Consider the following 134,067-nt stretch of genomic DNA (forward strand, 5'->3'; position numbering starts at 1 on the left):
GACCTGTTGCCACAAGAAAAGGGCAACCAGTGAAGAACAAACACCATTGTAAATACAACCCATATTTATGTTCGCTGTACTTGAACATTTGTAATGTCTTTATTCTTTTGTAACTTTTGTGAGTGTAATATTTACTATTAATTTCTATTGTTTATTTAACTTTTGTTTATTATCTACTTCACTTGCTTTGGGAATGTTAACATACGCCAATAAAGCCCTGAAATGGAATTGGGGAAAAAAATGGAGAGAGCGAGAGAGCAAGAGTGAGAGGGGAGAGAGAGAGAGAGAGAGAGAGAGAGAGAGAGAGAGAGAGAGAGAGAGCGAGAGAGAGAGAGGGGAGAGGGGGTGAGAGAGACAGAGAGAGAGGGGGGGAGAGAGAGAGAGAGAGAGAGAGAGAGAGAGAGAGAGAGAGAGAGAGAGAGAGAGAGAGAGACTTACAGCACAGAGACACCTCCATCCGAGGACACCTCAATGTCTTGTTGCTTTTTGAGCTATGTTTCTCTGTCTGCATGCTATGTCTTGCTTGTCCTGTGTTGCTGTGCGTGTGCTCACTGCTCATTGATTGTCGGTTTTGTAATTGTTTTTAAAAACCTGCCCAGGGACTGAGGTTGAAAATTAGCTGGTTGGCTAAAACCAGCACTTTTACTGAAACGTTGATTAATGTACAGTGTCCCTGTAAAAATAAAAAATAAAAATAAACTCAAACTCAATACTAGATGTTGTGATTATGAATCCAGCAGTGCTCCCCTCTTCATTGCCATGTGGGTTTGTGTGAATAAGCACTAAGACTCCTAGCTCTTTATACACACTGACCGACAGGAGATCGTAACTACAGACATCATAATGGAAGAAAACTACATGGAACCCCTCCTCTCATTGTACTCTCATCCTCGTCTCTCTGACGACCAACTGACATAATCAATCATTTTTTTGTGTAACAGTCACATCCACAAGAGGAAAAGGGTGAAATTCCCTAGGGGGACAATAGTAGTGAAATATTTACCAGCTCATATCTCATTCCCTTTACTCGTTGATTTGAGTTCAGTGGAAGGCAGGAATGTTATGAGGACCACACAGATCTGACAACTTGTTGACCTCTGACCTGAAATCAGCTTGTAAAGCTGTGTCTCAGCAGCATTAGTTCTTCTAAACGGAAATCAAAGGGAATCACATGTTCAAGTGTCCTCAGGGGTGAGTCTCAAGCCAAGTCAGTCAGGAGTGAAAGTCAAATTCAAAATCCCCCTCATCCTGCATGGTCTTTAGGTCAGCTTTAAGAAGAGTAGGCTAGTTGGTGGTCGAGAGTCACATGGCCCAGCTCCATACAGTTCTTATAGGATAGAGTTAACAACAGCTCTCTCTCTTTCTGTGTGTGTGTGTGTGTGTGTGTGTGTGTGTGTGTGTGTGTGTGTGTGTGTGTGTGTGTGTGTGTGTGTGTGTGTGTGTGTGTGTGTGTGTGTGTGTGTGTGTGTGTGTGTGTGTGTGTGTGTGTGTGTGTGTGTGTGTGTGTGTGTGTGTAGGGAGGTTGTTGGGCACATGCTTCCACTGCTGATCCTAGATGTGGATCATGTGAGTTGAACAAAGTTGCATTCTTCCCTGATGTGCTCTTACTCACTTCCTCTACACACACACACACACACACACACACACACACACACACACACACACACACACACACACACACGCACGCACGCACGCGCACGCACGCACGCGCACGCACGCGCGCGCACGCACGCACGCACGCACGCACACACACACACACACACACACACACACACACACACACACACACACACAACATAGATACTGACCCTACATTTGATGATAAACTGCATACATTGGATGATTCATACTTTCTTCTTCTCAGAATTATAGAGGGTAAAGATCACAGTATGTAGGCTGGCTACAAAGTAGAACCATATAGTGTTCTTCGGTTTGTCCCCATAGGGCAGAGGTCAGCAACAGGGGACTCGTGGGCCACAACTTTCTTTGACCCGCCCAATGTTTTTATATAAGAAATCTGTCCCCAAGTATTCCCACAAATAAAAAATGTAATAAAAACATGTACATTAGCGAGCATGTCTCAATATAATCAAGGTATATGAAATGATTGTTATTTTCATATACATTCTCTTTTTGGGCTTCGTTGTGGTCAATTTGCAGTGTACAAATTATTCTCATTATTTTCCGGCCCCCCACCATTTTGCTACGACAAAAATCGGTCCACGGCTGAATCTAGTTGCCTACCTCTGCCAAAAGGGAACCCTTTTCGGTGCTAGGTAGAACACTTTGCAGATGGTTCCATCTAGAACCCTCTATGAAGGGTTATTCATTGAGCCGTCTGTAAATGGTTTTAACCAGAGCCCTCTATAAAGGGTTCAACCAAGAACCCTTTCATCCTCTAAAGGTTCTACCTAGAGCCGGAAGGTCGGAAACTCCAGGTTTACATCAGGCCTGCAAGTCACATTATGCTGGCTTGCAAAGTGATGTGTGATTCCTATTGGAATCCAGCCAGAGTGAGGTTATCCAACAACTGGAACTTTTAATCACCTGCAACCTCCATTCAGATGAAATGCCAGGGTAGGGATATATTGATTATTGAGACAACCTACATGATGTAAACTGGATTGATTGATCTTATGCTACACAAAGATAAATAACTAGGTATTGTAACGTCTGCTTCCAACTCACAATCTCAAACACGTAGATCCCCTGAACGCAGCTCACTCTCCAGATCCCAATCATCTGAATTCTGATCTACTGTTCACACACCTGCATGTCATTATCACACACTATTTTAGTTAAATTATTTGCACCCCATCATTGTGAGGTATTGTTTGTTTTGTGACCACTATTCGGAGCTCTGTTTTTCCGTAATCTTCCTGTGTATGATAGTTTTTGCCTGCCTCATTAACTACACCATTTGCCTATTCCCTGCCTGTACTTAAGCCTATCTGATTTCCTGTTATCAACCTACGTTACTAGCCTTTTCCCTGCCTGTACTGTTGCCTTTTGGACACCCTGTGTATGACCTCTTGCCTGCCCCTGGACCCAGATACCTGCCTCCTCCTTTTGGACCCCCTGTGTATGACCTCTTGCCTGCCCCTGGACCCAGATACCTGCCTCCTCCTTTTGGACCCCCTGTGTATGACCTCTTGCCTGCCCCTGGACCCAGATACCTGCCTCCTCCTTTTGGACCCCCTGTGTATGACCTCTTGCCTGCCCCTGGACCCAGATACCTGCCTCCTCCTTTTGGACCCCCTGTGTATGACCTCTTGCCTGCCCCTGGACCCAGATACCTGCCTCCTCCTTTTGGACCCCCTGTGTATGACCTCTTGCCTGCCCCTGGACCCAGATACCTGCCTCCTCCTGTGGTCCTTGAACAATAAACACCTGCTGCGCCCTGCACTTGAAACCAGCTCTCTGTCTCCCATCGTGTTCATTGCAGAAACCATACAATACACTGCTGGTTCACTCAGACTGCATTCTAATATTCTATTCTCTGCTCAATAAAATCACAGAAAATACTCATTTGAAAGAAAGAAATAATGACAAAGATACAATGCATTCGGAAAGTATTCAGACCCCTTGACACTTTCCACATTTTGTTATATTACAGCCTTATTCTAAAATGGATTAAATAAATAAAAATCCTCATCAATCTACACATAATACCCCATAATGACAAAGTAATAACTGTTTTTTAGAAATGTTTAGAAATGTATATAATCCAAAAATACCTTCTTCACATAAGTATTCAGACGCTTTGCTTTGAGACTCAAAATTAGTCTCAGGTGCATCCTGCTTCCATTGATCATCCTTGGGATGTTTCTACAACTTGATTGGTAAATTCAATTGGTTGGACATAACTTGGAAAGGCACACCCCTGTCTATATAAGGTGTCAGAGCAAAAACCAAGCCATGAGGTCGAAGGAATTGTCCGTAAAGCTCAGCGACGGGATTGTGTCGAGGCACAGCTCTGTGTACCAAAACAATTCTGCAGCATTGAAGGTCCCCTGAAACACAGAGTTCTCCATCCTTCTTAAATGGAAGAAGTTTGGAAACACCAACACTCTTGCTAGAGCTGGTCACGCTGCCAAACTGAGCAACCGGGGAGAAAAGCCTTGGTCAGCGAGATGACCATGAAGCTTATGGTCACTCTGACAGAACTACAGAGTTCCTCTGTGGAGATGGGAGAACCTTCCAGAAGGACAACCATCTCTGCAGCACTCCACCAATCAGGCTTTTATGGTAGAGTGGCCAGGCGGAAGCCACTTCTCAGTAAAAGGAACATGACTGCCCACTTGGACTCTCAGACCATGAGAAACAAGATTGAACTCTTTGGCCTGAATGTCAAGCGTCATGTTTGGAGAAAACCTGCCACCATCCCTACGGTGAAGCACGGTTGTGGCAGCTTCATGCTGTGGAGATGTTTTTCAGCGGCAGGGACTGGGAGACGAGCCAGGATCGAGGGAAAGATGAACGGAACATAGCACAGAGAGATACTTGATGAAAACCTGCTCCAGAGCGCTCAGGACCTCAGCCTGGGGCGAAGGTTTCCAACAGGACAACAACACTAAGCACACAGCCAAGACAATGCAGGAGTTGCTTCGGGACAAGTCTCTGAATTTCCTTGAGTGGTCCACCCAGAGCCCACACTTGAACCCAATCGAACATCTCTGGAGAGACCTGAAAATAGCTGTGCAGCGACGCTCCCCATCCAACCTGAGAGATCTTGAGAGGATCTGCAGAGAAGAATAAAATAAACTTCCCAAATACAGGTGTGCCAAGCTTGTAGCGTCATACCCAAGACGACTCAAGGCTGTAATCGCTGCCAAAGGTGCTTCAACAAAGTATTGAGTAAAGGGTCTGAATACTTATGTAAATGTGATATTTTCCATTTTTTTTAAATACATTTGCAAACATTTCTGAAAACCTGTTTTTGCCTTGTCATTATGGGGTAGTGTGTGTAGATTGATGGTGGGGGGGAACAAATAATCCATTTTAGAAAAAGGTTGTAACGTAACAACATGTGGAAAAATTCAAGGGTTCTGATTACTTTCCGAATGCACTGAATATACTATGTCAGTACTGTATACGTAAAAATCATTAAGGCAATACGAGATACATGCACAAATATTCCCATATGGGTACAGTTTAAAACATTCTCACACATATTTTTAAATTGACCAGATTATTCTAAGTTTAAACAGTGAGGTAAACACTCATGGTCAGGCACTATTTAAAAGAAAGAAAAAACATACTATCAAAAATCTCATTCAGATTCAGAAGGGTTGTATGTAAAACCCTTCTTTCCTTCCAAAGAATCATCATCAAAGAACCCTTTCTTCAAAAAAATGTTCTTAGGATGAAAAAGGTTTTAGTTAGAACTCCTTGCCTTCCAAAGAACCCTCGTTTTAAGAGTGTGTTTAATTCATCCCATAGAAATACATGAATTGTCAATCCATGCTGGTTTTGTGGATTAACTAGATTCCCTCACTACATGTTCATAATATTCAACATACTCAAATTGGAAGTAATTCCAATTTTCGCCCTCTAATGAATATGTGATTAGATTCCCATGGCACTCTAGGCTATGACTGTAATCTCTCTAATAGAATGTTAATACATTTTCTGAAAAAACCCATAGAACCCTCCCTTTTATAAGGGCACGTTGGCATTTTTCATCATGAATCTTGTTCTGGAGGCAGCTCTGCAGTGGTCACTAGCTAGCATAGCCACAAAGTCATCAAATCTTACCCACACTGCCATCAAATCTTACCCACACTGCCATCAAATCTTACCCACACTGCCATCAAATCTTAACCACACTGCCATCAAATCTTACCCACACTGCCATCAAATCTTACCCACACTGCCATCAAATCTTACCCACACTGCCATCAAATCTTACCCACACTGCCATCAAATCTTACCCACACTGCCATCAAATCTTACCCACACTGCCATCAAATCTTACCCACACTGCCATCAAATCTTACCCACACTGCCATCAAATCTTACCCACACTGCCATCAAATCTTACCCACACTGCCATCAAATCTGCCATCAAATCTTACCCACACTGCCATCAAATCTTACCCACACTGCCATCAAATCTTACCCACACTGCCATCAAATCTTACCCACACTGCCATCAAATCTTACCCACACTGCCATCAAATCTTACCCACACTGCCATCAAATCTTACCCACACTGCCATCAAATCTTAACCACACTGCCATCAAATCTTACCCACACTGCCATCAAATCTTACCCACACTGCTAACCCTAATGCCTAAACCTAACCTTAAATTAGACAACAACAACAAAAAAATGCATTTTTACATTATAGCCAATTTTGACTTTGCAGCTGGCCTATCTAAATAAAGACTTGCCTAGTTAAGTAAAGGTTAAATAAAAATAAAATCTAAGGGGAACTCGCTCAGTGCTGCCACAAGGACAAGACTAAAGACAGTAAACGTGAACCTGTTTTAAAAGGTGGTTCCAACATAATCTCAATTAACTCTGACATTCCACTCCTCCGCACCGTCTCCTATATTGCCAGCTGTCAATTAAAAACACATCAATTATTCAAAGCACTGAATTGATTGGTTGGGGTGATTCCAGGTAACACATGATATTACAGATGGGGGGGGGGGGGCGACGACTCGGAAACCTCATGTTAAAGCTATGAGAAGCAGAGAGGCACAGTTGTAGACACAGGCACAGAGATGTTACATCCAATGTGTACTGTATATCTGTAGTGAACAACATGTACAGCTCTAACAATCTGTGCCATAAAGCTATAGTCTCCTCTCTAGCCCTACTTCTGAAACTATGTATTCAGCCTTAACAGGCATATTCAAACGACTGCAGTTCTGAAAGGCAGCGAGGCTACAGTCTTGTATGTAAATGGGGTTGAGATGGAGGCAGCATATGTGGAGGGAGTGGTGGTGGGGGTATGGGGCTCTACTGTTTTAATGCAAACCGTTCAAAAACATTTCCTCCTTGATGTCCCTCTGTCTCTCTCATCTCTTTCCAGTTGGTATGTTTCAGACTCATCCCTATGGGCAACGAGCATCATTAAGGCTCTCTAACACATTGCCTGGGCCTCATTAGAGAGCTTCAGCACCTACACTCTTAGAAAAAAAGCTTCCAAAGGAGTTATTCAGCTGTCCTCCATTTGAGTTCCATTTAAAACCCTCTGTGGAAAGGGTTCTACATGGAACCCAAAAGGGTTCTACCTGGAACCCAAAAGGCTTATTCAAAAGGTTATCCTATGGGAACCACCGAAGAACCATTTTAGGTTACATATATCGCCATTTTTTTCTGAGTGTACAATCCTCCTACATAATCTCTTTAGTTACCATCTCATTACATCTGCTCTGGTCACCCTATGACAGAGGCCTCAGTTGGGTATAGCTGGGCTAAACCATAGCTCAAGACCAAAAATGTAAGCTACATATAGGAAGACTAAAATCATTCCAATGCCGATTAAAATGCAACGATGTCGCTCTCGCTGCTGGTGATTCCCTGATCCACCTCTACGCAGACGACACCATTCTGTATACCTCTGACCCTTCTTTGGACACTGTGTTAACTAACCGCCAGATGAGCTTCTATGCCATTTACAGATTCTTACAGTCATTGTGCATACATTCTACGTATGGGTGGTCCCGGGGATCGAACCCACTACCCTGGCATTACTGCTCTACCAACTGCTCTTAAATGCAAGTTAAACTAAAAGCATGTTCTTCAACCGATCGCTGCCCGCACCTGCCCGCCCGTCCAGCATCACTACTCTGGACGGTTATGATTTAGAATATGTGGACAACTACAAATACCTAGGTGTCTGATTAGACTGTATACTCTCCTTCCAGACTCACATTAAACATCTCCAATCCAAAGTTACATCTAGAATCGGCTTCCTAGATCTCAACAAAGCATCCTTCACTCATGCTGCCAAACATACCCTCATAAAACTGACCATCCTACAGATCCTCGACTTTGGCGATGTCAATTACAAAATAGCCTCCAACACTCTACTCAACAAATTGGACGCAGTCTGTAACACTGCCATTCGTTTTGTCACCAATGCCCCATACACTACCCACCACTGCGACTTGTATGCTCTCGTTGGCTGGCCCTCGCTTCATACTCGTCGCCAAACCCACTGGCTCCAGGTAATCTACAAGTCTCTGCTAGGTAAAGCCCTGCCTTTTCTCAGCTCCCTGGTCACCATAGCAGCACCCACCAATAGCACACGCTCCAACAGGTATATCTCACTGGTCACCCCCAAAGCCAATGCTATATTGTAATTACTTCGCCATCATGGCCTATTTATTGCCTTACCTCTCGTATCCTACCTCATTTGCACATTCTGTATATAGATTTTTCTACTGTATTATTGATTGTACGTTTGTTTATTCCATGTGTTGGGATGTTATGACTGGGGTCTTGGTCATATCCATGTTGGGATGTTATGACTGGGGTCTTGGTTATATCCATGTTGAGATGTTATGACTGGGGTCTTGGTTATATCCATGTTGGGATGTTATGATAGGGGTCTTGGTCATATCCATGTTGGGATGTTATGATAGGGTTCTTGGTTATATCCATGTTGAGATGTTATGATAGGGTTCTTGGTCATATCCATGTTGAGATGTTATGATAGGGTTCTTGGTCATATCCATGTTGAGATGTTATGATAGGGTTCTTGGTCATATCCATGTTGAGATGTTATGATAGGGTTCTTGGTTATATCCATGTTGAGATGTTATGACTGGGGTTCTTGGTTATATCCATGTTGAGATGTTATGATAGGGTTCTTGGTTATATCCATGTTGAGATGTTATGACTGGGGTCTTGGTTATATCCATGTTGAGATGTTATGATAGGGGTCTTGGTTATATCCATGTTGAGATGTTATGATAGGGTTCTTGGTTATATCCATGTTGAGATGTTATGACTGGGGTCTTGGTTATATCCATGTTGAGATGTTATGATAGGGGTCTTGGTTATATCCATGTTGGGATGTTATGATAGGGTTCTTGGTTATATCCATGTTGGGATGTTATGATAGGGGTCTTGGTTATATCCATGTTGGGATGTTATGATAGGGGTCTTGGTTATATCTATGTTGGGATGTTATGATAGGGGTCTTGGTTATATCTATGTTGGGATGTTATACTGTTATACTGTATAACATAGGTTATGTATAGGCCTTATGTCAAACCTTAGTAAAGGTAAATCTGTCTCCCTCCATTTCCATTTAGCATGACCTGTGTGTGTGTGTGTGTGTGTGTGTGTGTGTGTGTGTGTGTGTGTGTGTGTGTGTGTGTGTGTGTGTGTGTGTGTGTGTGTGTGTGTGTGTGTGTGTGTGTGTGTGTGTGTGTGTGTGTGTGTGTGTGTGTGTGACAGACAAAACTTCTGAATATTGAGGGCATTTTCATAACCACTGCATCTTACCTCTCTCTAAAAAAAAATTAACACATTGAATTCAGGCTCAAAATGTACATTCATTTTTGTATTGTTTGATAACCTCTACAAATCCACATAAGAGTTTTGGTGATCTTCCGGAAGAAATAACCTAGATAATGTCAGACACAACATCTTGACAATAAGAGTGCTCTATAGAGACAGTGATGCTTGCCTATTATTTATCTCCAATTGCTTTGCCAAATTGACATGTCTCTGATGTTAAGCAGGTAAGTTATTATAGCAACACATTAATAATTTATCAAATTAATAATTTATCAAATTAATAATTTATCAAATCCACTTTCCAGATGCTATAAATAAACTCCAGAAGCGCCCATCAATCACGTCAAGGTGAGGATTTACTTTTACAACAATAAAGTTTGTAATCCCTGAATTACTTACTACCTTGACCATCAACGCTGTCGGTGATTCTCATCTCTTGGTCCCGGTCCATATTAAAAGGATCGTCTTGACTCGGTATTTTGGATAGATTCGCATTAGACGCGCACCCGCCGTTCCGTACGGCCGAAGGGTCCACGATTGTGGGATCCGGGACAGGGAATGAATCTTGTGTCATTGGGTCAGTCATGGTTGTTTACTTATAAGTCAAAAGTCCTCGGGAAAAAAATAACTCACACCGGAGTTACAAATGCAGCCATCCAGGGCGCGAATGACGCCGGTGTTGACAGGACGAAGTGCAGACAGCGACGACTAGATGAGAGATAAACGCAATCTCCACAGCATCAGCAGCAACAGACCCCTTACGGCCACACCCCTCTCTCTCCACTCTCTCTGACGACGAGATTTCGCACGATAGAGGGAACTGCAGTGAGAAGATTTATAAAGGTTCATTTGCTCAGATTCATAAATGGGTTCATTTGCTTGAGTCTTGTAATATAGATCTGATTATTATCGACATGCAGTTGCTATAAAGACACAAGGCTGCCATTTGATGATCAATTGTCGACTTTTGACGCGACAACTTTTCTACCCCTCCCCCGAAATCCTTCCATCACACGCAACCATGCGCAGAATGCAAGAACATAGCTCGAAAACACCCAACTGTCAATCAATTCCTGGATTTCGATACCATAAACAATTTATTTAATTTCTTTCTGTAAAACAACGGTATGATATGTTATGTTTGATATGGTTACATAAGACAGAAGGTTACTTATGCCAAGGTCAGGGAGTTGGGTCTGCATATAACATGAATGTCTAGCAACCCAAAGGTTACATTTTTTAATCACACCATGGACACCTTTAGCATTTTAACTAATCATCTACTTTGCAACTATTTAATACTTTATAGCTACTTTGCAACTACTTAGCCTGTTAGCTAAAACCCCTCCCCTAATCATAAACCCGAACCCAAAGACCTAACCTTAACCATAACATAACCCTAGCTAGCTAATGTTAGCCACCTAGCTAACGTGACCCAAAATTGTAATTTGTAACATATATGAAATGGACAATGAACATCCAAGAATGAATACATACCATACAAAACGTAACATGTCATACTAAAATGGAAATGGAGGGAGGCAGATTTACCTTATGTTATGTGGAGCCATGAGTCCATGTTGCAGCCGTTTATCTGGTCCTAAGAGTAATAGGTCTAACTTCAATAAGGAATGAAATGGGATGGGATTTGTTCACACATTTTATTCAATGAGTCCACAGGTTGGTGCAAAATGCACAGGGCAGAACACATGATATCTCTAATGCAGCCATGTTGTTTAACAGCACTGTTGTAAACATGTCTGTATAATAAACTAGCATACTCTCTCTGGTTCAACCAATCAACACAAAAATAGGTTTTGTTTTTGCAACTTATAGGCTATCCAATAGCCTAAGTCATTTGACCATTTTCTATACTACTGCATGTGTCTGTAATACATTGGATCGAAAATGAGGCTCGTAGTATAACCTGCTGATTCAGCATGTTTTTGTAATGCAGGACCTCATGTAGATAGCCTATAGCACAACAGATGCTGCATTTGGGAGAGGGGGGGGGGTCATCAAAACCCATTGTGTCCCCGGTGCACAGATGAACTATTAGTCAATAAGTCTGCTACACAAATATTTATGACCCACTGGTAATAAAAACCTGATTGAAGGATAACCTACATGAAGAGGAAAGTGAACATACATTCCTCTCTTCTCGATGTATTGGATATTTTTGTTCAGCCCAAGTAATTTTTTCGGGTGCTGTGTGTAAAAACCCTGTCCATCCATAAGTGAGATGTGCCCTGTCTGTTGGTCTAGAAGCGGTCTGGCCCTAGAACTATTTGCCCAAATGCCAGATGGGCTGGTCTGACTTGTTGTTTTTTCCCCTCAATATCAACAATATCCGGCTAATAATGGAGCTCTTGAGGAAAAAATGGTCCGGTGTGTTAGAAATGCCGATTTCTTGTCCCAGTCCGCCCATGTCTCTGGCACGGTGTCTGTGAGAAGAGACTATGCCCTGTCAGTCATTCACCTGCTTTTCACTGGGCTGTTAGGGGGCAGGGCAGTAGGGCGGAGAATAACCTTGCTCAATGCTCATGATAGACACCGTTTACTACCTGTCTCACATTAGGTGAATTGTATGAAAAACACTTGTCGTAGTAGATTGATCAGGATGAAGATTGATATTCATAATCACATTTTACCCAAGGAATGGCCCAATCTGAAAGAGGTAGGCTATGTGATACCATACTACTTTACAAGATGCATTGACAACTTTAAAAAATAAAATAAAAAATAGAAAGGATGTAATCTATCAGGCTACTTCTCATGCCGGTACATGGTGCATTATTATTATTATTATTATTATTACCTGACCTTTGATTTACATAATGCCATTATGCACAGTCGCGCACATTGCCGAATGCGCTCACTGCTTGGCACTGCACAGGCTGTAGTGGATCTAGACTTTATATCTTGTCTCAATCAATACATCTGGTTATCTAATTGTGTTTTTTTACTGAGTCCTCTCATCTGGCAAAAACACCCACCACACATTGCTAAACAATAAACAGAATCAATTTATTTTAGCATAATAAACTCAAATGACTTAAGTAACATGTTATAACTGTGTTTGTCAGAATGCCAAAGTCCTTGATGAAGACTGTTAATTTGAAACTAACAAGAATATCATCGAGAACTCTGAAGAAATGGTTTTATATTTTCTATACAGCCAGTAAGGAAATCCTGTGAGAAGTTTTACCATCCCTCTGCACTGACTTGTTAAACATTAATCAATGCTTGGCAGTGACCCAGCCCTTTAAAGGCGGTCTTTTTTTCAATAGGCCTGACCTTAGCTAATGATTGTTCATGTGTGTGTCCCAAATGACACCAAGTTCCCAACATTCACTACGTCCAAATCAAAAGTAGTGCCCTATATAGGGAGCCTCTTGGAATAAACACCATGTTTTATCCTGGGAACAAATGTTCATTTGTTGGGGTGAGAAAGCCACAGAGAGCAACAGGAGTCCGTCAGGACAGAGGCCCAGCCACCCTGATAGTCAACATGACTCCAATTGCATCATATTGCCGGCAGGTAGCCTTGTGGTTAGAGCGTTGGACTAGTAACCGAAAGGTTGCAAGATTGAATCTCCGAGCTGACAAGGTAAAAAATCTGTCGTTCTGCCCCTGAACAAGGCAGTTCTTAGGCCGTCATTGAAAATAAGAATGTGTTCTTTATTAACTGACTTGCCTAGTTAAATAAAGGTAAAATATATATTTTTTAAATAATAAAATATTGGCCCATGGCCCTCCTAGTTTATTATACAGACATGTTTACAACAGTGCTGTTAAACAACATGGCTGCAATAGAGATATCATGTGTTCTGCCCTGTGCATTTTGCACCAACCTGTGGACTCATTGAATAAAATGTGTGAACAAATCCCATCCCATTTCATTCCTTATTGAAGTTAGACCTATTACTCTTAGGACCAGATAAACGGCTGCAACCTTTTCAAGACCCATGCCACTCCTACATAAAACAACAGCAACATTTTTGTCATTTAGCATACACTCTTATCCAGAGAAAATAGGTTTAAGTGCCTTGCTCAAGGCAGATTTTTCACCTAGTCGGCTCAGGGATTTGAACCAGCAACCTGTCCGTTACTGGCCCAACACCAGCTAGGCTACCTGATCCCACAAGCATTCTAACACTGTTGTAACTGTGTTCAAACATAGAGGAGTTGCATTGGGGTTCGTGGCCAAGTTCAAGGACATGTAAGCCACTGAGCATTCATACAGGGAAGCTATCTTCAGTCTAAATTGAGGAGGATGTGGATCCTATGGGATGGATATTATTACTCATTTTGGGCTGTTTCAGGGTTCATCCATATGCATATCACATATCACATTTGTTGTGAAAGTGGTTCATAGGTAATTTACTCCAATTAAAATGGCTTATGACATTGGCTGGTCTGTTTTTGATCCCTAGAGGCCTACTTTGCATACAAGCAGAACCCCAAGGTGCATAATGACAAGCAATGAAAGTTATAGCTTTCGATACATGGGAGCCATGAGATATGACTTTGTGAATGTTTTACAATAACACCAGGAAATTGTAAATGTCCTTTGCTGAGCAAAACACTTAATTATTCATTATCATGATGGCATAAGCACACTCTAATGTCAGTTTTATTTGTTCTTTAGAGATATGGATATGATGGATTTATCCAGCTTCACCATCACTGCAAGGTGAGTCTCAAGTTAGGTTACTCAACAGTACAGTACAATATATATATATATATATATATATATTATTTAAAAAAAAAATCTTCACATTTATTTAACCAGGTAGGCCAGTTGAGAACAAGTTCTCATTTACAGCTGCGACCTGGCCAAGATAAAGCAAAGCAGTGTGACACAAACAACAACACAGAGTTACACATGGAATTAACAAACATACATTCAATAACACAATAGAAAAAAATGGGGGAAAAAAAACATTTAATATTAAAGAATATGTTTTCGGTTACCTTTCCATATACTGATAAATGTGCACATTCTACAGCATAATGGAAATTAAAAGTTTTACTTGATGTATCATTTATTACAGACTTTAGCAACAGATTTCACGTTATACAGTATACAGCCTATTTAGTCCATGTATCAAGCATACAGCCTATTTAGTCCATGTATCAAGCATACAGCCTATTTAGTCCATGTATCAAGCATACAGCCTATTTAGTCCATGTATCAAGCATACAGCCTATTTAGTCCATGTATCAAGCATACAGCCTATTTAGTCCATGTATCAAGCATGCAGCCTATTTAGTCCATGTGTCAAGCATACAGCCTATTTAGTCCATGTATCAGCAAGCTTTCAAATTTGAATGGAGCTGTAGTGTACTTGCCATTTGTATATGTGGTGTACATTGTTCTCACTGAATTGAGATGTGATCTAACTCCTTGTTATGAGAGCTTGCCTGCCCATTATCCATGAGATGTGATAATGCCACATACAGCAGTTACCTGCAATGTTACCTGCAATGCTACTACACAGGCAGGGTTGGTCCTGGCCATTCTGCCTCCCTAGACGAGACAAAAACATTGTCTCCCCTACTAGAATAATACCAGTAAGAAACATTATGTTGAAAAGACTTCTAAAATACGTACTTTTCCAGATGTTAGGTGCAGAAATTAGGTTTAATTTCAATCAGAATTCAAAGTGAAAAGACGTATTTTCCAGATGTCGAAATCAGATACATTTTCAGTTCTGAATGAAAGTTGAAAATATGTATTTTTCAGACGTTGAAATCAGGTTCATTTTCAGTTCTGAAAGAAAATTAAATAGCTGTAATTTCTAGACGTCTATGTTTGGGACAAAACAAGGCTGGTCCAGACCGGACAAAATCTGAACCAAAGACGTCTATGTTATGTTCAGATTTGGGTCGGATCGTACCAAAAACCAACGTCCGTGGACATGGAAATCAAGGCCGGAATGCATCAGTCCGTGCTTATGGAGGTATAGCCTACAGTGTCGCCTGAAATTGAATTTTAAGAATGCCCATATATGTGGTAGGCCTACCATTTGTAAAACACACAAAAAAGAATGCCGGTTCAAAGACGTGGGCCCGTGCTTACTGGGGTGTAGCCTACCACGTCGGCCCGTGCTTACTGGGGTGTAGCCTACCACGTCGGCCCGTGCTTACTGGGGTGTAGCCTACCACGTCGGCCCGTGTAGCCTACCGGGGTGTAGCCTACCACGTCGGCCCGTGCTTACTGGGGTGTAGCCTACCACGTCGGCCCGTGCTTACTGGGGTGTAGCCTACCACATCGGCCCCGTGCTTACTGGGGTGTAGCCTACCACGTCGGCCCGTGCTTACTGGGGTGTAGCCTACCACGTCGGCCTGTGCTTACTGGGGTGTAGCCTACCACGTCGGCCCGTGCTTACTGGGGTGTAGCCTACCACGTCGGCCCGTGCTTACTGGGGTGTAGCCTACCACGTCGGCCCGTGCTTACTGGGGTGTAGCCTACCACGTCGGCCCGTGCTTACTGGGCCCGTGCTTACTGGGGTGTAAGCACGGAGGAGTTATCCTGAGCCTATTTGCAATGTGTTTACCCAGCGAGAAATGCAAAATTATTTTATTTTTTCGCTATGATCAGCTTGTAAAAAAATGTAACGGGATGAAACTCCTGGACAGCAGTTGAGTAGCCTGATTGTCCATTCGACTTTGACCTGTCCTGTTTTTAGGATATGTTGTTTGTTAACATGTCAGCTCATTTTTTATTTGATCGGGCATCATTTAGGTTAGGTTATTTGGTCGGAGAAACCTGCATGATGTAAAAAGTGTCCGTCTCATTACATTGTACCTCCACATACTCTTTTCTACCATGTGCTATATCTGCTACATGATTTATGTTACATTCTTTTTCATGACGGAATGTTGGTAGGGCGCTGCAGCGATGTGTCTCTCCAAGAGGACCCTGGAGAGGCACGTTGAGAATGGACAAGATAAATATTTTGCCTCACTGCCTTTGACAAAGTGGGCACTGCTTATCACAGCGTGGCATCAATGCTCCCCTAAAAAACCCATATACCACTGGTTGAGAGAAATTGTTGTTGATTTTGGCCAGAATTATGTGAGGTTTTATGTATTGTTGGTGGTGCATCTTGGTCAGTTTAGCTCAGAAAATTCCACCCTTGTCAATCTGTGGCTGTAGGCGACCACCTAATCCTGCCTAATGAGCAGGCCAGCCCTCTACTCAGGCTCTCCTGGGCTCTCTACAAGATCTCATTCACACAAAGCTAGTCTAGTGTTGCCATACCTCAAAAATCACATCGTTGTCACGCCTCGAAGCCTGTTTCTCGGCGAGGCTAACACAAAGCCAACCCTCCCTCTTGGCGCCACCTGTGGGTAGTGAGTGGGCAGCACAGTAAGATTTCATACAGACACTGACACCCACTGGGTCCAGCAACACCTGTGTCACTATGACAGTGTTGAAGTATTTGTTACCCTAATTGGTCCAATTGACCAATCACATCAGATCTTTTCACATCAGATCTTTTTCAGAGCTGATCTGATTGATTAAATTATCAATTAGTGATCAGATTTGGGCTGCTTGTAAACACAGCTTATGTGTGTGTGTGAGTACTTGCTGTTATGTGTGTTGACACCTGAATGTAAAGTAATAGCTAATGAGACATTTTCAACTCCCTCTCTAGTTTCCAAATGTTTCTCTTTGCTGCCATCAGGTGGCTGATTACATATACACATTTCAATTCCACTTGAGTGATTTGCTTCTTATATGACATAGAAGTGTTCTTGTTTTTTATTTTCTATTTTTATTACCATCTTTTCTCCACAATTGGTAGTTACAGTCTTGTCTCATCGCTGCAACTCCCGTACGGAATCGGGAGAGGCAAAGGAAGACAGCCGTGCATTCTCCGCCCACTTAACCCGGAAGCCAGCCGCACCAATGTGTCGGAGAAAACACTGTACACCTGGCGACTGTGTCATGCACTGCACCCAGCCCGCCACAGGAGTCACTAGTGCACAATGAGTCAAGGACATCGATCCCGGCCAAACCTTCCCCTAACCCGGACGATGCTGAGCCAATTGTGCACCGCCCCATGGGTCGCCCGGTCGCAGCCGGCTGCAACAGAGCCTGGACTCGAACCCAGAATCTCTAGTGGCACATCATCTTGCTCATCAAACAGAAATTGTAGGCATGAAGCAGTGAAGACAATGGAAGGCATAGAAACCAAAAAAAGAACAAATCAAGTGTCCTTCATTCTCTGGAGTTTTGTGCCATTCCATATTTTAGGGGAAGCAAAAATGATGAAAGACGGGAAGTTGTTCCGTGTGATCCAGGAGAACTGTTGGGATGCAGACGCAAGGATTCGGGACATGGATGCACACGGTATATACACACATATCCAATATCATCCTCATGTCAAAATCCTCTTGGCAGCATATTTTGAAGCCGGCAGAGTCATTCATGTTGCCTGTAAAGTAAGTCTGTATTGTAATGTTGTGGGTTTTGATGATGATGATGATGATGATGATGATGATGCTCTACTTTAGGGGTGACGGTCCAAGCCTTGTCCACAGTGCCTGTCATGTTTAACTACTGGGTAAGTCTGTCTGCAAGGGGAAAAAATAAACAGCAGAGTTTTGTTAAAGGTGCTTCACATAGGATATTTCAGAAAATGTACATAATATATCTGGCGCTAATAGTTTCACACTATTATGCCACGTTCAAAACAACTGGGATCTTGGAAATGGGAACTCGGAAATCCCCGACTTCTGACCTCAGCGCGTTCAAAACAATTGGGAACTCGGGAAAAAACTAGCTTCTACTCAGAATTCCAACTCGAGAACTCAGGCCTCTTTCTAGAGCTCCGACTTTCCGACCTGAAGATCACTGACGTCAAGATTTGACCTCCTGTTTCTCAGAGTTCCAGGTTGTTTTGAACGTGGCATTCCTTACCCGCCAGTGTTGTGATTGGCTGTGATATTCGCCTATTGATTTCTCCCACCAGAGCAGCATCTGTTGTCAAACTGTGAAATCTGTTCTGGCTTTATAGTTGTGATATCTAGTGGAAATCACTCTCCCTGGTTGCTACAATTCTACACTGTTCGCTCAATTTCAGTTTATGTGAGAAAACAAGCACTGAATATTTTAGGGAATCATTGTACCAAAAAATATAGTTTTCAGCGCTGTTTGAAGCTGGGGGACCAAAAAGGCTTTTTGAAGCGTTTGGTTTTGGTCCACCTGCTTCAAACAGCTGTAAAAACAATATTGTATCATACAAATTATAATTAGCAATTTATCATACGACATAGGTGATGGACATCCACAAAATAATACATACCATATGAAATGTAACATATCTTACTAATTGGAGCATCATCTGATTAACATACAAAATAATCAGAAATGCTCTGAGACCAGGTTGCAACCACACACTGAAATTGAGTGAACAGTGTAGAATTTTAGCAACCAGGAAATGACAGAGCGATTTCCACAAGACCACACAGCCAAAACGTCAAAACAGCTATCCCAGAATGACAACGGATAATGCTCTGGTGGGAGAAATCAAAAGGTGAATATTACAGACAATCATAAACACTGTTGGGTAAGTAATACTGTGAAACACTATCATTCCACTATTACTGCCAGATATATTATGGTATTTTTTAAGTTACAATGCAAAAATAAAAAAATATATCCTTACATTTACTCTCTGACATGTTTTTTTTTTTTACATCACTTCTCCCTTTTCTAAGACTTTGATGTGCTTACTTCTCTGTGAACATAGCTGCCAATGCATTACTAAGGCTTTGGTTGTGTTGGGTTCACTTCCCTGTTGTGACAGGCAAAACCTCATGACACCCTGGACCTGTGTGGGATCCTGAATGACGACCTGGCTAAGACAGTGGCGCTCCACCCCCGACGCTTCGTGGGGTTGGGTACCCTGCCCATGCAGGCTCCTGACCTGGCTGTGCTGGAGATGAAGCGTTGTGTTAGGCAGCTGGGCTTCCCTGGTGTCCAGATCGGCTCCCACATTAACACCTGGGATCTTAACGCCCCCGAACTCTACCCAATCTATGCTGTAAGAGCCATATACGTGAATTTATTTATTTAAATGGGCAGCTATATTCCTAGTGATATTCCAGCTATAGTGTTACAAAGCCAGATAGAAACACTACTGAAAATCATACTCTTGCTCTTTCTAGACTACACCTAAGATAGTTTGTGGACCAGATATTAGTGGAACTAGACACATTTGATGTTCGAGTATCAATTCATCAGGACTGTGTAATGATGTCGATTATGAAAATCATGAGTGATACTCCCGCTTTTCTATAGGCTGCTGAGGAACTGAGCTGTTCCTTGTTTGTACACCCATGGGACATGCAGATCGATGGGAGGATGGCCAAGTACTGGCTCCCCTGGTTAGTGGGTGAGTGATAGGATAAAGACTCAGCTCTGTTATGATCTACCTGGATGACGTTGTCACAAATGAGTAACCTTTTTTTCTTCTGTTTTTGTACAGGTATGCCATCCGAGACTACCATGGCCATTTGCTCAATGATCTTCGGAGGTGTCTTTGAGAGATTTCCCAAGTTGAAGGTCTGCTTTGCTCATGGAGGTAATTTACAACATACAGAGGAACAAATAATGACATTCAGTAAACAGTAAAAGTGTGAGCTAGGAGAATCTAAGAATCACCCTTGAAAGATTGACGTGTGAAGCAACGTTATTTCCCTAGGGGGTTCTTTCCCGTTCACTATTGGCCGAATTGAACATGGGTTCCAGGTCCGACCTGACCTCTGTGCTGTGGATAACAAAGTCAACCCACGGAAATACCTGGGCTCCTTCTACACTGACTCCTTAGTGCATGACCCCATCGCCCTCAAGCTACTTATTGATGTGATTGGAAAGGTATGCAGTGATGTGTCTAATTTCTAAATGGCAATGTAGTTATCTTCATTGATCTAGACAAATTATATTTCTCATTACTAAGTAGTTTAAAAGGATTGAAAGTTTGAAGTTTGTATTGGTAGAGTTTACAAAAGAGTTTATTATGGTCTCAGCTCTTATTATTTTCTTCCATAGGATAAGGTGATGTTAGGAACAGACTATCCATTCCCACTGGGTGAGCTGCAGCCAGGAACATTAATAGAGTCCATAAAGGAGTTTGATGGTGGTTTAAAGGTAAGGTAACACACTGAATGTGCTTTCTTTCTCTTGCAAAAAGTGTCCGTGATAAAAGAATAAGAGCGGGAACATGATGGTTTATGAATTTTCATGTGTTTGCTTTTCCTTTTCAGGACAAACTGCTTGCAGGCAATGCACTGGACTTTTTGGGGATTAAAAGAGAACAATTTCAGTGATTTACAGCATGAAGATATTGTCAAAACAAAAATGGAAAACAATGTTTGACTTTCAAATTACTCTTGAGTATTGGCAGGTCCATAAAACAAATACAACCTATTGCGTGACCAAAATGTAAATATTTAATTATAAAGATATTTTTCATCTATTTAGCTAATTTATCGTGATTTTTGTTTACATTGTTGGAAGTCATCTGTGGTCAACCCTCTCTTTGCTGTTTATGACTAAATAAAATTGAATATTCATTTCAAACAGCTTCAAATATTCAGTCAATTAAGTTCATTCAAATTCAAACAAACAGCTGTACAAGCCAGCAGGTGAGAGAGGATTTTAACTAGATGGGATACAGCTTTTGTCAGATCTGTCTTTTCATAGCAGTTTAGGAGAATTTACGCAGCAGGTTAGGAAAATTAAAATAGTAGGTTAGGAGAATTGGGCTAAGGTTTGGAAAAGGGTTAGGGTTAGCTAAAAACGTTTGAGGTTAATTTGACAAAAATTGTATCCCTTCTAGCCATGACCATTAGAGAGTGGTGAGAAACTGAATGAACGAATGAACCATAGATTGCTGGGCCTCCAATCTGTACAGATTCCACAGCCACAAAGTCAAAATTGTCTATTTGGTCTTAATTTAAAGTAAAATTCCACCCCAAAACAATATTTGGGTATTGTATATAGGCTTTTTGTTTTATTTTGTTCTTCTGTATTATTGACTGTATGTTTTGTTTATTCCATGAGTAACTCTGTGTTGTTGTATGTGTCAAATTGCTATGCTTTATCTAGGCCAGGTTGCAGTTGCAAATGAGAACTTGTTCTCAACTAGCCTACCTGGTTAAATAAAGGTGAAATAATTTTTATTTTATTTTTAAACAACAGATTTTTACCTTGTCAGCTCAGGGATTCGCTCTAGCAACCTTTCGGTTACTGGCTCAACGTTCTAACCACTAGGCTACCTGCCGCCCCAATTGAGGTACATATAACTAGGAATAAACTGACAGATAGTTAACAGTAGCAGCATATGTGATGAGTCAAAATAAAATTGCGCAAAAAGGAGTCAATGCAGGTACTTGGTTACCTATTTAGCTAACTATTAACCAGTCTTATGGCTTGGGCATAGAAGCTGTTCAGAGTAGAGGTCGACCGATTATGATTTTTCAAGGCAGATACCAATTATTGGAGGACCAAAAAAAAGCTGATACCGATTAATCAGACGATTTTTAAAAAATGTATTGGTAATAATGACAATTACAACAATACTTAATGAACACTTATTTTAACTTAATATAACACATCAATAAAATCAATTTAGCCTCAAATAAACAATGAAACATGTTCAATTTGGTTTAAATAATGCAAAAACAAAAGAAGAAAGAAAAAGTACAATATGTAAGAAAGCTAAAGTTTAAGTTCCTTGCTCAGAGCATGAGAACATATGAAAGCTGGTGGTTCCTTTTAACATGAGTCATCAATATTCCCAGGTAAGAAGTTTTAGGTTGTAGTTATTATAGGAATTATAGGACTATTTCTCTCTATACGATTTGTATTTCATATACCTTTGACTATTGGATGTTCTTATAGGCACTTTAGTATTGCCAGTGCAACATTATAGCTTCCGTCCCTCTCCTCACTCCTACCTGGGCTCGAACCAGGAACACATCGACAACAGCCACTCTCGAAGCATCGTTATCCATCGCTCCACAAAAGCCGCGGCCCTTGCAGAGCAAGGGGAACAACTACTCCAAGTCTCAGAGCGAGTGACATTTGAAAAGCTATTAGCGCGCACCCTGCTAACTAGCTAGCCATTTCACATTGGTTACGCCAGCCTAATCCCGGGAGTTGATAGGCTTGAAGTCATGAACAGCGCAATGCTTGAAGCACAGTGAAGAGCTGCTTGCAAATGCAAAAAAGAGCTGTTTGAATGAATGCTTACGAGCCTGCTGCTGCCTACCATCGCTCAGTCAGACTGCTCTATCAAATCATAGACTTAATTATAACATAATAACACACAGAAATACGAGCCTTAGGTCATTAATATGGTAGAATCCGGAAACTATCATCTCGAAAACAAAACGTTTATTCTTTCAGTGAAATACGAAACCGTTCCGTATTTTTTCTAATGGGTGGCATCCATAAGTCTAAATATTCCTGTTACATTGCACAACCTTCAAAGTTATGTCATAATTACGTAAAATTCTGGCAAATTAGTTTGCAACGAGCCAGGCGGCCCAAACTGTTGCACATACCCTGACTCTGCGTGCAATGAACACAAGAGAAGTGGCACAATTTCACCCGGTTAATATTGCCTGCTAACCTGGATTTATTTTAGCTAAATATGCAGGTTTAAAAAATATACTTCTGTGTATTGATTTTAAGAAAGGCATTGATGTTTATGGTTAGGTACAGTGGTGCAACGATTGTGCTTTTTTTGCAAATGCGCTTTTGTTAAATCATCCCCCGTTTGGCGAAGTTGGCTGTCTTTGTTAGGAAGAAATAGTCTTCACACAGTTCGCAACGAGCCAGGAGGCCCAAACTGCTGCATATACCCTGACTCTGTTGCAAGAGACGTGACACATTATCCCTAGTTAAATGTTAGCAGGCAATATTAACTAAATATGCAGGTTTAATATGCAGGTTTAAAAATATATACTTGTGTATTGATTTTAAGAAAGGCACTGATGTTTATGGTTAGGTACACATTGGCGCAACGACAGTCCTTTTACGCGAATGCGCACCGCATCGATTATATTCAACGTAGGACACGCTAGATAAACTAATAATATCATCAACCATGTGTAGTTAACTAGTGATAATGATTGATTGATTGATTGTTTTTTATAAGATAAGTTTAATGCTAGCTAGCAACTTACCGTGGCTTCTTACTGCATTCGCATAACAGGCAGGCTTCTTGTGTAGTGCAATGTAAGGCAGGTGGTTAGAGCGTTGGACTAGTTAACCGTAAGGTTGCAAGATTGAATCCTCAAGCTGACAAGGTAAAAATCTGTCGTTCTGCCCCTGAACAAGGCAGTTAACCCACCGTTCCTAGGCGTCTTTGAAAATAAGAATGTGTTCTTAACTGACATGCCAAGATAAATAAAGGAGTTTAAAAAATGTAATAAAAAATCTGCCAAATTGGTGTCCAAAAATACCGATTTCTGAATGTCATGAAAACTCGAAATTGGCCCTAATTAAACGGCCATTCCGATTAATCGGTCGACCTCTAGTTCAGAGTCCTGTTGGTTCCAGACTTGGTGCATCGTTACTGCTTGCCGTGCAATAGCAGAGAGAACAGATTGTGACTCGAGTGGTTGGAGTCTTTGACAATTTCTTTAGAAAAGGGGTGTTCTTAATGAGGCAATCAGTAGAAGAAACAATATCCAAAGGTTCCTTGCCCCTTTTTAGGTAAAAAGCTGAGGGATGGGGCTGGAGAAATGTAACCACTCTTCATAGACATAGCTATCGATGTAAGGACCATATCCATAATATCAAAATTATAGTTTTAACCATGTTTTGAGGCTATACAGTGTCTTTACATTTGTATTGTTTACAAACATTAGAGGAAAACAAGTTTATATTTTGGGTTATCATGTGGTAAGACAGCTCATGAGGCATTTACAAGTTAAATTCTTCAATAAACTATGGGTATATATCATTCATTTATAAGTCCAAAAGGGGATGTAGCATCTAAGGATTCTAGTTTCAAAGCTGCAATATGTAACTTTTTGGGCGACCCGACCAAATTCACAAAGAACTATTAGTTATAGATCTATCAGTCTCATTGAAAGCAAGTCTAAGAAGCGGTAGATCGGTTCTATGTGCTCTATTTCTTTGCTTCCAGTTCTTACATTTTTTTTGTTGTTGCATCTTTTACTTTCGTTTTGCACACCAGCTTCAAACAGCTGATAATGCAATATCTGTGGTTCTGGAAAATATTTTTTCTCAGCGGTTTAGATGGTACAATGATTCTCTACACTAGCTTGTTTTGTCACATAAACTGAAAAAAAGGTAAACTATAGCTGTGTTCGAATACTCATACTAACTGCACTATTAGTGACGTGAATGAAGTATATAGTATACTTTTTGGTCATAGTATGGATATTAGTTAGTATGCCAAGTTAGTATGCCAAAGGTTCCCGGATGTCGTACTAAATTCGCCAAAATACAAAATATTCATTCAGTGGACACTATTTCCGTGCTTTTAGGGCCCATAATGCAATTCTTCAGAAAATGGGAGTTGGCTTCACAATGTTTTCAGATTTGAAGAAAATGGCGGAAAAAAGTCTGATGAGAGCGGATACAAATTCATTGCTTTAACTAATTATTACAAATGTTAACAAAATGTTGATAACTGTAATAAAGTAATGACTTTTCAAATAAGTTAAGTTACGTTGGCTGACAATTTGTGTACGGTGACCTAATACATCGAACTTGCCAGGCAGTATATTAACTATCTGCTGTCTAACCACCCAACGTTTATTGGCTTGATTATTCACATCATTCTTAGCTAAGTGGTATAGTCGTTGTGCGTTTCAATAGACTGTTAATTCTGGCTATATACTCCGATTTCAGAGCGCTCTCAGCAGAATAACTGATGAATTTACAAACACTCAACACAGGTTGAATATGGCCGGTGGGGTCAAAGAGTAATGAAATTGTTGACAGCAGCACAGTTACAGTCACCTACGCTCTGGATAACACGAAAACAGTCTAATCAGCTCTGCAAGGGGGAGTAAAATGGTCAGAGCGAGAACACGTAGCTAGCCAACGTTAGCCAGTTAGCTTGGGTGCTTGACTGCCGTTGAACGATCAGATCAACCCTGTAAACACTCTGGATTTATGAATGCCCAGAGCACACTCTGGCACCCCAGATTGAATTTACAAACACACCCGAAATCGTAAAATGTTTAGCTAGTAATTTGTTATGCTAACCAGCTAGCAATAGGTTGCATAGCAACGTTATCCGTTTCCGGTAGACAGGCGATGCGCTAGTACTCTCAACTGAAACGATACCGTTTGTTTACATTATACTAAAATGAACAAATAGTATGTAGTATATACTCATTGCGTATGTAGTAAACAGTATGTTAGTATGGGTATTCGAACACAGCTTATTATAATTTTAGCTAGCAACCAGGAAATAGCGTAGCGATGTCTGTGCATTCTGTGAAGTTCACAATCCAGGGCGAATGGTGGCGATAAAGCCTGACTAGTTGGTTTGGCCGTGACTAAAAAAAAACATCAAAGAAGAAAAAAAAACAATATTGTGGTTTCCGGGACGTGACGATCATGGTTTCAGCGTACTTGCGTCCATCCGGTTATCGGTGTCCTGTGCGAATGCTGGAGAGCTATGGCGGCGTGCCGGGGATCCTCGTCGAAATGGTTTTTCACCCGGGAGCAGCTTGAAGCCACGCCGTCCCGCCGTACGGGAGTTGAGCCGGATAGAGAGCTTTCTTACCGACAGCAGGCGGCAAACCTCATTCAAGATATGGGCCAGAGACTCAACGTGTATCCTTTTATAAACCATCATCAGACATGTCGAAGGAAGGAGTATAGACATGGTGCCTCGTAGGCCCGTTTCCAAGGGTGCTGTGTCGTGTGTGGGAGCTGGGGACACAGTTAGTAGCCATAGTTTGTAATATCAGGACATTACAAATGTGCCAGTGGTCGCTTTAATGTATTCGGCGTTGTGTAGTAATGGTACAGCCAAATTGACTAGTTAGCAAACATAATCCGTCAACAACATGAAGGCCATCTATCTGGCGCCAACTAGCATGCTGTTAGCCTGGCAGTAAGTTAGCTAGCTAACATTTTAGTTTACTAATCTTCCCTGCTTAGTTCCCCTAATTGATATGTTAACTAGCTAACGTTGATGTGGGTTTTTTGTTTTATTATGAATATCCACATAGCCAATTGACGGCTGCCCAGCATGCCTTTGCCAACGTTAGCAAACCAGCATTGCGTTTTTCTGTCTAGTTAGCGCTAGCTAGTTCCACGGCCCAAACAATGGCAATGCAAAACCTGCATTATTGCTGGGCTTGTCATTTTCTTTTGCACGGTTACCCTGTTGCGTTATCTACCCAACAACAAATCATGTATTTACTGAAATTACATTTGAACATACTTGAATTCCTTAACCCGTTTTCTCCAGCTCACAACTTACTATAAATACAGCAATTGTTTACATGCATAGATTTTATATGTACCACTCTTTCACCAAATTCCACAGAAATGTAAGTATTTAGTCAGCCTGACTCTATTTTCCTTAAATATGCAACCTGTTTACATAATGTATTGCAATTAATTATCTTCTGTTACAGATCATTTCTCCAACCACATTATTCCTAGCTGCAAAAGTTGAAGAGCAACCTCGGAAACTGGAGCATGTCATTAAGGTTTCACATGCTTGTCTAAACCCTCAAGAGGCCCCGCTTGATACGAAGAGTAATGTAAGTCTGGGTACTATGGGTATTGTAGGTTTTGCTATTCTCCCTGTTTTTGTTAATAGCATCAACACCTGCCTTTGTGTAGTTTGAGGTGTGTCACCCGATGTAAGCTGAGTCTGATAGTAGTATGACAGAAGCAATTTGCAGTCTTTGCAGACAGATGTCTTTCCTGTCTCGGCATGTTCTTGGTGATATTATTCCTAGTAGCAAGACTACATTTAAAACAACTGGCACTAAGAAATAACCCATACTGTTACTTTGGAATAGGGGTATCGATAGACACATTACACATTTCATGTAATGATTGTCTATTGAACTTCAGGCATACCTCCAGCAAGCTCAAGAGCTGGTGATACTTGAAACCATAGTGCTGCAGACTTTAGGTAAGTAATGACTGAGTGAGGGTATAGCGACAACTTGTTCTAGTATACAAAGTGTTATGTTTGAATCTTATGTTGGACCATTGCTGTCAGGCATTGATGAATTGCCTCGTGTTCCATTTTCAGTTATATAAATTAGGTACAGTGCATTCGGAAAGTATTAGACCCCTTGACTTTCTCCACATTTCGTTACTTTACAACATTTGATTTGGATTTAAATAGCTTTTTTTCCCCTCAATCTACACACAATACCCCATAATGACAAAGCAAAAACATTTTTATAGAAATTTTAGCAAATGTAAAATAAATAACTTAAGCAAAAGTTTTAACTTTTCAGACCCTTTACTCAATACTTTGTTGAAGCACCAAAGACAGTCAAGGACATTCAGAAACTTGTCCCGAAGCCACTCCTGTGTTGTCTTGGCTGTGTGCTTAAGGTTGTTGTCCTGTTGGAAGGTGAACCTTCACGCTGGTGAGGTCCTGAGCGCTCTGGAGCAAGTTTTCATAAAGGATCGCTGTGCTTTGCACCGTTCATCTTTCTCTCAATCCTGACTTGTCTCCCAATCCCTACTGCTGAAAAGCATCCCCACAGCATGGTGCTGCCATCATCATGCTTCACCAAAGGATGGTGCCAGGTTTCCTCCAGACATGATGCTTGGCATTCAGGCCAATGAGTTCAATCTTGGTTTCATCAGACCAGAGAACCTTGTTTCTCATGGTCAGAGTCTTTAGGTGCCTTTTGGCAAACTCCATGTGGGCTCTCATGTGCCCTTTACTGAGTGGCTTCCGTCTGGCCACTACCGTAAAGGTCTGATTGGTGGAGTGCTGCAGAGATGGTTGTCCTTCTGTAAGGTTTTCCCATCTCCACAGAGGAACTCTAGGGGCTCTATCAGAGTGACCATCGGGTTCTTGGTCACCTCACCAATGCCTTTCTCTCCCGATTGCTTCTATTTCGCTAGGCGGCCAGTTCGAGGAAGAGTGTTGGTTGTTCCAAACTTCTTCCATTTCAGAATGATGGAGGCCACTGTGTTCTTGGACCTTCAATGCTGCAGAAATGTTTTGGTGCCCTTCCCCAGATCTGTGCCTCGACACAATCCTGTCTCGGGACCTCTACGCACAATTCCTTCAACCTTATGGCTTGGTTTTTGCTCTGACATCCACTGTCAACTGTGGGACCTTATATAGACAGGGGTGTGTCTTTCCAAATCATGTCCAATCAATTGAATTTACCACAGGGGAACTCCAATCAAGTTGTGGAAACAGCTCAAGGACGATCAATGGAAACATGCCGCACCTGAGCTCAATTTAGAGTTTCATAGGAAAGAGTCTCAACTTGTGTAATATAGGTATTTCTGTTTTTTTTTATTAGTAATACATTTGCTTTAAAAAAATCGAAAACTTGTTTTGCTTAGTCTACACACAATACTCTACAATGACTGTTTTTATTTAATACATTTTAGAAAAAGGCTTTAACGTAACAAAATGTGGGAAAAGTCGAGGGGCGCGAATACTTTCCGAATGCACTGTATGTCACGGTAACGTCAAACAATCCTCAATGCCAATATTCTATTACTGCAGGTCAAAATGGTCTGTTTTGATGAATCAGATGTTGGAAACGGCAGTCCCATCCATGTTCCAATTTGTGGTCTCCACAACTACGGAATACTCCAATTATGTTGCCACCATCTGCGGCCATTTTTGTTATACAACGTCAATATACTCACCCTTAATTAGATGTAAAGAAAGAGGAACTGCCTTTCATAATCGACATGTAATCCTGACTGTGCTCTTGTGTTGAAGAATAGAGGGGAAGAACCATTGATGGAACATTACTTTGATGCATCGTTGACAAACTGTTACTGTTGAAACTCACCTGTCATGTATTTTGTTCCAGGATTTGAAATAACTATTGAGCATCCACACACTGATGTGGTGAAATGTTCCCAGCTAGTGAGAGGTACAGGCTTCCTTCTTTGGTCTTTCATGCCCTCTAGTCAGGTCATTACTAGAAGGGATCCAGGTTTTGTCAAACTAATATCAGATTTGACTTTTCGTAGCAGCTTATGAGAACTTAAGCAGCAGGTTAGGAAAATGAACCTAGCATGTTAGGTAAAAGCTGGATCGCTTCTAGCCATGACCCTCTTGTCGTGTGGAAGGATAAATGCTGACATGATTGTGTAACAAATTGTTGTTAACCTTTGCATTTTCACTAAACATGACGTACAGTACATTAAATGTAGACACAACGAAATGAGCAGCACTGCAGATATTGAGATGAGTGAGATGCAAGACTTGGCTCTCACAGCGTCACACAGTATCTGCGTAAGCTCACGGGTTGCCTTCACGTTGTTAGAACGTGGTAGCCACGGGACCAAAACAGTGGCGAAGTTGAGCCTCATGCTTCAACAAATTTGTTGTTGCGGAAAAAGGTTAGGAATTTTTTTTGTCGGCTTAAGGATCCTCATTTCGTTAACGTTTAAACATTCACACCCCTAGCATCTGCATCATATCGATGAGTCTACCTTTAAAGCTAACATTTGTAAACTTATAATTACTAACAGAGAACACTGGTCGGCAAAAACCTTAACCCTCTTGTCTCTTTCACTTACAGCAAGCAAGGATCTGGCACAGACTTCCTATTTCATGGCTACCAACAGGTTGTTATCCTGACACCCCCCCTGCCTTTTTGTTGCACTGTGACTACTGCACACTATAGCTTCCTGTAAGCAGGGTACCCTTTCTGTGTCCAACGGCCCTCTATGCGCCGATGGCTTCTGGGACGCTAGCCCCCTCCACAGGGTGGGGTGGTTGGTGGTACCGGCCCTGGTCGCTGTGCGGTGTATTGTACAAGGGACCAGAGTTGGCACAGTGGGGTTGAATGCCCAATGTGAAGTGTAGTCGTGGGCTTGAACCTCACGGTTGCTCGGTTGCAAAAGCGCATATGTCTAAAAAAAAGAGACTTTGGTAGCCTGAATAGCAGCTAAAGTTTACACAGATGTAAACATAACTAGACGTCGTCCTGGTAAGTACTGCAAACCTTTTTTATTTGTTTTAAAACATTCGCAGTTAACCTTTTCAGTCAGTTAAGCAAATGTTTCATGTAATGAGAGCGATATATATATATATATATAAGAGACAAAAAACAGAAATGGAAGCGCTAATTACAATTTGATGTTAACCCATTTTCGGAGCCACTCAAATGTCATGTTTTTGAATTTGAAGAGAAGAATGCATGTTTTAATACACCATTTCATTGTATTGCAGAATATCTGTCCATCATAAGTATTGGTCTTGTTTTTTGAATTTTTACTTACAAACAACCATACAGTTTATATTCTGCAAATTATGGCAGAACAAGGTCCTGACCTGAAGGGTTCGTTTTGCCATGATGTCATGTTGGGATTTAATATCGCTTTTTTGTTTCCCATAGCCCAAAAACACCCTCAAAACTAACTACAATGTCTGGACACAGATCTTGATAAATGCTTTTAGTTTGGCCTGGTCATAATTAAGCTGCTGCTAACGCAATCCAGCAATCGTATGAAAAGTGTTTTTTTGTAAAAAAAAATAATAAAAAAAAAACAAATATGATCGAGCCGAAGACAACATTGTGTTCCAAAAACTGGCTGTTCTAAAGAAGGCAGGCTGCATTTGACCCATTAGAACTGGACAGGCTTATGGTGAACAGTAAACAGAATTAAAGAGCTTGACGCTGTGCCGTAGACATCATGGTAATTAGAGGATGAATAGCTTAATGCCTGAACTCTGTGACCAGCCACAGAAAGGCCTTGTTTGGGTCATAAAAATGGATTTCGCCATGGTTACTTGACCGTACCCTGTAGACTAAACAGTGAGGGGAAAAAGTGGAAACGGTACCAAAGTCTTTAGAAATATAATTGACTTGAATGGGAATTTAAGTTTTCGTTTTCTATGGTTTGGATTCTATTAGGGTTACAGTCACCGTGGTGAATACTTCTTAGATTTGATGTTTTTCAGGATTGTGCGGACTAGTCTCAGGCAGTGCAGTGATACGGGAGAAATAATATGCATTATGTCCAGGCATTTAACTTATTGTGGCACAAGGTTACCATCCAGCTTTTACCATGATATTTCAAATGGAAAACTATCTAGCTCTCTGGCCCTTTTTTTTATCGTTCAAGGTTCAATATTGTAGCGTAATCTATTTCTACATAACTTGAGTTGTAAAGAACTTGAGTCAACTTGGATTACAGTTGACTAGAAGACATTTCCGTGTGTTTCTCACCACAACCAGTTAGTGTAAATGAGTGGCTCTTTTGAATTTACTGCAAGCTGATTTTCTACGGGACCATAAAATGTTGACCCAGTGTTATTTATTGGGGTGGATTTCTTTAATGAATGGTGAAATTGGGTCACATTCCCACCAAAAAACCTACTAGTCTTTATTTGAATTTGAAGTTATTGTTATATCTGCAGCTCCTTTTGGTAACCACTAGGATGGTAGCCACAATGTGAAACTGACTCCTGATCTATTCTGCATGGCAGTAATTGTTCTTCCGTTAAGTGTGCAACTGTGTCAACGATAACATTTATTTTGCAATGCTTCTTCTGTTCTCAATACTGTGTACTATGGTTTACCTCGGCCTAAAACGCCTGTGACTTATCGTGTTTGCCCCTCTTCTCTTCCCTCTTCTCCATGTGACCTGTCTTGCGCTCCGGCCTCTCCTTGCGCAGCCTCCACCTCACCACGTTCTGCCTGCAGCACAAGCCCACAGTCATCGCCTGCGTCTGCATCCACCTGGCCTGTAAATGGTCCAACTGGGAGATCCCCGTCTCCACTGACGGGAAACACTGGTGGGAGTACGTGGACAACTCTGTCACGCTGGAGCTTCTCGATGGTGACTCTTAGATTATCGTTCATTAGTTCACGCTTGTAGTCGGAAAGACATGCAGAATGCTTAGTTACAATGTTTTAGTTTGGGAGAATTGTTTTGTTTTCGTCAATGAGAAATGTGTGGGTGTATGTTATTATTGCCATATTATATTAGGTGTTAAAACCAAGTGTCCTGTCCTTCAGAACTGACACACGACTTCCTTCAGATTCTGGAGAAGACGCCGAGCAGGTTGAAGAGGATACGGAACTGGAGGGTAAGCAGAAGTTATTCTCCGTTGAATCATCATTAATACCTCTCACTGACTCTGATTTGTAGATTGTCCTTGGTGTCTGCTGATTTTTATTTCAGTGTAGGTTCATGCTCTTCACTACCTCGTCATCATTCTCTCTTCTCCCCCATGCCAGGCCACACAAGCTGCCAAGAAGCCCAAGGGAGATGGCTCTCAGGCGAACGACCCCTACCCAGGACCCTCCCTGGTCCACGAACATTCCCTAGGAGACAGCATCCCTGGGGTCTCCAACTCAGCCTTCTCCAAAGCCGCCTCCTCGTTCCCTGTCCCACTGCCGGGTCACGCCAGTGGACCCCTCTCCCTGGACTCCATCGCCTCCATGCAGGGCAGCTCCTACACCTTCACCGCCCCCAGCGACTGGCCCCAGGACATGGGGGGTCGCTCGGAGGGAGGAGGCTATTCCCTCAAAACAGATACACTAGGCCTCCAGCAGGGGGCTTCACTGTCTCTGCAGCACGGCTCTCTGAACCCACACAGACCAGATAAGACCATGGAGTTCAACCCTATTAAACATGAACACAAGGCTGTAGCGGGGGGGGGTAAACAGCAACAGCAGCCCCCGCCTGCCCAGAAAATGTCCCTGGACAAGTACAGAGAGAAGCACGCTGCCGAGCTGGCGGTGCAGCAGAAACGCAAACAGACAGAGCAGCAGGCTATGGAGCCTGAGGGCAGGGATGCCTATATACCCTCTGTCCAGTCAGACCACAGGAAACACATGCAGCCCCACTCTAACCCAGGGAGCAGCAGCAGCGGCACCACTTCATCTCCTCTTAAAATGAAGCTGGCCGTTTTAGGCCAAGACAGGCTCCCCTCTGACAAACGGGACAAGGGGGGCTCACTCAAACTCCGCCTCCCAGTTCCTTCTCAGGGGGTCGTGGCCAGCAAAGAGGAGCTGAAGATGAAAATCAAGGTGTCCTCTGAGCGCCACAGCTCTTCTGATGAGGGCGGGCCCAAAAGCAAACATTCCAGCCCACTGGTGAGCAAGGAGAAGCATCGGGACCAGTCTGCCCACCGCCACCACAAGCAGCACGGACACTCTCAGCTCCACGCAGCACAGCACAGCGGCAATGGCCGGGGGGGCCTTGAGGGGCCAGAAGGTGTCGGGCCGGCCCTCCTCCGGAGCCCCCTGGGGCTAGGGAGCGTTGAGGGGTTGGCGGGCCCGGCCCTTGCTTCTGTTTCCAGTTCCTCCCGCAAGAGGGCACACCCCAACGTTGCCGGCCACAACCACCACTCCTCCAAAACGAGCAAAAGCTCCAAGGGCGGCGCAGGTAGTTCCTCTCATTGTTCCTCTGTTCAGCTGCAGTCACAGTGTGTGTCGTCTCACAGCTCTGGTTTTAACCTTCCCTTCCCCCTCCTCCCCCTGTCACATACCAGGTGGGCTACGGACATCTCAGCACCCTAGTGAAACTGGACAAGAAGCCAGTGGAGAGCCGCGGCCCTGAGGTCGCCGGCTGGGGTACTGCCAGCACCAAACAGACACTTTTGACATGCTCCCATTTCCTGTTAAGTGCCCAAGGAATAAACTCATTAACCCTTTATAGCAAGGCAATGGAAGGTAAAGCAAAAAAATATAAAGCAAAGTGTAGGACAAAAATATAATTATTATGCTTCCCGATCATCTGATCTCTTGGCAGTGCTGGTATAGTCCTGCCTGTTTCTGTATCTGTAACTGCTGCTTAGTCCTTAGTCCATATTCTCTGGATGGGTCTTGAAATGTGGACGTGAGTTAAGGGGTCATCCTAGTGTAAATGTTGAAAAAATGTGTATATATATATATATATATATACACATACATACATATATACATATATGTATGTATGTGTATATATATATATATGTACTGAAAAGGCATGGAAGATGCCATTTATTTTCTTTTAAATAATTACATTTCCACAACTAATCCAGTGAGAAAACAAGGCAAGCGGTCCTCTTGTGACTGGAGTGCTTGTCAGTTGGTAGTAGAGAAGGAAGGCCAGGCACGCCAAACATGGCCGCCAATGGAAGCTGGATTTTATTTTATTTTTTTGAACAAGTTTTTTTAATACTCAATACTGTATCGATGATCCGCATGTTTCTATCATCAAAGGGATAAAGCAGAATGCAGACTGCTGTTTACAGAAAGTGGAGATAAATGTACATACATTTTTGTATGTTTAAAAAGCTATACCATAAATACTCAGGTTTGGAGCTGCTTGTAAGTATAAGATGTATATATATATTATATATGATGGAGAAAGACTATTGTAACTTGATGTAGGAGTCCTGTCATTGGTGATTCTGACTGCAGCGTTCCACTGTTGTGCTTAGAGCCTGTACTACGCATGGCTGCCGGTAGAGTGCACTCGACCTTCGACCTTTCCATCCCTTTGTAGGGTCTGGATTTCCTCCAGTGCAGACCCTACAAACAGTACCAACCACCTGGCATGTTGTCAGAGGCCATGCAATTTGTACAACTATTTTCTTGGGGGGGCCTCCAAGATGACCTAAAGCTGGATGCCAAAGGCTGTGCCTCGCAACAAAAACAAACTAAGGACACGAGGACAGTAATACTAGTGCTATAGTTTACATGCCTAACCTTTGCTGTGAAGTGCATTTACATAAAATGGTTGCTTGGCTTGACCCTGTAGCCGATAGATGCAAAGCTGTAAATCAGTAATGGTAAATAATGTAGGATTGTTAATGTTCAGTGACGTGGCAGAAAAGTCGCCTGGTTATTGGGCTTAACGGTCCGTCAGTGTTGCTGATACAGTACGGCGGCTCGTGTGCAGTCTGCTTCTCAACGGGTCAGTTTCCTACAGGATATGGCAGATATCGTTCTCAATTGTGGACACAAACTAAGAACTGTTCTTTGACTGGTTAGTTCTTATTTCAGTGTCCAGACAGTTGGTATTGAGGCCAAGATGCTATGTTCCACCAGTACTTATACTCTTGGGCACAGACTGTGGTTTTGATAACAAGAAGGCAAGTGCAAATCTTGACAACTAGTTTTATTATTTTATTTAAGTTCTACAAATAAATCCTAAGGTTGACACTACCTTAACTTGACCTATGTTGTATGATTGATTGGTATGTTATATGAAGAGAATGGAAGCAGAATGTTATACAAATGCCCTATTTGTATCCTCTGCAAGATCTTGTTCCAAGAGTGATAAAGGTTTCAAGCAATACATTTGAAAAGGAATTTAAATATGGTATATTATGCGAATTTGACAGATTTACACTGCCGTTTAAAAGTTGGGGGTCACTTAATGTATTTGGTTTTGTACATCAAATTGATCATAAACTCAGTGTAGACATTTAATGCTGGAAATGGCAGATTTTTTAAATGGAATATCTACATAGGCCCATTATAAGAAACCACCACTCCTGTGTTCCAATTGCACATTGTTAGCTAATACAAGTTTATCATTTTTAAAGCCTTTTACAATTGTTTCCACAGCTTAAAACTGTCTTTCTTTAGTCTAGTTGAGTATCTGCATTTGTGGGTTTGATTACAGGCTCAAAATGGCCCGAAACAAAGACCTTTCTTCTGAAACACGTCCGTCTATTCTTGTCCTGAGAAATGAAGGCTATTCCATGCAATAAGTGGAAGATCTCGTACAACACTGTGTACTGCCCCCTTCAAGGAACAGCGCAAACTGGCTTAAACCAGGATAGAAAGAGTGGGAGGCCCCGTTGCACAACTGACCAAGAGAACAAAAGCGTCTGCTAAATGGCATATATTATTATTATATTATTATTATATTAGAACAAGTACGTTAGTCTAATTTAAGAAACGAACGCCTCCGGGATGCCTAGAAGGCCAGCAATTCCTAAGTCGCCTCTTCACTTGATTTTGAGACTGGTGTTTTGCGGGTACTATTTAATGAAGCTGCCAGTTGAGGACTAGTGAGGAGGCATGTGTTTCTCAACTAGACACTCATGTACTTGTCCTCTTGCTCAGTTGTGCACCGGGGCCTCCCACTCTTTCTATTCTGGTTAGAACCTGTTTGCACTGTTCTGTGAAGGGAGTAGGATACATTGTTGTACAAGATCTTCAGTTTCTTTGCAATTTCTCGCATGGAATAACCTTCATTTCTCAGAACAAGAATAGACTGACGAGTTTCAGAAGAAAGGACCTTGTTTCTGGCCATTTTGAGCCTGTGATCGAAACCCACAAATGCTGATGCTCCACTAGTATAAAGAAGGCCAGTTTTACTTCTTTAATCAGCGAGTTTTCATATGTGCTAACATAATTGCTGAATGGTTTTCTAATGATCAATTAGCGAAAAGGCTAACACACCGTGGCCATTGGAACACAGGTGTGATGGTTGCTGATAATGGCCCTCTACACCTATGTAGATAGATATTCCATTAAAAATCAGCCATTCCTGCTACAATAGTAATTTACAACATTAAATGTCTACACGTTATTTCTGATCAATTTGATATTTTAATGGACAAACGGGGACATTTCAAAGGGACCCTAAAGGACTTCTGAAAGGTGGTGTGTGTGTATATACATTCTTTATAGGTGTTACGGGTTTTCACTTCTTGATGAACTCAGGAAATGGCGCCCAACAGCGTTGTGTATTTTCTAAACAAAGATGACATCCTTGGGAAAGAAAGGGTGGCCCAATAGGTGTTCAGCAGATGGCCGCTGTTTCTGCTCACTGCAAAGAGGACCGAATGTTATTCAACCTGGCTGCAAGTTATTATGATTTACTGACTGGGTCAGATGTCACATTTACCTTTGTTTGACTTACATCAGTTACGCTAGAGGTTGACATTAAGTTATAGAAATTTGTATCCACACTTGGTTTGTTTTACTTTAGTCTTTAGTCAGTGTAGATTCCAATCTCTGTTTACCCAGAGACTACATTCAAGGTAAGGAAACAGTTATTTGGTTGAACTATTCCGTTAAAATGATTGTATTAACATTTTGCTTGTAAGTACAGAACCATAAATCAACTCACCTGGTCAGACAGACAAAGTCCTTGGTGTCCTCTGTTGACCCCGTCAGGCATTGGGCCTCACACAGATTTAGAACAATGCAAGGAGAACACTGACACCCAGTTTGTCGAATTTCTGTCTTGCTAATGTAACAGTTTAGCTTCCGTCCCTCTCCTCGCCCCTACCTGGACACATCGACAACAGTCACCCTCGAAGCATCGTTACCCATCGCGCCACAAAAGCCGCGGCCCTTGCAGGGCAAGGGGAACAACTACTTCAAGGTCTCAGCAAGTGAACGTCACCAATTGAAACGCTACTGGCGCGCACCCCGCTAACTAGCTCGCCATTTCACATCTCGTTACGCTAGTGCTGCCCTGGTCAACTGTAAGTGCTGTTATTGTGAAGTGGAAAGGAACAATGATGACTCAGCTGCGAAGTGGTAGAACACAATCTCACAGAACGGGACCACTGAGTGCTGTAGCGCGTGTGTAAAAATCGTCTCTTCGGTTGTGACTCTGCCTCTGGAAGCAACATCGGCAGAATAACTTAGTCGTGAGCTTCATGAAATGGGTTTCCATGGCCGAGCAGCCTCACACAAGCCTAAGGTCACCATGCGCAAGACCAAGTGTTGGCTGGAGTGGTGTAAAGCTCGCCGCCATTGGATTCTGAGGCAGTGAAAACACGTTCTCTGGAGTGATGAATCGCACTTTATCTGGCAGTCCCCGACCTCACTAATGCGCTTGTGGTTGAATGGAAGCAAGTCCCTGTAGCAATGTTCCAACATCTAGTGGAAAGCCTTCCACAGTAGAGTGGAGGCTGTTATAGCAGCAAAGAGGGACCAACTCCATATTAATGCCCATGATTTTGGAATGAGATGTTCGATGAGCAGGTGTCCACATACCTTTGGTCATGTACTGTACAGTATATGTGTTAACTTCTATACCTTATGCCATACATGATTGTGGTGAATTTCCTACAAAGATATGGTATGATATATTTGAGACAAAGTATAAGATTCATCTATGAATATAAGAAAAGTATGTGCTGAGAATATGACCTTATTTTCTTCATTGTTTTTATTTTTATTAGTCAACATTAAAAACAACAATGTAATTAAATGAACACATACAAATACACCACTGACATACAAAATCTTAGCTTGTACAAATAATCTTCTGCCATAAAACATTCTTATAAGATTTTCATGATTGTTTGAAATAGGACAAATATAGTCACCCATCTATGATTATTATTACACAGACACAAGGCATGCACACACATGCTCTCTCTTTCACTGCCTCTATCTGAGGCTGACGTTACACATGCTCTCTCTTTCACTACCTCTGAGACTGACGTTACACATGCTCTCTTTCACTACCTCTACCTGAGACTGACATCACACATGCTCTCTCTTTCACTACCTCTGAGACTGACGTTACACATGCTCTCTCTTTCACTACCTCTACCTGAGACTGACATCACACATGCTCTCTCTTTCACTACCTCTGAGACTGACGTTACACATGCTCTCTCTTTCACTACCTCTATCTTAGACTGACGTTACACATGCTCTCTCTTTCACTACCTCTGAGATTGACATTACACATTGAGAATGTGGCCTTTTTTCCCTCCCCTGTCACCATCCTCCTCTTCATATAATATACACAATATTCTATAGATAACTCTTCCCCTTAAGAGAAAACACCTTTTTTTGCACGCCCAATTTTTCAGTTTTTGATTTGTTAAAAAAGTTTGAAATATCCAATAAATGTCGTTCCACTTCATGATTGTGTCCCACTTGTTGTTGATTCTTCACAAAAAAATACAGTTTTATATCTTTGTTTGAACCCTGAAATGTGCAAAAGGTCGCAAAGTTGAAGAGGGCCGAATACTTTCGCAAGGCACTGTATTTACACATAGGCGCCCCAGATAGAACCAAACCCACGCCCCTGGCATCGCAAGCAACATGAGCCACACAATCATGTGTTGTGCTATTTTCTCCAGTTAGCATTGCATTGTCTTTAATACCCCACAACCCAGTGCATGGATGAGGTAAGGGAGTAATAATGATTAGCACTTTTTAGAGAAGTATGAGATGTCACACTTGACCCCTGACCACTCAAGACATCTTGCTACTGTGATGGCACACTGCAGTATTTTTTATTTGTTTTGAAATTATTTGTGGGTCTGTGTGATCTGTAGGACATGTTTTTGAGAAGTGTGAGATGTCACACTTTGAGCCCTGACCACTGAAGGCAAAATTGGGGTTTGTAAATGGGGCAGCAGCGTCGCCTAGTGGTTAGAGCGTTGGACTAGTAACTTAAAGTGTTGCAAGAACATATCCCCAAGCTGACAAGGTACAAATCTGTCGTTCTGCCCCTGAACAGTTAACCCACTGTTCCTAGGCCGTCATTGAAAATAAGAATATGTTCTTAACTGACTTGCCTAGTTAAATAAAGGCAAAATAAAAATGGTCTTAGCTGTTAAGTGTCTCCCTCGCTCTCTACACACTGGTTTCCTGTTTCTCATGGCAACAGGCCACACATCTTGCTGCTGTGATTGCACACTGCTGTATTTCACCTAATATATATATATATATATTTGACCTTTGTTTAACTAGGCAAGTCTGTTAAGAACAAATTCTTATTTACAACGACAGCCTACCGGGGAACGGTGGGTTAACTGCCTTGTTCAGGGGCAGAATGACATATTTTTACCTCGTCAGCTCGGGGATTCAATCCAGCAACCTTTTGGTTACTGGCCCCTAACAGCCTAATTCCTTGTGAGTCCCTGTGATCCGTGGGAAATATGTATCTCTAAGGTGGTCATACATTTGGCAGGAGGTTAGGAAGAGCAGCTCATTTTCCATCTAATGTGATGGGCAGTGGGCACAGCCTTTCTGTTGAGAGGCATGTCTGCCTGCCTATTGCAAGACTGCTCAATTTGTCTGTACAGTCAAAACTTTTCTTAATTTTATATATATTTTATTCAACTAGGCAAGTCAGTTGAGAACAAATTATTATTTACAATGAAGGCCTTCACAAGATCTGAAGATCTTTTATATCAATTGCAGTCAATTATTAATCGTCACCTCGATCAATCTCATTCTGACCGTCGTAAGTACTTGGTTATCTGCACGAACCCTAGCTAATAACTTAAATCAGCAATAAACAAACTAGCTTAATTATTTATTTACTAAATAATCACACAGAATTACATGTACAGTTGAAGTCGGAAGTTTACATACACTTAGGTTGGAGTCATTAAAACTAGTTTTTCAACCAGTCCACAAATTTCTATAGTTTTGGCAAAAACTATAGTTTTGGCAAGTCTGTTAGGACATCTACTTTGTGCATGACACAAGTCATTTTTCCAACAATTGTTTACAGACAGAATATTTTACATATAATTCACTGTATCACAATTCCAGTTGTTCAGAAGTTTAAATACACTAAGTTGACTGTGCCTTTAAACAGCTTGGAAAATTTCAAACTATGATGTCATAGCTTTAGAAACTTCTGATAGGCTAATTGACATCATTTGAGTCAATTTGAGGTTTACCTGTGGATGTATTTCAAGGCCTACCTTCAAATTCAGTGCCTCTTTGCTTGACATCATGGGAAAATAAATAAAAAATCAGCCAAGGCCTCAGAAAAGATTTGTAGACCTCCACAAGTCTGGTTCATCCTTGGGAGCAATTTCCAAATGCCTGAAGATACCACATTAATCTGTACAAATAATAGTACGCAAGTATAAACACCATGGGACCACGCAGCTGTCATACAGCCCAGGAAGGAGACGCGTTCTGTCTCATAGAGATGAACGTACTTTGGTACGAAATGTACAAATCAATCCCAGAACAACAGCAAAGGACCTTGTGAAGATGCTGGAGGAAACAGGTACAAAAGGTATCTATATCCACAGTAAAACAAGTCCTATATCGACATAACCTGAAAGGCCACACAGTAATGAAGAAGTCACATGCTCCAAAACCACCATAAAAAAGCCAGACTACGGTTTACAACTGCACATGGGGACAAAGATCGTACTTTTTGGCGAAATGTCCTCTGCTCTGATGAATCAAAAATAGAACTGTTGGGCCACAATGACAATCGTTATGTTTGGAGGAAAAAGGGGGGGCTTGCAAGTCGAAGAACATCCCAACCGTGAAGCACGGGGGTGGCAGCATCATGTTGTGGGGTTGCTTTGCTGCAGGAGGGACTGGTGCACTTCACAAAATAGATGGCATCATGAGGCAGGAAAATTATTTGGATATATTGAAGCACCATCTCAAGACATCAGTCAGGAAGTTAAAGCTTGGTTGCAAATGGGTCTTCCAAATGGACAATGACCCCAAGCATACTTCCAAAGTCATGGCAAAATGGCTTAAGGACAACAAAGTCAAGGTATTGGAGTGGCCATCACAAAGCCCTGAACTCAATCGTATAGAACATATGTGGGCAGAAATGAAAAAGTGTGTGGGAGCAAGGAGGCCTACAAACCTGACTCAGTTACACCAGCTCTGTCAGGAGGAATGACCCACAATTCATCCAACTTATTGTGGGAAGCTTGTGGAAGGCTACCCGGAACATTTGACCCAAGTTAAACAATTTAGAGGCAATGCTACCAAATACTAATTGACTGTATGTAAACTTCTGACCCACTGATAATGTGATGAAATAAATAAAAACTGAAATAAATCATTCTCTCTACTATTATTCTGACATTTCACCTTCTTATAATAAAGTGGTGATCCTAACTGACCTAAGGCAGGGAATTCTTACTCTGATTAAATGTCAGGAATTGTGAAAAACTGAGTTTAAATGTATTTGGCTAAGGTGTATGTAAACTTCTGACTTCAACTATGTATGTATGTATGTATGTATGTATGTATGTATGTATGTATGTATGTATGTATGTATGTATGTATGTATGTATGTATGTATGTATGTATGTATGTATGTATGTATGTATGTATGTATGTATGTATGTATGTATGTATGTATGTATGTATGTATGTATGTATGTATGTATGTATGTATGTATGTATGTATGGTATGTATGTATGTATGTATGGTATGGTAGGTAGGTATGGTATGTATGGTAGGTATGGTAGGTAGGTAGGTAGGTAGGTAGGTAGGTAGGTAGGTAGGTAGGTAGGTAGGTAGGTAGGTAGGTAGGTAGGTAGGTAGGTGGGTGGGTGGGTGGGTGGGTGGGTGGGTGGGTGGGTGGGTGGGTGGGTGGGTGGGTGGGTGGGTGGGTGGGTAGGTAGGTAGGTATGGCAACCTTTAATGACATTTTTTGGTAATGTCCTAAAAATGTGTATTTTTAGGTTGCAGGGAGGTTCTGAGAGTGTTTTACTCTGGTTCCTTAAATTCTCCTGGAAGGTTTTATTAAAGTTTTGAGAACAGAAATGAACGGTGTTTGGAGGTTTTGGAATAACTTTCTTAAATTTCACTGAATTGTTTCAAGACTTTTAATAAGACTGCTAACTTATTTTGAGTAAACTTTGTCCAATCTCCAAGCACAGATAGGAAAATAACTCCCATATGTCCTATGTTTTATCGTGACACAGCATCAGTGAGATTAAAACTGTTATCTTCTCTATTAATGTAATTAGTGCACTGAGCCACCAGGATGGAGCTAGCATGCCCCCATGTTGAGGGTCAGTATGGCAGAGGTGATGTCCATGATCCAGTTGCAGAGTGAAGTGTTCATTCCCAGGTTCCAAAGCTTGGTGATGAGCTTGGAAGGGACTATGGTGTTGAACACTGAGCTGTAGTCAATGAACAGCATTCTCACAGAGGTATTCCTCTTATCTAGGTCAGTGTGGAGTGCAATTGAGATTTCCTCTTCTATGGCTCTATTGGGGTGGTATGCAAATTGGAGTGGGTCTAGAGTGTCTGGGATGATGGAGTTGATGTGCATAAGATACTGTATTTAGCACAGCTTCACCATTTGTTCCTCAGTCTTCCCACTTATTCACTCAAACCTAGCCTCTTTTCTTTTGTGTAACCAGCTGTCATATCTGATCCGCCCGCTAGGGACGTTTTCCTTTATGACGTAATTTGTAATCAAGTTATGATTTAAATATGTGTATGTGTAATTCTGTGTGATTAGTTAGGTATTTAGTAAATAAATAATTAAACCCAATATTTTATTGCTGATTCAACTTGTTAGCCAGGGTTCGTGCAGATAACCAAGAATTGACAACTTTCAGAAGAGACTGAATTAAGATGACGATTAATATTGACTGCTATTGATGTAAAATATTACTAGGTCTTTAAGAGTTTATCCGGAAGATAACCGCTCTATAAATATTATTTTGTGGTGCCCGACTCTCTAGTTAATTACATTTACATGATTAGCTCAATCAGGTAATATTAATTACGGATAAATTATTTTATAGAATAGCATGTCGTATCACTTAATCCGGCATAGCCAAAGACACGACAGAGTGCTACAGGGCGGTAGTCATTGTGGAAGATTACTTTAGAGTTCATGGGAACAGCAATGTTGATGGTCAGCTTGCAACATTGGGATTACAGACTCGGACAAGGTAGAGTTTGACCTGAATATTCCTGCCAGCTTTTCTGCGTAAGCTCTGAGAACGCGCAAAGGAATACCGTCTGACCCTGTGGCCTTTGCGAATGTTTACCTGATTAAAGATCAGTGGTATAAAGTACTTAAGAAAAATACTTTAAAGTACTACTTAAGTATTTTCTTTGGGTATCTATCGTTATTCAACTAAAACTTTTAATTTACTACATTCCGGCAGAAAACATTGTACCTGACACCCAAAAGTACTTGACAGGAAAATGGTCCAATTCACACACTTATCAAGAGAACATCCCTGGTCATCTATTGCCTCGAATCAGGCGGACTCACTAAACACAAATGTTTTGTTTGTAAATGATGTCTGAGTGTTGGAGTGTGCCCCTGGCTATCCGTATAAACAAATATATAATAATAAGTCATGACTGTCCTGTGAGGATCAGAATGGATCAGATCAGCTTGGCCATGGGCACTCTCCCGCCCATGTTGTAGATTACAGGAGAAGGAAACTCTCTCCCCTTCCAGGATTTAACCCAAGGAATGTTCTTTGTTTCACAGAAGTTTTCTTCAGCGATACTCTAACACGGTCAAACGTGAATCCTGGGACAATAATTCTAACATAAGCATGTGGGGACTGGTTAGTGGGGAGCTATAGAAAACTAATGCCATATTGTTTTTCATTTTGTGATGTCATTAAAAACTGGGTGGACAAAATACTGTAACTTGGAAAGTATATCCAGTTTATCTGTCAAGTTTTCATCCAATACATTGTGCATATAGAATGGGAAAAATGAAAGTAGTTTTGTTAAGATAGGAATTTGACTTTATGAGATATAAGAGAATCTATTTACTATAATCTGTGTATAAGTAGCCACGCCATGATGATGTCAGAGAGCGTGTCACACTGATGGAACCGCCCTTTTCGGTTCCATCAAAGGTTTGGTAACGAAATGAACATCAGACCAGGAAACGTGAGGCGAGAGCAACATGTTTGAAATGGTTGGAAATTTTAACCTCAACACGAGGGGAAGAAATAAACTCATCTTCCTTTAGACCAGCAAGATGGCGAGCTGCAGCTCATGCCCACCGTGGTCCAAATTCTGAATAACAACACGAGAGGTAAAACAAACTCCCGTCTCAGACAATCACTGGTACAGCTGATTAGCTGTCCTGACTCAAATATCTAGAACTCTTTAAACCATCCTACTACTCTTGTGAAATTACCACAGTACACTACTCTCATCACCCCACTGGAACTAAAAATTCCACACATTTTGGAATGTCTGTGCCCTTGACAATCGCTAATCAATATCCAAAAACAGTACACATTTAATTCAGAGAACCTGCACATCATCATCTCCCTTTTGTGGCACCAATGTGAGGGGTTATAGCAGGGGAAACAGTGCTGCAGTAGTTTAGTGTGAGGGGTTATAGCAGGGGAAACAGTGCTGCAGTAGTTTAGTGTGAGGGGTTATAGCAGGGGAAACAGTGCTGCAGTAGTTTCGTGTGAGGGGTTATAGCAGGGGAAACAGTGCTGCAGTAGTTTAGTGTGAGGGGTTATAGCAGGGGAAACAGTGCTGCAGTAGTTTAGTGTGAGGGGTTATAGCAGGGGAAACAGTGCTGCAGTAGTTTAGTGTGAGGGGTTATAGCAGGGGAAACAGTGCTGCAGTATTTAGTGTGAGGGGTTATAGCAGGGGAAACAGTGCTGCAGTAGTTTAGTGTGAGGGGTTATAGCAGGGGAAACAGTGCTGCAGTAGTTTAGTGTGAGAGGTTATAGCAGGGGAAACAGTGCTGCAGTAGTTTAGTGTGAGGGGTTATAGCAGGGGAAACAGTGCTGCAGTAGTTTAGTGTGAGGGGTTATAGCAGGGGAAACAGTGCTGCAGTATTTAGTGTGAGGGGTTATAGCAGGGGAAACAGTTGCAGTAGTTTCGTGTGAGGGGTTATAGCAGGGGAAACAGTGCTGCAGTAGTTTAGTGTGAGGGGTTATAGCAGGGAAACAGTGCTGCAGTAGTTTAGTGTGAGGGGTTATAGCAGGGGAAACAGTGCTGCAGTAGTTTAGTGTGAGGGGTTATAGCAGGGGAAACAGTGCTGCAGTAGTTTAGTGTGAGGGGTTATAGCAGGGAAACAGTGCTGCAGTAGTTTAGTGTGAGGGGTTATAGCAGGGGAAACAGTGCTGCAGTAGTTTAGTGTGAGAGGTTATAGCAGGGGAAACAGTGCTGCAGTAGTTTAGTGTGAGAGGTTATAGCAGGGGAAACAGTACTGCAGTAGTTTAGTGTGAGAGGTTATAGCAGGGGAAACAGTGCTGCAGTAGTTTAGTGTGAGGGGTTAGCAGGGGAAACAGTGATGCAGTAGTTTAGTGTGAGGGGTTATAGCAGGGGAAACAGTGCTGCAGTATTTAGTGTGAGGGGTTATAGCAGGGGAAACAGTGCTGCAGTAGTTTCGTGTGAGGGGTTATAGCAGGGGAAACAGTGCTGCAGTATTTAGTGTGAGGGGTTATAACAGTGCTGCAGTAGTTTCGTGTGAGGGGTTATAGCAGGGGAAACAGTACTGCAGTAGTTTAGTGTGAGAGGTTATAGCAGGGGAAACAGTGCTGCAGTAGTTTAGTGTGAGGGGTTATAGCAGGGGAAACAGTACTGCAGTAGTTTAGTGTGAGAGGTTATAGCAGGGGAAACAGTGCTGCAGTAGTTTAGTGTGAGGGGTTATAGCAGGGGAAACAGTGATGCAGGAGTTTAGTGTGAGGGGTTATAGCAGGGGAAACAGTGATGCAGGAGTTTAGTGTGAGGGGTTATAGCAGGGGAAACAGTGCTGCAGTAGTTTAGTGTGAGGGGTTATAGCAGGGGAAACAGTGCTGCAGTAGTTTAGTGTGAGGGGTTATAGCAGGGGAAACAGTGCTGCAGTATTTAGTGTGAGGGGTTATAGCAGGGGAAACAGTGCTGCAGTAGTTTAGTGTGAGAGGTTATAGCAGGGGAAACAGTGATGCAGTAGTTTAGTGTGAGGGGTTATAGCAGGGGAAACAGTGCTGCAGTAGTTTAGTGTGAGGGGTTATAGCAGGGGAAACAGTGCTGCAGTAGTTTAGTGTGAGGGGTTATAGCAGGGGAAACAGTGCTGCAGTAGTTTAGTGTGAGGGGTTATAGCAGGGGAAACAGTGCTGCAGTAGTTTAGTGTGAGGGGTTATAGCAGGGGAAACAGTGATGCAGTAGTTTAGTTTGTGATGCTGGAATAATGACAAGTGAACCTGGGGAGCTTTGCATTCACATTGTCTTAAATAAGAGAACTGGTCCACGGAAATCAAGCGAACCAAACTCTCGAGGTCTGTGTGGTCTCGCTTTGGAGGCTCTTTTCTGGGTCAAATGAAATGTTATTAGTCACGTGCCAAATACAACAACCTTACAGTAAAATGTTTACTTACGAGCCCCTAACCAACAGTGCAGTTTTAAAAAATACTGATGAGAATAAGAGAATAAGGGGGGGGCAGTATGGGGCAGGGTTTGGATGAAAAACATACCCAAATGAAACTGCCTATTTCTCAGGTCCAAAATATACACGGCTCAAAAAAATAAAGAGAACACTTAAACAACACAATGTAACTCCAAGTCAATCACACTTCTGTGAAATCAAACTGTCCACTTAGGAAGCAACACTGATTGACAATACATTTCACATGCTGTTGTGCAAATGGAATAGACAACAGGTGGAAATTATAGGCAATTAGCAAGACACCCCCAATAAAGAAGTGGTTCTGCAGGTGGTGACCACAGACCACTTCTCAGTTCCTATGCTTCCTGGCTGATGTTTTGGTCACTTTTGAATGCTGGCGGTGCTTTCACTCTAGTGGTAGCATGAGACGGAGTCTACAACCCACACAAGTGGCTCAGGTAGTGCAGCTCATCCAGGATGGAACATCAATGCGAGCTGTGGCAAGAAGGTTTGCTGTGTCTGTCAGCGTAGTGTCCAGAGCATGGAGGCGCTACCAGGAGACAGGCCAGTACATCAGGAGACGTGGAGGAGGCCGTAGGAGGGCAACAACCCAGCAGCAGGACCGCTACCTCCGCCTTTGTGCAAGGAGGAGCAGGAGGAGCACTGCCAGAGCCCTGCAAAATGACCTCCAGCAGGCCACAAATGTGCATGTGTCTGCTCAAACGGTCAGAAACAGACTCCATGAGGGTGGTATGAGGGCTTAACGTAAATGTTTTCAAATATGTTTTCTAAACACTTCTACATTAATACGAATGCTACCATGATTCCAGATCATCCTGAATGAATCGTGAATAATGATGATGAGTGAGAAAGTTACAAACGTACAAATATCATACTCCCAAGACATGCTACTTCTCACCATTACAATAACATGGGAGGTTGGCATTTTTGGGAGGTATGATATTTGTGCGTCTAACTTTCTCACTCATTATTCACGATTCATTCAGGATTATCCGTAATCATGTTAGCACCACGTTAATGTAGAAGTGTTTAGAAATGTATTCTACTGTTATTTACAATAAAAGTGTCTCCAAAATGACACAATACATTCTTTAATATTCATTTCTATTGGTCACAAAATAATCTGAAACACAATACAAACAGCAAATGCATCCAACAAATGTGTAGAGTCACAAGTTGGATGTAGTCATTGTGTGCTATGAATATGAGACCAAATACACTACTTTTTACTACTTTAATTCACATATAAGGGAATTTGTTCCAATACCTTTGGTCCTCAAAAGCGGACAGTCTATGTACAATGTGCCGTACAATGTGCTGTAATTTGTAAACGGTTCACCCGATATGATTGAAAATACCCTAAAATGAAAGCTGACAGGTTGCACTTTAACATCATAGTCATTGTATCATTTCAAATCCAAAGTGCTGGAGTACAGAGCCAAAACAACAAAACATGTGTCACTGTCCCATTACTTTAGGAGCTCACTGTATGTGTGCTAATTTTATGCTTCCCAATTTTCAGTTTAGTTTTTGTACCGTTTACTTTCATTTGGGACACCAGCTTCAAATAGCTGAAAATACAACATTTTTGGTTATGGAAATATATTTCACAATGGTTTAGATGGTACAATGATTCTCTACACAATGACTGCTTGTTTTGTCACATAAACTGACATGAGGCAAACTATTCAAATTTTTGCAACTTGGAAATGGCAGAGAGATTTCTGCATATTGCACATTTTAAGTATCCAGTCTGTGTTTGCAGGTATGTGGCATGTGTGAGTTTGTGGTCATCTCCCCTGGGGCCAAATGGGAGGCAGTTATCAGTGAGTCCAAGTGCAACCTACTCCTCAGCTCTGTCTCCATCTCTCTGGCCAACACAGGCTGGTAGGTGACCGTAGCTCCATCTTTCTGGCCAACACAACTGGTAGGTGACCGTAGCTCCATCTCTCTGGCCAACACAACTGGTAGGTGACAGTAGCTCCATCTCTCTGGCCAACACAGACTGGTAGGTGACAGTAGCTCCATCTCTCTGGCCAACACAGGCTGGTAGTTGACCATAGCAGCTCCATCTCTCTGGCCAACACAGGCTGGTAGGTGACCGTAGCTCCATCTCTCTGGCCAACACAGACTGGTAGGTGACCATAGCTCCATCTCTCTGGCCAACACAGACTGGTAGGTGACCGTAGCTCCATCTCTCTGGCCAACACAGACTGGTAGGTCACCATAGCTCCATCTCTCTGGCCAACACAGACTGGTAGGTCACAGTAGCTCCATCTCTCTGGCCAACACAGACTGGTAGGTGACCGTAGCTCCATCTCTCTGGCCAACACAGGCTGGTAGGTGACTGTCGCTCCATCTCTCTGGCCAACACAGGCTGTTTGGTGACAGTAGCTCCATCTCTCTGGTCAACACAGACTGGTAGGTGACAGTAGCTCCATCTCTCTGGCCAACACAGGCTGGTAGGTGACAGTAGCTCCATCTCTCTGGTCAATGCAGACTGATAGGTGACAGTAGCTCCATCTCTCTGGTCAACACAGACTGGTAGGTGACTGTTGCTCCATCTCTCTGGCCAACACAGGCTGGTTGGTGACAGTAGCTCCATCTCTCTGGCCAACACAGGCTGGTAGGTCACAGTAGCTCCATCTCTCTGGCCAACACAGGCTGGTTGGTGACAGTAGCTCCATCTCTCTGGTCAACACAGACTGGTAGGTGACCGTAGCTCCATCTCTCTGGCCAACACAGGCTGGTAGGTGACCGTAGCTCCATCTCTCTGGCCAACACAGGCTGGTAGGTGACAGTAGCTCCATCTCTCTAGCCAACACAGACTGGTAGGTGACCGTAGCTTCATCTCTCTGGCCAACACAGGCTGGTAGGTGACAGTAGCTCCATCTCTCTGGCCAACACAGGCTGGTAGGTGACCGTAGCTTCATCTCTCTGGCCAACACAGGCTGGTAGGTGACAGTAGCTCCATCTCTCTGGCCAACACAGGCTGGTAGGTGACCGTAGCTCCATCTCTCTGGTCAACACAGGCTGGTAGGTGACAGTAGCTCCATCTCTCTGGTCAACACAGACTGGTAGGTGACCGTAGCTCCATCTCTCTGGCCAACACAGGCTGGTAGGTGACTGTTGCTCCATCTCTCTGGCCAATGCAGACTGGTAGGTGACCGTAGCAACAGTGAATACTGTATTCAGCTAATATTATATACCTGTCTCTTTGGGAACAGTAACTGCTATAAGTCACAGTTATACAGCAACTGTTTATGTTCTTTTGGAAAATCAAGTTCAAATTTGTTACAGAATTTGCTTTGACAAATTAAAGAAGAGCTGATACTGCCAATGTGTCCTATAGCTAATCATGAATCTATGCTGAGGTTCCTACACATTCACACAGCTAGTTGCAACATTCTCTTTGTGTGTGTTTCTGTATAATGTCACAAGCCATGTTTTAAAATAGCAACACTGTGGGAAGTGAGTACAGCCCTCCGTGGCATCACGTATTGCGGTAGGTCAGCTGGTAACCATGGCAACACTGGGCTGAATGGAAGATGGTAGCAGTAGATCTGTAGCTCTGTGGCTCTGTAGCAAGGTCATCTGGTCTCACTGTCTCTCTGGGAGTTTACTGTGTGGCAGAGAGACATTAACAACACATGGTTAGAGTAAGAGGAAGCATGTATCAGATCATCAGCATGTAGCTTCATGAGCACATAGCTTCATGAGCACATAGCTTCATGAGCACATAGCTTCATGAGCACGTGTTCTGTCACTGATGCATGTATCATTTATTACGAATAATGTTGGTTTGTGACTTCCAATTAGAGAAAGTATGACATACTTTTGAATAGAATAATATTCAAGGTCAGTATGTGGGTGGAAAAAAGTATGAAAATGTATGTACTCATTACTGAAAGTCGCTCTGCATAAGGGCGTCTGCTAAATGACTAACGTAAATGTAAAAAATGGAACAAAGCTCATTATTAAATTATTTACTTGTTCAATCCACTAGGTGGCGTATGTTTTGTCTGTAGTTCCTCTACTGTGCACCAGGTGCTGCTGTGTAGCTGTGGTGGTAGAATAGGGTTGTGGAGGGAGTTACTGGATTTCAGTCCTGTGGCTGCTCTTCCACATTGATACCAGAGATTCCTGGCATGTCTCTAAAGTTAAAGGGATCACTTTAAAATCAAACGTCATCTGTTGTGCAGGTCCAAATGTATGCCTCAATCCCAAACCAATTGAAAGATTAGTCAAATCGGAAATCTTTCTATAGCTGGATCTTAACTGCCGATGGCATGTGACAAACTCATCTTGACACAAGAACGGAGAGTAGTTACAGTAGCCACAGGATTTCAACGTGTGGCTGCTCTCCCACAAAACATCAACGTTTGAAGTGACCTAACCTTTTTTAAAGTTCTCTATTTCCCCTGTGGATGCCGTACAGCCAGGTGCCGATGTTTGTTCAGGTCCAGCAGAAGTGGAGGAGGATGTACCATGGGAAGTGCCAGGGACCGGGGATGCGTACAGACCCTGAGATGGTCCACCTCCGCAAGGTGCCCAGACAATACAACCACCTCTCAGGCCTGCTGGACATCTTTAAGTCCAAGACGGTGAGTATGGAAGGACCTGGTCTAATTGACTTCATGCCTAACATGAACCTTTTAGCTCTTTCACATGGGTCACCCCAGACTAACTGTAGGTCCAGTTTCCCTGGATGAGAGTAAGCCTAGTGTTTGACTAAGATTCACTTTCAATGGCGAATCTTCATTAATAAGCATGTTTTATGTTGCTGTCCAGCACTAGGCTGAACCTTTGTCTGGGTACCCAGCCCCCTGCTAGATATGATGGATAGCACAAGATATTACATAACCTTGTCTCTATTTATGTTTCTATTTCCTCTGTTGTTCTTCAGGTCTGTCCCCTGTCTCCTCTTCCTCCCATCAACATCGCTATCCGCTTCACGTACGTCCTGCAGGACTGGCAGCAGTACTCCTGGCCTCAGCTGCCCCCAGGTACACACAACAACCACTCAGCCCACGAAACAGGAAGGAATGTGTCTAGTTATTCGTGCCGCTAACTCCGGCACACTTATATACCAGAGATTCGATGTGGGTTTGAATCCAGCCCAGTCGCACTTCTCCTACCTTTCCTGTCTGCTTTTATAAAACCACATCCTATATGTTCAGTAAAACCACATCCTATCTGTTCAGTAAAACCACATCCTATCTGTTCAGTAAAACCACATCCTATATGTTCAGTAAAACCACATCCTATCTGTTCAGTAAAACCACATCCTATCTGTTCAGTAAAACCACAAAATATGAAACAGGAAGGAGTTTGGAGGGCAACTGATATATCAAGTCAGAAATCTAATAGGTGTTAGACATACAGTGGGGTCTGAAGTTATTGACACTCTTCATAAAGATGAGAAAAAAATTACTGAATAAAATAAATCATAAAAATACTGACCTATATTGTATGCAAAAAAAAGTGGAAATTTATATAAATGCATATTAATACAATTGCTCAGAGAAAAATATTTTGTTTAACAAATACTACTTTTTCTCTCTCAACAACGGAGGGGTCAAAATGATTGACACCCCTGTTTTCAATACCTTTCAATAGCTCACCTTGCAAGGAAAATGGCACTGAGCCTTTTTCTCAAATGTTTAATGATTTGGAGAACACATTGGGAGGGATCCTAGACCATTCCTCCTCACATAATCCTTCCAGATGCCTGATATCATTCGTCTGCCCTTATGGACGGCCCTCCTCAATTCAAACCACAGGTTTTCAATGGGTTTCAAATCCAGAGACTGAGATGGCCTTTGCAAATGTGTTATTTTGTGGTGAATGAACCATTTCTTTGTGGATTTTGTTGTGTGCTTGGTGTTATTGTCTCGCTGGAAGATCCACTTGCGTCCAATTTTAGCCTCCTGGCAGAGGCAACCAGGTTTTCGGCTAAAATGTCCTGGTACTCTTTACATTTCAATGACGCTGTTGACAAGGGCCCCAGGACCGGTGTAAGCAAAATAGCATGCATTATAGCTCAGTATTTGAAATATTCAGTTTATACAGTCATCATTATCAAGGGTGTCAATAATTTCGTACCCCACTAGGCTAGCCCATAGGGCGTTTTGGAAGCGTTGGTCGTTCAACGCCTACGTGCTCGTGACCAACATTTTAGCAAACTGATATAATCCACTCACTCTCTCTTTGCTCCAAATTCAATAGTGGATGGTTCTTCCCACAGTTATATTAAGTGCTGCTCTCTGGGGTACATTTTAGTGTTGCAAATAGATGCTAGAGTCTTTGAGTGGTGCTGGGAAGGCGGTACAAGGTCGGAGGTCGGAGAGCTTTTTAAACGGCTCACAAACTGACAATATTTCTGCTCCTCTTGAATGGGACCTGAGAGGAATGGCAGTGGGTGGAGGGTCAATTTGAGGTTTTTATATTTGACACAAGAGTATATTTGGTCCTTTAGTTTGCACTGTTATGAATTTGCCTGCCTTCAAGGCATTGAGGATGAAAAAGCATAGGAAGTGTTCACAGTTTTGGTTCTTCTTGCTACCTCTAAGTGAAAGTATTGGGAGTTGAATCAAAGTCATTATTGAACTGTAAAAGGTGAAAGTGTGTTTTTTGTGTGTTTTTTTCCGTTGCCTCCAGACTTCGACGGTCTCCTCAGAGGGGAGGTGGGAGGGGTGGAGTTTGGGAAGCTGCCGTTCGGAGGGTGTGAGGATCCAATCAGGTAGGACTGATGTAGCCATGACGACATGTCAAAGCATGTTTGATTTAGAGATTTATCTCATTGTTCACGTGTATTCTTGACATCTTTTGCATGAGCCTATAATTAATTATTGACCAAACTGTAGCTTATAGTGAGACGTTTATAAAGCAAAACAAAAAAAAATGTATTTTCTTTCATTGTTGTCTCAGTGAGCTTCACCTATTGACCACCTGGCCCCATCTGACAGAAGGTATCATGGTGGATAACGATGTGTACTTGTGAGTGTCAACCACCACACTCCCTCCCTCCCCTCTGACCTGCTGGTTGACACACATTGATGGAACATCTTAACAGCCTGAGATACGATCTATCAAGAACATTGTTTATCCTCTTACCAAATGACAGCAAATATATATATAAATATATTTCAATAAATAGAATCCCTATCCTGGTTGAGCTTATAAAGCAAGTGAGCATTGAGGTAGATGGGAGAGAAAGAAAGAACATCCAGGTCAGTAAAACAAGTTCTCCATACCTTTGGAACACTGAAAGGTTGTTCCCCATATTAATATCCTGTGTGCCAGACAGAGTAGGTGTTGAGAGGGCGATTGTGGAGGAGGTGTGTGGGAGAGGATATAACAAGTACCTCAGCCCCAGCAACACCGCTCGCTCTCGTTCAACTGCATTAAAGCTGAAATTAATTCATGCTGAATGATTTTACGCTTTTCAGTTTAGTGATGAAATGGTGCTCAGTGAGCCATCGCTTCATATTAACGGTGTTTTTCTTCAAGTCCCTCAATCCTAAATGTGCTTGAGCTCCATTGTATAAAGAGTTTCTTTGAAGGGAATCAGAGATTTCTACACCTGGATGCAGAAACATTTAGATTAGCCTGTCAAAAACAAGATGGTCCTCTTTCAAAGACTGTTTTGGGGTTTATTTTGCTGGTTGTATTTATTGGTGAATCCCCTTAGGGCGTTCTGGGGTAGAAATGTTAGATATTATATTTTGGGGTTTTAGAGAAGATGTGACTTGCCTCGGGTCAACTTGTCAACTGAATTGGTACCCTCCCTGACTGACTGACTGGCTGACTGGGTAATAGATATTATATGGCAACTGATACTCAGTGGTTCTTATTTCAAGGATCCAAAATAAAGCAACAAGTCAATAGATAATTATCTGGTAATTACTTTCCACTATATAGTCTCTAAATGAACACCAGGTCAATATCTGGTTGTAAAGTCAACCACAATAACAATGACTCTTCTCTTCCCGCCAGAGCCCCGTGTTTAATAGCCTATATTCAGGCCTAATCTTTACTATAATGGTAAATGTGAACCACTGATCTGACCCAGGGCCAGTTTACCTCCCTCCCCTGTGTGGTCTGACCTTATGTGCTCTCTGTGTGACCTCACAGTGACCTGGACCCACTCCAGGCCCCTCATTTGTCAGTCCGAGTCAGGAGCACAGACAACCCCACGTGCTTGCTCGGTTAGTTAGACCCCCCTCACAGAAATACTGATCCTACATTATAGAAATCCTATAGAATATTATGAGTGTCCATGTAATGTGGTTTAAAATGCTCCCTCGTCCATCAGATGTATATAAAGGGAGTTCCAAAGGCTCACTCAGATGTTGACTTACTCAATGTCAAATTTGATGGACGAAAAAAAGCTTTTTGAATTTTAAATAAACGTCATCTTCTGGTTGTCACTTGCTACCACTGCCACAAAGTCAAAATTGGCTATATCTTAGAAATGTATGAAAGTAAAAATGTCTGCATAGTGCATCTTTAAGGTTAGGGTTAGGCAAACGGTTAGCAGTTTGGTTAGGAGTTTAGGTTAGGAGTAGGTTTAAAATCACATTTTAAGAAGATAAATTGTAGAAATAAGGGGGTTTTATGACTTTGTGGCTATGGTAACTAGTGATGATATCATCTTCTCCATCCCAGGTGACTTCCTGACAGAGTTCTTTAAGCTGTGCTCCAAGAAGGAGTCAGAGGGGATTCTGGGAAGAGGTCCATTTGAGGAGGAAGGTAATGTGTTCTATGGCTACTGGGGTGTATCTCAATAGTCTTAACATCTCTTTCTTTAATTTTCCAATATCACATTTTATTCGTAACATGCGCTGAATACAACAGGTGTAGACCTTACAGTGAAATGCTTACTCAGCTCGGCATTCAACACCATAGTACCCTCCAAGCTCGTCATCAAGCTCGAGACCCCGGGTCTCGACCCCACCCTGTGCAACTGGGTACTGGACTTCCTGACGGGCCGCCCCCAGGTGGTGAGGGTAGGCAACAACATCTCCTCCCCGCTGATCCTCAACACGGGGGCCCCACAAGGGTGCGTTCTGAGCCCTCTCCTGTACTCTCTGTTCACCCACGACTGCGTGGCCACGCACGCCTCCAACTCAATCATCAAGTTTGCGGACGACACAACAGTGGTAGGCTTGATTACCAACAACGACGAGGCGGCCTACAGGGAGGAGGTGAGGGCCCTCGGAGTGTGGTGTCAGGAAAATAACCTCACACTCAACGTCAACAAAACTAAGGAGATGATTGTGGACTTCAGGAAACAGCAGAGGGAACACCCCCCTATCCACATCGATGGAACAGTAGTGGAGAGGGTAGCAAGTTTTAAGTTCTTCGGCATACACATCACAGACAAACTGAATTGGTCCACTCACATTGACAGCGTCGTGAAGAAGGCGCAGCAGCGCCTCTTCAACCTCAGGAGGCTGAAGAAATTCGGCTTGTCACCAAAAGCACTCACAAACTTCTACAGATGCACAATCGAGAGCATCCTGGCGGGCTGTATCACCGCCTGGTACGGCAACTGCTCCGCCCTCAACCGTAAGGCTCTCCAGAGGGTAGTGAGGTCTGCACAACGCATCACCGGCAAACTACCTGCCCTCCAGGACACCTACACCACCCGATGTTACAGGAAGGCCATAAAGATCATCAAGGACATCAACCACCCGAGCCACTGCCTGTTCACCCCGCTATCATCCAGAAGGCGAGGTCAGTACAGGTGCATCAAAGCTGGGACCGAGAGACTGAAAAACAGCTTCTATCTCAAGGCCATCAGACTGTTAAACAGCCACCACTAACATTGAGTGGCTGCTGCCAACACACTTCATTGACGCTGACCCAACTCCAGCCACTTTAATAATGGGAATTGATGGGAAATGATGTAAATATATCACTAGCCACTTTAAACAATGCTACCTTATATAATGTTACTTACCCTATATTATTAATCTCATATGCATATGTATATACTGTACTCTATATCATCGACTGCATCCTTATGTAATACATGTATCACTAGCCACTTTAACTATGCCACTTTGTTTACTTTGTCTACATACTCTACATACCTTACTTTGTCTACATTGTCTACATACCTTACAGTGAAATGCTTACTTACAAGCCCCTAACCAACAATGCAGTTTAAAAAACTCTGAATAAGAAATAAAGGTAACAAGTAATTAAAGAGCAGCAGTAAAATAACAATAGCGAGGCTATATACAGAGTCAATGTGCGGGGGCACTGATTAGTCGAGGTAATTGAGGTAATATGTACATGTAGGTAGAGTTATTAAATTGACTATGCATAGATGATAACAACAGAGAGTAGCAGTGGTGTAAAAGGGGGAGGGGCAATGCAAATAGTCTGTGTAGCCATTTGATTAGATGTTCAGGAGTCTTATGGCTTGGGGGTAGAAGCTGTTTAGAAGCCTCTTGGACCAAGACTTGGCGCTCCGGTACTGCTTGCCTTGCAGTAGCAGAGAGAACAGTCTATGACTAGGGTGGCTGGAGACTTTGACAATGTTTAGAGCCTTCCTCTGACACCGCCTGGTATAGAGGCTCTGGATGGCAGGAAGCTTGGCCCCGGTGATGTACTGGGCCGTACGCACTACCCTCTGTAATGCCTTGCGGTCGGAGGCTGAGCAGTTGCCGTACCAGGCAGTGATGCAACCAGGATGCTCTCGATGGTGCAGCTGTAGAACCTTTTGAGGATCTGAGGACCCATGCCAAATCTTTTCAGTCTCCTGAGGGGCAATAGGTTTTGTTGTGCCCTCTTCACGACTCCACGTCTTGGTGTTTGGACCATGTTAGTTTGTTGGTGATGTGGACACCAATATGGTGTATTCCCTATAGGGGGATTTGTGCAGACGTCAGTGCAGATGATGGGAAGTAGAAGCCACTCTGGACTCTTGGCTTGTTGTTTGCTTGTGAAGGGAGAATTACGCTCTCTTCTCAGTCAGAGCCCACCCTCACACCCTCCCGGTGAATGGCTTCTCTGTCCCTCCCCCTCCACTCTCTCCTCATTAGACGACATCAGCCCTGTCTAAACTGATGGAGCCCACAGCCGTGCCCATCCCCAAGCTGTCTGTCTCCAACATGGTGCACAGCGCCCGCTAACGCCGCCACCGTCGCATTGACGAATCACCGCTCAGAAATGATGTGCTCAACTCTATACCGCTGGTGAGAGAGAGCAGGCATGACAACGGACACACAGACACACACACACACTCTTACCTTCTAAAGGCATATGGTGATTTAGGCTGGCTGACATCGTACTACACAAGAGGAGAGCAGGAGAGTCTTCAGCCAGACTCCTCAGTTACTGGCCCTGCTGTGTGAACAGCTTCGTGATCAGCCGTGAAGCCATTGCTCAAGCAGTATCTTATTCCCTACTTGCTCACACTGCCATTGGCCTAGACCAGGTTTTCCCAAACCATTGGCCTAGCCCCCCCCCCCGTGCACATTTTGTTGTTTACCCTAGCACTACACAGCTGATTCAAATCTCAACATCATCAAGCTTTGTGTAGTGCTAGGGTAGGACCGGGTTTAGGAAACCCTTTGTTAGAGGCTCAGTGGTAAGTCAGACAGTTGTTAAATAAAACATTCAAATCAGACACTCGGTTCGTAGCAGGATTGTTCCTTCAGAGATGTTTTGTGTCAAGGTAAGGAAATGGATGTTCCCATGTACGAGAGTATGTAAGCTTATATTTGTGTGTGTATGGTGTCAGTATCTCTTCCCAGACACAGCCATAGGTAAACAGTCATCAGAGAACAGCGAGAGAAAGGCTGCTCCATCACACAGCGACGGGGAACCAGAAGAGAAGGATTCTGATGACTATGTAGGTCTGCTGTCTGTGCTTTACCACACTATCACTGTGTCACACTGCACTCCAGGGCTGTGTTCAATAGTCACTGTGTCACACTGCACTCCAGGGCTGTGTTCAGTAGTCACTGTGTCACACTGCACTCCAGGGCTGTGTTCAGTAGTCACTGTGTCAGACACACTGCACTCCAGGGCTGTGTTCAAAAGTCACTGTGTCACACTGCACTCCAGGGCTGTGTTCAGTAGTCACTGTGTCACACTGCACTCCAGGGCTGTGTTCAGTAGTCACTGTGTCACACTGCAATCCAGGGCTGTGTTCAGTAGTCACTGTGTCACACTGCACTCCAGGGCTGTGTTCAGTAGTCACTGTGTCACACTGCACTCCAGGGCTGTGTTCAGTAGTCACTGTGTCAGACACACTGCACTCCAGGGCTGTGTTCAGTAGTCACTGTGTCACACTGCACTCCAGGGCTGTGTTCAGTAGTCACTGTGTCAGACACACTGCACTCCAGGGCTGTGTTCAGTAGTCACTGTGTCACACTGCACTCCAGGGCTGTGTTCAGTAGTCACTGTGTCACACTGCACTCCAGGGCTGTGTTCAGTAGTCACTGTGTCACACTGCACTCCAGGGCTGTGTTCAGTAGTCACTGTGTCACACTGCACTCCAGGGCTGTGTTCAGTAGTCACTGTGTCACACTGCACTCCAGGGCTGTGTTCAGTAGTCACTGTGTCACACTGCACTCCAGGGCTGTGTTCAGTAGTCACTGTGACAGACACACTGCACTCCAGGGCTGTGTTCAGTAGTCACTGTGTCACACTGCACTCCAGGGCTGTGTTCAGTAGTCACTGTGTCAGACACACTGCACTCCAGGGCTGTGTTCAGTAGTCACTGTGTCACACTGCACTCCAGGGCTGTGTTCAGTAGTCACTGTGTCACACTGCACTCCAGGGCTGTGTTCAGTTGTCACTGTGTCACACTGCACTCCAGGGCTGTGTTCAGTAGTCACTGTGTCACACTGCACTCCAGGGCTGTGTTCAGTAGTCACTGTGTCACACTGCACTCCAGGGCTGTGTTCAGTAGTCACTGTGTCACACTGCACTCCAGGGCTGTGTTCAGTAGTCACTGTGTCACACTGCACTCCAGGGCTGTGTTCAGTAGTCACTGTGTCACACTGCACTCCAGGGCTGTGTTCAGTAGTCACTGTGTCACACTGCACTCCAGGGCTGTGTTCAGTAGTTATGCCATTGGAGAAACATTTTGAAATACTTGAACTTGTCTGATTAAACTCAGGAAATACAATTTCCAATTGTCAAGAAAATGTCTGAATTTGATTAGTGTCATTTTCTGCAATACTGTGTGATGATTGTACTCCCCAACCCCCCTCAGAGCCTGTACAACCAGCTGAAGTCTGCTCCTAGTAACAGTGTAACGTTCCTCCTGGCTCTGTGTCTGAACGTCTACCGTGGAGGGGTCCGGGCCGCGGCTCACCTCTGGCAGAAGTTTGTCCTGGGGATGAGATAACGTTGGGAGAACAACGACCTCGTCTATGGGTGAGAAGAACCAGATTTTAGCTGGATTGATTGATTGTTACACTTTCTATTTACTCCCTTCTGTAGCTCAGTTGGTAGAGCATGGCGCTTGTAACGCCAGGGTAGTGGGTTCGATCCCCGGGACCACCCATACGTAGAATGTATGCACACATGACTGTAAGTCGCTTTGGATAAAAGCGTCTGCTAAATGGCATATACTATATACTACTATACTACTACTACTACATACTATACTATACTCCCCAACAGGGGAAACAACAACAGATGTATCATTAAGACCAATTCTAGACTACGTAGTCTTCTGGTGAGAACATGGTCCTATTCATTACGCAACAAACAGAATAAAATGGACTGAACTAGTCCAGTAAGAAACTATATATTTTCTGTTTTCCCTTTTGCTACGGTGTGCCCCGATGAATAAGACCCCAGATTATAACACCTTCGATTGCTACCTAATGGGACACAATAACAAGCACAGCATCGATTGGGATCAAATCCATTTATATTCCTGTCAATATAAGTTCATATGGAATTTGTCCATTTTAATAGACATCTACTCAGACATCCACCCAGTCAATTCCTGAAGGGTTCTGTAATAGAAAAACATTGGATTGAACCTGAACTGGAATCCCATTAATAATTAGGTTTAGGATATACACTGTGACAGTACACTGAATCATCATCATCATCATGCCTGCTTCCTCTGATTCAGACTGGTCGGTGGTCCCCCAGACCTCCTCTGCTGTCTCCTCTGATTCAGACTGGTCGGTGGTCCCTCAGACCTCCGCTGCTGTCTCCTCTGATTCAGACTGGTCTGTGGTCCCCCACACCTCCTCTGCTGTCTCCTCTGATTCAGACTGGTCGGTGGTCCCCCAGACCTCCTCTGCTGTCTCCTCTGATTCAGACTGGTCGGTGGTCCCCCAGACCTCCTCTGCTGTCTCCTCTGATTCAGACTGGTCGGTGGTCCCCCAGACCTCCTCTGCTGTCTCCTCTGATTCAGACTGGTAGGTGGTCCCCCAGACCTCCTCTGCTGTCTCCTCTGATTCAGACTGGTCGGTGGTCCCCCAGACCTCCTCTGCTGTCTCCTCTGATTCAGACTGGTCTGTGGTCCCCCAGACCTCCTCTGCTGTCTCCTCTGATTCAGACTGGTCGGTGGTCCCCCAGACCTCCTCTGCTGTCTCCTCTGATTCAGACTGGTCGGTGGTCCCCCAGACCTCCTCTGCTGTCTCCTCTGATTCAGACTGGTCTGTGGTCCCCCAGACCTCCTCTGCTGTCTCCTCTGATTCAGACTGGTCGGTGGTCCCCCAGACCTCCTCTGCTGTCTCCTCTGATTCAGACTGGTCGGTGGTCCCCCAGACCTCCTCTGCTGTCTCCTCTGATTCAGACTGGTCGGTGGTCCCCCACACCTCCTCTGCTGTCTCCTCTGATTCAGACTGGTCGGTGGTCCCCCAGACCTCCTCTGCTGTCTCCTCTGATTCAGACTGGTCGGTGGTCCCCCAGACCTCCTCTGCTGTCTCCTCTGATTCAGACTGGTCTGTGGTCCCCCACACCTCCTCTGCTGTCTCCTCTGATTCAGACTGGTCGGTGGTCCCCCACACCTCCTCTGCTGTCTCCTCTGATTCAGACTGGTCGGTGGTCCCCCACACCTCCTCTGCTGTCTCCTCCACCAGAAACTCCAGGTAACTAACCAATCATACATGTTTAATAGTCTGTAGTTTACTGTGTGAACAACCTCAGTAATCAATGCAGTGAGGTCCATATGTGCACAGTTGGGTCCAGTCTATCAACTGTATAGATACAGACCTCGCTATAATTATTACTAAATCTGTTTACTTAGTCCTAATAGGCTTTGTCAGAGATATCCTCTTCCCCCTTGAAGGCCTGCAACAACAGCAAAGTACTCTGCAAAGTCTTTGATAAAGCCCAACACACCAACATGAATAATAGCTACATGAAAGCATTAATCCAGCACAAAAGCAATCTGAATGCCGAAATTAATTGTTTAGGAAGAATGGATTAAAATGGATTAATATGTATTAATATGATGATAGCAGAAGCTACCTGTACAGTCGTGGCCAAATGTTTTGAGAATGACACAAATATTAATTTTCACAAAGTCTGCTGCCTCAGTTTGTATGATGGCAATTTGCATACTCTCCAGAGTGTTATGAAGAGTGATCAGAGGAATTGCAATTAATTGCAAAGCCCTCTTTGCCATGCAAATGAACTGAATCCCCCAAAAACATTTCCACTGCATTTCAGCCCTGCCACAAAAGGAGGCTTCAGGGCGCCGAAGAAAGTCCAGCAAGTGCCAGGACCGTCTCCTAAAGTTGATTCAGCTGCGGGATCGGGGCACCACCAGTACAGAGCTTGCTCAGGAATGGCAGCAGGCACGTGTGAGTGCATCTGCACACACAGTGAGGTGAAGACTTTTGGAGGATGGCCTGGTGTCAAGAAGGGCAGCAAAGAAGCCACTTCTCTCCAGGAAAAACATCAGGGACAGACTGATATTCTGCAAAAGGTACAGGGATTGTACTGCTGAGGACTGGGGTAAAGTCATTTTCTCTGATGAATTCCCTTTCCGATTGTTTGGGGATTCCGGAAAAAAGCTTGTCCTGAAGAAGACAAGGTGAGCGCTACCATCAGTCCTGTGTCATGCCAAGAGTAAAGCATCCTGAGACCATTCATGTGTGGGGTTGCTTCTCAGCCAAGGGAGTGGGCCCACTCACTAAGAACACAGCCATGAATAAAGAATGGTACCAGCAACTTCTCACAACCATCCAGGAACAGTTCGGGGACAAACGATGCCCTTTCCAGCATGATGGAGCACCTTGCCATAAGGCAAAAGTGATAACAAAGTAGCTCTAGGAACAAAACATCGATATTTTGTGTCCATGGCCAGGAAACTCCCCAGACCTTCATCCAATTGAGAACTTGTGGTCAATCCTCAAGAGGCGGGTGGACAAACAAAACCCCACAAATTCTGACAAACTCCAAGCATTGATTATGCAAGCATAGGCTGCTATCAGTCAGGATGTGGCCCAGAAGTGAATTGACAGCATGTCAGGGCGGATTGCAGAGGTCTTGAAAAAGAAGGGTCAACACGGCAAATTTAGATTCTTTGCATCAACTTCATGTAATTGTCAATAAAAGCCTTTGACATTTATAAAATGCTTGTAATTATACTTCAGTATTCCACAGTAACATCTGACAAAAATATCTAAAGACACTGAAGCAGCAAACTTTGTGGAAATTAATATTTGTGTCATTCTGAAAACTTTTGGCCACGACTGTACACCAGGATCTTTTTTTTTTTTTTTTTTGCATATTAGTCTGGCAGAGATACTTGTAGTGCAGAATTGGTACATTTCTCCTCAGAGAGCTGAATTTAGTGTAAATTGTTCCTGGAGATGATGATTTAAAAACGTCAGAACAGAATGGTGAGCTTCAGCCAACGGATACTAATTTCTTATGATGATGATGATGAGGGAGTGAGTGAGTCGACAGGGAGCAGAGGGAGAGATGGAGAGGGAGCGAGAGAGTGAGTCGACAGGGAGCAGAGGGAGAGATGGAAGGATGGAGAGAGTGAGCACTAGCCCCACAGCCCTGCCAGACGTCTGCAGATAGACCCATGAACACTTTTCTTATTCAGCCACCCACTCCTCACCTGGGGGAGGAAAGGATGGAGAGAGAAAGAGAGAAGAATAGAAAAAGGGAAGGAGGGAGAGAGGTGGTAATAAAGATGCCCAGAGAGACAGGGAGAGTGGGAGGGTGAGAGGGAGAGAGAGGTAATATCTTTCTGGAAAGTCGAGGCGGAGAGCAGTGAGAGCCTCTTTAACGGCAATCACTTTAATAAGAGGAAGAGGCTTCCAGGCAGCACTCGCGCACTCTCTCTCTCTCTTTCTCTCTCTCTCTCTCTCTCTCTCTCTCTCTCTCTCTCTCTCTCTCTCTCTCTCTCTCTCTCTCTCTCTGCTCCCTCTCTCTCTCTCTCTCTCTCTCTCTCTCTCTCTCTCTCTCTCTCTCTCTCTCTCTCTCCCTCCTCCCTCTCTCTCGCTGCTCCCTCTCTCTCTCTCTCTCTCTCTCTCTCTCTCTCTCTCTCTCTCTCTCTCTCTCTCTCTCTCTCTCTCTCTCTCTCTCTCTCTCTCTCTCTCTCTCTCTCTCTCTCTCTCTCTCTCTCTCTCGCTTGCTGCTCTCTCTCTCTCTCTCTCTCTCTCTCTCTCTCTCTCTCTCGCATCACCGGGGGCAAACTACCTGCCCTCCAGGACACCTACATCACCCGGTGTCACAGGAAGACCAAAAAGATCGTCAAGGACAACAATCACCCGAGCCACTGCCTGTTCACCCCGCTATCATCCAGAAGGCGAGGTCACTACAGGTGCATCAAAGCAGGGACTGAGAGACTGAAAAACAGCTTCTATCTCAAGGCCATCAGACTGTTAAACAGCCACCACTAACATTGAGTGGCTGCTACCAACATACTGACTCAACTCCAGCCACTTTAATATTGGAAAAATTGATGTAAAAAATGTATCACTAGCCACTTTAAACAATGCCACTTAATAAAATGTTTACATACCCTACATTACTCATCTCATATGTATATACTGTACTCTATACCATCTACTGCATCTTGCCTATCCCGTTCTGTACCATCACTCATTCATATGTCTTTTTGTACATATTCTTCATCCCTTTACACTTGTGTATATAAGGTAGTTGTTGTGAAATTGTTAGATTAGATTACTCGTTGGTTATTACTGCATTGTCGGAACTAGAAGCACAAGCATTTCGCTACACTCGCATTAACATCTGCTGACCATGTGTATGTGACAAATAAAATTTGATTTGATTTCATAGTTTTGATGTCTTCACTATTATTTTACAATGTAGAAAATTGTAAAAATAAAGAAAAACCCTTGAATGAGTAGGTGTGTCCAAACTTTTGACTGGTACTGTACATAATATACCCAAGTGACATGGGTGTACAGGGGTGTTGTGCTTGTATTACAGTATATACGGTAATATACCTGAGCGAAAGAGATATATAGGGGTGTGCACTACATTATATAGAGTATTATATACTGGGTGTTTCAAGCCCTGAATACTGATTGGCTGATAAGCCGTGGAATATCAGACCGTATACCACGGGTATGACAAAACATATATTTTTACTGCTTTGACTACGTTGGTTTATAATAGCAATTAGTCACCTCAGTGGGTTGTGGTATATGGCCAATATACCACGGCTAAGGGCTGTATCCAGGCACTCCGCGTTGCGTCGTGGTATATTGGCCATATACCACACACCCCTCTGGCCTTATTGCTTAAATATACCTGAGTGACAGGGATGTACAGGGGTTCCTTGGAGTTGAGCAGGGTCAACTTCCCGTGTGATATACCACTGCTTATCAGCCAATCTCCATCTCTCTCTCTCTCTCTGCTCTCTCTCTCTCTCTCTGCTATCCCACTCTCCGCTTCTTCCTCTCTTTCTCTCGCTGCTCTCGCTCTTTGGCTGCTCCCTCTCTCTCTCTCTGCTCCCTCTCTCTCTCTCTGCTCCCTCCCTCTCTCTCGCTTCTCTCTCCCGCTGCTCCCTCTCTCTCTGCTCCCTCTCTCTCTCTCTCTCCCTCTCTCTCTCTCTATCTCTCCCTCTCTCTCTCTCTCGCTGCTCTCTCTCTCTCTCCCTCTCTCTCTCTCTCCCTCTCTCTCTCTCGCTGCTCTCTCTCTCTCTCCCTCTCTCTCTCTCCCTCTCTCTCTCTCTCTGCTCTCTCTCTCTCTCTCTCCGCTATCCCGCTCTCCGCTTCTTCCTCTTTTCTCTCGCTGCTCTCTCTCTCTCGCTGCTCTCTCTCTCTCTCTCTCTCTCTCTCTCTCTCTCTCTCTCTCTCTCTCTCTCTCTCTCTCTCTCTCTCTCTCTCTCTCTCTCTCTCTCTCTCTCTCTCTCTCTCTCTCTCTCTCTCTCGCTGCTCTCTCTCTCTCTCGCTGCTCTCTCTCTCTCGCTGCTCTCTCTCTCTCTCGCTGCTCTCTCTCTCTCTCTCGCTCTCGCTCTCGCTCTCACTCTCGCTCTCTCTCTCGTCGCTGCCCTCCTTCTCTCTCTCTCTCTCGAGCTGCTCATTCGCTTTCGTCACTGTTGAGTCCCTCTCTCTCTCCCTCTCTCGTCGCTGCTCCCTCCCTCTCTCTCGCCTTTCTCTCTCTGTCCCCGTGTGCCCATAAGGAGAATTATGGGGACACAGGGACATGTTGAGGAGAAATGGCTCGATAAGGGCCAAAGGGGTAATGTTGTACCGGGTAGAATTACACACAAATACCTCCCAAAAGCCTGCCCTCTGCTGCTTGTGTGTCTTTCTCCAAAATGCTCAACTGCTGCACCGGGAGGAAGAAAGCAAGGGATGACGGGAGGAAAATGGCGAAAGGAGGGAGAAAGAGGGAGAGAAAAGTGTCAGGTTCGAGAATGGGAGCTCTGGGACCGGAGAGTGCGGCGACGGTGGTGGGCGCAATAGAGGTGTCTCCTGGGAAGTCACGGGACACGTGGAGCTACAGCGAGAGCGAAGACGAGTTCTTTGAGTGTCTGAGCGACACAGAGGTGGTGAAGGATGGTCCCTCTACAAACGACAAGAAGGGCTGAGCTAAAGAAGACGGGGCCAAGGCGGGCAAGCCGGAGGGTCGGCTCCACCCACACGGGAAGTTGACCCTGCTCAACTCCAAGGAACCCATGTACATCCCTGTCACTCAGGTATATTTAAGCAATAAGGCCAGAGGGGGGTGTGGTATATGGCCAATATACCACGTCGCAACGCGGAGTGCATGGATACAGCCCTTAGCCGTGGTATATTGGCCATATACCACAACCCCCTGAGGTGACTAATTGCTATTACAAACCAACGTAGTCAAAGCAGTAAAAACATATGTTTTGTCATACCCGTGGTATACGGTCTGATATTCCACAGCTTATCAGCCAATCAGTATTCAGGGCTTGAACCACCCAGTTTATAATACTCTATATAATGTAGTGCACACCCCTATATATCTCTTTCGCTCAGGTATATTACCGTATATACTGTAATACAAGCACCACACCCCTGTACACCCATGTCACTTGGGTATATTACGTACAGTACCAGTCAAAAGTTTGGACACACCTACTCATTCAAGGGTTTTTCTTTATTTTTACTATTTTCTACATTGTAAAATAATAGTGAAGACATCAAAACTATGAAATCAAATCAAATTTTATTTCTCACATACACATGGTTAGCAGATGTTAATGTGAGTGTAGCGAAATGCTTGTGCTTCTAGTTCCGACAATGCAGTAATAACCAATAAGTAATCTAACCTAACAATTTCACAACAACTACCTTATACACACAAGAGTAAAGGGATGAAGAATATGTACAAAAAGACATATGAATGAGTGATGGTACAGAACGGCATAGGCAAGATGCAGTAGATGGTATCGAGTACAGTATATACATATGAGATGAGTAATGTAGGGTATGTAAACATTTTATTAAGTGGCATTGTTTAAAGTGACTTGTGATAAAAAAAATTACATCAATTTTTCCAATATTAAAGTGGCTGGAGTTGAGTCTGTATGTTGGCAGCAGCCACTCAATGTTAGTGGTGGCTGTTTAACAGTCTGATGGCCTTGAGATAGAAGCTGTTTTTCAGTCTCTCGGTCCCAGCTTTGATGCACCTGTACTGACCTCGCCTTCTGGATGATAACGGGGTGAACAGGCAGTGGCTCGGGTGGTTGTTGTCCTTGATGATCTTTTTAGCATTCCTGTGACATTGAGTGGTGTAGGTGTCCTAGAGGGCAGGTAGTTTGCCCCCGGTGATGCGTTGTTTAGATCTCACTACCCTCTGGAGAGCCTTACGGTTGTGGGCGGAGCAGGTGCCGTACCAGGCGGTGATACAGCCCGACAGGATGCTCTCGATTGTGCATCTGTAAAAGTTTGAGTGCTTTTGATGACAAGCCAAATTTCTTCAGTCTCCTGAGGTTGAAGAGGCGCTGCTGCGCCTTCTTCACCACACTGTCTGTGTGGGAGGACCAATTCAGTTTGTCCGTGATATGTACGCCGAGGAACTTAAAACTTACTACCCTCTCCACTACTGTCCCCTCGATGTGGATAGGGGGGTGCACCCTCTGCTGTTTCCTGAAGTCCACAATCATCTCCATTGTTTTGTTGACATTAAGTGTGAGGTTATTTCCCTGACACCACACTCCGAGGGCCCTCACCTCCTACCTGTAGGCCGTCTCGTTGTTGTTGGTAATCAAGCCTACCACTGTTGTGTCTTCTGCAACTTGATGATTGAGTTGGAGGCGTGCATGGCCATTCAGTCGTGGGTGAACAGGGAGTACAGGAGAGGGCTCAAAACGCACCCTTGTGGGGCCCCAGTGTTGAGGACCAGCGGGGTGGAGATGTTGTTTCCTACCCTCACCACCTGGGGGCGGCCCTTCAGGAAGTCCAGTACCCAGTTGCACAGGGCGGGGTCGAGACCCAGGGTTTCAAGCTTGATGACGAGTTTGGAGGGTACTATGGTGTTAAATACTGAGCTGTAGTCGATGAACAGCATTCTCACATAGGTATTCCTCTTGTCCAGATGGGTTAGGGCAGTGTGGTTGCGATTGCGTTCTCTATGGACCTATTGGGGCAGTAAGCAAATTGGAGTTGGTCCCCCCTTTGCTGCTATAACAGCTTCCACTCTTCTGGGAAGGCTTTCTACTTGATGTTGGAACATTGCTGCGGGGACTTGCTTCCATTCAGCCACAAGAGCATTAGGGAGGTTGGGCACTGATGTTGGGCGTGTTCCAATTAATCCCAAAGGTGTTCGATGGGGTTGAGGTCAGGGCTCTGTGCAGGCCAGTCAAGTTCTTCCACACCGATCGCAGCAAACCATTTCTGTATGGACCTCGATATTTGTGCACGGGGGACATGTTATATGCAGGTAGCCTAGTGGTGAGAGCGTTGGGCCAGTAACCGAAAGGTTGCTAGATCGAATCCCCGAGCTGGCAAGGTAAAACTCCGTCGTCTGCCTCTGAACAAGGCAGTTAACCCACTGTTCCTAGGCCATCATTGTAAGTAAGAATTTGTTCTTAGCTGACTTGCCTAGTTAATTAAAGGTTAAATAAATAAAAAACTGTTGTCATGATGAAACACTAAAAACCTGTTGCCAGAAAGTTGGAAACACAGAAACATCTAGAATGTCTTGTATGCTGTAGGGTTCATATTTCCCTTCACTGGAACTAAGGGGCGTGGCCCGAACCATGACAAACAGCCCCAGACCATTATTCCTCCTCCATCAAACTTTACAGTTGGCACTATGCATTGGAGCAGGTAGCGTTCTCCTGGCATCTGCCAAACCCAGATTTGTCCGTGGGACTGCCAGATGGTGAAGTGTAATTCATCACTCCAGAGAACGCGTTTCCACTGCTCCAGAGTCCAATGGGGGTGAGCTTTACACCACTCCAGCCGACTCTTGGCATTGTACATGGCGATCTTAGGCTTGTGTGCAGCTGCTCAGTCATGGAAACCCATTTCATGAAGCTCCCAAGGAACAGTTATTGTGCTGACGTTGGTTCCCGAGGTAGTTTGGAACTCGGTAGTGAGTGTTGCAACTGAGAACAGACAATGTTATGTGCCATGCACTTCAGTACTCAGCGGTACCGTTCCGTTGTTGCTCCTAGACGTTTCCACTTCACAATAACAACACTTACAGTTGACTGGACAGCTCTAGCAGGGCAGACATTTGACAAACTGACTTGTTGGAAAGGAATCCTGTGACGGTGCCACGTTGAAAGGCACTGAGCTCTTCAGTAAGGCCATTCTACTTCCAATGTTTGTCTATGGAGAATGCATGGCTGTGTGCTCGATTTTATACACCTGTCAGCAACGGGTGCATCTGAAATAGCTGAATCCACTCATTTGAAGGAGTGTCCACACACTTTTGTGTATATAGTGTATGTTCAAATACCTACCATATCGTTATCAATGGCACTGTTTAGACACACAGCCAGCCATTGTAGATTACTGTACAATCTGCACCAGTCTAACACATTGATCTATTCATGACTATATTGTAACAATCCAGTAACTCATTGTTACTGTGGTACCATAAATCACTTTAACGCAGTACCTGACGAATTCAGTACATGCACACAGTGCATATTTCATTTTTCACAGACTTGTAATAAATCATAGTTGTAATATAAAACCCCTAATTATCTTTAAAAGTCACAGATAAAGGGTTGATCTTAATAAGTATGGTAATGAGAAGCATGACGTGACACCGAGACTGACAGAATCAACTCCACAAAAGCATTAGTGCTCAGCCTCTAATTGTCAAAGGCTTTTGGGGGCAGATAGCTACTATAATACATCTTATTATAAAGGCAATGTCTTCTCAAATGTGGTGACCACCACTGATTTAGCCTCTATGCTGTGAGTGTGTCTCCTCCCTCCCAACCTGCGTCCTTCCCTTCTGTGTACTCCCTCCCTTTGTCCCTCCTCCCTCCCTCCCTCCATGTCTCCCTCCCTCCGTCTCCCCCCCCTCCGTCCCTCCCTCTCGCCCTGCTGTTTGAGTGAACCCAGAGCCCAGCTCCTGGAGTGATTTGTAGCTCCTCTCCTCCTCATCAATTATAGATGGGGCTGAAAAGTAGAGCTAATTAATGCAATGGGTTGAGGCTGACCCTCGTCAATGATTAACACGAGGCGATAGGTGGTCACTGAGGAGGGGAGAGTGTGGCCGTCTGAAGTCAGTTTCTATCCACACACACAAAGACGACCCCGGACACACACAGACACACATAGCAGATGTTGGAAAAAGGCGAGGCGAGGATGGATGCCTTGCCTAGTTAAGAGAGCGGAACGATCATGTGCTGTGTGGAGCGGTGAGGGAGATATGGATGAAGGGTGTGAGTGTAAAATAAACGAGTGTCAGCACTTCTTCTAGAACGGCCCCGACGGCTTCACACAGGCTCTGAGGCTGCGGTGGCTGTCTGGACCGTGCACAATCTCCATCACACACACACACAGAATTGTAATAAAAACAACAGTTGGACAATGGATGAAGATACTCCAAACTAAAATGAATCAGATATTGACTGAATTATGACACATAAAACATTTTAATGGCACAGACAAATAATAACAGTTCGGGTATTCAATTTATTATCAGATTTCACTTTTTTTTCTTAGATTATATATACATTTTGTAGTGATATCAGGTATTTGTAAAAAATATTTTGTAGTAAAATAATGAAAGTTAGACGTGCCTAATTTGCATAAATATAATGGTAGACTATATATAGGGATAGATTAACATAAAGGGGTGGAAAGGGGCTGTTAACCACCAAAAATGTGCTCTGTCCATGCCTACCTGCACTAACCTGATCTGTCTAGACTGCCTCATTAATTACTGTTGTCACGTTCTGTTGCGTAATTCGACAAATGTGTCAATAGCAGATTACCTTCGGGTTAAAAATCAACGCGATTGGCTCTAGATTACACCTATACTTTACAATGTTTGCAAGGTCAGATACATCACTATAATCTGAGTGTTCATTTTCGGGAGTTACTTTCATTTCAGCTCATCTAATTTATTAAACATTTTAACTGTATTAAATTCTATTTTTTTCTATTCCACAAAAAAATAATTGTGCGTGAAAATAAAGTCATTTTTCTTCTCCTTGTGATGTAAGTGTCGGAACGATGCGTTTATTCACTGACGAAGCTTTAGCGTTCTTATAGATGCAACGGAAAGACAATGTATTCAATTGAGCCCATTTCAGCCGTTACCGGGGTGTGTTTGGCAGGTCACTTCCGCGGTCGTAACGTTATCGGGAAAAAAACTACAGGCACGAGCAAGACAGGCATAAACAGGAGTCAAATGAAAGCAATCAATCCAGTGATATTTAAGTGGATTTTGCACCCCTCAAACACAGGAAGTAGAGGGCAAGAAGACTGATCCTCTGGTGGGCTGGGCATGGGCGTCTCCAGACACACACACACACACACACACACACACACACACACACACACACACACACACACACACACACACACACACACACACACACACACACACACACACACACACACACACACACACACACACACACACACACACACACACACACACACACGCTGGTGTATCATGTGGAGATTTTTGTACTTGTCTTTTCTTCATCTGTCTCTCTCCCTCTCATCCATACACCTTTCTCCAAACGTGTCTCTATCAGTCATATATCACACCCACTATTCCTTAATACACGTTTCCTCTCTTTTGTCTTTCTCTTGCTGCCTGTCCTCTCCATGACACTTTCTCTCCTCTTCTGTCTCTCTCTCTCTCTCTCTCTCTCTCTTCCTACATCCATCTATCGTTTATCTGTATGTCTGTATGTCTCTGTCTGAATCTGTCTCTCTCTCTCTCTTCCTACATCCATCTATCGTTTATCTGTATGTCTGTATGTCTCTGTCTGAATCTGTCTCTCTCTCTCTTCCTACATTCATCTATCGTTTATCTGTATGTCTGTATGTCTCTGTCTGAATCTGTCTCTCTCTCTCTTCCTACATCCATCCATCGTTTATCTGTATGTCTGTATGTCTCTGTCTGAATCTGTCTCTCTCTCTCTTCCTACATCCATCCATCGTTTATCTGTATGTCTGTATGTCTCTGTCTGAATCTGTCTCTCTCTCTCTTCCTACATCCATCCATCGTTTATCTGTATGTCTGTATGTCTCTGTCTGAATCTGTCTCTCTCTCTCTTCCTACATCCATCCATCGTTTATCTGTATGTCTGTATGTCTCTGTCTGAATCTGTCTCTCTCTCTCTTCCTACATCCATCCATCGTTTATCTGTATGTCTGTATGTCTCTGTCTGAATCTGTCTCTCTCTCTCTCTTCCTACATCCATCCATCGTTTATGTGTATGTCTGTATGTCTCTGTCTGAATCTGTCTCTCTTTCTCTTCCTACATCCATCCATCGTTTATCTGTATGTCTGTATGTCTCTGTCTGAATCTGTCTCTCTCTCTCTTCCTACATCCATCCATCGTTTATCTGTATGTCTGTATGTCTCTGTCTGAATCTGTCTCTCTCTCTTCCTACATCCATCTATCGTTTATCTGTATGTCTGTATGTCTCTGTCTGAATCTGTCTCTCTCTCTCTTCCTACATCCATCCATCGTTTATCTGTATGTCTGTATGTCTCTGTCTGAATCTGTCTCTCTCTCTCTTCCTACATCCATCCATCGTTTATCTGTATGTCTGTATGTCTCTGTCTGAATCTGTCTCTCTCTCTTCCTACATCCATCTATCGTTTATCTGTATGTCTGTATGTCTCTGTCTGAATCTGTCTCTCTCTCTCTTCCTACATCCATCCATCGTTTATCTGTATGTCTGTATGTCTCTGTCTGAATCTGTCTCTCTCTCTCTTCCTACATCCATCCATCGTTTATCTGTATGTCTGTATGTCTCTGTCTGAATCTGTCTCTCTCTCTCTTCCTACATCCATCCATCGTTTATCTGTATGTCTGTATGTCTCTGTCTGAATCTGTCTCTCTCTCTTCCTACATCCATCTATCGTTTATCTGTATGTCTGTATGTCTCTGTCTGAATCTGTCTCTCTCTCTCTTCCTACATCCATCCATCGTTTATCTGTATGTCTGTATGTCTCTGTCTGAATCTGTCTCTCTCTCTCTTCCTACATCCATCCATCGTTTATCTGTATGTCTGTATGTCTCTGTCTGAATCTGTCTCTCTCTCTCTTCCTACATCCATCCATTGTTTATCTGTATGTCTGTATGTCTCTGTCTGAATCTGTCTCTCTCTCTCTCTTCCTACATCCATCCATCGTTTATCTGTATGTCTGTATGTCTCTGTCTGAATCTGTCTCTCTCTCTCTTCCTACATCCATCCATCGTTTATCTGTATGTCTGTATGTCTCTGTCTGAATCTGTCTCTCTCTCTCTTCCTACATCCATCCATCGTTTATCTGTATGTCTGTATGTCTCTGTCTGAATCTGTCTCTCTCTCTCTTCCTACATCCATCCATCGTTTATCTGTATGTCTGTATGTCTCTGTCTGAATCTGTCTCTCTCTCTCTCTTCCTACATCCATCCATCGTTTATCTGTATGTCTGTATGTCTCTGTCTGAATCTGTCTCTCTCTCTCTTCCTACATCCATCCATCGTTTATCTGTATGTCTGTATGTCTCTGTCTGAATCTGTCTCTCTCTCTCTCTTCCTACATCCATCCATCGTTTATCTGTATGTCTGTATGTCTCTGTCTGAATCTGTCTCTCTCTCTCTCTTCCTACATCCATCCATCGTTTATCTGTATGTCTGTATGTCTCTGTCTGAATCTGTCTCTCTCTCTCTCTTCCTACATCCATCCATCGTTTATCTGTATGTCTGTATGTCTCTGTCTGAATCTGTCTCTCTCTCTCTCTTCCTACATCCATCCATCGTTTATCTGTATGTCTGTATGTCTCTGTCTGAATCTGTCTCTCTCTCTCTTCCTACATCCATCCATCGTTTATCTGTATGTCTGTATGTCTCTGTCTGAATCTGTCTCTCTCTCTCTTCCTACATCCATCCATCGTTTATCTGTATGTCTGTATGTCTCTGTCTGAATCTGTCTCTCTCTCTTCCTACATCCATCTATCGTTTATCTGTATGTCTGTATGTCTCTGTCTGAATCTGTCTCTCTCTCTCTTCCTACATCCATCCATCGTTTATCTGTATGTCTGTATGTCTCTGTCTGAATCTGTCTCTCTCTCTCTTCCTACATCCATCCATCGTTTATCTGTATGTCTGTATGTCTCTGTCTGAATCTGTCTCTCTCTCTCTTCCTACATCCATCCATCGTTTATCTGTATGTCTGTATGTCTCTGTCTGAATCTGTCTCTCTCTCTCTTCCTACATCCATCCATCGATTATCTCTATGTCTGTATGTCTCTGTCTGAATCTGTCTCTCTCTCTCTTCCTACATCCATCCATCGTTTATCTGTATGTCTGTATGTCTCTGTCTGAATCTGTCTCTCTCTCTCTTCCTACATCCATCCATCGTTTATCTGTATGTCTGTATGTCTCTGTCTGAATCTGTTTCCATCTCCACTTTCAGACGTTTCCTCGCTCTCTCTCCTTCTCCAACACATTTTCTCTTTCTCCCTATCCATCTTCCTCTCTCCTCTCACACTCCTCCTCCCTCTCTCTGTCTTTTAAACAGCTGGGATAAGGTAGGGGAAGAGTGGGGGCAGGCAGAGATAGGTGTTTTAGATTCATGGCGATGCCACTTCATTTGTAATGAGGCGGATTGTCTCTGCTCCACACTGCTCACACACACTTGCTCTGCTCGGCAGTCTCACCTTCCTTCCCTGGGTTGAATAGTCTTCAGTGGGTAAAGTGTTTGGCCGCCGCTCCTCTCCTCTCCACTATTTATACCTCCAAACTCTTCTGTGTACTAAATAGCACCCTATACCTTATACATTGCACACATTTCACCAGGGCACATAGGGCTCTGGTCAAAAGTAGTGCACTAAATAGGGAATACGGTTGTTGGGTGAACTATCCCTTCAAAACACAGGTATAATATGAATGATTTCATCAAACTAAGCCGAGCTCGAAATCCTGAAAAACAGTCTAGTTTATATCAGAGCAAGAGAAGACAAATAATTAAAAAGCTTTACTATATGATTCCATATGTGTTATTTCATAGTTTTGATGTCTTCACTATTATTCTACAATGTAGAAAATAGTACAAATAAAGAAACCCTGTAATGAGTAGGTGTGTCCAAATTTTTTGACTGGTACTGTAAGTATGTACAGTGGGCCAAAAAAAGAATTAGTCAGCCACCAATTGTGCAAGTTCTCCCACTTAAAAAGATGAGAGAGGCCTGTAATTTTCAAAACTACCACGAACAGGTACCCAAAACAACAACGAACAGGTACCCAAAACAACCACGTACAGGTACCCAAAACAACCAAACAGGTACCCAAAACAACCCAAAAGTACCCAAAACAACCACAAACAGGTACCCGAAACAACCCAAAAGTACCCAAAACAACCACAAACAGGTACCCAAAACAACCAAAAGTACCCAAAACAACCACAAACAGGTACCCAAAACAACCACAAACAGGTACCCAAAACAACCAAAAGTACCCAAAACAACCACGAACAGGTACCCAAAACAACCAAACAGGTACCCAAAACAACCCAAAAGTACCCAAAACAACCACAAACAGGTACCCGAAACAACCCAAAAGTACCCAAAACAACCACAAACAGGTACCCGAAACAACCCAAAAGTACCCCAAAACAACCACAAAGAATCACAATGTGATAATAGTGGGGTGCCTGGTAGCCTAGCGGTTGGGTCAGTAAATTAAAGGTTGCTGGTTCAAATCCCCAGGCCGACTGTGTGAAAAATCTGCGGTCTGGTTGTTTTTGGCCACTGTTTTAGATGCTTTTGTTGTTTGGGGGTACCTGTTTGTGGTTGTTTTTGGCCACTGTTTTAGATGCTGTTGTTGTTCGGGGGGTACCTGTTTGTGGTTGTTTTTGGCCACTGTTTTAGATGCTTTTGTTGTTTGGGGGTACCTGTTTGTGGTTGTTTTTGGCCACTGTTTTAGATGCTTTTGTTGTTTGGGGCTACCTGTTTGTGGTTGTTTTTGGCCACTGTTTTAGATGCTGTTGTTGTTTGGGGGTACCTGTTTGTGGTTGTTTTTGGCCACTGTTTTAGATGCTGTTGTTGTTTGGGGGTACCTGTTTGTGGTTGTTTTTGGCCACTGTTTTAGATGCTTTTGTTGTTTGGGGGTACCTGTTTGTGGTTGTTTTTGGCCACTGTTTTAGATGCTGTTGTTGTTTGGGGGTACCTGTTTGTGGTTGTTTTTGGTACTTAGACTTTTTTTGTTTGTCATTGTTTTGGGTGCCTGTTTGGGGTGATTAGTAGGACCTGGCCAGGGTGCAGAATCAGAATTCCTTTTTATTCTCTATGAAATAGCAGCTTTATCTGAACTAGTGAATCTTGTGCATAACTCTCTGGGGATTGAACCTGTGTTTTCTGTGTGACTCACAAGAGCAAGGGAACTCATCAAGCAAGTTCGGCCGACCCCCTCTACAGTCAGTAGTTTGTGTTAATTCAAATAACCATTTGATTTATGAACCTGAGTGGCTGTGATCATGACTTGCCTTACCAGTTGTGGAACCGAGACAGACTTTAGAGAACATTGTGCAGTGTTCAGTTGCCCTTTAGGAACATGGAGACTAGACAGGACTGTGGACTGTGGACATGGCTCTACCAGACAGAAGCAGTGTTCATTAGCCAGGGCTGATGGGGGTTTGGTAGGGGGTTGTGGGTGTTCTGGCAGAGGGTTGTAGGTGCCTCAGGTGTTCCAGTGTTCCACAGCACCCTAATGAATCTGACAAGCTGTCAGTCTGTCCTCTGTCCTGCTCAGAGTAACTGACAGGGCCAAACCTAGTGTCATACTCACACACTAATAAGTACTGTGTTGTATTTCCTGGCACATATAGTCAAATGTTTAGGGTTGGTTTCCGGCTTCCGTGTCTTGAAAAGCAACACACACACCCATGCTACTTCATACATACACTTAACCCCCTAAAACACACTGAAACTCTGACTGTTCTCATTCCCACTCCATGGGAGCCATGACAGAGGACCTGCTGGAGGAGCAGTCGGAGGTGTTGGCCAAACTGGGCACGTCAGCCGAGGGTGCCCACCTCCGCGCTCGCATGCAGAGTGCCTGTCTGCTCTCAGACATGGAGTCTTTTAAGGTGAGGACACTCACACACCCACACCCTGACAACTAGACAACTCCTCACACACCCACACTGACAACTAGACCGACAATAGAGTACACACACCCTGACATTAACGCTGGCACACACACACACGCACGCACGCACGCACGCACGCACGCACGCACGCACGCACGCACACACGCACACACACACACACACACACACACACACACACACACACACACACACACACACACACACACACACACACACACACACACACACACACACACACACACACACACACACACACACACACACACACAGAGAGGCACACAAACACACACATTCACTGCCACCCAGACTGGGTGAGTGGCACAGGAGCCTATTAGTGGTCTCAGACCTCTCGGTCAGTCAGTGTGTCAGACTCGGGGGGGCGTTTGATTAGATTCTCACAATCTCCCTCATCTCTCACAGTGGCACAGTGGAGAGCATGCTAATTGTGTTATCAATATCAATGAAATGCTTCGTATTAGATATTATGTTGGGTGTGTCTTATTTAGCTGATGTACTGTAGCGATGTCTGTTTTAGTACTAAATGCACTTAAAATCATTTCATTTTGGAAGTATCTCCATGTGAAGCCTCCATAGTGTTGAATAATAGTGGTTGATGTTATGTCAGTAACAGTATTAGGATTAATACATCTTACAATTTACTAGGCACTCTTATACAGAGCGACTTGCATTAGTGAGTGTATACATTTAGGTACTTTTTCATACTGGTACCCCGTGGGAATCGAAGGCATTGCAAGCACCATGCTCTATCAACTGAGCCACACGGGACCTAGAAAACTCAACACATACATACCAGTAAAAAATGTAAACACCTACTCATTCAAGGGTTTTTCTTAATTTTTTACTATTTTCTACATTGTAGCATAATAGTGAAGACATCAAAACTATAAAATGACACATATGGAATCATGTAGTAACCAAAAAAGTGAGAAACAAATACAAATATATTTGAGATTCTTCAAAGTATCCACGCTTTGCCTTGATGACAGGTTTGCACACTCTTGGCATTCTCTCAACCAGTTTCATGAGGTAGTCACCTCGAATGCATTTCAGATGTGCCTTGTTAAAAGTTCATTTGTGGAATTTCTTTCCTTCATGCATTTGAGCCAATCAGTTATGTTGTGACAAGATAGAGGTGTTATACAGAATATTGCCCTATTTGGTAAAAGACCAAGTCCATATTATGTCAAGAACATAGCAAATAAGCAAAGAGAAATGACAGTCCATCATTTCTTTAAGACATGAAGGTCAGTCGATGCGGAAAATTAAGAACGTTGAACGTTTCTTCATGTGCAGTCTCAAAAACCATCAAGCGCTATGATGAAACTGGCTCTCATGAGGACTGCCACAGGAAAGGAAGACCCAGAGTTACCTCTGCTGCAGAGGATACGTTCATTAAAGTTACCAGCCTCAGAAATTGCAGCGCAAATAAATGCTTCACAGTATTCAAGTAACAGACACATCTGAAACATCAACTGTTCAGAGGAGACTGCGTGAATCAGGCATTCATGGTCAAATTGCTGCAGAGAAACCACTACTAAAGGACACCAATAAGAAGAAGAGACTTGCTTGGGCCAAGAAACACAAGCTATGGACATTAGACTGGTGGAAATCTGTCCTTTGGTCTGATGAGCCCGAATTTTAGATTTTTGGTTCCAACCGCTGTGTCTTTGTGAGACGCAGAGTAGGTGAACGAATTATCTACGCATGTGTGGTTACCCTTTGCACCGTGAAGCATGGAGGAGGAGGTGTGATGGTGTGGGGGTGCTTTGCTGGTGACACTTAACCAGCATGGCTACCATAGCATTCTGCAGCGATACACCATCTCATCTGGTTTGTGATTAGTGAGACTATAAATGCTTAGTGAGACTATAAATTGTTTTATGTAAAGGCTATTTGATCAAGAAGGAAAGTGATGGAGTGCTGCATCGGATAACCTGGCCTCCATAATCAGCAAACCTCAACCCAATTGAGATTGTTTGGGATTAGTTGGACCGCATAGTGAAGGAAAACCAGCCAACAAGTTCTCAGTATATGTGGGAACTCCTTCAAGACGTTTGGGAAAGCATTCCTCATGAAGTTTGTTGAGAGAATGCCAAGAGTGTGCAAATCTATCATCAAGGCAAAGGGTGCCTACTCATAAAATATTTTTTGATTTGTTTAACACTTTTTTTGGTTACTACATGATTCCATATGTGTTATTTCATAGTTTTGATGTCTTCACTATTCACTAAACCCTTGAATGAGTAGGTGTGTCCAAACTTTTGACTGGTACTGAAAATGCTTTTGAAGATTAAAGTCAATTTCCTTCCTTTGTCATGAGGACAACTCTACAAAACAGCTCTTTACAATCCCACTATGTATGCATCTTGAATTAATTTAGCCAAGTTACATTTAATAGCTCCCTTAAAGTTATAGAAACAGGCCAAAACAAGCTGAATTAATCTCTGTTGTCACCATACCACATTTTTCTGCTGAGTAGCATTCAGCCTCACCTGGTAACTTGCTGTTGGACCCAAGAGGTTCGGAACATCAGGTCACCATCTTTAAACGTCTCTGATGGGACTTCCGGCTCCACACCCTTTGTTCCCAACGGTAACAAACGCTGACAAATAGTGTTCCGTCGGAGGGGCACAGTCGCAACTTTTTGTCGCATTACCCCAGTCTGTTTTTAACTGGCCCACTAAATGCTCTACTTTGGAGTATGTTCTTCTCAACCTCTTCTTCTTCTGTCCTCTCTGAGCTCCAACAACAGCTGACAAGAGAGGGAGGGAGGGAGCGAGGTGATAAACTAGAGGAAGAAGAATGTTGTGTACTCAGGTATAGCGATTAGTTGAGTTAGAATGGCCTCTAAATTTAGTGTGAGCTGTCTCGGGGCCGGGGCCAACCGGCTCTGTGTGCAATTGTGCTTAGCCAAGCATAATCTGGCATTTTAGCTTTAATTATCCCGGTCCCTGCCGGTGCAGAGCAGGGAGGATGGACCACTGATGAATGGTGGGTAATATGACAGCCATGCAGCACATACCAGCCCCCTCCTCAACTCAGTGTGTTGTGCACACACACGCGGACACATGTATACAAACACACACGCGTCACATGCACACACAAACACAGACACGCACTTCTTCCGCAGGGGGACAGCAGCAGAGGAGAAGCCTCCTGTCTGTCTGTGTCTCTGTTTGTCCTGTCCTGGGCCCCCAGGCTACTGAGGAGCGCTCCTGTCTGTCTGTGTCTCTGTTTGTCCTGTCCTGGGCCCCCAGGCTTCTGAGGAGAGCTCCTGTCTGTCTGTGTCTCTGTTTGTCCTGTCCTGGGCCCCCAGGCTACTGAGGAGCGCTCCTGTCTGTCTGTGTCTCTGTTTGTCCTGGCCTGTGCCCCCAGGCTACTGAGGAGAGCTCCTGTCTGTCTGTGTCTCTGTTTGTCCTGTCCTGGGCCCCCAGGCTACTGAGGAGAGCGCCTGTCTGTCTGTGTCTCTGTTTGTCCTGTCCTGGGCCCCCAGGCTACTGAGGAGAGCTCCTGTCTGTCTGTGTCTCTGTTTGTCCTGTCCTGGGCCCCCAGGCTACTGAGGAGAGCTCCTGTCTCAGTTATTCATGCTTTAGCCTCATTGTCATCAATCCATCTACTGTTGCTTCACTGAGATTGAGTGGTCTCCTCTGTACCAAACTTATAGTGACTTCAGAAAGGATTCACACCGCTTGACTTGTTCCACATTTTGTTGTGTTACAGTCTGATTTTAAAATGGATTAAGTTGAGATTTTGTGTCACTGGCCTACACACAATTCCCCATAATGCCAAAGTGGAATTATGTTTTTAGAATTTGACAAACTAATACAAAGTAAAAACCGGAAATGTCTTGACTCAATAAGTATCCTAAAAAGTCACATAAGTTGCATGGGCATTAAAACACATTACGGAGTACCACTTTCCATATTTTCAAGCATAGTGGTGGCTGCATCATGTTATGGGTATGCTTGTAATCGTTAAGGACTAGAGAGTTTTTCAGGATAAAAACCTGGTTATCTGCTTTTTCATCAGACACAGAGATGAATTAACCTTTCAGCAGGACAATAACCTAAAACACAAGTCCAAATCTACACTGTATTTGCTTACCAAGAACACAGTGAATGTTACTGAGTGGCCGAGTTACAGTTTTGACTTAAATCTACTTAAAAATCTAAGGCAAGACCTAAGAATTGGTTGTCTAGCAATGATCAACCACCAATTTGACAGAGCTTGAAGAATTGTGAAGAATATAATGGGCAAATGTTGCACAATCCAAAGCTCTTAGAGACTTACCCAGTAAGACTGACAGCTGTAATCGCTGCCAAAGGTTCTTCTACAAAGTAATGACTCTGGGGTGTGAAAACTTATATAAATGAGATGTTTCTGGATTTCATTTTCAGTAAATGTGCATTACATTTCAAAAAACATGTTTTCACTTTGTCATTATGGTTATTGTGTGTAGATGGGTAAGAAGAAAACAAATATTTAATCCATTTTGAATTCAGGCTGTAACCCAACAATAATATGGAATACGTCTAGGGGTATGAATACTTTCTGAAGGCACTGATTGACTGTGTAGAGCTCAGAAACATAATGAAACATTGACATGCCTGCCTGTGTCTGATTCTGTGTCAGGCATCGAATCCGGGCTGTACCCTGGATGAGACTTTGTGCGGTGGTACTCCCCCAGGGACTACTTTGAGGAGGAGGTGGTGGACGAGAGCGGGGAGACGGTGGGCAGGGGTGACCTGAGTGCCAGGATGAAGATCCCGGGGAACATGTGGATGGAGGTGTGGGCCACAGCCAAGACCACCCCTGCTCGCAGACCACCCCTGCTCGCCTGTTTGACGACACCAAGGAAGCTCAGAAGGTATGGAATCCCCCCCCCCCAAGGTTAGGGTTTGGGTAGGATAAGTTCAGTTTGGATCCCCCCCCCCCCCCCCAAGGTTAGGGTTTAGGTAGGATAAGTTCGGTTTGGATTTTTTTCCCCCCCCAAGGTTAGGGTTTAGGTAGGATAAGTTCAGTTTGGATTCTTCCCCCCCCCAAGGTTAGGGTTTGGGTAGGATGAGCTGTGCCTAAGGGCAGCTTCTATCCAAAGCCATTGTGCATTGTCAATCACTGACTATGATTTAAACGTCAACTGCACTTCCTGATTTGGCCTTGTTTTTCCATCAAAGCTCATTAAGAAATGCTAGCGGCCATGACAGAAGGCAAACAAGGGTTGTCTTGGGGGTGTGGTTTGATGCGGGTGTTTCTTGGGTGTGTCTTTGCCATTCAATCACAACAAACAAGGACCATGGTCAGCCAGTTCGTGTTGAAACATTATTGAATGAAAGCTGGTAGCGTGCATCAAGCATGTCATCGGGTTTGATTGATTATAAGCTAGTTAGCTGACATCAGGAATCAAACTTGTCTTCAGGTGCAACGTTAGCTATGCAAATCTTCTTCTTACATAACGTGTTACGTAGAGGCTATGTATTTAACTAGTTACGTCACCGTATCATTGGCTATGCTGCTATGATACTAGACTATCACTGGGCCATGCAAAGCGAACTCACCTAGTCTTTTCCCAGAAAGCTCAGTGCCACCACGTGTTAATAGGCAAAAAGGGGCATGAATTGCTGACATAACTGTAATCCAAACCCAACCTTCATGTACTCATTGTGATGCACTCAGGTTACAAATTCCGTTTTAGACAAAACTGACTGACTTTGTAGTACATTTTTACACTAGAATAAATGTTTCTGACTCATATTGATGCCACAGGCCATTTTTTCAAAGGGATTTGTTTTTTTTTTAGGGGCAATCATCTTTTTATGTCACTCTGTGAAAAAGGCTTCTGACTGTGACAGGTAATACTTTTCCATTTTGAGCTGCTCGACTGAGACTCAGTGAATGTCAGCTCCGCCTGTCCTGAAGCTCAGGGCTGCCAGCTCAGAGAACTGACCCCTCCCAGGTTCACTACACACTCTGCCTGTTTGTCCCTGTTTCAGCCAATCACCACGCAGCGCTGGTAGAAGTAGGTCAGAACACAAGGTGTCCCTGCTATGAGACACACACACACACACACACACACACACACACACACAGGTGTCCCACCCCTCCCTGCCACGGGTACCCTCGCTGAGAGTTTAAACTGAGTTCAGGGGAACCTTGCTGGGCCTTGGAAGGTCGGTCATCATCAAGCCTATAGCACTGCGTCCTTCATCCGTCTGCCGCCAGCCAGCCGGCTCTTTTGGGTAAACTCCAGGTGCACCGACTTCGTTTGGAATTCATTTTCTGATTGACATTTTTGTTGCTGCTCCACTAAAGGTGTCCTCTTAGGTAGGTAGACGACAGGACTGCTTCTATATTCCACACTCCTCTGATTGCAGTCAAGATCATCACCACAAGGTCGTCACTCTGCGACATCCTTTTGAGTGCTGCGCTGTGCCGTTTGTTCTATCCCAGTGCAAAAGAGCCTGACGGGTTGTGTGTCATTAGGGTATACCAAATCAAATTGCGTTTCTGGAATCTCGTCACTGACTCACACAAATAAATAACGAATGACCCTGCGTTGGATTAAGAGCAGTATCCTTAAAATGCAGAGTTGCCTCTAACCAACACATTTGACCCTTCGCCAAGCCCCGCCTCCCTTTTTTACTGTTGCAACCTAAGACAACATTTTCCCGGGAAGCCCAATTCTCCCTTCTAACCACTGACGAAATCCTGTGGTTTTAATACATAATGAAATTAAATACAGACTACTTTTTGTTTGAATAAAAATGTTGTTTAATTTATTTGCGCGAAAGAAAAACAATTGATGAACCGCGAAACAAATAAATATATAAACGGTGTGCATGTGTGGCTGGAAGCACAGGGGCTTATATGAAAACCACCCCAGGAAAAAACGATATACAATTCTTAAGTACAAAAATAAACTAGGTTTGTTAAAACAGATAATAAAAGGTCCTAATTATAACTGTACGACATTAGATAAGGCTAAACTTCAGACTGGTGACAAGACAACGTCGTAGTTCAATTGTATAATTTAAATGAGATTTAGGGAAAAAGTGAGATGCTCTGGTATGTTATAATGGACTGTTGTCATGACGTTGGCCTGGGGGTAGGTTTATGACAGTCATAAATAACTCTCCCCCCCCATAAACTCTACAGTGGAAAATCTGCACATTGTAGTTATCGGATTCACATGGAATTGTTGTTCAATTTAAATGTTTGAATATAAAATTATTGGTGAAAAGATTAAATGTAATTTTAGCTACCAAATGAGAGATTTGGGTTTTCATAAGGTTAGGGCTCTGCTCATCAGTGGCCCGCCCCTGTGAAGAGACATGTGTTATAAAACTTTTCAAACACATCCTTCTCACTCCACTATATAAAGCTTTGACGAAAATGTAACCTGCTGTTTCGAGGATGTGAGGACGACAGACCGATGTCAGAATGGTTCAGATAATAACTACAGAATGAAGCCAACCTCAGCGTGAGCTTTGGTTGCGAATGGTATGAACTTTGAACTCTTATTCACTGCAGAAGTGATACCTCCTAGCCGTTGAGTTAGCAACAGCAGCTGCAAACGTGGGCTAGGAAAGAACAGACAGAGTATCCCGTCTACCACACAACGACGTTACTACAACGTATCCAATTTACCAGCAGATACATTCTTCAAAGGCCTTCCATCTACCACCAACCTACTGAAGCGCAGCTCAGAGTAAATATTTATTGCATTTTCCTTTTCCAAATGAGCGGTAATTTAGAATGCATAAGATACTGTATTTACAATGGAGACATCGCTTCTCCCTTTGTTCCTCAAGTCTTCCCGCTCTTTCACTGAAACCCAGCCCCCTTTTCTTTGTCATATCTGTTCCGCCCGCTAGGGACGTTTTCCTTTTGTAATCAAGGTATGATTAATTCTGTGTATATGTAATTCTGTGTGATTAGTTAGGTATTTAGTAAATAAATCATTAAACCCAATTTTGTATTGCTGATTCAACTTGTTAGCTAGGGTTTGTGAAGATATCCAAGAATATACAACTTTCAGATGAAACTGAAATAATAAGGTGATGATTAACATTGACTGCTATTTATGTAAAATATGACTAGGTCTTTAAGAGTTTATTCGGAAGATAACTGCTCTATAAATATTATTTTGTGTTGCCCCGACTTTCTATTTAATTACATTTACATGATTAGCTCAATCAGGTAATATTAATTACAGAGAAATTATTTTATAGAATAGCATGTCATGTCACTTAATCCGGCATAGCCAAAGACACAACATTGTCATTACAATTGCTTCACGGGAACCTGGTAAAATGAAGGTTAAAGTGTGGCTAGCCACTGGATGGCTCTGAATGCAGTCAGCATGCAGCCAAAGTTACTAACCACTTTTGGATCTAACTAGTGCTCTGAAATCGTATTCTGAGGTCGACAGCAGACTAGAGTTGTATTCATAACATGACAAAATTGCTAGCTAGCTAACATTTTGAAAAAGCTAGTTATATTAACTGGCTAGCTAGCATTAGCAACATTGGGTGGTCAAGACCTAGCAAACAATATAACAAAAGTATAGGCTCTGCATTTTAAACAACAGCAGGAAGTACCCCTGTTGCACTGTTCAATTATTTAGCCATTCAAACAATTTGTTTTTGGATGAAAACTCTTCATTTTTGTAATGACTTCGATGTGTTTCAAACGTGAGCTTGTCCGAGGTGTTGGACTCCATGACAGTTGCTATCCATTCAAGAGCTGCGATTAGTTGTCCGTAATTATGGAGCTGGGATTAGCAATGGGTCAGTTGCATTTATATGGCAGGCAGCCTCTATACGTCAAAAGAAGCCGGTGAACCAGTTACATAAAAGAGCAATGCCTTTTGAAATGTCAAGTACCTTGCCCTGACAACCTCTGCAATCATAATGGCTGTAAGCGAGAGAGTGTTTGTTTTCTATATCCCTCCTCTCCCCTAGGTGCTGCACTACTTGGCAGTACAGAAGCCAGCAGACCTGACCTGCCATCCCCTGCCTTGCATCCTCCACGCTGCCATCCTCAAGGAAAAGGAGGAGGGTGGGTGACAGCTGCTGAATATCTCTCTCCCTCTTTCCCCATGTCCATCTTCCTCTCTCTTTTTCGGTCACTCTCTCTCATTCTCTCATTCTCTCCATCCTGTCCAGAGTCCGAAGAGGACATCCTATCTGCAAGAAAGGCCATCCAACTGGCCACCTCTCATGCCGGTAAGCTGCTGCGCCACCCCAGCCCAGACTACAAGAAACTGGAGGTGAGTGGCAAAGATCTGTCCACCTGAAGTTGATATGCCTTTCCAATCCTGCACCCCAAACCCCTACCACCCACCCCAGTGCTAAGTGACTATTTGTCTCCAACAGGATGTGATCAGCCAGCTGATTGCGGTGGAGATGGTCATTGCCCGCTCCCGCTCTCTGAAGTCAAAGTTTGGTATCGGGAAGGCAGAACCGGGCAGACGCAGAGGATCTGGAGAGGTACAGTAGGACACAACAGCATGCCCTGAGAGAAATAATGTAATGTTAACCAGTGTGGCCAGAGACCTCTGCAGAGATACAAAAATACCTGTAGATTTTAAGTAAATCTATCCAACTGCTTCAAACCTATCAAATCCTATTCAGGTTAGCCCAATTGAGACATATTTTTATCAAGTTAGACCTATTGAAAACATGAATTGCTTAAGTGTTATTGACAGGTATGCAGACAGTACTCTTAAGTTATTGGTAAGAGAACTCCCCTGTAGTTTCTCTACAGACCATAGAACCAGCCGACATATTTTAACCATCCCTCCATGGCACCAATCCTCGGTTGTGTCCTCTCATGTGTACCTTCCGTCATTCTCTCTTCATTGATATCAAAATAGAATCCAAAATAGAATCAAGTTTATTTTTCATATACACATGGTGTACCCGGTGCAATTAAATGCTTACTTAAACCTCTCAACTATGTGACAACAATAAGAATACAAATAAGTTTAAAAAATGAAGAATAAAAATTTCAATGGAATAAAATTATCACAAACTATCACACGCCTGCTCTCATTTCATCATACACCCTGCTCGGAGGGACATGTGTAGGAATGCTAACCCTTACCGAAAAAAAACAGACTTCTGTCAGACATTTGTGGCAATTCTTTGGCCAATTTGCTGAACAATCTCATATTTTCACGTAAAAATGTGTTTTGTCGTGCCAATTTTGCTGCAAACTCATTATGAATATGCAAATTAGATACGTTTTTTGCTTACTTTGTGTATTAACAACATTTCGATGTACAGTTGAAGTCGGAGGTTTACATACACTTAGGTTGGAGTCATTAAAACTCGTTTTTCAACCACTCCACAAATTTCTTGTTAACAAACTATAGTTTTGGCAAATTGGTTAGGACATCTACTTTGTGCATGACACAAGTTATTTTTCCAAAAATTATTTACAGACAGATTATTTAACTTATAATGCACTGTATCACAATTTCAGTGGTTCAAAAGTTTACATACACTAAGTTTACTGTGCCTTTAAACAGCTTGGAAAATTCCAGATAATGATGTCATGGCTTTAGAAGCTTCTGATAGGCTAATTGACATAATTTGAGTCAATTGGAGGTGTACCTGTGGATGTATTTCAAGACCTAACTTCAAACTCAGTTTGCCTTCGCTTGACATCATGGGAAAATCAAAAGAAATCAGGCAAGACCTCAGAAAAATATTATAGACGTCCACAAGTCTGGTTCATCCTTGGGAGAAATGTCCAAATACTTAGAAGGTACCATGTTCATCTGTACAAACAATAGTATGCAAGTACAAACACCATGGGACCACACAGCGTCATACCACTCATGAAGGAGACACGTTCTGTCTCATGGAGATGAACGTACTTTGGTGCGAAAAGTGCAAATCAATCCCAGAACAACAACAAAAGGACCCTGTGAAGATAATGGAGGAAACGGGTACAAAAGTATCTATATCCACAGTAAAATGAGTCCTATATCGACATAACCTGAAAGGCTGCTCAGCAAGGAAGAAGCCACAGCTACAAAACCGCCATTAAAAAAATCCAGACTACGGTTTGCAACTGCACATGGGGAAAAAGATCATACTTTTTGGAGAAATGTCCTCTGATGAAACAAAAATAGAACTGTTTGATCATAATGACCATCGTTATGTTTGGAGGAAAAAGGGGGAGGCTTGCAAGCCAAAGAACCCCATCGCAACCGTGAAGCACGGGGGTGGCAGCGTCATGTTGTGGGGGTGCTTTGCTGCAGGAAGGACTGATGCACATCACAAAATAGATGGCATCATGAGGTAGGGAAATTATGTGGATATATTGATGCAACATCTCAAGACATCAGTCAGGAAGTTAAAGCTTGGTCGCAAATGGGTCTTCCAAATGAACAATGGCCCTAAGCATACTGCCAAAGTTGTGGCAAAATTGCTTAAGGAAATCAAAGTCAAGGTATTGGAGTGGCCATCACAAAGCCCTGACCTCAATCCCATAGAAAATGTGTGGGCAGAAATGAAAAAGCGTGTGTAAGCAAGGAGGCCTCCAAACCTGACTCAGTTACATCAGCTCTGTCATGAGGAATGAGCCAAAATTCATCCAACTTATTGTGGGAAGCTTGTGGAAGGCTACCCAAAATGTTTGACCCAAATTAAACAATTTAAAGGCAATGCTACCAAATACTAATTGAGTGTATGTAAACTTCTGGCCCACTGGGAATGTGATGAAAGAAATCTATTATTCTGACATTTCACATTCTTAAATAAAGTGATGATCCTAACTGACCTAAGACAGCATTTTTACTATGATTAAATGTTAAAATTGCGCCGATGTTTGTGTTGCTTCACAGACCCCGCTGTTCCATAAAGTGTATTTTTGTCTGTTTTAAAAAATCTGATTCCACTGCTTGCATCAGTTACCTGATGTGGAATAGAGTTCCATGTAGTCATAGCTCTATGTAGTACTGTGCGCCTCCCATAGTCTGTTCTGTGAAGAGACCTCAGGTGGCATGTCTTGTGGGGTATGCATGGGTGTCTGAGCTGTGTGCTAGTCATTTAAACAGACAGCTCTGTGCTTCCAACAAGTCAATACCTCTCAGAAATACAAGTAGTGATGAAGTCAGTCACTCCTCTACTTTGAGCCAGGAGAGATTAACATGAGATTAGCATATTATTAATGTTATTGTACATCCAAAGGCTGTGCAGCCCTGTTCTTTTTTTTACCCCCTTTTTCTCCCCAACTTTGTGGTATCCAATTGTTAGTAGTTACTATCTTGTCTCATCGCTACAACTCCCGTACGGGTTCGGGAGAGACAAAGGTCGAAAGTCATGCGTCCTCCGAAACACAACCCAACCAAGCACTGCTTCTTAACACAGTGCGCATTCAACCCAGAAGCCAGCTGCACCAATGTGTCGGAGGAAACACTGTGCACCTGGCGACCTAGTTAGTGTGCACCGGCCTGCCACAGGAGTCGCTAGTGCGCGATGAGACAAGGATATCCCTACCAGCCAAACCCTCCCTAACCCGGACGACGCTAGGCCAATTGTGTGTCGCCCCATGGACCTCCCGGTCGTGGCCGGGTGCGACAGAGCCTGGGCTCGAAACCAGAGTCTCTGGTGGCACAGCTAGTGCCTTAGACCACTGTGCCACCCGGGAGGCCCATGCTGCTGCGTTCTGAGCCAATTGCAATTTTCCTAAGTCCCTCTTTTGTGGCACCTGACCACACGACTGAACAGTTGTCCAGGTGTGACAAAACTAGAGCCTGTAGGAACTGCCTTGTTGATCGTGCTGTTAAAATGGTAGAGCAGTGCTTAATTATGGACAGACTTCTCATCATCTTAGTTACTCTTGTATCAATATATTTTGACCATGACCGTTTACAATCCAAGCAGTTCAGTCACCTCAACTTGCTCAATTTCCACATTATTTATTAGAATATTTAGTTGAGATGGAGGGTTTAGTGAATGATTTGTCCCAAATACAATGCTTTTAGTTTTTGAAATATTTAGGACTAATTTATTCCTTGCCACCCATTCTGAAACTAACTGCAGCTCTTTGTTAAGTATTGCAGTCATTTCAGTTTCTGTAGTAGCTGACGTGTATAGTCGCTAGTCATCCGCATACATAGACACACTGGCTTTACTTATAGTGGCATGTTGTTAGTAAAGATTGAAAAAAGTAAGGGGCCTATACAGCTGCCCTGGGGAATTCCTGATTCTATCTGGATTATATTGGAGGGGCTTCCATTAAAGAACACCCTCTGTGTTCTGTTAGACAGGGAACTCTTTATCCGCAATGTAGCAGGGGGTGTAAAGCCATAACATATACGTTTTTCCACCAACAGATTTTGATCAATAATGTCAAAAGCTACACTAAAGTCTAACAAAACAGCCCCCCACAATCTTTTTATCATCAATTTCTCTGTCAATCATCAGTCATTTGTCTAAGTGCTGTGCTTGTTGATTGTACTTCCCTATAAGGGTGCGGAAAGGAAAGCCTTGTCAATTTGTGTACTGTAAAATAGCATTGTACAGTGCTTTGCAAAAGTGAAATGAAAATAATGTAAAACGGAAAAGTGGTACGTGCATATGTATTAACCCCCTTTGCTATGATGCCTTAAATAAGATCTGGTGCAACCAATTATCTTCATAAGTCACATAATTAGTTAAATAAAGTCCATGTGTGCATTGATTAAAGCCATTGATTAAAGAAAAAAAAGGCATGTGGGAGACTCCCCAAACATTTGGAAGAAGGTACTCTGGTCAGATGAGACTGAAATTGAGCTTTTTGGCCATCAAGGAAAACGCTATGTCTGGGGCAAACCCAACACCTCTCATCACCCTGAGAACACTATCCCCACAGTGAAGCATGGTAGTGGCAACATTAGGCTGTGGGGGTGTTTTTCATTGGCAGGGACTGGGAAACTGGTCAGAATTGAAGGAATGATGGATGGCGCTAAATACAGGGAAATTCTTGAGGGAAACCGGTTTGTCTTCCAGAGATTTGAGACTGGGACGGAGGTTCACCTTCCAACAGGACAATGAAAAAAATTAAATGTCTTGGAATGGCCTAGTCAAAGCCCAGACCTCAATCCAATTGAGAATCTGTGGTATGACTTAAAGATTTGCTGTACACCAGCGGAACCCATCCAACTTGAAGGAGCTGGAGCAGTTTTGCCTTGAAGAATGGGCAAAAATCCCAGTGGCTAGATGTGCTAAGCTTATGGAGACATACCCCAAGAGACTTGCAGCTGTAATTGCGGTAAAGATTCTTCTACAAAGTATTGACTTTGGGGGAGTGAATAGTTATACATGCTCAAGTTTTCTGCTTTTTTTGTCTTATTTCTTGTCTGTTTCACAATGAAAAATATTTTGCATCTTCAAAGTGGTAGGCATGTTGTGTAAATCAAATGATAAAAAAAAGAGGTTGTAAGGCAACAAAATAGGAAAAATGCCAAGGGCGTGAATACTTTCGTATCTGGTCAAATACAATTTTTTCTAAAACTTTACTACGGGTTGGTAACAAGCTGATTCGTTGACTATTTGAGCCAGTAAAGGGGGCTTTACTATTCTTAGGTAGTGGAATGACTTTTTCTTCCCTCCAGGCCTGAGAGCACACACTTTCTAGTAGGCTTAAATTGAATATATAGCAAATATCCTCAGTAATTTTCCATCCAAGTTGTCAGACTTTGGTGGCTTGTCATTATTGGTAGACAACAATACTTTTTTAACCTCTTCCACACTCACTTTACATTCAAAATTAAAATGATTGTCTTTCATAATTTGGTCAGATATACTTGGATGTGTAGTGTCAGCATTTGTTGCTGGCATGTCATCCCTAAATTTGCTAATCTTGCCAATGGAAAAATCATTAAAGTAGTTATATCAGTCACTTTTGTTATGAATGAGCCATCTGATTCAATGAATGATGGAGCTGAGTTTGCCTTTTTTCCCAAAATGTCATTGAAGGTGCTCCAAAACTTTTTACTCTCATCCATCGTCATTTACCTTTGTTTTATAGTGTCGTTTCCTTTTCTTTTTATTTCATTTAGTCACATGATTTCTAAATTTGCAGTACGTTTGCCAATTGGTTGTGCAGCCAGACTTATTTGCCATTCCTTTTGCCTAATCAAATCAAATCAAATTGTATTGGTCACATACACATGGTTAGCAGATGTTAACGCGGGTGTAGCTTGTGATCTAGTTCCGACAGTGCAGTAATATCTAACAAGTAATCTTACAATTCCACAACAACTACCTAATACACACAAATCTAAAGGGATGGAAATTAATATGTACATATAAATAAATATATGGATGTGCGATAACCGAGCGTGGCATAGGCAAGATGCAATAGAGTATAAAATACAGTATATACACATAAGATGAGTATGTAAACATCTTTATTAAAGTGACATTATTAAAGTGACTACTGATCCATTTATTAATGTGGGCAATGAATTTGAGATTTTTATTTCTGTCGGCGCGACCTATGAAGAATCCTGTGGCTGTATCGACTCCGACAACATATCCCAGGGTGCCATATTTCCGTGAAACAGAATGTTTCAATCTTTTGTACGATGGGGATAGTTGATTGACATAGGCTAGTGCTTTTGCTGTTTGTTAGGCCTACTCATCTTGTTGGCTGACGAAAAGTAAATCTGGACAGTTATTCAAATATCTTCAATATGCACCTCAGAATTGGATAAGGACACGCACAGTTGCGTACCCGATGTGTCTGTCTTCACTTGTACCCTGTGAGAAACACCCGATCATATGATGGAGAGTGATGTAAGTGAGCAGTGATTCGTTGGACCAGTAACCGAAAGGTTGCAAGTTCAATTCCCCCGAGCTGACAAGGTACAAATCTGTCGTTCTACCCCTGAACAGGCAGTTAACCGACTGTTCCTAGGCCATCATTGAAAATAATAATTTGTTCTTAACTGACTTGCCTAGTAAAATAAAGGTTAAAAAAAAAAATGTAAAAATTCGGAGCGCTCAGCACTCTGGGAGAAGGGCACAATGTCCACTGGCCGTAAAAGGCATGGCTTTTTTTAGGGTGCATTACGGCCACACAAAGGGGATACCGCCGTGAAATTCTAGGCATTAAATTGTGAATGAGTTACCGATGTAGTGTGTACAGCCTGCGCAAAAAAACAAAGCAGAGCTCATGCCTTTTCAAGCAACTTTTTTCTCATCATCATTAGAGTTGCATCATGCAGCCTTACAATGTATTAAACATCTAAACATGTATCCTAATGTTTATGGAACAACTAAAGTTACATTAATAACTCTAAATTAATGATACCCATTTCTTTGTTATCCACTCAACACAGAATAGCCATATGTACGCAATTTCTCATTGTTTGGAGAAAAGATCCTTTCTATTTAATTCAGCTTTGTTCATTTTGTATTCTTCATACTATAAAATAATGCCACGGAATTCTAAGCAAATCCTTTCTGCTAAATTAACTAATGTAGCCCACAGCCATTTGGCATAGCCAGATTATTATTATTCTACTTTTATTTCAACAAGGAACACAGACTGAGACCAAGGTCTCTTTTACAGCTGGGCCCTGCGTATACATGTTTACATAGAGTTTAGGTACAATGATTAAGAAACTACACAAGACAAACAAAACCATCACAGATAACACAAAAAAATACAGCAACAGATTGTTACATTTACACACAGGTTATTCTACAAACAGTTTATTCTACTAACAGGTTATTCCCCTAACAGGTTATTCTACTAACAGCACAAGAACTTGCATTACCCGAAACAGTTACAAGCAATAAAAAATAATATAAAATATATAAATGTAACCTTTATTTAACTAGGCAAGTCAGTTAAGAACAAATTCTTATTTTCAATGATGGCCTAGGAACAGTGGGTTAACTGCCTGTTCAGGGGCATAACGACAGATTTGTACCTTGATTTGTACCTTGTCAGCTCGGGGATTTAAATTTGCAACCTTTCGGCTGCTAGTCCAACGCTTCAACCACTAGTCTACTCTGCCGCCCCAATTCAAAAATAAAAATGCTCCAATAAATATTTAAAATGGGCGACAGGGGGACAAGAGTCTCAAGTTTAAGTTTAGTCTGCAGGTTATTCCATAGGCAAGGAGCGTAACAGGAAAAGGCAGTCATACCCAACTCTGTGGAAATCGCATGGGCCTTGAGTGTAATCCATGCTTGCGACCAGGTTTTAGGAATTCTAATTCTAATATTGATGAGTGATGATAAATAAGAAGGTAGCTTATTCAGAAGTGCTTTATAGACAAACACGAGAGCATGTTGTTCTCGTCTCACGGACAGCGAAGTCCAACCCACATTTTGATATAAAACACAGTGGTGAGTTCTGTAGCTAGCACCCGTAATAATAAACCTAAGTGTGCAATGATAAGTAGCATGCAGCGATTTAAGTGTTGATGCCGTAGCATGCATGTAAATAATAGCCCCATAATCTATAACAGACATAAAAGTAGTTTGCACAATTTGTCTTCTATTTGTAGAGGACAAACATGTCCTGTTTCTATTGAGGAAGCCTAGCTTGATTTTTAGCCATTTACAAAGTTCATCAATATGCATTTTAAAAGACAGTTCATCATCCAACCATATCCCTAAGTATTTATATGCAGAGACCTGATTAATTTGAGAACCATCTAAGCTCGTAAGTGCAAGTGTATTTTCAACCAACTTTTTGAACCTATTAAAAATCATAAAATGTGTTTTCTTTGCATTTAAAACTAGTTTCAGCTGTATAAAAGCTGTATGAAAGACCCTTGTAATATCTTAAAATTGGTCTCCAATAATGATAATGCTTGGTCAGCCGCTGAAGCGATAGAGTACATACGTAAGTGTCATCAGCATATAAATGAATTTGACACTTTCTTATCTCATCACTGATATTGTTTATGTAGAGCGTGAACAGTAATGGACCAAATATAGAACCTTGTGGGACCCCTTTAACCAACTCCAATGGCTCCGACTGGATTCCATCGACTCTAACAGCCTGACTTCTATCCTTTAAATAGTCATGAAACCAACGACAGGACCTAACATAAGGACAACTGAAAGTAAGCTATTCTGTTCTGAAATAGACTACATTTTCTTCATATCGTGCTCTTTAGGCCTGTCTAAAACAAATAATGGATTTATTGTGAAGGTGTAGGCTATATTACATGGATTTATTAGGCTTTATAAAAATGTAGATGTTCCAAAGGTCTGTATCAGTGGATGTGTGGAAGCCAGGGGATGCTAAATGTGTTTGTTAATTAATAACCGACAGTTATTTGCTTACAATCACCGGCTGACGAAATTTCATGACCGACACAGCCCTAGTTATGCCTAATATTTAGGAAAATAATACAGTTGATGTCAGAAGTTTACATACACCTTAGCCAAATACATTTAAATGCAGTTTTTCACAATTCCTGACATTTAATCCTAGTAAAATTCCCTGTCTTAGGTCAGTTAGGATCACAATTTTATTTTAAGAATGTGAAATGTCAGAATAATAGTAGAGTTTTATTTCAGCTTTTATTTCTTTCATCCTGCCTGGTATGGCAACTGCTCGGCCTCTGACCGCAAGACACTACAGAGGGTAGTGCGTATGGCCCAGTATATTACTGGGGCCAAGCTTCCTGCAATCCAGGACCTCTATGCCATGTGGTGTCAGAGGAAGGCCCTACAAATTGTCAGACTCCAGTCACCCTAGACATAGACTGTTCTCTCTGCTACCGCACGACAAGCGGTACTGGAACGCCAAGTCTAGGTCCAAGAGGCTTCTAAACAGCTTCTACCCCCAAGCCTTATGACTACTGGACATTTAATGGCTACCCAGAGTATTTGCATTGCCCCCCACCCCTTTACGCTGCTGCTACTCTCTGTTATTATCTATGATAAGTCACTTTAATACCTCTACCCACATGTATATATTACTTCAATTACCTCGACTATAACCGGTGCCCCCACACATTGACTCTGTACAGGTATCCCCTGTATATAGCCTCGCTATTGTTATTTTTCTGCTGCTCTTTAATTATTTGTTAGTTTTTGGGGGTATTTTTCGTAAAACAGCATTGTTGGTTAAGGGCTTGACGTAAGCATTTCACCTGTTGTATTCGGCGCATGTGACAAATACAATATGATTTGATCATTAGTTAGCTAGCTAGCTATCACATCAATTGTGAAAAATATCATAGCTAACGTTAGCTACGCACTAGCCGCTAGCTAGCTAACCAGTTAGTGGTGCTGACAGTTTGAAACTGCTATAGCAACAAAATGTGTTTCACTCTATCCCATGAAAAATGACATTGCTAACCACCATCCATTAGCTAACATGATTTTAAAGTGTATTGTGAAGTGTAATTATTAAGTTAGGTATTTAGCTAGCTAGATCACTTTGTTTGCATTTGCAACTGATTTTCTTCCCCACCTGACTGGTTGTCAACAGTTACTGGTCTTTGAACACATGTTTTCACCAGAAATGGCTTCTCGTAAACTGTTTTCCACTAGTGGGAATAGATTTTGTTGCCACAGATTACTTTAAAAAAAAAAACTTACAAACTGTTTGCCACCAGTGGCAATAAATATTATTGTTGCCAATGGTTGCCGCAGATTCATAACTAATGGCAAACATTTTTTTGTGGCACACTATTTAGTTTGCAGCAAATTTGCCACAACATATACTTTTTTGTAAGGTAATAAAGGTAAGGCAAACACACACGTGTGTGCGAACACTGGAAAGGGACATGTTTTGAATGGACCACGTGTGTTTGTGAGTGATTTGAGGGAGTCAGTGTGTGTAGATGTGTAAAGGTTTTGGCATACAGTGTTATAGGCTCAGGTGAATGAAGAGAGAGACAGAGATACAGACAGACGGGGGTTATACAGTGCCTTGCGAAAGTATTCGGCCCCCTTGAACTTTGCGACCTTTTGCCACATTTCAGTCTTCAAACATAAAGATATAAAACTGTATTTTTTTGTGAAGAATCAACAACAAGTGGCACACAATCATGAAGTGGAACAACATTTATTGGATATTTCAAACTTTTTAACAAATCAAAAACTGAAAAATTGGGCGTGTTTGAAGCCTGAAATGTGGCAAAAGGTCACAAAGTCGCAAAGTTAAAGGGGGCCGAATACTTTCGCAAGGCACTGTATCAGGGAGGACCCTGGTCTTCATTATTTCTAGGGGCCTCAGAGGGTCTGGGCAGCCAGGCTAGAGAGCCAGTCAGGCAGGAGAGCCAGCCTCATTAAGAGGACACCCAGGGCTGGCCTGAAGCACCATGCAGCCACTAACTGTCCTTTCTCTGTCTAACAACCAACGGCTTGTCCTGTCTATCTGAGATGCTGTGTCAGGGGAAAGGGCTGTTGTCTTCACTCTTCACATTTTGTGTACAGTACTGTGCAGTAGAGGTCTTCAAAGATAAGCGTTATATTAAAGGAGTAACTCCAATAGGCCTTAAACATTCTTCCTCACCTCAAGTTCAACTGTTGGAGTCAGTGTGCGCTGCCTTCATAGGCCTGCGGTAGGCTTAGCTAATCCTAATAATAGCCATACCACACCAAACCTTCACAAAAGTTCCTTAACTTTATTAGGGTAACATCAAATGTAAGTCAAGTCCTTGTTTATAGGGATAATACGAACAGGTTATTTTGGCACGAAATGAATATTTGTGGGAACTCCTGAGTGGTGCAGAGGTCAAAGGCACTGCTTCGCACTGCTTGAGGTGTCACTACAGCCCCGGGTTCAATCCCAGGCTGTGTTACAGCCGGCTGTGACTGGGAGACCCATGATGCGGCGCACAATTGGCCCAGCATCGTCCGGGGGAGGGTTTGGCCGGCCGGGATTTCCTCGTCCCATCGCTCTCTAGCGAATTCTTGTGTCGGGCCTCTGACTTCGGTCGCCAGCTGTACGGCATTACCTCCGACACATTGGTGCGGCTGGCTTCCGAGGTTAAGCGAACAGTGTGTCAAGAAGCAGTGTGGCTTGGCAGGGTCGTGTTTCAGAGGACGACTGGCTCCCGACCTAAGATTCTCCCGAGCCATACAGGAGTTGCAGCAATGGGACAATGTAAGTACCAATTGGATATCATGAAAAAGGATGTAACTGTACAAAAGTAAATAAAAAAAGAAGTACATATTTGCATCCTCTTTGGGGTTTCCTTTTCATTGTTTGAGCACTACTAGCATAGTAGGCCTACTGGTAATGCTATTATATTGCGGCAAACACACCATTACAGCTGAAACTTAATTTGGCCAATGAAAATGGCTCAACAGAAGGCTAAGCCTATGCAGCTATTACCAACAAGTGTGATTGCCTACCGTATTGTGACAGCAATAGGCTAATGCTATTTATTTTACAGCATGCCTATAATAATAATAAATATTATTATTAGTGGCTAAACAATTGATAACAAATCAAAAATCAAAAATAAATTAAAGGTAGAGAATTGCATCAAACCTGAATAGCGAGTTGCACACAGTCCGTTTGGCTGCGTCAACGTTCTTCTCCTCTTTGTCCACTACAATATTAAAACAAGTCGCTCTGGATAAGAGCGTCTGCTAAATGACTTAAATGTAAATGTAAATGTAAAACTTGTCCCCGAGGACATCCCATTTGTTGACTTCTTTTCACTATATTCTTTCTCCTCGAACCTTTGCTTTACTTCAATTAAAAATAACCTAGCCTAGGCCAAGGCTCCTCCTCAGAATCAGCAGCAGGGGCACGTGAGGTGAGCAGCTGGATCCAGTTTCAGCTGGACATAAGCTATGTGTTTTATTTTGTTGCATTTGGCTGACACACATAACACGTTTGCACAGTTCTCATCACACAAACAGTAAATTAATAGAGGACAGATCCAGTAGGTAAATTCATTTTAATTGCACATACAGTACCTGAGAACCGTTCGGGTCCCAGGTCGCATCTCAGAAGATCGGGTCTGTTGAACCTGTGAAGACCTCTACTGTGCAGTTAGTTTTCCAACATATTATTGTTGTTCGCAAGGTAAATGTATAATGTTTTCAATAGAATGTGTTTGACCTGCGTGCGTGTTTTCTGACAATGTTCCCCTGAAATGACCCTCACTTCCCTCATCTCTGTGCATTTCTCTCTCTGTCCCTCTCTCTCTCTCTCTCTTTTCTCTCTCTCAGGTTCATGAGATATTTGCTGGAGCAACCTGAGGTGTCTATGATCGGAGCAGGGTGCAGTCCAGCCAGCAGCATCATTCACAAGCTGTTTGTCAGCGCTCAGAGGGTAAAACACACTGTCACCACCACCCAGTGAAACAGACAAACTCACACCGTCTCCCACAGGGGCCTGACCTAAACGCTGTCATGCCACTATCAGCTCACCTGTGTCATGACTATCATTAATCTGATGACTGCTATTTCTCGATTAATTACCTACTACGTTTAACTCGATTAAATTAATCATGTAACAATGAACTCATTAGGAATTTGGGGCACCATGGGAAAAGTTGCTAAGTGACTTACTATCTCCCGACTTAAACTCTAAATATTATCTGAATATCTCTTACATAATTAACAGTCAACTATGAATTATTTCCTCATATCAGTCTCATTCTGAATGTCGTTCAAATCAAATCAAATCAAATTTTATTTGTCACATCCACATGGTTAGCAGATGTTAATGCGAGTGTAGCGAAATGCTTGTGCTTCTAGTTCCGACAATGCAGTAATAACCAACAAGTAATCTAACTAACAATTCCAAAACTACTGTCTTATACACAGTGTAAGGGGATAAAGAATATGTAGATAAGGATATATGAATGAGTGATGGTACAGAGCAGCATAGGCAAGATACTGTAGATCACATATGTCAGAGTCAAGGCCCGCGGGCCACATCCGGCCCGCGAGAAGGTTTTTTACGGCCCCTGGGATGATCTTGATTTGTTATTAGAACCGGCCCGCAGACCGCAGCAAGCCGGCAGCCCGCAGATCTTTTACACGCACCAATACTACATTTCCCACAATGCAACGGTGACGCACCGAGCAGTAGGCTGCTTCATTTCAATATTTATTGGCACAGCAGTTGTCAGCATCACAGTAAAATTAACTTTCAGATACCCATCAAAAATGGCAAAACGGAAGGTGGACACTGAGAACCGGGGTTTCAAACAAGGTGGGAGTCGGAGTATTTGTTCACGGAGGTAGCTGGAAAACCTGTGTGTCTTCTGTGTGGAGAAAGTGTGGCGGTACTGAAAGAGTATAATCTGAGACGACATTATGAAACGAAACACGCGGACAAAAACAAGAATATGGACATGGAACAAAGGCTACAAAAGGCAGAGGAATTAAAACGAGGCCTCAAATCTCGACAGGCTCTGTTCAAAAAGCCAAATCACAAGGCCAGGCTGCTGTCAAGGCCAGTTTTATTTTGGCAGAAGAGATCGCTAAATCAGCCCGGCCATTTACGGAGGGGATTTCATCAAAAACTGCATGATTAAAGTTTGTGACGAAGTTTGCCCAGAAAAAAGGCAACTCTTTTTAAATGTGAGTCTGAGCAGAAACACCATTGCCGAGAGAGTAGACCAGTTGTCCATCAATCTAAAAGAGCAGCTTGTGAAAAAGGGAAAAGATTTCATTGCATATTCCTTGGCTGTGGATGAGAGCACCGACATTTCTGACATTGCCCAGTTGTCAATTTTCATCCGCGGAGTGGACTCCAGCCTAAGCGTGACAGAGGAGTTTTTGGCTTTACGTCCTATGCATGGCACAACTACGGGGCATGATTTGTATGAAGAGGTGTCAAGATGTGTAAATGAGATGGAGCTGCCTTGGGAAAAACTTGTGGGTTTGACAACCGACGGAGCACCTGCGATGTGTGGACACAGGAGCGGACTGGTGGCGAAGATACGGGAAAAGATGCAAGAGGAAAACGCGACAGGTGAGCTGACAGCTTATCATTGTATCATACACCAGGAAGCGTTGTGCGGTAAAGCCTTGAAAATGGAGCATGTAATGAGCATCATCACGCGCACAGTTAACTTTATCAGAGCCAAAGGTTTGAATCACCGCCAGTTCAAGGCATTTCTGACGGAGTTAGAAACGGAGCATGGTGATTTGCCTTATCACACAGAGGTGCGATGGCTAAGCCAGGGAAAGGTGCTTCAAAGATGTTTCGAGCTTCGTGAGGAGATTTGTCTGTTCTTGGACAGCAAAGGGAAAGACACAACACAACTCCGAGACGAAATGTTTCTGTGTGAAATGGCTTTTCTGTGTGACATTACGAGTCATCTGAATGCAATGAACTTGCAGCTGCAGGGTCGGGATCGTGTCATCTCTGATATGTACAGTACAGTGAAGGCATTTAAAACCAAACTGACTCTGTGGGAGACGCAGATGCGGAAAGAAAATTTGAGCCACTTTCCCAGCTGCCAGACCATGAAAGAGAAGCTCTCTACCAGTGCGTTCCCGAGCGCACAGTTGGCTGATAAAATAGGTATGCTTGCCGCTGACTTTCGACGCCGATTTGCTGACTTTGAAGCACAAAAAAGCAGGTTGGAACTGCTCGGTAACCCATTTGCTGTTGACGTGGAAAGCTCACCACCAAACCTCCAAATGGAGTTGATTGACCTCCAATGCAATGATGCACTGAGGGCAAAATATGCGGCAGTGGGTGCTGCGGAGTTCGCCCGTTTCCTCCCCGACACAATGCCCCAGCTGCGCATCCAGGCTGCTCAAACGTTGTCTATGTTTGGCAGCACATACCTGTGTGAACAACTGTTTTCTTTGATGAACTTGAACAAAACATCACACAGAAGTCGACTTACTGCTGAACACCTCCACTCAATTCTGAGGATTTCCTCAGCTCAGAGCCTTACCCCGAACATTGATGAACTTGTGGAAAAGATGGGACACCACCAAGTATCACCCTCAACCTCAAACAAGTGAACATTACTGTGCAATCACATATTTAGAGTTTTTACTCAGTTCAAGTTTAAAAGTTAAAGTTTAATATTTGTTTTCACTGCATGTTACTTCTCCTTAAACAAAGTGTTGTTTTTGATTAATAGATTTTTGCACTTTATTTTATTGTATTTCAATCCAATTATATTTTAAAAATATTTCAGTTGAGTGGATGATAGAAAATTGCTATTATTGTTTTTTTCTTTGAAGTAAATTTAGCCCACTTTTGCTAAAATAGAAAATATAGGCTACTGATGGTGCCTTGAATACCGGTTTCTTTCATTTAATGTTCATGTTATGGGGATTTTTATATAAAGGAAATTTGTCTTTTGTGTCTGTTGAAAATTAAAGATTACTGACAGAGCCATAAGAAAATATTGCTTTATTTATCTGATCATATTGGAATATATTTGTTAGGTTTTCAGTAGGTTCAATTAGGTTCACTAGACTATATGCGTCATTTAAAAAATTTTCAATGAACATTCGAACAGTCCGGCCCTCGGCTTGTAGCTAAATTTTTTATTTGGCCCTCCGTCCATTTGACTTTGACACCCCTGCTGTAGATGGTATCGAATACAGTATATACAAATGAGATGAGTATGTAAACAAAGTGGCATAGTTAAAGTGGCTAGTGATACACGTATTACATAAGGATGCAGTCGATGATATAGAGTACAGTATATACGTATGCATATGAGATGAATAATGTAGGGTAAGTAACATAATATAAGGTAGCATTGTTTAAAGTGGCTAGTGATATATTTACATCATTTCCCATCAATTCCCATTATTAAAGTGGCTGGAGTTGAGTCAGTGTCAGTGTGTTGGCAGCAGCCACTCAATGTTAGTGGTGGCTGTTTAACAGTCTGATGGCCTTGAGATAGAAGCTGTTTTTCAGTCTCTCGGTCCCAGCTTTGATGCACCTGTACTGACCTCGCCTTCTGGATGATAGCGGGGTGAACAGGCAGTGGCTCGGGTGGTTGATGTCCTTGATGATCTTTATGGCCTTCCTGTAACATCGGGTGGTGTAGGTGTCCTGGAGGGCAGGTAGTTTGCCCCCCGGTGATGTGTTGTGCAGACCTCACTACCCTCTGGAGAGCCTTACGGTTGAGGGCGGAGCAGTTGCCGTATCAGGCGGTGATACAGCCCGCCAGGATGCTCTCAATTGTGCATCTGTAGAAATGTGTGAGTGCTTTTGGTGACAAGCCGAATTTCTTCAGCCTCCTGAGGTTGAAGAGGAGCTGCTGCGCCTTCTTCACGATGCTGTCTGTGTGAGTGGACCAATTCAGTTTACATTTACATTTACATTTAAGTCATTTAGCAGACGCTCTTATCCAGAGCGACTTACAAATTGGTGCATTCACCTTATGACATCCAGTGGAAGTCACTTTACAATAGTGCATCTAAATCTTAAGGGGGGGGGTGAGAGGGATTACTTATCCTATCCTAGGTATTCCTTAAAGAGGTGGGGTTTCAGGTGTCTCCGGAATTTGGTGATTGACTCTGCTGTCCTGGCGTCGTGAGGGAGTTTGTTCCACCATTGGGGGGGCCAGAGCAGCGAACAGTTTTGACTGGGCTGAGCGGGAGCTGTACTTCCTCAGTGGTAGGGAGGCGAGCAGGCCAGAGGTGGATGAACGCAGTGCCCTTGTTTGGGTGTAGGGCCTGATCAGAGCCTGGAGGTACTGAGGTGCCGTTCCCCTCACAGCTCCGTAGGCAAGCACCATGGTCTTGTAGCGGATGCGAGCTTCAACTGGAAGCCAGTGGAGAGAACGGAGGAGCGGGGTGACGTGAGAGAACTTGGGAAGGTTGAACACCAGACGGGCTGCGGCGTTCTGGATGAGTTGAAGGGGTTTAATGGCACAGGCAGGGAGCCCAGCCAACAGCGAGTTGCAGTAATCCAGACGGAGATGACAAGTGCCTGGATTAGGACCTGCGCCGCTTCCTGTGTGAGGCAGGGTCGTACTCTGCGGATGTTGTAGAGCATGAACCTACAGGAACGGGCCACCGCCTTGATGTTGGTTGAGAACGACAGGGTGTTGTCCAGGATCACGCCAAGGTTCTTGGCGCTCTGGGAGGAGGACACAATGGAGTTGTCAACCGTGATGGCGAGATCATGGAACGGGCAGTCCTTCCCGGGAGGAAGAGCAGCTCCGTCTTGCCGAGGTTCAGCTTGAGGTGGTGATCCGTCATCCACACTGATATGTCTGCCAGACATGCAGAGATGCGATTCGCCACCTGGTCATCAGAAGGTGGAAAGGAGAAGATTAATTGTGTGTCGTCTGCATAGCAATGATAGGAGAGACCATGTGAAGTTATGACAGAGCCAAGTGACTTGGTGTATAGCGAGAATAGGAGAGGGCCAAGAACAGAGCCCTGGGGGACACCAGTGGTGAGAGCGCGTGGTGACGAGACAGATTCTCGCCACGCCACCTGGTAGGAGCGACCTGTCAGGTAGGACGCAATCCAAGCGTGGGCCGCGCCGGAGATGCCCAACTCGGAGAGGGTGGAGAGGAGGATCTGATGGTTCACAGTATCGAAGGCAGCCGATAGATCTAGAAGGATGAGAGCAGAGGAGAGAGAGTTAGCTTTAGCAGTGCGGAGCGCCTCCGTGATACAGAGGAGAGCAGTCTCAGTTGAATGACTAGTCTTGAAACCTGACTGATTTGGATCAAGAAGGTCATTCAGAGAGAGATAGCGGGAGAGCTGGCCAAGGACGGCACGTTCAAGAGTTTTGGAGAGAAAAGAAAGAAGGGATACTGGTCTGTAATTGTTGACATCGGAGGGATCGAGTGTAGGTTTTTTCAGAAGGGGTGCAACTCTTTTTTGTCTGTGATGTGTATGCCGAGGAACTTAAAACTTGCTACCCTCTCCACTACTGTTCCATCGATGTGGATAGGGGGGTGTTCCCTCTGCTGTTTCCTGAAGTCCACAATCATCTCCTTAGTTTTGTTGACGTTGAGTGTGAGGTTATTTTCCTGACACCACACTCCGAGGGCCCTCACCTCCTCCCTGTAGGCCATCTCGTCGTTGTTAGTAATCAAGCCTACCACTGTTGTGTCGTCCGCAAACTTGATGATTGAGTTGGAGGCGTGCATGGCTACGCAGTCGTGGGTGAACAGGGAGTACAGGAGAGGCTCAGAACGCACCCTTGTGGGGCCCCAGTGTTGAGGATCAGCGGGGTGGAGAGGTTGTTGCCTACCCTCACCACCAGGGGCGGCCCGTCAGGAAGTCCAGTACCCAGTTCCACAGGGCGGGGTCGAGACCCAGGGTCTCGAGCTTGATGACGAGCTTGGAGGGTACTATGGTGTTGAATGCCGAGCTGTAGTCGATGAACAGCATTCTCACATAGGTATTCCTCTTGTCCAGATGGGTTAGGGCAGTGTGCAGGGTGGTTGAGATTGTATCGTCTGTGGACCTATTTGGGCGGTAAGCAAATTGGAGTGGGTCTAGGGTGTCAGGTAGGGTGGAGGTGATATGGTCCTTGACAAGTCTCTCAAAGCACTTCATGATGACGGAAGTGAGTGCTACGGGGCAGTAGTCGTTTAGCTCAATTACCTTGGCTTTCTTGGGAACAGGAACAATGGTGGCCCTCTTGAAGCATGTGGGAACAGCAGACTGGTATAGGGATTGATTGAATATGTCCGTAAACACACCGGCCAGCTGGTCTGCGCATGCTCTGAGGGCGCGGCTGGGGATGCTGTCTGGGCCTGCAGCCTTGCGAGGGTTAACACGTTTAAATGTCTTACTCACCTTGGCTGCAGTGAAGGAGAGTCCGCATTTTTTCGTTGCAGGCCGTGTCAGTGGCATTGTATTGTCCTCAAAGCTGGCAAAAAAGTTATTTAGTCTGCCTGGGAGCAAGACATCCTGGTCCGTGACTGGGCTGGATTTCTTCTTGTAGTCCATGATTGACTGTAGACCCTGCCACATGCCTCTTGTGTCTGAGCCGTTGAATTGAGATTCTACTTTGTCTCTGTACTGACGCTTAGCTTGTTTGATATCCTTGCGGAGGGAATAGCTGCACTGTTTGTATTCGGTCATGTTTACCAGACACCTTGCCCTGATTAAAAGCAGTGGTTCGCGCTTTCAGTTTCACGCAAATGCTGCCATCAATCCACGGTTTCTGGTTAGGGAATGTTTTAATCGTTGCTATGGGAACGACCTCTTCAACGCACGTTCTAATGAACTCGCACACCGAATCAGCGTATTCGTCAATTTTGTTATCCCAGTCCACGTGATGGAAGCAGTCTTGCAGTGTGGAGTCAGCTTGGTCGGACCAGCGTTGGACAGACCTCAGCGTGGGAGCCTCTTGTTTTAGTTTCTGTCTGTAGGCAGGGATCAACAAAATGGAGTCGTGGTCAGCTTTTCCGAAAGGAGGGCGGGGCAGGGCCTTATATGCATCGCGGAAGTTAGAGTAACAATGATCCAAGGTTTTTCCACCCCCTAGTTGCGCAATCGATATGCTGATCAAATTTAGGGAGTCTTGTTTTCAGATTAGCCTTGTTAAAATCCCCAGCTACAATGAATGCAGCCTCCGGATAAATGGATTCCAGTTTGCAAAGAGTCAAATAAAGTTTGTTCAGAGCCATTGATATGTCTGCTTGGGGGGGGGATATATACGGCTGTGATTATAAACGAAGAGAATTCTCTTGGTAGATAATGCGGTCTACATTTGATTGTGAGGAATTCTAAATCAGGTGAACAGAAGGATTTGAGTTCCTGTGTGTTTCTTTCATCACACCATGTCTCGTTAGCCATGAGGCATACGCCCCCGCCCCTCTTCTTACCAGAAAGGTGTTTGCTTCACCGATTCCGATAGCGTCTCTCCAGTGAGCCATGTTTCCGTGAAGCAAAGAACTTTACAGTCTCTGATGTCCCTCTGGAATGCTACCCTCGCTCGGATTTCATCAACCTTTTTGTCAAGAGACTGGACATTGGTGAGAAAAATGCTAGGGAGTGGTGCACGATGTGCCCGTCTCCGGAGTCTGACCAGAAGACCGCCTCGTTTCCCTCTTTTTCGGAGTCGTTTTTTTGGGTCTCTGCATGGGATCCATTCCGTTGTCCTGTTTGAAAGGCAGAACACAGGATCCGCTTTCCGAAAAACATATTCTTGGTCGTACTGATGGTGAGTTGACGCTGATCTTATATTCAATAGTTCTTCTCGGCTGTATGTAATTAAACCTAAGATGACCTGGGGTACTAATGTAAAAAAACAAAAAACTGCATAGTTTCCTAGGAACGCAAAGCGAGGCGGCCATCTCTGTCGGCGCCGGAAGTTGACTTCGTAAATCTGTGATGAATCAGCGATACACAATTTGGCTAAATTATTTATTTACTAACTAACTAAATAATCACACAGAAATACATAAACACACACACACGGTATAGGTTATTGATTACTAACATAATGCGATGAAAACAGGTCCCTAGTGGACTGACACAATATGACGGCTTGTTACACATTGGATAAGGGGTGGGGAAATATAAAGCTTGGGAGAGACAAATAGCTGATGGGTCCTTTTGATCCTCACCAGGGAGAGAGAGTCATGACACCTGCTGTCGGCCTAACAGCCCAGGCAGGAGATGTTATGTTCCCCCCTACTGATCCCCTCCTACACCCCCACCCTTGTTCCAGGCCCTGAGAGGCTCCTGGACATCCTGCCTGCCTGAGTAAGAAGCATGCTGCTGCTAGTCTGTCTTCTAGTGTGTTTACTTATCACTACTTTCTTCTTGCTTCTTCCTCACAGAGTAAAAGGGTTTAAGTCAAGTCAATATTTTTGCCCATCACATAATGCAACTCATACCGAGTATAAGAAAAACTTCTGTCAAAGAATGGCTTTGACAGACAAAGGTCCAGTCACTGTAGTTTTAATAAGATTTTTTTTTAAACTGTATTCACCAGACTGAGACATGGAAATCTGTTTTCTGTCCTCTCTGTTATGAGATGCAGAAAGACAATAAAACAATTGTCTTTGTTTTATTCCGTCTGATTTGATATGACGGAAGGAAAGGGACACCTGGACTAAATTACTGTCTATCTATTCTGTGCTTCATGCCGTTCTGAATAGTCTGAGATGATCAGTTAAAAGGCACTTGCGATGATAGATTACCCCTTGCATGCATTGTGCTGTATAATTGCACCTGTCTTGGTTCTGAAGGTAAGTGTATGCTTGGCTGTAACACATTGAAATATACTGCCTGCTTTGGCCTTGGCACATCCAACCACACATTTCTTTTTTTGTTCAACATTCAAGTTCGTTTAAAGCCAATAAATGTGTTTTCTTCCGGAGATGAGAGCTGAGAGTTCATCAACAGATTCAGTCCTTGGCCCCAGACCCAGATCTGATTCTTAGAATAATTGAAACTCAAACAGGGAATGAATGTTTGTCTTGGCTCCTTTCCCTGTGCCGTGTGTTGGAAGAAAAAACTGTGCGAAAAAGAGTTGGATTTCAGGAAACTCTCCCAACCCCCCACATCACTTTTTTTTATTCCGTCAAGATGTCTGAGTGTTAAATTATAGCCTGTGTGTTGCCAAGCTCTAAATAGAAAGCTAGTAATTATCCCCAGCATATGTAAATCAGTTAAAATCATCAGCCAATCAAATGAGGTGAGTTTATAGGAAAAGAGGGAGAGGGAGACAGAAGGGAGGAGAAATGTCCTTCCCCACATCCCCTTGAATGATCTGACCCATGTTGACAGTACAACACTAGACTGGTTTGATTGTTGTCTGATTTGCTATGTACAGTGGTAAGAAAAAGTATGTGAACCCTCTGGAATTACCTGGATTTCTGCAAAAATGTGTCATAAAATTTGATCTGATCTTCATCTTACAACAATAGACAAACATAGTGTGCTTAAACTAATAACACACAAATTATTGTATTTTTCTTGTCTATATTGAATACATCATTTAAACATTCACAGTGTAGGTTGGCAAAAGTATGTGAACCCCGAGGCTAATGACTTTTCCAAAAGCTAATTGGAGTCAGGAGTCAGCTAACCTGGAGTCCAATCAATGAGACGTGATTGGAGGTGTTGGTTAGAGAAGCCCTGCCAAACAAAAACTCTCACAAAATTTGAGCTTGTTATTCACAAGAAGCATTGCCTGATGTGAACCATGCTTCAAACAAAAGAGATCTCAGAAGACCAAAGATTAAGAATTGTTGACTTGCAACAATACCTTGATGTTCATCAGTCCACGGTAAGACAAATTGTCTATAAATGGAGAAAGTTCAGCACTGTTGCTTCTCTCCCTAGGAGTGTCCGTCCTGCAAAGATGACTGTAAGAGCTCAGTGCAGAATGCTCAATGAGGTTAAGAAGAATCCCAGAGTGTCAGCTAAACACTTACAGAAATCTATGGAACATGCTAACATCTCTGTTGACGAGTCTACGATATGTCAAACACTAAACAAGAATGGTGTTCATGGGAAGACATCACTGAAGAAGAAACTGCACTCTAAAAAAAACATTGCTGCATGTCTGAAGTTCACAAAAGAGCACCTGGATGTTCCACAGCACATCTAGCAAAATATTCTGTGGACAGATTAAACTGAAGTTGAGTTGTTTGGAAGTGTCATGTCTTTACTATCATTAAGACTTTTAGTTGTTATCAAAGATTCTCTGTAATTAGCATTTCGTGATTAACTAATTAATCATGTAACTGTACTTAACTAGGAAGTCAGGGCAACAAGGAAAATATTCAGATTACAAAGTTATAATTTTCCTAATAAACTGCTCAAAAAAATAAAGGGAACACTTAAACAACACAATGTAACTCCAAGTCAATCACACTTCTGTGAAATCAAACTGTCCACTTAGGAAGCAACGCCTTTGTGCAAGGAGGAGCAGGAGGAGCACTGCCAGAGGCCTGCAAAATGACCTCCAGCAGGCCACAAATGTGCATGTGTCTGCTCAAACGGTCAGAGACAGACTCCATGAGGGTGGTATGAGGGCCCGATGTTCACAGGTGGGGGTTGTGCTTACAGCCCAAATTATTGCACACAGAGTGAGTCCATGCAACTTATTATGTGACTTGTTTTTACTTATTTAGGCTTGCCATAACAAAGGGTTGAATACTTATAGACTCAAGACATTTTAGTTTTTCATTTCAATTAATTTGCACAAATTTCTAAAAACATAATTCCACTTTTAACTTATGAGGTATTCTGTGTAGGCCAGTGACAGAATATCTCAATTTAAAACATTTTAAATTCAGGCCGTAACACAATGAAATGTGGAAAATGTCAAGGGGTATGAATACTTTCTGAAGGCACTGTACCTACAGTAGAAAAGAGGAGAACGTCTTATTTATAATGATGTCAATGTTATTTCTCTACTCCCAATATTGATGAAATTATACTCATAGGAACTAATTACACTCACTGGAGTATCTAACATAGGCTTTGAAAAAGCACGCGTAAATAGGCTACCAGTGCGGCAAGTGCTATTGGTAAGCTTTCTTGACTTGGACATTCATTTTTGCCAAGACATGGCTAACCTTTGTTTAAACTGCTGCTCTTAGCGAAAATGTGTTTGGAGTTACCTTTCTAGCTCATAGGCTATGTTAGAATTTTTACACTTCCTCTTTTAATTATAATGTGGGGAGGTCAACAAAATTAAAAACTGTTTGCCAAATCTATTCATTTAAAAAAGTTGATTACTTGTCCCTGCCTTTATCAGCTCACTGGTCACCATAGCAACACCCACCCGTACGTAGCACGCGCTCCAGCAGGTTTATTTCACTGGTCATCCCTAAAGCCAACACTTCCTTTGGCTGCGTTTCCTTCCAGTTCTCTGCTGCCAATGACTGGAACGAATGGCAAAAATCACTGAAGCTGGAGTCTTATATCGACCTCACTAACTTGAAGCATCAGCTGTCAGAGCAGCTTACCGATCACTGTATCTGTACACAGCCAATCTGTAAATAGCACACCCAACTACCTCATCCCCATATTGTTACTTATCCTCTAGCTCTTTTGCACCCCAGTATCTCTACTTGCGCATCATCATCTGCACATCTATTACTCCAGTGTTAATGCTAAATTGTCATTATTTCGCCTCTATGTCCTATTTATTGTCTTACCTCCCTACTCTTCTACATTTGCACACACTGCACATAGATTATTCTATTGTGTTATTGACTGTACGTTTATTTATGTGTAACTCTGTGTTGTTGTATGTTTCAAACTGCTTTGCTTTATCTTGGCCAGGTCGCAGTTGCAAATGAGAACTTGTTCTCAACTGACCTATCTGGTTAAATAAAGGTGAAATAAAATTTTAAAAATCATTCACCTGATGATAGGACAAGACATGTACAGTAGGAAAACAAATGTTTTCGGTCACTTTTGATGGGGGTCCCTGGGTCTCCGGTTTGCCTGGGAGGGGGTCCTTGGGCAAGACAAGGTTGAAGACCCATGCTGTATACTAGGGAGTAGTACAGTCGTGGCCGAAAGTTTTGAGAATGACACAAATATTAATTTTCAAGAAGTCTGCTGCTTCTTTAGATATTTTTGTCAGATGTCACTATGGAATACTGAAGTATAATTACAAGCATTTCATAAATGTCAAAGGCTTTTATTGACAATTACATGAAGTTGATGCAAAGACTCAATATTTACAGTGTTGACCCTTCTTTTTCAAGACCTCTGCAATCTGCCCTGGCATGCTGTTAATTAGCTTCTGGGCCACATCCTGACTGATGGCAGCCCATTCTTGCATAATCAATGCTTGGAGTGTTCTTAGGCAAAATTGTGAGTCAGCCCACTCTCTTGGCTGAGAAGCAACCTAACACATGAATGGTCTCAGGATGCTTTACTGTTGGCATGACACAGGACTAATGGTAGTGCTCACCTTTAGTTTTTTCCGGATGCCCGAAACAATCGGAAAGGGGATTCATCAGAGAAAATGACTTTACCCCAGTCCTCAGCAGTCCAATCCCTGTACCTTTTGCAGAATATCAGTCTGTCCCTTGTGTTTTTCCTGGTGAGAAGTGGCTTGTTTGCTGCTCTTCTTGACACCAGGCCATCCTCCAAAAGTCTTTGCCTCACTGTGCATGCAGATGCACTCACACCTGCCTGCTGCCATTCCTGAGCAAGCTCTCTACTGGTGGTGCCCCGATCCCGCAGCTGAATCAACTTTACTAGACGGTCCTGGCGCTTGCTGGACTTTCTTGGGCGCCCTGAAGCCGCCTTCACAACAATTGAACCGCTCTCCTTGAAGTTTTTGATGATCTGATAAATGGTTGATTTAGGTGCAATCTTACTGGAAGCAATATCCTTGCCTGTGAAGCCCTTTTTGTGCAAAGCAATGATGATGACACGTGCTTCCTTGCAGGTAACCATGGTTGACAGAGGAAGAACAATGATTCCAAGCACCACCTTCCTTTTAAAGCTTCCAGTCTGTTATTCGAACTCAATCAGCATGACAGAGTGATCTCCAGCCTTGTCCTCATCAACACTCACACCTGTGTTAACGAGAGAATCACTGACATGATGTCAGCTGGTCCTTTTGTGGCAGGGCTGAAATGCAGTGGAAATGTTTTGGGGGATTCAGTTCATTTGCATGGCAAAGAGGGACTTTGCAATTAATTGCAATTCATCTGATCACTCTTCATAACATTCTTGAGTATATGCAAATTGCCATCATACAAACTGAGGCAGCAGACTTTGTGAAAATTAATATTCGTGTCATTCTCAATAGTTTTAGCCATGACTGTATGTTTCTGTATATGCAGTAGGCTAGGTGTATCCTGCTGTTTAGTATGTACACTAAAGTAGTGGCAGGTTGCTGGTTAAGTATATACTAGTTTTAGCCTGCTGGTTGTCTATTTAAGTATTGGTAGGTTGTTGTGTTCTGTCTGGTTAGGTACAGTGCATTTAAAAAGTTTTCAGTATTTACACATTTTGTTACGTTACAGCGTTATTCTAAAATGTATTAAAAAATATTTTACCTCCTCAATCTACACACAATACTCCATAATGGCATAATGACAGTAAAAAAATATATACAATTGTGCAAATGTATAAAAAATATATAAATCAGAAGTAACCTATTTACATAAGAATTCAGACCATTTTCTATGAGCTCAGGTGCATCCTGTTTCCATTGATCAACTTTTTTTTCACCTTTTATTTAACCAGGTAGGCAAGTTGAGAACATGTTCTCATTTACAACTGCGACCTGGCCAAGATTAATGCAAAGCAGTTTGACACATACAACAACACAGAGTTACACATGGAATAAAACAAACATACAATTCAATAACAGTTGAAGAAAATCTATATACAGTGTGTGCAAATGAGGTAAGAAAAGGGAGGTAAGGCAATAACATAGGCCATGGTGGCGAAGTAATTACAATATACCATATAAACACTAGAATGGTAGATGTGCAGAAGATGAATGTGCAAGTAGAGATACAGGGGTACAAAGGAGCAAGATAAATAAATAAATACAGTATGGGGATGAGGTAGTTGAATGGGCTATTTACAGATGGGCTATGTACAGGTGCAGTGATCTGTGAGCTGCTCAGACAGCTGGTGCTTAAAGCTAGTGAGGGAGGTAAGAGTCTCCAGCTTCAGTGATTTTTGCAATTTATTCCAGTCATTGGCAGCAGAGAACTGGAAGGAAATGCGGCCAAAGGAAGAATTGGCTTTGGGGGTGACTAGAGAGATACCTGTTGGAGCGCGTGCTATGGTGACCAGTGAGCTGAGATAAGGCGGGGCCTTACCTATCAGAGACTTTTAGATGACCTGAAGCCAGTGGGTTTGGCGACAAGTATGAAGCGAGGGCCAGAGAACGAGAGCGTACAGGTTGCAGTGGTGGGTAGTATATGGGGCTTTGGTGACAAAACGGATGGTGCTGTGATGGACTGCATCCAATTTGTTGAGTAGAGTGTTGGGAGCTATTTTTTAAATGACATCGCCGAGGTCAAGGATCGGTAGGATGGTCAGTTTTACGAGGGTATGTTTGGCAGCATGAGTGAAGGATGCTTTGTTGCGAAATAGGAAGTGAATTCTAGATTTAATTTTGGATTGGAGATGCTTAACATGAATCTGGAAGGAGAGTTTGCAGTCTAACCAGACACCTAGGCGTTTGTAGTTGTCCACATACTCGAAGTCAGAACCATCCAGAGTAGTGATGCTGGATGGGCGGGCAGGTGCGGGCAGCGATCGGTTGAAGAGCATGCATTTAGTTTTACTTGCATTTAAGAGCAGTTGGAGGCCACGGAAGGAGAGTTGTATGGCATTGAAACTCGTCTGGAGGTTAGTTAACACAGTGTCCAAAGAAGGGCCAGATGTATACAGAATGGTGTCGTCTGCGTAGAGGTGGATCAGAGAATCACCAGAAGCAAGAGCGACATCATTGATGTATACAGAGAAGAGAGTCAGCCCAAGAATTTAAACCTGTGGCACCCCCATAGAGACTGCCAGAGGTCCGGACAACAGGCCCTCCGATTTGACACACTGATCTCTGTCTGAGAAGTAGTTGGTGAACCAGGCGAGGCAGTCATTTGAGAAACCAAGGCTGTTAAGTCTACCGATAAGAATGTGGTGATTGACAGAGTCAAAAGCCTTGGCCAGGTCGACAAATACGGCTGCACAGTAATGTCTCTTATCGATGGCAGTTATGATATCGTTTAGGACCTTGAGCGTGGCTGAGGTGCACCCATGACCAGCTCTGAAACCAGATTGCATAGCGGAGAAGGTACGGTGGGATTTTAAATGGTCGGTAATCTGTTAACTTGGCTTTCGAATACCTTAGAAAGGCAGGATAGGATAGATATAGGTCTGTAGCAGTTTGGGTCTAGAGCGTCTCCCCCTTTTGAAGAGGGTGATGACCGCGGCAGCTTTCCAATCTTTGTGAATATCAGACGATATGAAAGAGAGGTTGAACAGGCTAGTAATAAGGGTTGCAACAATTTCGGCAGATAATGTTAGAAAGAGAGGGTCCAGATTGTCTAGCCCGGCTGATTTGTAGGTGTCCAGATTTTGTATTTCAGAACATCAGCTATCTGGATTTCGGTGAAGAAGAAATGGTGGGGGCTTGGGCGGGTTGCTGTGGAGGGTGCCGGGCAGTATACCGGGGTAGGGGTAGCCAGGTGAAAAGCGTGGCCAGCCGTAGAGAAATGATTATTGAAATTCTCAATTATTGTGGATTATTCTGGAAGGAGGTGCTCTTATTCTCCATGGACTTTACAGTGTCCCAGAACTTTTTTTGAGTTTGTACTACAGGATGCCAATTTCTGTTTGAAAAGCTAGCCTTAGCTTTCCTAACTGCCTGTGTATATTGGTTCCTAACTTCCCTGAAAAGTTGCATATCGCGGGGGCTATTCAATGCTAATGCAGAACGCCACATGATGTTTTGTGCTGGTCAAGGGAAGACAGGCCTGGAGTGAACCAAGAGCTATTTCTATTCCTAGTTCTACATTTTTTGAATGGAGCATGCTTATTTAAGATGGTGAGGAAGGCACTTTTAAAGAACAACCAGCCATCCTCTACTGACAATGTCATTCCAGGATACCCCGGCCAGGTCGATTAGAAAGGCCTGTTCGCTGAAGTGTTTTAGGGAGCGTTTGACAGTGATGAGGGGTGGTCGTTTGACCACAGACCCATAACAGATGCAGGCAATGAGGCAGTGATAGCTGAGATCCTGGTTGACAACAGCAGAGGTGTATTTGGAGGGCGAGTTAGTTAGGATGATATCTATGAGGGTGCTCGTGTCTACAGATTTGTGGTTGTACCAACTTGGTTGGAGTCCACCTGTGGTAAATTCAATTGATTGGACATTATTTGGAAATAATTATTTGACCTTTATTTAACCTTTATTTAACCAGGCAAGTCAGTTAAAAACACATTCTTATTTTCAATGACGGCCTAGGAACAGTGGGTTAACTGCCTGTACAGGGGCAGAATGACAGATTTGTACCTTGTCAGTAATAATAATAATAATAATATATGCCATTTAGCGGACACTTTTATCCAAAGCGACTTACAGTCATGTGTGCATACATTCTACGTATGGGTGGTCCCGGGGAATCGAACCCACTACCCTGGTGTTACAAGCGCCATGCTCTACCAACTGAGCTACAGAAGGACCATCAGCTCGGGGGGTTTGAACTTGCAACCTTCCGGTTACTAGTCCAACACTCTAACCACTAGGCTACCCTGCCGCCCTGTCTATATAGCTGTGCTTCTACACCTGCATTGCTTGCTGTTTGGGGTTTTAGGCTGGGTTTCTGTACAGCACTTTGAGATATCAGCTGATGTACGAAGGGCTATATAAATCAATTTGATTTGAATTGATAAGGTCCCACAGTTGACAGTACATTTCAGAGCAAAAACCAAGCCATGAGGTCGAAGGAATTATCAGTAGAGCTCTGAGACAGGTTTGGGGAAGGGTACCAAAACATTTCTGCAGCATTGAAGGTCCCCAAGAACACAGTGGCATCCATAATTCTGAAATGTTCCTCTGTGGAGATTGGAGAACCTTCCAGAAGGACAACTATCTCTGCAGCACTCCACCAATCAGGCCTTTATGGTAGAGTGGCCAGAGGGAAGCCACTCTTCAGTAAAAGGCACATGACAGCCCACTTGGAGTTTGCTAAAAGCCACCTAAAGGACTCTCAGACAATGAGAAACAAGATTCTCCGGTCTGATAAAAACCAAGATTGAACTCTTTGGCCTGAATGCCAAGTGTCGAACATTTCCTGAGAGACCTGAAAATAGCTGTGTATCGACGCTTGTCATCCAACCTGACAGAGCTTAAGAGGATAAGCAGAGAAGAATGGGAGAAGCTCCCCAAATACAGGTGTGTCAAGCTTGCATCGTCATTCCCAAGAAGAATCCAGGCTGTAATCGCTGTCGAAGGTGCTTCAACAAAGTACTGAGTAAAGGGTCTGAATTCTTATGTGAATGTGATATTTCATTTTATTTATTTATTTTTGTCATTTTTTTTTATAAAAATGTTTTTGCTTTGTCATTATGGGGTATTGTGTGTAGATTGATGAGGGGGAAAATAATAATTTAATCCATTTTAGTATAAGTACAAAAATGTGGAAAAAAGTCTAGGGGTATGAATTCTTTCCAAATGCACCGTATATACTAAGTTTAGCCTGCTGGTTTTATAGTTAAGTGTTTTGGTAGGTTGTTGTGTTTGATACCAGTTGGCTTTAGCAATTAGCATGGTGTGGCTTTGTTGTGTTTGATACCAGTTGGTTTTAGATATTAGCATAGTGTGGCTTTGTTGTGTTTGATACCAGTTGGCTTTAGATATTAGCATAGTGTGGCTTTGTTGTGTTTGATACCAGTTGGTTTTAGATATTAGCATAGTGTGGCTTTGTTGTGTTTGATACCAGTTGGCTTTAGATATTAGCATAGTGTGGCTTTGTTGTGTTTGATACCAGTTGGCTTTAGCAATTAGCATAGTGTGGCTTTGTTGTGTTTGATACCAGTTAGCTTTAGATATTAGCATAGTGTGGCTTTGTTGTGATTGATACCAGTTGGCTTTAGCAATTAGCATAGTGTGGCTTTGTTGTGTTTGATACCAGTTGGCTTTAGCAATTAGCATAGTGTGGCTTTGTTGTGTTTGATACCAGTTGGTTTTAGATATTAGCATAGTGTGGCTTTGTTGTGTTTGATACCAGTTGGCTTTAGCAATTAGCATAGTGTGGCTTTGTTGTGTTTGATACCAGTTAGCTTTAGATATTAGCATAGTGTGGCTTTGTTGTGTTTGCATCCCTCCAGAGTTATGCTGTGCCCCACCGAAACAAATGCAAACATTGATCTGGAAGCAAGCACCGCATCGCTCCAGCCCACTAAATGTCTCCTTACCTTTCCTCGCCTTAAACGAGATTTTGGGAGACGTGAGCAGGCATTTGTTAATTTGTAATCAGCTTGTTAATTTATGTAATTTGTTGCTGCTCAGTAAAAATAGATTGTGTTAATTTGCCGCTGTCGTTTTCCAGTACAGTCGCTTTCTCTTGCGCCAGCTCTGATCACTGTCAAGGTTGTTTCATTCCCCCATGACTTAGAATATGGAGCAATAGAATGACTTGTATGTTTTCCTTAGTCTCAGGTGTCATACTCTCATTGGTGGAGTGTAGTATGTTACTAAGGTCATGCTTAGGCTGCCTAAAAATATATCGTGGCCCAGTTCCACATTTTTATTTGGCTTTTTCTATGGAAAGTCTACTGTGTATTGGGCTCTGCATTCTCCATTTTGTGTCGGCCTGAATGTTAGCCACCTTGACTTCCCCCTTCTGTTTGCCCCATCCCCACAGGCTGCTTTATTGGCTCCATTGGAAGAAGACACAGGACGTGGGGGTGGCACTGATGACAGAAAGCCATTGGGAGGTGCCAGTGTGCCAGATATCCCTCCCCCTGCAGGGCGTGAGATCCTGCTGCATACATGTGTCCCGCGACCCCCTCCCTACTCCAAGGCCCTCCCCAACGCCTCATCTGTGTCCTGATGAGAGACGAATTCAGGCTGGTTGGGGCCTTCTCATCCGACACCTCCTTTTTCTGAGAGGGATAGGGACTGGTCTGGAAGATGAACCAGGGAGTTTTGTTGGTAGGTCAGGTGTGCATTTGGGCTCTGTGGTCAGTGACTGAAGTAAGGCTGTGTGTGCTGCATTGCATTATGGGTGGAGCTATGGGATAATATGTGGTTTGATTGGTTCAAAACGGAAAGCTCCACCCATCTCAGGGCTCTCGCACCATCTCAGTGGTCTCCTGGGAACATCAGAGAAACAGAACGGAGGCTGGCGAGTGGCCCATACTCATGACATTATCACTCTGTGCGACGACTCATATCAGACTGTTGGTTGGTTCCCAGAGGGCTACTGTCTATGCTGGTTTAAGTCTCTCCCCCAATTGAGTTAATTGTAGTTCAGTTTGGTGAGCGAGAGGAAAGTATTGGTCTGATATCTGATATTTTCACTTATTTGGAATCCCTTGAATTGTATCTGTTTACTTTCTTGTCTTATCATTGTTAATTTCATTGTTGATTTTGGCAATTTTATTAATTTGACTTTTCAGTTGTTTGGGGTTTAAGTGAAAAATAGACCACTCACCTGGGACCTGAACTTACTGTAACTGTTGTGTAGTAAAATAAATCTCATGCTTTTATGTTGCATAGCTCTGAAAAAAAACATACCAGGGGAAAAGAACTGTACACTGTTGGTGTGATAATGTGGCAGAAAATTAGTTTGGGAAGAAACCAAAACGAGGATATTTCTCTGGACCCATCTCTCTGAGTCGTACTATGCTAATTAGCATATCATTAATTTTTTTTTCTCCCTTCCACTCGATTGGGATCATTTGTGGCTTACCAGTGTTGCCCAATCAGTTATTAGTTGAAAGCTGCAATCTCTTATGGACTCACAACGCTCTCTGTCTGTTCTGTAAGCCCAGACACTCACACTGCCCATCGCACTTTACAATATGCAGTTCATTTGTTTACCACGTCTTAAAGGGCCAATCTCCCGTTGCTACATCAAGTTGTTTGACTTTTACATTTCTGATATGTACCCATTGATTCTTGAAGAATATAATTTATAATTGCCTCGTGAGCTTAGTTCAACTGTCGTACCCCATCAGAACCCAAAATATAAGCTTGTTTTACTCCAATGCTTGTAAACATGTACATTTGAACAAACCGTGATTAAAACTATCATTTTAATATCATGGATGGTCAGTCCTTGCATCCATAGCCCTGTCTATGAATTTGAGAGTGTTTCCATTTCTCCAGCACCATCCCTCAGCTTTTTAGCAAAACAGTGGTGGGGAAAACACGTTATTGTTTCAACTGCTGATTGCCACTTTAAAGAATTTCTCACCATATCAATGCTTATTGATATACATGCAATTACTGCAGGTTTTCCCTTGTCACTTAAATGTATTGAATCCTGGTGGAAAGTGCAATTATACACTACCGGTCAAAAGTTTTAGAGCACCTACACATTCAAGTTGTTTTTGTTGTGTGACTATTTTCAACATTGTAGAATAATAATGAAGACATCAAAATGATGAAATATCACATGGAATCATGTAGTAACCAAAAAAGTGTTAACAAATCTAAATATATTCATCGATTAGCCACCCTTTGCCTTGATGACAGCTTTGCACATTCTTGGCATTCTCTCAACCAGCTTCATGAGGTAGTCACCTGGAATGCACTTCAATTAACTTTTAACAAGGCACACCTGTTAATTTGTTGAATTTCTTTCCTTCTTAATGCATTTGAGCCAATCAGTTGTGTTGTGACAAGGTAGGGTGGGTTTTCAGAAGATATCCCAATGTGGTAAAAGACAAAGTCCATATTATGGCAAGAACAGCTCAAATAAGCAAAGAGAAAAGACAGTCCGTTGTTACTTAAAGACATATAGGTCAGTCAATACGGAAAATTACAAGAACTGTGAATGTTTCTTAAAGTGCATTCACAAAAACTGCCAAGCGCTATGATGAAACTGGCTCTCAAGAGGACCACCACAGGAAGTTACCTGCTGCAGAGGATAAGTTCATTAGAGTTACTAGCCTCAGAAATTGCAGCCCAAATAAATGCTTCACAGAGTTTAAGTAACAGACACATCTTAACATCAACTGTTCAGAGGAGACCCAACTAACCTCCAGGCTGTGTAAGGACTATTTTACCAAGAAGGAGAGTGATGGAGTGCTGCATCAGTTGACCTGGCCTCCACAGTCCCCTGAACTCAACCAAATTGAGATGGTTTGGGATGAGTCGGACCGCATAGTCTGGAGGAAAAGCAGCCAACAAGTGCTCAGCATATGTGGGAACTCCTTCAAGACTGTTGGAAAATTATTCCAGGTGAAGCTGGTTGAGAGAATTCCAAGAGTGTGCAAAGCTGTCATCAAGGCAATTCTACTTTGAAGAGTCTCAAATATAAAATATATTTAGATTTGTTTAACACTTTTTTGGTTACTACATGATTCCATATGTGTTGTTTCATAGTTTTGATGTCTCCACTATTATTCTACAATGTAGAAAAAGAAAAACTCTTGAATGAGTAGGTATTCTAAAACTTTGAAATATCTTGTATATTGTAAAGCATTTCATATAGCAGCAGAAAGACCAGTGTCTTAGCTGATGGTGTTAGTGCTGTTTCTATGAAGAATGATGTCAAGTGCTATTCGTTGTTAAATTACTGAGTAACTTTGACTTGTTCAGTAATGCGGACATATTTTTCTACTTCGTCAGTATTTGAATGATTCAACATGTGGAGCTAGCCAAAGTCTGTACAAATCAAATCAGTGTTGGTTCTAAATGTCTCAAAGTTTAGTACTGTTACTTTGGTTAAAATATATATATATATATATATATATATAAATAAAGTTTTAATTCAACACAAAATAAAAATGTATAATTTAATTGGTGTGTTGATGTGTTGTGTTCAACTCACACCTTACGATTCTGGTACTAAAGGTGCTTTTTTTCCCCACTGAATCTCAAAGACACTAAACTGCAGTTATTAAGTAAGATATTAGGTAACAATTTTACAATGCTGTTTCTAAGTAAACAGCAGGTAAATAGCAGACTGTGAAAATCATTATCACATCAATGCACTGCTGGTGCCTCATTCAGAAGAGTGATGTAAGTACTCTAGCCTCGCTGTAATGGTTTCCTTTCTGTCTCTTTAGTACGCCTAATGTCCTTTAGCCAACTGAAGTGTTTCTCCATTAACATGTTATTATTCCGGGCAACATGACTTCCTCTACATTAATGACAGACCTTGCTCTAATTTGTTACACTGAAAAGAGGCTTTTACTTTGAAGAAATTCTGGGCTATGAAGTATCTCTTTGATGAAAGACAAAAAGAGCTGTAGGATTATTTCTTGTGGAGTAGAGATTAATGGGATAACTTGACTAGATCAATTCACTGTTCTAAAATATATTACAATGAGCAATCACAAAGGACATTATAACTAAGCCACATAATGATACGCAGTTTCTAAGTGTTTTAGGGAGTTTTCTCCTATACGAACAGGATAATGACGCCTCCTTTCTATGCGCTTTTAGCTTGTAACTTGTTCAAACGCCTCATCTGACTGAAAGGAAAGCCACAACTTTCTTTCCCAGACGTTTTTCTATCAAGTTGCTGGTATTTCTTTCCTTCGTCTCATTCTTGCTCGGCTAAATGTGTGAGCGTGTGAGACAGCTTGAGATATGGCACAATGAGATCTGTTCAGTGGGAGAGCTGTTCACAGCTTGATCGGTGGCTGCTAGCTGGTTCCGTAGCGTTTCCATAAACAGAAATATGGCTGTGAAGCGTTTTCACACTCCCAAGTGCAGTGCAGCTTATCACTCAGGCGCTGTTTCCATGGCGACGCGCAGCACTTTGGTTCCAGCCCCTGCCCCCAACCTCAACGGACTCTGTCTGTAATACAGCCACAAACACAAAAGTACAGTTGGATGGGTTGTTATGTGAGCAGCGATACGCAAACACACTCACACACACTTCTGTATTAATCTTTGAGACGGGAACAATATATTTCACACACACCTGAGAATTCTGATGCCCCTTTGTTCTGTTTCAATGGCAGCCCAATGGAGCACATACCTTGGTATGAATACTGTATGTTGTGAAGTTCACAAGCTCAAATGGCACAGATAAAAGAGTCGGCTGGAGCGCAGAAGAGAAGACGAGGGACTTTTTGGTGTGTTAATAGTGAAAGCTGCTTCCTTTCCCTCCACGCAAATGTGACAAAGCCAAACAGACGAGATGTTAGGAGAACTTTCTTGTGAAACTTGAGAGCACACTTGAATATGCAGCGAGAAGACATCGCATCTGGCATTTTTCACAAAGTTTCGCACCACTTAAAATAGCTGTGGCACTTTTAAATCGTCCCCTCCCCCCTCCCACCTGTCTCCCTCCCATCCTTCACTCACTCCTTCCCTCCTACCCCCCTACACCACCCCTCCCCTCTCCCTCCTTGAGCCAGATAATCTTGTCATAAATCAAATCTGACTTGACTATGCTGCATAGGCTGCAGTTCTGGGAGTAGAAATTAAATACAGGGCGGATAACTGTGGATTATCCACATCCATGTTTCAGTGCTTTAGGGGAACTTGCTTCTCTATCTTCATATTACCTCTCTAAGGCAGAGGGCATGTAGCAAGCTACCTCTTGAAATAGCTGTCACCCCAAGGTTCAGATTAGCTGTATAAAGTAGCTTTAAAGCAGAAAGATATATTAATTAATGCGTCAATCAATGTTGAGGTGTTCGTTTTGGGGTCGTAGCTCTACTGCTCTCCTGTCTCAAGTAGCTCTCCTCACCTTTCCACCAGATTCTTCGGTGTGAATGGGAGATGACAGGCTAATCAACACGGTGCACTCTGACAGTTACACTGATGGCGATGTTTGCTTGGCAACAGAATGGTAATAATAGACTTTTCTCTCTTGACGAATGAGGATGAGAAGGTTGTGTTTGGTGCAAAGGGCCTTACTGGTATCCTGTAACTACCTCTACCTGACGCTCTTGTTTAGATATTTAGATCGACTGTGTTTAAGAGATTCTGCAGCTTGAGCTTGCTCTCCTGCCGGTCGTGGTGAAAAGCAGACAGTCAGATTAGTGTCTCTGTGCGGTGTGGCTGGCTGATCTGGATTAAAGTGATTTCTGAATGGGGAGAGATAGGACAGAGTGGGTGGTGGATAGATGCTCCTTCTAAACAGGGAAAGCAAGCAATGCTATGGATTTTGTTACAACACCTCCAGTGAAATAGGAGTGTGTTGAACTGAGGAGCAAAATGCTCTCCGTTATACAACCGCTGTAAATATGAAACTATTATACAACCCTTCTATGAAAGGATTGTGTGCTGTGCTCCTAAAATACTGGTGCGATTTGTTTTGCCAAAGTTTGCTGATCGATCCATCAAAACAGTTTCCATGTGTAGAAAATCCTAATGTGTGATTTAAATACGTTCTCTTGTTTATTCAGCTTAAGGCCACTTTAATGGAATCTGCTTGTAGTTCACTGTGAAGCTTGTTTTAAATTCTGTGTCAAATCATTGGGAACTTGGATAGCATTTCTTTATTCTTTATTTACTCACACAGCCCACATGGTTCTTGTTGCCACTCGTTTTTGACAAGTGTTGCCCTTCCTCTGTGTTAGTTATTTCTAACATTCTATTGGCATGCTGTCCACCAGTCCAGTCAGAGCGACCATTTCATTGAGTTATGTGGATAAAGTCTCAGGTCTGTTGCAGAGGATTGTCAGTCTGTCTTTGTAATCTCTATTATTTCACAGAAGAAAACCATGAAAGGAGCTTTTCTCTCTCTGTCTCTGCGTACATAGAACTTTAGTGGCCTCAGATAACCTGCCTTCCTCCTCTCTGTTTGAGACAGCGCTCTATTCCGACATTCTATTCCGATATTCTATTCCGGAGGGCTAACCCTTTAGCTAGTGATGACTGCCTTGATTGTTGATGATGTATTGCAGATTGTGTCTCGTCTGAAGTTAGGATCTAATCTCTTTCTTTCTGAAGGGCAGCATTGACTTGGCTTAACAAATAATGTTCCCCCAGCATAGTAATAATTGATTCAATAGATGCCACATTTCAGAGAGGGAGGGCACGAAATGAAACAACAGTTGCATATTGAGTAAAAAGAAACGGCAAGGGACTCTAGGGAGAGATTGAGCAGGAGAGAAAAAGAGAGAGAATCCCAAAGTGGCTTATGAGGTTAAATGTTGGTATTTAAAATCACAGACTCGTCCTGGAGGGCCCTCTGGACTCTTTAGGCGGAGACACCCATGGGGGAGTCTGGCCATAGAAATCCATCTCCATTTCAGTGTGTATCTACAGTAATAATCTGGGCTGAGCAGCACTGGAGAACAACCAGAGGACTCTTAATGTAAAGTCCCCTATTTTTTTTCTCCTTTATTTAACCAGGTAGGCAAGTTGAGAACAAGTTCTCATTTACAATTGCGACCCGGCCAAGACAAAGCAAAGCAGTTCGACACATACAACGACACAGAGTTACACATGGAGTAAAACAAACATACAGTCATGTAATACAGTATAAACAAGTCTATATATGATGTGAACTAGTGAGGTGAGATAAGGGAGGTAAAGGCAAAAAAAGGCCATGGTGGCAAAGTAAATACATTTCGGGGACCTGCGTGGTTCAGGTACCGGTTCCGACCTACATTTTCACTTAGAAATCTGTGGACACCGTAGATCGAAATGGCTTGCATTGAGCGATAACCCTGGTTACGATGTACACAGTTTAATATGTCCCTCCTACCATTTATTTTTGCTCTTCTGAATGTCCACCAACTCCTGACAAAGCACATGCCTGCAATCATTAAAATGTAGCAGAGTGGTAGAGAGTGGTTTCATCACAGTAGCACATTCAGTGATCAATTTATAGCCATTAATCAAAAATAATTAATAGATTTTGAACAAAAAAACACTTCCAGGTTGTCATAGACGGACATTATTAATATGAGATGAAAGGCGAGATTCTAACGAGTTCATAAAACTCTATTAGACGTTCACCGTGATGGGGGCAAGAGAGACCTTAAGAACATATGCACATTTTCACTAAACATACAAATATGTATTTTACAGTTATAAGGAGGGTGAAATCTTATAGTTTGTCATTTTATAGTTTGATAAACTATATTTAGAAAGCATACAAGTCATTTCAATCCTTATTCATACAGTTTTGTTTAATAGAAAATACATCATATCAAATATTTTGTATTTTAATATTTGTATCATATTTGTACTGTGTACTTGAGCTTGTGTCCTCAAAGTGACTACACCTCATTCATTTATAACTATTTTACCAGGAAGATGAGATTGCAATCTTTGTTGGAGTATGCAGCACTACTAGCTATTGGTTATGGCCCTCTCATGATAAATAATTACTTTTTGGGATTATGTAGATTACATTTAACTGGTTAAATGAGTGACCAACAACCTGAAAGCACACACACACACACACACACACACACACACACACACACACACACACACACACACACACACACACACACACACACACACACACACACACACACACACACACACACACACACACACACACACACACACACACACACACACACACACACACACACACACACACACACACACACACACAAACAGACACACACACACACACACACACACATACACACACACACACACACAAACAGACACACACCCTACCCCTAAACAGGGACCAATACTACCACATCTGGACAGTCCCCTCCCTGTACACCACTCTATAGGGAGAAGAGGTCTGAACCTCCACTGTATTGGATTTATCATGTTTGCTGCTGATAGTATTTATTATCCTGGCTATTTCCTCTGTGTCACGGTGAAGGTCTAGCCAGCCAAAAAGCCAGCCATTGATTTGTGAGAAGCGGTCTCTAGGGGCTCTTGTGGGAAAATGGCAAACAGTATTAGAGGGCCATTGGGCTGGGGTGGTGGCTGAAGGCAGGCACTGAGCTGCGGGGGGAAATCAATGCCAGTTCCGCCCGGCGACTGGATTCTATTTCCTCTAAGCATCTCACAGGCCCACAGGCATCTGCACATCCCTTAGACACCAACCCTCTCTCACCACCCCCTCTCCTCCACCCTCCTCTCACCCTCTCTACCTCCCTCCTTTGCTCCCTCCCTCCATCGCAACCCCACCACCCCCTCTCCTCCACCCTCCTCTCACCCTCTCTACATCCCTCCTTCGCTCCCTCCCTCCATCGCACCCCCACCACCGCCATCTCTCTGCCGGCATCTTGGCATTGTTGCTCTCTTCCAGGGTGAGTGTATCCCACGCTGCTCCAAATCGTTTATCTTCTCCCAGCACAAAGCCACAGATCGCAGGGGAAGAGAGAGACAGAGAGACAGGCTGTGTTGGTGTCGTATCCCCCTCCCTCCCCATGGCACTGTTTGACAGCTTCAGAGACGGCCCTTGTCTTTCTCCTGGCGCTTTATGTGGTAACGTTTGCCGCGGACAGAGAAGCTACAGCGGAACTGAGGGGTTGGAATATGTTCTTTCCTTTTCACCCAGGTGCTTGTAGGGTATTGTAAAGGCTTAGTAGAACTGTTGAACAGAGCTGTAGCTTTATGAAGTTCACTCTTGACATCAGATATTGCAGAGAATACATGTAGGCTAACCCTAGTCTCAACTATGAGTCATACTAGCTGTTCCATAACATCCACAGCATTGGAGTGGTGATGCTGTGTGAATATGTTTTAGTCTTGTTATTTTCAGTTACTTGGTTGGTTTGAGTAATACTTATGTAAATCTGTGTTTCAACGGTTGTACAACCCAAAGTTTTTTTAGTTTTGTTACACAGCTTTAAAAAATAATAATTGTAATTTCTATGTTAACGTGAAGATTACATTGACAGAGTTCACTATGATAAGGAAGTGAATAGTATCAAAATCCCAAATATGTGGACACCCTTCTTCAAATGATTAGATCCGGCTATTTCAGCCACACCCGTTGCTGACTGGTGTATAAACTCGACTACACAACAAGTCAGTTCGTCAAATTTCTGCCCTGCTAGTGCTGCCCCGGTCAAATGAAAGTGCCGTTATTGTGAAGTAGAAACATCCAGGAGCAACAACAGCTCAGCCACGAAGTGGTAGGCCACACAAGCTCACAGAACAGGACTGCCAAGTGTTGAAGTGCGTAAAAATGGTTTGTACTTGGTTGCAACACTCACTATTGAGTTCCAAACTGCCTCTGGAAGCAATGTCAGCAAAAAAAAACTGTTCTTCGGGAGCTTCATGAAATGGGTTTCCATGGCCGAGCAGCCGCACACAAGCCTAAGATGCTAACCTCGGCTGAAGTGCTGTAAAGCTCGTCGATCATTGGACTCTGGAGCAGTGGAAACGGGTTCTCTGGAGTGATGAATCGCGCTTCACCATCTGGCAGTCCGACAGACTAATCTGGTTTTGGCAGATGCCAGGAGAACATTACCTGCCCCAATGCATAGTGCTAACTGTAAAGTTTGGTTGAGCAGGAATTATGGTCTGGGGCTGTTTTTCATGGTTCTGGCTAGTTCCCTTAGTTCCAGTAAAGGGAAATCAACGCTACAGCATACAATGACATTCTAGTAGATTCTGTGCTTCCAACTTCCTGACAACAGTTTGGGGAAGGCCCATTCCTGTTTCAGCATGACAATGCCCCAGGGCACAAAGCGAGGTTCATACAGAAATGGTTTGTTGAGATCGGTGTGGAAAAACTTGAATGGCCTGCACAGAGACCTGACATCAACCCCATCAAACACCTTTGGGATGAATTGGAATGGCGACTAACACACCGCACACACTCACAGAAGTTGAAGCTTAAGCTGGCATCAAGTAGCTCTATCTGCATGGCTCTCTCTGCCTTGTTTCTCTGTGGAGGGGAGGACATATCACATGGTGCACCAGTGAGAGCCTGTTGACCCGTGCTTCGCCCGCCAAGGGATCCTGCTCTACCCAGAAGCCCCAGCTGCTCTTCACCGGGACCTTCTTCGCTCAATGCAAAGCCCACCGCTGTTCCCAAGGCAACGTCCACACCAACCAGCCAATGAGGTTCCAGCTCCACCTGCCTCAGCTCTCGGACAGTGGATTAAGTCCTCATCCCCCACAGAGCCAAACATTCACCCACTCTTCTTCCAGGAGCTGAGCTGCCCGCCCGACATTGTTTTTTGTTTTTTTTAACTGTAGGCGATATCGTATCCTCTGCTTTGAGTCCTAAACCCATATGGAGACCCAGCTGAACAACCCCCAGAGAGAGGGAGCCAGGGGGAGAGGAGGGGGAATTGCTTCAGCAAACACTATGATATTGGAGAAGGGAGCATTGGTTTCACATTTCATTATTATTACAATATATCTATTCTCTGGTGGTGATATTGTTTTGATTTGACAGCAGAGCCGCTCTCTATCTGCAGATTGCAGATGGGGTCATCTCTCTATTTATCAGGTCTATTCTTAGTGCTCTGTAACCATGGTCACTATGACCACCAGCATTTACCTTCCATTAGAGAGTAGATTGAGCGCCACAGGATATAAACTTGGGCTCTGGTATTGTAGGTACTTGGTTTGTTGTCTTAGATGATTGGTCTTTGTAAAGATATGTTATGTGATTAATGTTGATCCTTGGTGGCCTCCGTAGTTCATGTTACGTTGATAACACAGCTTGCATATATTGTGAGTTAATATCTCGGGTGGTTAGATGTTCTCTGTGCACCACCTAAATGATAGCCTGGTTAAACAATTACTGAACCATTCACTCACAATAGTTGTTTCCTGTCAGTCTTGTTTAAGCAGTCTACCTCAGTAATTGCATGTTAAGATCTGTGATTTGATTTGCCAAATGCAGATACATAAAAGTTATTTTGTTGGCATGAAAGCCCACAGTAGACAGACGCACAACACATCTTTCCTGTTGTTGATGATGACAGTTAACGTCAGTGTACGTCACCGCCCTAGTGATTTATAATTACAATCTTCCCGAATGCTGCAGAGACACTGATACGTCCACCCATTTACAGAGTCAAACCATGTGTATCTTCAAGCAAGTGGGCGGACATTGGACAGTAGGTGGACTTTACTTAGCTGGGTAGCAGCTCGATTATCCTTCCCATCGGTCCTATAGTCACACCCCATGTCCCCTAGGGTCCTTCCTACCTACAGCCCAGAGGTGTCTGTTGTGTGTGTATATACAGTTGAAGTGGGAAGTTTACATACCCTTAGGTTGGAGTCATTAAAACTCGTTTTTCAACAACTCCACAAATTGCTTGAGAACAAACTATAGTTTTGGCAAGTCGGTTAAGACATCTACTTTGTGCATGACACAAGTCATTTTTACAACAATTGTTTACAGACAGATTATTTCACATATAATTCACTGTATCACAATTCCAGTGGGTCAGAAGTTTACACTAAGTTGACTGTGCCTTTATACAGCTTTAAACAGAAAATTCCAAAAATGATGTCATGGCTTTAGAAGCTTCTGGTAGGCTAATTGACATACTTTGAGTCAATTAGAGGTGTACCTGTGGATGTATTTCAAGGCCTACCTTCAAACTCAGTGCCTCTTTGCTTGACATCATGGGAAAAACTAAAGAAATCTGCCAAGACCTCAGAAAAAAAATTGTTGACATCTGCAAGTCTGGTTCATCCTTGGGAGCATTTTCCAAACGCCTGAAGGTACCACGTTCATCTGTACAAACAATAGTATGCAAGTATAAACACCATGGGACCACGCAGCCGTCATAACGCTCTGGAAGGAGACGCGTTCTGTCTCCTAGAGATAAACGTACTTTGGTACGAAATGTGCAAATCAATCCCAGAACAACAGCAAAGGACCTTGTGAAGATGCTGGAGGAAACAGGTACAAAAGTATATATATCTACAGTAAAACAAGTCCTATATCGACATAACCTGAATGTCCGCTCAGCAAGGAAGAAGCCACTGCTCCAAAACCACCATAAAAAAGCAAGACTACGGTTTGCATCTGCACATGGGGACAAATATCGTACTTTTTGGAGAAATGTCCTCTTGTCTGATTAAACAAAAATAGAACTGTTTGGTCATAATGACCATCATTATGTTTGGAGGAAAAAGGGGACGCTTGCAAGCTGAAGAACACCATCCCAAACGTGAAGCACGTGGGTGGCAGTATCATGTTGTGGGGGTGCTTTGCTGCAGAAGGGTCTGGTGCATTTCACATAATAGATGGCATCATGAGGGAGGAAAATTTTGTGGATATATTGAAGCAGCTTCTCAAAACATCAGTCAGGAAGTTAAAGCTTGGTCGCAAATGGTTCTTCCAAATGGACAATGACCAAACTTCCAAAGTTGTGGAAAAATGGCTTAAGGACAGCAACGTCAAGGTATTGGAGTGGCATCACAAAGCCCTGACCTCAATCCTTTAGAATATGTGTGGGCAGAACTGAAAAAGTGTGTGTGAGCAAGGAGGCCTACAAACCTGAGTCAATTACACCAGCTCTGTCAGGAGGAATGGGCCAAAAATTCACCCAACTTATTGTGGGAAGCTTGTGGAAGGCTACCTGAAACGTTTGACCCAAGTTAAACCATTTAAAGGCAATGCTACCAAATACTAATTGAGTGTATGTAAACTTCTGACCCACTGGGAATGTGATGAAAGAAATAAAAGCTGAAATAAATTATTCTCTCTACTGTTATTCTGACATTTCACATTCTTAAAATAAAGTGGTATCCTAATTGACCTAAAACGGGGACTTTTTTTACTAGGATTAAATGTAAATTGTGAAAAACTGAGTTTAAATGTATTTGGCTAAGGTGTATGTAAACTTCGACTGCTCTACTTCAACTGTTTCTGTCCTGGAATATACAAGGTCTGAGGTCATCTGTCTTTGGCCTAAAGAGCAGGAACCCAGACTTCATCATAGAAATTGGAAATATAGGCATTGTCATCCTTCAAAAACATGGTGTATAGGAGTGGACCCACTGGTTGCCCTCTAGGTTACAAAGAGCTGGTAGTCCCATCCAACAAAGGTGTGAAACAGGGAAGAGACTCAGGGGGTATGCTAATTTGGTATCGACCAGACCTAACCCACTCTATTAAATTAGTCAAAACAGGAACATGTACTCGTCTGTGGCAATCTAAATGCCAGAACTGGACAAGCACCTGACACTCTTCCCACACAGGGGGACAAACACCTACCTGGGGGTGACAGCATTCTCTCGCAAATGTGCCCCTCTAGACATAACTATGACAAAACAACCAACAAAAAAGGTTCACAACTCCTGCAGCTCTGTCAGACGCAGGGTTTGTTCTGTACATAGTCAATGTTAGGCTTCGAGGGGACTCTTATGGTAGGTACGCCTACAGCTCATCTCTTGGCAGTGGTACTGTGGATTACTTTATCACTGACCTCAACCCAGAGTCTCTCAGAGCGTTCACAGTCAGCCCACTGACACCTCTATCAGATCACAGCAAAATCACAGTCTACTTGAACAGAGCAATACTCAATCATGAGGCATCAAAGCCAAACGAACTGCATATAAATAAGAAATGCTATAGATGGAAGGAAAGTAGTGTAGAAACCTACCAAAAAACAATTCGGCAACAACAAATTCAATCCCTTTTATACTACTTCCTGGACAAGAAGTTTCACTGTATTGGTGAAGGTGTAAACTTGGCAGTAGAAAA

The 134,067-nt window shown here is 43.0% G+C and overlaps 3 protein-coding genes and 1 pseudogene across 6 annotated transcripts in view; 3 read left to right on the forward strand and 1 right to left on the reverse strand.

Moving 5' to 3' along the window:
* The window catches only part of LOC124029959 (transmembrane protein 163-like), a 120,983-nt gene extending 110,741 nt beyond the window's left edge, over positions 1-10,242 (reverse strand). Inside the window, exon 1 of one of the 2 annotated variants that reach the window (XM_046341565.1) lies at positions 9,887-10,242. In XM_046341565.1, the coding sequence (XP_046197521.1) occupies positions 9,887-10,070 (184 nt within the window). In that variant the 5' untranslated portion in view covers positions 10,071-10,242. Of the gene's footprint in view, positions 1-9,883 lie in introns of both variants that reach the window. The other variant, XM_046341518.1, reaches the window with a different exon arrangement.
* Positions 10,243-11,983: 1,741 nt separating this feature from the next.
* acmsd (aminocarboxymuconate semialdehyde decarboxylase) lies at positions 11,984-21,083 on the forward strand. Of its 2 annotated transcripts, none has more exons than XM_046369272.1 (10): positions 11,984-12,161; positions 14,136-14,180; positions 17,753-17,849; positions 18,014-18,063; positions 19,309-19,545; positions 19,803-19,896; positions 19,990-20,085; positions 20,206-20,378; positions 20,553-20,651; positions 20,768-21,083. In XM_046369272.1, exons 1-10 carry the CDS (start codon positions 12,072-12,074, stop codon positions 20,828-20,830), a joined length of 1,044 nt encoding a protein of 347 aa, XP_046225228.1. In that variant the 5' UTR covers positions 11,984-12,071; the 3' UTR covers positions 20,831-21,083. The 2 variants fall into 2 exon arrangements, with proteins under 2 accessions (XP_046225228.1, XP_046225218.1); XM_046369262.1 differs by lacking the exon at positions 11,984-12,161 and adding an exon at positions 12,895-13,094.
* A 4,995-nt stretch (positions 21,084-26,078) lies between these two features.
* Positions 26,079-35,856, forward strand: LOC124048458 (cyclin-T2-like). 2 transcript variants are annotated; one of them, XM_046369285.1, is made up of 10 exons: positions 26,090-26,330; positions 26,974-27,055; positions 27,143-27,271; positions 27,591-27,651; positions 29,543-29,605; positions 30,260-30,305; positions 32,362-32,525; positions 32,705-32,775; positions 32,927-34,079; positions 34,186-35,856. In XM_046369285.1, the coding sequence occupies exons 1-10, from the start codon at positions 26,173-26,175 to the stop codon at positions 34,251-34,253; spliced, it is 1,995 nt and encodes a 664-aa protein (XP_046225241.1). In that variant the 5' UTR covers positions 26,090-26,172; the 3' UTR covers positions 34,254-35,856. The 2 variants fall into 2 exon arrangements, with proteins under 2 accessions (XP_046225250.1, XP_046225241.1); XM_046369294.1 differs by lacking the exon at positions 34,186-35,856 and having other exon boundaries at positions 26,079-26,330; positions 32,728-32,775; positions 32,927-33,432.
* A 13,654-nt stretch (positions 35,857-49,510) lies between these two features.
* LOC123990595 lies at positions 49,511-121,404 on the forward strand (annotated as a pseudogene).
* The last annotated feature ends 12,663 nt before the right edge of the window (positions 121,405-134,067 follow it).

Source organism: Oncorhynchus gorbuscha, linkage group LG01, assembly GCF_021184085.1.
Source record: "Oncorhynchus gorbuscha isolate QuinsamMale2020 ecotype Even-year linkage group LG01, OgorEven_v1.0, whole genome shotgun sequence".
Classification (NCBI taxonomy): Eukaryota; Metazoa; Chordata; class Actinopteri; order Salmoniformes; family Salmonidae; genus Oncorhynchus; species Oncorhynchus gorbuscha.

Coding starts and splice junctions, on each gene's coding strand:
- acmsd (XM_046369262.1), top strand. CDS start 12,996: ATGACTCCAATTGCATCATATTGCCGGCAGGTAGCCTTGTGGTTAGAG. Junction 13,095..14,135: donor TGAATCTCCGAGCTGACAAG/GTAAAAAATCTG, acceptor TTTGTTCTTTAG/AGATATGGATATGATGGATT. Junction 20,086..20,205: donor GGTCTGCTTTGCTCATGGAG/GTAATTTACAAC, acceptor TTATTTCCCTAG/GGGGTTCTTTCCCGTTCACT.
- LOC124048458 (XM_046369285.1), top strand. CDS start 26,173: ATGGCGGCGTGCCGGGGATCCTCGTCGAAATGGTTTTTCACCCGGGAG. Junction 26,331..26,973: donor ATGGGCCAGAGACTCAACGT/GTATCCTTTTAT, acceptor CGTTTTCTCCAG/CTCACAACTTACTATAAATA. Junction 30,306..32,361: donor TATTTCATGGCTACCAACAG/GTTGTTATCCTG, acceptor CTCCTTGCGCAG/CCTCCACCTCACCACGTTCT.